The sequence below is a fragment of the Glycine soja genome, chromosome 9, assembly GCF_004193775.1.
Source record: "Glycine soja cultivar W05 chromosome 9, ASM419377v2, whole genome shotgun sequence".
In the NCBI taxonomy this organism is placed as follows: Eukaryota; Viridiplantae; Streptophyta; class Magnoliopsida; order Fabales; family Fabaceae; genus Glycine; species Glycine soja.
In genome coordinates, this window is record NC_041010.1 from 44,160,289 (window position 1) to 44,295,283 (window position 134,995).

Here is a 134,995-nt window from a genome sequence, read left to right on the forward strand (position 1 = left end):
AGAATATAATACATTTATTCAATTTAATAAATATAGTTTATTTCATAAATATTAGTATTTAATTATAACAATAAATAATCCTATTTAATGTTTATATGAATAATACATTAATTAGTATTTAAGTTTGTACATTTTACGTGATAAATATTTATCATATACAACTAAATTTTATAATATATAAATTATAGTTATAATTAAAATTTGCAATAAATAAATATTGTCGAGCATAAAAATTATATTTTAAATTTATGATAAATAATTTATATGATGATATATTTTTATTTTTAATTTTTTTTAATTTTTTAAAAATATTTTAGTTAAAGTTAAAACTAAAGATTTTCTTGGTAAAAAAAATTATTATATATTAAATTTTACATGATATATCTTTCTATAATAGATTTATTAACTTTTAAAATAATTATCTTAAATTGTTTTACACACTCAAATGCTTGTTTATTAAACTCAAAAATACAATCATAAATCAAGAATGAAATAAAAGAATTCCAGAAATGAAAACGACAACGTTTGGATATCAAACGGCGGAGATAGCTTTCTTGAGGAAGAAAATAGCTCCCCGAAAAGAAAGGTGAAAATTAGGGTTTGAGGTATTTATTTAATTGGCAAAAGACGGTGTTTGGGTTTCACAGACAGACACACACTCGGTTCTGCCTTCACAAAAAAATTATCGAGATCCCCTTTTTCTCCTAAGAAAAGCCATGGCTAAGGGTCCCGGTCTCTACTCTGACATCGGCAAGAAAGCCAGGGGTACTCTCTCTCTAATTATGTTGAAATTCTATTAAATTGTGGTTTTTTTGGGGGGTAGAATTTTTCCTTACTGTTAAAAATTGGTGCTTTTTGATGAATCCTAAATGGGTTTTTGTTTGTTTGGTGTAGATCTGCTGTTCAAGGACTACCACAGTGACCAGAAGTTCACCATCACCACCTACTCACCCACTGGAGTTGTGAGTGTTTTTTTTTTTTAATCTTTCAATTTTTGTGGCACAAACACAATGCATGGAATGGGTATTTGTTTTGCTGTTGGGTTTGTTATTGGATGTTCTTTTTAGCTTGTGTGAGTAATAATGTTGGTGAAATCAAAGAGCTGTTTGAAGAAAGCAGGATGGTTTTGTTGGAAGTTTTGTGTCCTCTATCTATATCTTGACTGTGAGAAGTCTGTTTCATGGATTTCTTTTTTAATAAAATTTGGGTGTGTATTGTGACAACAATTGATTTTTTGGCCTTCTGGTTCTTCAACAAATGCAAAGTTTTGATTTTGCTTAATTAGAACACAAAATGGATTTTTTAGCTGGCATTTCTCTGGCAGCATTTTGATTATAGACTGTTTTAAAAGAAGAAGAAAAAAACACATCATTTTATTTTAAAAAAATGGGTTGTGATTATTGTTTTGTTGTGAGTTTCACCTTTTAGTTTTGTTCATAATTTTCATTTTTGTCATTTTCAGTTTCTCTGTATACTGATTGGATTGTGTTTTTCTATGAGCTTTTGTTTTCCCTGTATGTTCCTTTAGTTTCAAGATGGGAATAATCTAGATGTAGCTATTGAAATTATATAATTTAATGTAATATGCTACCAACTAAATGTATATTTATGTTTAAAGTATTTTTAGACTTAGATTTTCCTAATTTACTTCATTTTACATAAATGTGCGGAAGAATATTGTTTGTATTGTCAGGCTCGTGTATTCTTGTCAACAGTGACCAGAGTGACCACTTTTGCATCTAAGTGGAGCAATGCTCAACTGCTCTCAGCTGTTCTTGATAGAGTGTAATGGCTTCAAATATGATATATGAGGGTGATACTTGAAATTTCCTAAATTAACCCAATAAAAGCCCACTTTGCAGTGGATAATTAGATTTTTAAGGGGTTTTGTCAGGTTTTCAATGTAGTGCAGAGTGAGCTAGCCTTCTTTATAGTCTTTTGCTTCTATTAACATTACTCTGTTTTGCAGTCACCTACCTCCCCCATGACCCATCTACTATTTTGGCTTTAGGCAGTAGGCACTCTCTCTTTTTGCACTTGTTTTGCAGCTTCCAGCTGTTGTCTACTTGTCTTTCTGTTCTCCAATCCAAGTCCACATGGACTTCTTGATAATAAAAAACAAAAGAAATTTCCACTCCTTTTTTTTTTGGTAATTTCCCTTTTGTTTTGGTGATTTATGATACTTTCCTAGTTCCATTTCTCTTAAAATCACATCACTGTTTCTTTTTATAAATAATCTTTTGTTTGTTTGTTTAGTTATGTGTGATTGATTTTTATTATTTGTATTTTTACTTTCTTATAATGCTTTGTTTTAGTTAATTGATAAAGGCTGGCTACTTTGGGATCCACTTTGTTAACATTTTAGTGTGGCTGCACTGGCTGGCTGCCCATTTTCACCATAATCTATTTTGTATACTATTTACTTTGTTTTAATATTCAGTGTGAAAATTGTAGCATTATGTTTAACCATAGTAAAAAGAAATCATATAATCTGTGTCATATACCTTGCAATGTGCATGCCTTGATTGAAGTGGATGGATGTTGATGCAAAGTAGTATATCGGTTGCAGAATGCAGATACATGCTATAAACTGATCCTCAGGAACACATCTGATAAAATTGTGATATCCATGATGCCAATTCCGTTTTGACTTGCGTTTAGCAATATGTGATTTGGATTTGTATCTTCTGCTTCAGGCTATAACAGCATCAGGAACCAGGAAAAGTGAACTGTTTGTGGCTGATGTCAACACCCAGTTGAAGAACAAAAACATCACTACTGATATCAAAGTTGATACAGATTCTAATGTAAGTTTGTTTGAACATTTGTTAGTTATCTGCTCTTTTCAATTGAGATCTGTACTCCTTTGTTTCTGATTTATGTGCCATGTACAGAATTATCAATCCAATTTTTGTGATTGACATTTCATATTTGTTCTACTACCCCTGGAAGGTGGACTTTCAGAAGTTCAATTTGCGGTTTTATCAGATTTTTGGATACCGTGTAAAGTTTTTGTCTTCAACACTTCAGAGAACACCTTTTCATTGTCTAATTGTTTTAAAATCACTCATTCTTAACTTTTTTTGATAAATTTAGTCAAGCTGTTTGAGAGGGCGAGCCCTGGTGCAGCGGTAAAGTTGTGCCTTGGTGACTTGTTGGTCATGGGTTCGAATCCGGAAACAGCCTCTTTGCATATGCAAGGGTAAGGCTGCGTACAATATCCCTCCCCCATACCTTCGCATAGCGAAGAGCCTCTAGGCAATGGGGTACGAAGTTTTTTTTTTAGTCAAGCTGTTCTTATATATATATATATATATATATATATATATATATATAAGGCAAAAAGTTCATACTACATGCACCATGTTGATTGAAATTACTACCTATTTTGCCAACATCAAGTAGGTTGTCTAATTTAACTATTTAAAGTAGAAACCTCTAAAAGAAATCATAGACTTAATGAAGTGTACATTGTTGAAAACTATGATAATATGCCCAAAGTTGTCCTGATTAAAAATTGAAAATGGGGCTGTCATGGACATGGTTATGTGCAGGCTGAGGTTGAAGGGTGTTTCCTCATGTCTTCTTTAATGTCTTTTTGTCTACAAATGACTTTTATATTCCTATGACCATTTCACTAATGTTAGTTAATGCTTGTGCATTCCAGCTCTTCACAACTATCACTGTTAATGAACCTGCTCCTGGTCTGAAGGCTATTTTTAGCTTCAAAGTTCCTGACCAAAGGTCTGGAAAGGTAAGATAGTCTACCATTTTGCATAACAAGGTTTGAAAATCTAATGCAAATTTAGGTGTGTCGAGCAAACTGTGTAGTTTGAGAAAGCAATCTCATTAAAACTCTCTAAAAACCTATTTAACTCCTGCATCCTATTCCTTTATGGTAGTAATTTGTATTGTCTGTTTTATGGAACAGGTGGAAGTTCAGTACTTGCATGACTATGCTGGAATAAGCACCAGTGTTGGGTTGACAGCAAACCCAATTGTCAACTTCTCTGGTGTTATAGGAACTAATGTTCTTGCTCTTGGTGCTGATCTTTCTTTTGACACCAAAATTGGGGAGTTAACAAAATCCAATGCTGGACTGAGCTTCACCAAAGATGACTTGATTGCCTCATTGACTCTGTGAGTAACTGTTGCTCCTCTATGAGAGTGTTTGTTGTCTTCATCTCTAAAATTTTAAAAATCTTTTATTGTTTCTCATTTCCCTTTTAGAGATATGTTTGTTTGCATATACTTATACTGTCCAAACTATCCAAGGCTTGTGCTTGTAGCATACTGATGATGGATACTATGAGTTTATATGTTTTGTGATGTAAAGTTCTTTTGTGCAGGAATGACAAAGGTGATGCTTTGAATGCTGCATATTACCATGTAGTTAACCCCTTGACCAACACTGCTGTTGGTGCTGAAGTGACCCATAGATTCTCAACTAATGAGAACACTCTCACTCTTGGTACCCAACATCAATTGGATCCATTGACCACATTGAAGGCACGTGTGAACAACTTTGGCAGGACAAGTGCTCTGATCCAGCATGAGTGGCGTCCCAAATCGTTCTTTACCATATCTGGTGAGGTAGACACCAAGGCCATTGAAAAGAGTGCTAAGGTTGGATTGGGTTTGGTTCTCAAACCCTAAGAATTTTGATCCATCCTGGCAAGAGCATTGAGTAGGTGTTAGGAAGCGTATAGTCTGTGAGACTAAATTATTTCCTTGAAGTTGGTTCTCTTCTTGGGTAAGAAGTGTTCATGGAGTTTTCGTTGCATTTGAGCAATTCAACCTTGTAAAAATAAAATAGGCTTTCTATAAACCACATGTGACTTTTTAAATGCCCAAAGCTTAGCAAGCCTCTTTTGTTGAATGAGGATTGGCACTCTTTATTGAGGTTTTGACATGAGAAATTTTATATCTTCTGATTTGATTTGATGGATATTTTCTGCAATATTCCCTTAAATCTTCTGATGCGACCAATGTTTAATTATTGGGATGTTTTCTGCAATATTCCCTTATGTTTTCTGGTTTGATCTTGATCTCTATGTTTTATTAATTATTTCTGTCAAACCTATCTTCCTCCTTGTAGTCCTTTCTTGCCGTGTCTATTAGGTAATGTTGTCGTGAGATGTCATCAGTTTTAATGTTTGTTTGAAAGTTCAATAAAATTGATTTTGACATAATTAAATTCTAACTACCGAACATAATTGGAATGTGTTGAAATTAATTTCAGTCCTAGATTTTATGTTAAAATGTGTGTACAGAATGAGATTCATTTATTCTTGGTGTAAAATTACCTGGCCATTAGTAGTGAGGAAATCACTAAAGGCAGTTGTGTTAGTAACTTAGTACTTAGAAGTCATAAAGGCGTTTTAGATTGCTCAAGTAGTTCTTCATGGATATAGATATGAAATTTTTTCTGTAGTTGAGTGCGAACTTGGAATAAGTTGTTTCAAAATTTAGATTTTAAGCCCTTAAAAGTTAAAACTACATCTAATGTAATTCCTTCAAGAAGATCAAGCTGGCAAAGCTTTGCATTTGATTTAGCACAGACTATTTTTCAATTTAATCATATTTTTGCAAGGAAAAAATAAACTAATGATTATCAAACATTTACTTTTATGTCAATTAGTTGTCGTGTGTTACATTGAAAAGGAGAGATATCAAGGACGTATGTCTTCAGGAAATGAGTCTGTTGTGCGTGATTGCTTGACCAATGGCTTTCCATCACACTGACCATGACAAGATAAATTCAATTTATTTTTGAAAGGTAATTAAGGTTGACTTAATTTATTAATCTCTAAATAATTTAACAAGGAGTAATATTTTTCCGGCTTCAATGATTTTAAAAGAGCAACATTTTACATAAAGAAAGATAAACACAGAAAAGAGATAATAGGCCAAAATAACAACTTTTCAAGCTCCTCTTCTACAGCATTTGCCATCTCATTTCTCGGCTCAAGCCTTAAAAGGAAGCTTCCAACCCCAATTTTAGCACATTCATATTCACGGGCTCTAATAAGTGAAGATATGTAATATATTATCAGTTTTTTTTATAAGAATGAGACTAAAGATAATAAAACTTATAAATACTAAACAATGTTGTTGGTACAAATGATACCAGATCCATTAAGCAAAATCTCAACTTAAAAATAATTATTATTGATTATTTTTAAAATAATATGTAATTCTAAATAATTTTTTTTTAAAAAAATTCACACAATATTTGAAGTGAATAGAAAAGAAAGATAGTAAAAAAAATATAATTTGGTAATGTGGTGAAAAATAAAGAACTAGAATTAATAAATAAGAGATATTTGCATTGAGAATTTAAGAAATACTAATGATACAATTAAAAAGTGTATCAACTTGTACTAAATAATACAATCAAAATTCATGACAAAAAAAAAATCTTTATGATAAAAATAGACAATTTTTTGTATATGAGATAATAATGATATAGATTAGTATCTTTCATGATACGAGAAAGTAAGAAACATTACCAAAATAAAAAACGAGAAAGTAAGAAAGAACAAACACAGAGCCGCAAGTTCGTAAAAATATCCAGAACTTTTTAAGTCTATCAAATTCCAAACTCTAGCCAACATTTAATTACATTGATAATTATTAACTGAAAAGTACATTGACGATTGAGTATGTAAAAATATCTATGAATAACATGAGTTAACACCACCACCTGTTTTCTTTACAAAAGTACATTCTGAAAGGAAGAAGAAAGCCTGTGAAATGGTAGAAAAAGTATAGCAACTTCACAGTAACAAATTCCACATGTGAAAACTGTGTTCTAGTTTTTCTATTCAAGTTTGGTCAACTTGGTCCCACTAAACTTTAAAATCCCGTAAACTGTCTCATGGTCCCCCCCCCCCCCCCCCCAAACCTTATTTGAGATAAGATAAGGTCAGAAAACTCTAATAATTCCTCAAATTTTCAAAACACAAAACAGTTTCTGTTCATTTGATAGCGTAAGTTGTAAGGGAACGGAATGAATAGAGAAGCAAATCAAAGAGAGAACCATGATTCTTATCCATTAGGTTTTGGTGACTTGATATAGTGATGATATGGAGAACCATGAGGACCTTTTGGACTTGACAAGATCCTCACTGGTTGACCCTTCCTCGATAAAGATGCTAACTGTGCTTGCATACCATTTTTAGGCATGGACATGGTACGATCTACTCGCGCAACCTGGAAGTGATAAGATGAGATAGCCATATCCTTGAGGTTTTGCAAAGGCTTCAGAGCTTGAACAACTTCGCTCATCATAGGTCTGGATTTCGGATCACGGCTAAGGCATTGAGCAGCAAGCTGCGCAGCCTTCTGTGACCCTTTAACAGAGAAGTGACCTTCAAGGCGAGGGTCAATTATTCGTAGTAACATCCTCCGGTCTCCTAGTACAGGTCTTGCCCACTCCACAAGATTGTGTTCCCCGTTTGGTCTATTTTTATCGATAGATCGTCGGCCAGTGAGCATTTCAAGTAGCACTACTCCAAAACTATAGACATCACTTTTTGATGTCAAATGTCCTAATCAGAATTGACAGTTAAGGTCAAAATTAAAACTCCAAATGCAAAACTATGCAAAGATGACATCAATTGAGAAACGATATCTAGTTATCATGGAAATAAAAATCTAGTTAAAAGGAATATTTATATAATGTGATGAAGAAAAAAAAAAAGACTTAATCTAACTACATGCAACTTTTAAAGTTTTAAAGTCCTGTGGTCACCTTTCCCTGTTTTTAAAGATGAGGCATGCATTTGGTTTTGATACATTTATAATTTCAACTCTTTACAAGCAAACAAAATCTTGATTTTGTGCTGGTGAAAAAAGAAGCTTATTTATGACAGGCTGGAGAACTTATAACAAACTGAAATTTAGCTTAAAAATAATATTACTGCAACAAAAGCAGCTGGTAAAATATTTCATTCCATATATAAGAACACCTAGAGGCCAATAATGTACACAATCCGAGATGTCATAAGCAATCTAGAGCCTGAATCATGTTGCAAAGTCTGAAGTTAATGAAACACAAAATTAAAAAGGAAACTCACCAGTCATCACATATTCAGGAGCTGCATAACCATATGTTCCCATGACTCTTGTTGATATGTGTGTCTTTTCCCCTTCAGGACCATCTTTGGCGAGTCCAAAATCAGAGAGTTTGGCATTGTATTCCTAAAAACAATTATGTTTTTATGTTTTTATGTTGGAGGATGGATAAAAAATAATTAAAAACCTTTTTCCTGGTTAACTCACATACCGCATCTAACAGAATATTAGATGTCTTAAAATCACGATAGATTACAGGCCTCTGAGCTTCTTCATGGAGAAAAGTAAGACCTTTTGCAGCACCAAGTGCAATTTTCATTCTAATAGACCAAGGAAGAGGCAACGACCCTTCTGCACAATTCATGGTTGTTACCAGAAAACAATGAACTTCCTTATGCATAAAAAATTCAAAGAGAATAGTGCTAAGCAGAAAGAACAATGCATTATAGGACGAGAATCGTTATCTTATGGTTTATATTTTCTTTAAGCATAAAATCCTATGAATTCACTAAATTTACTGCAAAAACAAGGACTGCAGTTATAAACAAGCAGTAGTGAAGACATGATTAGAAATAAGACAGGTTCAAAGTGTACTTCTGAAGAGGTGGTTCTCCAAACTTCCACGAGGCATACATTCATAAACCAATAATCTTTGGTCATCTTCAATACAGAAACCAACCAATTTGACCAGATTCGGATGGACAAGGTCACCAAGAATGTCTAACTCTGCCTGAGAAGGGAGAAAAAAAAGGGAAATTGTTAAGAAAGAAAAACTGTAAAAGAAAAATTCATAGAAGGAAAAAAGTTGATAAGAAGGATATGTAAGTTTCATACAAGCCACTCTTTGTGACCCTGCAGTCCATCATGGTTGAGGGTCTTGACTGCAACAGTAAGCCCAGTACCAGGTTTCACAGGTGCAGTTCCATTTTCCTCAATCCAACCCTTGAACACACAACCAAACCCTCCCTCGCCAAGAAGACTCTCCGGCCTGAAATTCCTAGTGGCCAATTTAAGCTCATTGAATGTAAATTTTCTCAAACGAGAAGAAACCTTCAACTCCTCACTGAATTTTGGAGTGGAAGGGACACTTTCTGCATTACTGGTTGATGTAGAGGACCCTGGAGGAGCATTTGTTTCCTTCTTGCTTTTCTCAGATGCAGATGTTTTTTCCACTGTTTAAAAAAAATCATAAATTAAATTATTACTTCTTCAGGATTTAAGAATTAAAAAATCACTATTTCATGATATGATCCTGATGTGCAACACTTTATGCAACTTCATTACAGGATCAGAAACATTGTACAGTAACTAAATACTATCGCGCAGAGTGGTGTTAAAATGGTCGTACAATGATGATACCATCCGTGGACAAAATCATTATGTTTTTTGGTATAAAAAAATTAATGATTTTGTTCAAGGCAATTAAAAAAAATAGATAAACTTTCATTATTATATAAGATTCAATAATGAACTCTCAATGCCAATACTAAGTTTCAAATCATGATATCTTTTTCTGTTGGATGAATCAACTAAAATAATTTTCCCTTTATCTTTTCTTGTTTAGCGATTGAACCTATGAATTTTGACCTTTACTGAAATCTCACCCCACCATTACCCTTTGAGAATCTCAAGTTGCTATTAAATTGTCATGACAGTTAAGTAGATAGTGGATACCTTCCTCAGCCTTTTGGACAAGATCAAATGTAAATAGCGTTACTGCTACTGTTTACACAAAGATTATGCAGCTTTCCAACGGTAATGCACCACAGATCATTATTTTGAAACTCAATTATATGCAAATAAACTAGGTATTCCTCTAACTTCCTCTAGGAGTAAAAGTACAATAAAACTTCATATTACTTTAATTAACACGCAATCCTTATTGTTTCTTAAAATTGGAGAGATAAAGGGGTGGTGGATTCAACCAAAGGGTAAAGATGAAATTTTCTCTTTTCACCCAAAATCAATGTCAAATTGAAATAATTTCCTGAAACTTAAGAAGAGAGGCATATCAACAAGGAAAGAAAATTACCACTGTTAGCACTAGTGCCACTTATGGAGTTATCAACCTTTGATCTTGAAGGTATACAGCTACCAATGAAACAGAATTTAACACAGCACCCAATTTCCTTCTCAGCACCATCCTTTTGCAAACTTACCTTTGACTTTCCCACATCCAAACTCCCAGCCTGAATTGCATTATTCCTAAACCCCATCTTTCCATAAAACTCTTACAAAGAACTTTTCATGCTCAAAATTCCCACAAGTTTCAGACTTTAGGATAAAAAAACGAAAGGAAATAAATAAAAAAGGCCACTTCAAGCAACCTCACTTTCAATAATTGAAGACTTTAGAACCCCATCAACATGATCATGATCATAAAATCATAATCAACAGAACTAAAAGAACAACAACATCACTGTTTTGAATCACAACAAAAGGATCAACACGAGTACACAGTTAATTGAGTTTTAAAAAAAAAACACAAAGACAAACAGAAACCCGGTTATGAAAATGAGTCCAAAGGGGCTGTAGGTGGTGGAAGAGAGAGGCAGTGGAAGACTGCATGTGAAAGAGAGAGTTTTTTAACAACGGGCCGGCCGGGCAGGCTTCAGGTGTGAAAGTTGGCAGTCGGGCAGGGCGGGCAGGAGCGAGAAAGTGACAGCCATTTCTTTATGTTTTTTTTGCTTTTTTGAGAGAAGAGCACTTGCTAGTTGCTAGTTTACAACTTACAATATCTACTTTTCCTCTGAATTGTTTGACTTTCATTTTTTGCACTCTGAATTATTTCACACAAGATAATGTTCTTTTGCCTACAAAAATATAGACGAAATATCTCAATCATTAAATGAAAGCCATAATTAAGTGTTACGTTAGTTAGTAAATTAATATGCATAGTTGGTGGCTTATCTTCATACACAACCTTTATAGAAATATATGGTACACATACAACTAATTAATAAGTACTTAATTGTATTTATATATGGTGCAGTCAAAAATTGTATTTATATATGGTGCAGTAAATTAATATGCATAGTTGGTGGCTTATCTTCATACACAACCTTTATAGAAATATATGGTACACATACAACTAATTAATAAGTACTTAATTGTATTTATATATGGTGCAGTCAAAAATTGTATTTATATATGCTACACACAAAACTAATTAATAATTTCTTCATTATATTATTAAATATACGCCGTGTTTTTATTTTTAATATATATATGAATTTTATGTTTATTTCGTAATGATTTTTCTTCGCATCCTTAATATTTGAAAATTTTATTTTAGGTCTGTATTGTCAATTAAACGATCTTGTGTCTGTTAAATATTTGATAACACGATTTATAACCATTCAGTCATCACCAGTATTCGTTTCAAAAGTATAATTATAATTTTATCCGCCGGAATTAATTAAAGTAAAAAATAAAATTGAAGACCCTCTTTTGAGTCATCCCACCAATGCTTCACCTACCTTCTCCTTCAACCTTCACCTTCTAAAACAAATCTTAAATTTAAAAAGTTGTTGCTTCTAATTAATTAATTAACAAAGTTGCATTACTTCCTAATTTCACCATCGAAGTCGCGATGGTGCATTGTGCAAGGTGGCGTTGAGGTGGTGCAAGCGGTGTGATAGCGTCGAGGTTGGGCATAGCCGGGCGCGTGATGGTGCTAGTAGGGGTTATGTCAGTATTGTTCATGGTGGTAACTGGTGCACAATGCTATTGGTACAAGTTTGCATGCGAGAAGAAGTGTTTGTCGCAAAAGGGTTGCGTGCAATCAAATTTGAAGATTGAGGAAGTGCATGACGTTGGAGGAAGGTGGCAAGGTTGGTGCGCAACCAGATCCAGTGGTTAAGGGGTGGCGTAGTTGTGCAACGATGGTGGTGGTCGTTGATAGTGATGGTGGCACGCATAGATTTTGGTTAGAGGTTTAGTTTGATGATGAAAAAGTGAAGGTGGTGGTGTTAGGAAATTGAAAATTCAAAATGAATTGTTTATGGTGATTTTTAGTCTCTATAAAATGTAATTTTAATTTTAAAATGAATATCGACGATTTTAAAATCGTAACAAAACGTATTTTTAAAAAGTTAATTGTCATGTTACTAGTTAAGGGAGAAATCCTATTGGCAGCGATAAAAAATAAAACTTTTCAAATGTCAAAAAGCAAAAATGAAAAAAAATTACCGGAGATTAAATGCAAAATTCAGATATATATTAGAAATAAAAAAAAAACATATTTAAGCCTTAAATATATGGTTTCAATTGATCCCTATCTCAATATTAAATATTCCTTTTTTGTTTGTGTTAATGGTGAAAATTATATCTATTCCTCCAAAGGAAAATGTTTTCAAGATAGTAAAAGAATTTTCAATGATTCTATTAACAAATAAATGTTTAAAATTGAGACATAGAATCCATTTTTGATTATGAGTTCTTTTAAGTCAAATAAACAAGTTTCTAGTTTTCAACTCAATAGAAAATTGTTTAATATTTAATGTAAACTACGGTAATAATTTCAATAAACATATCAATTTTAGTTGTAATAAGGTAATTTATAAAATAATATAATAACTTTTAATGAAAGTGTTTTCGATTCAATAATTAGTTTGTAAGTAATTTCGATAATAATAAGAAATATGAATTGGAAAAATAAATTTTTGAAAACAAATGGAGATTGAAAGAAGTCAAGGGTTTAAAAATAGGCAGTAAAATAAACAGACATAAATTCATACAAAGTGAGAAATTAAATATATACACAATAACCTGATGAATTTTTGCCCATTTCAATGGTAGGTGTGTTGGTGTTTTGAGAAATTAAGTGTTTGTATATCAACTTCCTTATTACAACATAAAGTTCTATATTTATAAAGTACAATTATAACTACCCTTAACCGTTATAAACTCCCGTAAAATCTTTAACATCAATGACTGTGGTCTTCGATCTCTACCATTGATGATTTTATCTTCAATTTTTACGATTGATAACTTTGGTTTTCGTTCACCTTGATAATTTTTATCTTTAATCTTTACCGTTGATATCTTCTAATATCTTAATATTTTTTAAATCTTTATTTCTTTTATAACCATACAATTAACTAAAAGACTATATTTTAACACTTAATTAAAATAATCTATTAAAAGATTATTTCTTAATATTTTATGGAAAATTATTTATCGATAATCGAAAAATGTTGATGTTAACAGTTTGGTAAAAACATACAACTTTTGAATTCTTTAATTATATCTTATAGACAATAATTAACAAAACTGTCAATATAATCGTGTTAGCCAATTTAGGACTTAGGAGCAATTGCACCATCATTCGTTCCATCATTCACAATATGCCACGTTATTCCCATTAGTGTATTTTTTTTTTTATCAGCAACATATGTTTACCCATTTTTCGTGTACTGGGATGTGACAACTCATGACTCGTGAGCAATATAGAAATAGTGCCTAACTTTTGAAACGTTTTATGAGCCAATTCGTGGAGAAGAGACAATGCAATCAATCATTTTCAGAGTGCCTCGCTGGGCCTTTAAATGGTTGGGTTCTGTGAGTGTGTGGCCCAGTGCTGATATCCTTGTACTATATTTTATAGAATAAATATCATCTTGAAAGAGTATAGTATTCCACCATTTTATTATTTTTCTTCTCTCTTTTTTTCTTCTTCTTATCTCCTTGTACTAAAAAAAAATTTAAATAAATTTCTGAAAGTGAAATCTTTTAATTACATTAGTTTAAATTTAAAAAGAAAAATATACGACATAAGTGATAATATTAATATATATTTAGGGAGAAAAATGATAATAAATAATTAAGTTTAAGAATGTAAATAAAATAATTAAAAATTTTCCTAATTTTTAAGACTAATATAACAATAAGGATTAGAATGATGGTTTATTCTTTCTTTTTAATTGTACTCTAGCTAGGTCTTTTTTTTTTCTTTTTCTTCATATAACACGATGAAAAACTGAAAGTGGAAATGGGAAAAAGATGGGACAATAAATAGGAGAGAAGAGATGGAAACATTCCATTGAGGTTAATAACATAACATACGAACAAAACAAGTTGGAAACTTCAGTATCCCATAGTTATACACGAAAGCAAACAGAGAAAAATGTTAAAATAAAAAAGGCATGTGGGAACAAGTATAAACAACGGAATACTGTAGTGGAGAAGAATAGCATACGGAGGAATAAATAATAAATTAAAAAATACAAAACAAAACAGATCTGTAGATTTTGTTTGTAATGTTTTGATCTATATACTTCTACTTCCTGTCACTTAGACTTAGACTTTACCAAGAGTAGTGTTCAGTTTATCTTCGACACATTTATTCCTTACAATACAAGAAGTTTAGGGGTATTTGGTTTGGTTGTTTTTTGTTTTCATTTTCAGTGAAAACAGAAAACGGTGATAAAAATGTGTTTGGTTGGATTTCTGAAAATATTTTCAGTGAAAATGAAAACAGGAAACAACCAGAAAATGAAAAAAATAAATTTTCGTTTTCAGTATTTTCAGTTGAGAACATAAACCTCATTTCGATTAAAATGAAATTGCGGTGACAATGAATGTAATTTTAAACAAATCTAAAAATACAAAAAGACAAGAAGTCAATATATCATAAATTTTCAGTATTTTTATTTCATGAAAACAGAAAACAAGAAGTCAAATCAAACATGTTTTCAAAATTCAAATCTTTTAAAAATGAAAACAGTTTTCAGAAAATGAAAACAAAAAATGAAAACAGAAAATGAAAATGCAAACCAAACACACCCTTAGTGTTTCATTTTGTGTACTATAAAGGATAAATATATAATTACAATAAATAAATATTTTTAATATATAAATTATATTATGATTTAAGGTTGTTTTTAAATTGAAATGGATGAACGGTTAAAAAAAGTTAATTATAAATCTAGAAATAAATGAAGAATACTTTAAAGTAATTGAGGAAAATATTTATTTTTGCTAGTTGTGAAGTAGTGTGTGTAATGTATCTTCCAAGGAGAGAAGGAAGAGAGCTTTGAAAACACATTGAGAGAATGGGAAGAGTAAGGACCTTACATTTTGATACAATAAAAAAAATAGCCTTTTCATAATGAATTACGTAAAAAGGTACGTGTAAAGGTAGAAGAGAAAAAAAATTGTTAGAAGATGTAGGAGTAATTTGATAATAATGTTCTTTAGAGGATTTTTATTATTATGAAATAATCATAAATTTTAAATTTTCAAATACATGAAAACAATTTTTTTTTAGGGAAATAAAAATGTCTTATTATATTATTTATTTTAAAAACACAAGCTTTCAAAATTTTAAATGTGTTTACATGTTTATTCGCTTATCTATCATGGCAGCTACGTTGTCAAAATATCTGAGCAAAAACTGATAAAGATTTAAACTTATAGAAGGAAACAAAAATAAAGAGATATTTATGACTAATCCACATATTAGTCATTTATTGTTATTTTGATATTTGATTTGATATGATGATTATTTTTTAACAGAAGTATATATGATGATTAACAAGTTATATGTTTGGTTAGGTTCAACAAGGCTTTTTGAACTTTCTATAGTAGCAGCTTCATCCAGCTTCTAACCACTTGGCCTCTTGGCTATTCTTTAATACAGACCGGGTTATATGGGTTGGATTTTGTTGTTTTTTGTTTTTGGTGTATTATGAAATAAGAACAAATTACAAGGTACGGCTATCCACATCAAGAGCTTCCAGGATAAAAAGTTTGGGAGTTTGGTGGGTTATTCCAACTGCCAACTGCAATTAACATTTAACATGTTTATAAACACCTCCATCAGCAGCACTTTTAGGTTCTCTAGGAACTAAACTTAAATTAAGGCTCCAACTTGAACAATATAACAAATAAATGTCTCGAACCAGTTCCTTATGGCATTGCCTAGCTGTATGAATAGCCTCAAAGAGAACCTTTATTGCATAGGTAATGCAGAGAAATAATGGATTCGGAAAGAAAATAAACACCTAATGGATACTTCTTTTCTTGTCGAATTCCCTCTCCTTTACAAGTTTGTTCACACAATTAAATTCCCACAAGAAATTCAGATAAAAAGCCCCGAAAAGTACTAAACTACACTTTCTCAAATGCTTCCCACATAAGAAAAAAAATGTTTCAATGGAAAAAAAAAGATTGGTGAACCGTCTAAATGGGACGATTCAGCCAGCTAAATGTTTGTAGGAAAGAATGTGACGGGTGGATATTGTTGAAAGAGCAATTGGATTCTTACTCGATAAGGACATCATATAGAGCATTGCATGATATTTTGATGGGTAGTCAATATACGTGGAGATTTATGCTAAAATATGAGAAATAAAAATACTGCCTTGAAAAGTCTTTTGAAAAAAAGGTTTTAAAAATTAGCAAAATAAGAAGTAGATCTAATGCGATTACCTATCAATCTAAGAAAGTGAATCCAAAATGATTGTTACTAATAACCCACTTTATTATGTTTATTTTGAATGTATGTTTTGGAAGAAAACAAAATTTGCTTTTACAATAACTAAATGAAGTGTTGAAAAACACCAACATTGTTTTGGTACATGTAAACTCAAAATACACCCTTAGGGAAAGTGAAAAAAAAGAAGAAGAATAAAGAATAAAAAGAATGACATCAAGAATTTTTAATGTTGATCTAAAATGGTTATAGCTTCCACCTTAGGTTTTTGTAATAATGAAAGGAATTGATAATTAGCATCGTTGTCTTCCAAAGACTCCAACCTGGGGTTCCTTTCAATTTTCACTCAAACTCGCTACTTCTCCGTCATCTACAACACAATTCCTATAGGTAAAGCTTCCATTCCTTGTTTTTGCAAAGATGCTCACAAATTCAGACAAATATTGACATCTCCGTCACCACTGATTGGGTCAATTTGCTCTAAGTTGTTATCATCAATTTAATTAAATTTGTCCTTTCTACTTTAACTTTTCTTAAGGAAAAGAAAGCTCTGGTGACTTTCACTTCTTTTTTCCCGTTGAAGTCAAACAACAAATGAAATAGCCAATTAGCCATTTTACCGAAAATAATTATTGTAATACCTTGAAATTGTATATTAGAATCCTTTCCTTTGTCAGTTTTTTTATGACACTATTACATTTTTATATATTTATAAAATTATCAAATACTCCTTTTGTCTCATTATAATTATTTTTACATATATCAATTAAAACTTATAAATAAATGAAATAAAATAATATTTTTACAAAATTAAAATTTTCATTATTAATTTATTTTTTTGTTTTTATAATTCATATCATTAATATTATAAGGAATATAAATGAAAAAATAATTAATATTACATTAAAAAATTAAAATAATAATTAATTTGAGATATTTTTTTTTCTTATGAATAATTATTATAGAATGAAGAAACTAGTTTGTAATTATTTATGGAAAATATATTTAATTAAATATTTATAATGACTGATAAAGGAAATATTTTAATTTTTTTTCTTCTCAAATTAAATTTTTTATTTTAATTTCTAAATTAAATTTCAATAATTTGTTTAAAAAATTTCAATAAAAAAATAATTTTTTATTACAATATAAATTATTTATTATATTTTAAAAATAAAATCTATATATTTATGTTATTTATTAATTACAAATTTGAATTATAATATAATACATATATATAAAAATATTTACTTATTATAAATTTCAATTATATATAAGAATAACACTTATTTAAACAAATTCACCTAAAAAAATATAAATTAAAATAAATAATTTATTTTTTAAAAGGAAAAGAATTTAATAATATATAATTAATTATGAGGGTAAAAATCTTCATATCTTGATAATGCAACATAAATGGAATGAAGTACTATCTTCCGAATCTATATCTAGTGAGAAAGGAATACCACGATCACCACCGCAAAGCAATGGGCGTTATACTTTCTGCCTTAACTGGCGGTGCCGCAACGGCGGCGACGTCTTCGCCGGAGAGTTCTGCTTCTAGGGTCCAGTCTTTCCACTCTTCGGCGCGCTGGCAGCTCCACTTCAACGAGCTCAAAGAAACCAATAAGCTCGTAAATCCCTAGATCTCGATTTCCCCCCAATTTTGCTGGATCCGATTCTCAATCTTAACCTTTTCCTTTAAAAATTATAATTAGGTTGTGATAGATTTCTCGGCGTCGTGGTGCGGCCCTTGCAAATTCATAGAGCCAGCGATTCACGCCATGTCCGAAAAGTTCACCGACGTTGACTTCGTCAAGATCGACGTCGACGAATTGCCGGTGATTTTCGCATCCTTATTCTTCTTAATTGACTTCCATTTCTGTTTCCGTGAATGATTCTGAACCTTTTCTTTTTCTGTTTTGGATTTTTTTTTTTTTTGGGGGGGGAATAGGATGTGGCGAAGGAGTTTAATGTGGAGGCGATGCCGACGTTCGTGTTGTGTAAGAAAGGGAAGGAAGTCGACAAGGTTGTGGGCGCAAAGAAGGACGAGCTCGAAAAGAAGATTGAGAAACATCGATCGCAATCTTAGCTCTGTAATCCAATTTATCCAGTTATTTATCTTTCTTTTCAAGAGAAACAAAAATAATTAAAACAGTGTTTAAATTGTTTCATTTGGCTATAGTGTTATGATGATGATGGATGGGGTTGTAAAATTTAAACTTGTTCGGTTGCTTCTTCAGGAAGGTGTCTGTTTCATATTTTAGCAAAAATTGTTGTTATATATAGAAATTGAGAATACTGTCTCACTCTGTGTTTTTGGGTGTGTTGTGTTTTTGTGTGATATGGTGGTAGCTGCAAAGACTGCACATGACTGGTTAATGTTTTTTGGCCATTGCAACACTCATGTGGTGTCCAGGTTGTGGTGTAATTTATGTCAAAAGTTCTCTTCATTGTGTGACCTGAGTAGGCCATCTTTCAAAATGACTAAACTTCCTAAACAAACAGGTCATAACGATTTCTTTTTGGAGGATTATAACTGGAACTTGAGTTTAATTAGAATACATAAATATCATACAAAAATTTCATCTTTGGTTTGATTATGGACTGTCATGAATAATAGAATTATTGGCTTTTACAACAATTTTTTAAAAGTTATGTTTAGGCAATGTTTGGACTGGTGTAAAAGGATGAAACGGAGGAGAAGGGAATATGATGAAAGTTAGTGGAATCTTTTCTATCCCATTCTATTGTATATCTACAGTTTACTTTCCCTCCAATTTGGGAGGAATCAGATGCAACAATAATTTTGTTCCATCTCATCATAGCTTATTTAAATAATAGAATGGAACTTTTTTATTTCGTTTTGTTTTATTTTACTCCTTCTCATCTCCTCGTTCTGCTCCCTTCATTCGTTTATACTTTATAGTCACCACTAACTACTAATCAGAGTTATCACCAAAATGATCTTCTAAACCTGAACCATTTTGAGTCCTTGCCATCACGATGTACATAGTCACGCAAAGCAAAATAGAGGAGTAGGGAAAGTTTACAATAGGCCTATGGTGGCACACATGTGTTCTAATCGAAGGCCACCCTAAAAGTATGTTTGGGTTAATAGAGAAAGATGAAATGAATTAAAATGGAATGGAATAATTCCAAGGACTGGTGGGCAATACTAAATGAGAATTGCAGACATTTCTTACTTTTTGTGTTTGCTGATGTTTCTCTGTTAGCGTCAAGTTTGATTGCTCCCAACCCTCGCCAAGGAATCAAATTTTCATGTTAAAATTTAGTAGCTTCATGGTTTAAGAAAAGAGAGGAACATCTTATCACTTACAAAAGTGGAGGGACATGTTCTCAGATAGATTTCTTCCTTATCAGGAAGTCTGATAGGAAGTATTGCTTGAACTGTAAAGTTATCCCGGGAGAGAGCTTGACTACCCAACATAGAGTTTTGGTTATGGATGTAAGAATTAGAGATAGGGCAAAGAGAAGAAGTCCTCTGGTAGCACCAAGGATCAAATGGTGGCACTTGAAGGGTGAGAAACAAGGAATCTTCCAACAAAAGATATGGGAGGGTTGGTGTGGACAATCACAAGGAAGTGCAAATGATATGTGGAACAAGATGTCCCAAGAGATTATTAAAGTGGCTAAAGAGACGTTGGGTGAATCTAGAGGTTTTGGACCTAGGAGTAAAGAATCGTGGTGGTGGAATGAAAATGTTCAGAGCAAAGTTAGAGTAAAAAAGGAGTGTTTCAAGGAGTGGTCTAGGTGTAGAAATTCTGAAACTTGGGATAAGTATAAGATAGCTAGAAATGAAACCAAAAAGGCGGTGAGTGAGGCAAGAGCCCAAGCTTTTGACGGACTATACCAAGCTCTAGGAACCAGGGACGGAGAAAGATCTATATATAGGCTTGCTAAGGGTAGAGAGAGGAAGACTAGAGATTTGGATCAAGTAAAGTGTGTTAAGGATGAAGAAGGAAAAGTCTTAGTGCATGAAAAAGATATCAAGGAAAGGTGGAAGGCGTATTTCCGCAACTTATTTAATGATGAATATGGATATGACTCTAGCAGTCTAGACACAAGAGAAGAGGACCGGAACTATAAGTACTATCGTCGGATTCAGAAACAGGAAGTAAAGGAAGCGTTGAAAAGAATGAGTAATGGTAAGGCGGTGGGGCCAGACAACATACCTATTGAAGTGTGGAAAACTCTTGGAGATAGAGGTCTTGAGTGGCTCACCGAACTCTTTAACGAAATTATGAGGTCAAAACGCATGCCGGAGGAATGGAGGAGAAGCACGTTAGTGCCAATCTATAAGAACAAGGGGGATATACAAAATTGTGCAAATTATAGGGGAATCAAGCTCATGAGTCATACCATGAAATTATGGGAAAGAGTGATCGAACGGAGATTAAGAAAGGAGACTCAAGTTACTGAGAATCAATTTGGTTTCATGCCGGGAAGGTCGACCATGGAAGCGATTTATTTATTACGGCGGGTGATGGAGCAATATCGCATGGCCCAACAAGACTTGCACTTGATTTTTATTGACTTGGAGAAAGCGTATGATAGAGTGCCTAGAGAGATTTTGTGGAAAGCTCTAGAGAAGAAAGGGGTTAGGGTTGCATATATTCGAGCTATCCAAGATATGTATGATAGGGTATCAACTAGTGTTAGGACACAGGGTGGAGAGTCAGACGATTTTCCCATCACAATTGGTTTACATCAAGGGTCAACCCTTAGCCCCTACCTTTTTACCTTAATTCTGGATGTCCTCACGGAACAAATCCAAGAGATAGCGCCGAGATGCATGCTTTTTGCAGATGACATAGTCCTCCTTGGAGAGTCGAGGGAGGAGTTGAATGAGAGGTTGGAAACTTGGAGACGAGCTCTAGAAACACATGGCTTTCGCCTAAGCAGAAGCAAATCGGAGTATATGGAATGTAAGTTCAACAAAAGAAGAAGGGTTTCTAACTCAGAGGTGAAAATAGGAGACCATATTATCCCTCAAGTCACACGGTTTAAATATCTTGGGTCTGTAATACAGGATGATGGGGAAATTGAAGGGGATGTGAATCATCGCATTCAAGCAGGATGGATGAAATGGAGAAAAGCATCGGGGGTGTTATGTGATGCAAAGGTACCGATCAAGCTAAAGGGAAAGTTTTATCGGACTGCGATAAGACCGGCGATTTTGTACGAAACAGAATGTTGGGCGGTCAAGAGCCAACATGAGAATAAAGTAGGTGTAGCGGAGATGAGGATGTTGCGGTGGATGTGTGGTAAGACTCGACAGGATAAAATTAGAAACGAAGCTATTAGAGAGAGGGTTGGAGTAACGCCTATTGTAGAGAAGATGGTGGAAAATAGACTTAGGTGGTTTGGGCATGTAGAGAGAAGACCGATAGACTCTGTAGTGAGGAGAGTAGACCAGATGGAGAGAAGACAAACAATTCGAGGCAGAGGAAGACCCAAAAAGACTATAAGAGAGGTTATCAAAAAGGATCTCGAAATTAATGGTTTGGATAGAAGTATGGTACTTGATAGAACATTATGGCGGAAGTTGATCCATGTAGCCGACCCCACCTAGTGGGATAAGGCGTTGTTGTTGTTGTTGTTGTAAAATTTAGTAGCTTCATAATATTTGATTTGAACTAATCAAAACTTTTAGAGTTATTTGGTTTGACTTTAAATACGGTTAATATTGATATTCTAAGTGTTGGAACTGCAAGTGTTTGAAATACAGTGTTAAAACTTCTTAAAGTGTTATTTTCATATACATTATTATTTGTTTTACTTTTTTTTATATTTATTTTTGTTGTCATGCTTATAATATTAATGAATCATATTTTGTTTATTTATTTCAGCAAATATGGTTGTAATAAATTTGTTTGCAAACATTAGTTTATAGGAAATAATTGTAATTCAGATTACTATATAAATCTAGTTGAATAATATTTTATTTTAATTTTTATTAGTTTATTTTAGAATATTATGTTGATGATATTAAATAAATCAATTTTGTTACTTCCAGACATTTGATAATATTGTGTTAATTATATTGGATATTTGAATGAATCATGATATAAAATACTAGTTCTAAGGAAAAAATAAAATTTAAATAAATAATTTATTGACCTGAATCGAATCAAATCAAACCGTTCATAAATGAGTTGAGCTTAAAAAAAATATTATAAAAACCGAACCGCATCAAACCAATCAAATTTAATTGGATTGAGTTTTAAACTTAACTCAAACCGACCCACAATACCCCTAATTTAATTGTTGAGTATATGTGCTGCAAGTGATAAATCATAAATGGGAGGAAGAATGCACACCATCGGGCACATAGATGACAAGCTACAATGTGAAGCAAAACCCTTCTAACTAACATATTGAGAGAAAATATTTTACGATTCCATCACATACACCTCGATTTGGTGGGGAAGGAAGAGGCTGAAAAATAGTGGGATTGGATGGAAAGGGTTCCATTCCTTTCCCTTCCATTGTTTAATTTTCAATCCAAACAACAAATTAGAAATGGTTAAATTGGTTTATCCAAATGTATCTTTGTCCTCTTAATATTTACTAGAAGACTATTTATAATCTTATCATATTTGTGAGTTGTTTCTTATTATTGCTGAGTTGGTCCTTTGATGTGATACTATTGTCGTAAAAAGGTCTATTTTAATTGATTGAATGATATGGGTAAGTTATTGTAATTTTTTTTATATTTATTTTTAATTCATACGGATAAAAATAAAACATATTTTTATACTATATGATATTTATTAATTTTATAAAAATCATTATAATAATTTTCTTCTTCTCAAAGCAATGCATCTCGTGAGAGAAAATGCAGTACAATTAAGAAGTAACTTCACTCTCCATTATAGTGGCATAGTTAGTTCTTAGTAATAGTAATGAAACTGGTATCATATACTTAAAGGTTTCAATTGCAAGTTCCTAACTACTGGCGTGATGGTGACACCTCGGGGGTATAAAATTTGTGATTCATGATCATCTCATAAATTCATTGGTTTTGAATGAAAATTAAAGTAAAGAAGAAAAGGTGGATAAGTGGGTGAAAATAAGGAATGAGAATCTTGTCTATCTATCTATAATAAGGCGTAGTAATTAAGCAAGCAAGCGCAGCAGCAGCAGCATATATAGGGCATAACCAGTGACAAAAGAATATATAGCAGCGCAAAACAATGGGCAGTGCATTTTCTGCCCTATTCGGCCGCGGGTCCACCGTCGCCGAAGGGTCGTCGGAGAGTTTACACGTGTTGCCGTTCCACTCGTCGGAGCGCTGGCAGCTACACTTCAACGAGGTCAAAGAGACCTCTAAGCTCGTAAAATTCCTACATCTGAACCCTCCCTACACTTTTTTTTGTTTTATTCCTTTTTGTTTTGAACTGCAACACAAATATAAATCAGGTTGTGATAGATTTCACGGCGTCGTGGTGCGGCCCTTGCAGATTCATAGCTCCGGTATTTAACGAGATGGCCAAGAAGTTTAGCAACGCTGAGTTTGTCAAGATCGATGTCGACGAATTACCTGTGATTTTGACTTCCTTAATCCACTACTCCAATTAATTTTGTTGGTTTTCGTTTTGTTAATATTGTGTTATGGTTAAATCGGAATAGGATGTGGCTAAGGATTTTAAGGTGGAGGCGATGCCGACGTTTGTGTTGTGTAAGAAAGGAAAAGAAGTTGATAGGGTTGTGGGCGCCAGGAAGGACGAGCTCCAGAACAAGATTCAGAAACATTATCAATAAAACGTGGAATCAATCACCACATGCCATGCTAGCTATTCAAACAAGCCTATGTATTCAGCTATGTTATATATGTGTGTCTATCTATCTTTCTTTTCAAGGGAAAAAATATAGAAAAAAAAATAAAGTACAAGGCTTGTGATGATGATGATGAAGTTGTACAATTTAAACTTATTGGGTTTTATGTTTCTTCGCCAAGATGATGTTTGTTTCAGTTATATATAATTTTCCAAAATAATTTCTCACTCTTCTCTGTGTATGCTTTGCGTTTTTATTTAATTATTTCTTGAATGTTTGATATGGTTGTCTCTTCAAGCAAATTATTTCTTGTGGTATAGTAATTAATTGTGACAAAATAAGTTATATTCTTTGTGAACTGGATAGATCATTCTTTAAAAATGACTACACTTCTTTTCTACTATCTCCCTATGTTATCTTTTAAACTAAGGTGAATTTTATGAAGTTGTGAAATAACTTTTTTCTTCATGAAGACCACATTGAGAGAATGCGAAGAGTAAAGACCTTACATTTTGATACAACAATAACAAAAAAAAGCCTTTTCATAATGAATTACCAAAAAAAGGTATGTGTAAAGGTAGAAGAGAAAAAAATTGTTAGAAGATTTGGGAGTAATTTGATAATAATGTTCTTTAGAGGATTTTTTTATTATGAAATAATCATAAATTTTAAATTTTCAAATACATGAAAACAACTTCTTTTTAGGAAAATAAAAATGTCTTGTTATATTATTTATTAAAAAAATACAAGCTTTCAAAAAAATTTAAATATGAACTAGTTGGTAAGAAATATAATTAAATATTGTCTTTGATTCGATGGAAATGGGGGGAAAATTTTCACCTTTGGAAAATGGCTCTGTAAATTATAAAGTGTAGATTAAATTTCAATTGATTAACAATTTAACATATTGCAGACATATTTTACATATCAATAGAACTATAAAAGGTCTTGTATTGTCTATTCTATATCTTAACAAACATATTGTTGACTATAGAATGACAAATTTTCGAGTGATCGATGCTGGTGTTGTCCAAAGAGCTATTAAACAAATTTTTGATATATTGGAAGCTTAGAATGTTGGATATAACATGAAAGTAACATTACCAAACCTTTGCAGTTTACAATGAGAAATGAAAAAGTAACAGATCTTTGAGACTTCAAAATTTTATAAATGAAAATGTAACATATGCTGGTTTAAATACCCACTGTAGTACTTAGTTGCCAATTTGACTTTCCTCGATGCAATGGAGTTATCCAGAACAAGCTGTAATTGAACATAAGTCCATAACTCAAAACACTTTTCCAATAGCTGAATGCATTTCAAGACTCAATTATCTGATATAATTTTTTTTTCATAAGTCACATAACTCCTTTACTTGAATTGATCAAGGGCAAAACTCAAGCTGCAACTTTCAAGAACAAAAGCATTAGCTATACGTTACAATTTTTGTCACTTTCCAATCTCTACTTTCCTCTTGCAATACAACGTTCTCTGTTTGACATTCCGAGAATACACGTACAGATCTGTTTGACATAACCTTCTTTTCGTTGCTCACACATCAGATCTGTTTAACATACTTCCATCATTTGTGATTTCATTTAGAACATGACCACTTACTTTTACTGTCCAATACTTAACAGAATATGAAAATAAGCATTAGTTTTAGATAGTTATAGAATTTTACTTATGATTTAGCGTTCAAACTTCAAACATAAAAATAAGAAGAGAATAATTTTTAGTTAGTTTTTTTTTTTTGTAAAACAAGAAATGAATTTTATTTTATTTTTATAGGGGGAATTAATATTTTTTTTACTATATCTAGAGTCGAAGACATCTAAATGACATGAGATCAATGCCATTTCTCGAAGGATAATTTTATCTATAACTTTCATTAAAACAACCAAAACTGATTCTACTTGTAAAGTTTTACAGAGAATGAAAAAAAAAGAAGTCTAATGCGAATACAACCTAGTTGGGCGTCAAAGTGTCCTGACATTTCCGCTTTTAACATAGAAGCAAAGCGAGTATTACTAACTAAATTAATTATTAAAGTTTTCCATTGCATTAATATTGTTTAACTTTTAAAAGTTATTTTGATTTTCAAAAATTGATTTTTGGAGAGTAAAATAAGCTTAAAAAAATGAACTGTACAAAGAAGAATATAGGTAATAAAAATATGAAAATAAAGAACTAAAACAACTTACAAATATTTTGATTTTTTATTTTAAAATGAAAAATATATTTTTTAAAAATAATTTTTAAAAACTTATCACACAAGTATTTTTTTTTGTTTTTTTTAAATAGAAAACTTAATTCTTGTAAAGTCCACATAAGATTGGAGATAGTAATATAAAAGTTATTTGTATAAGAATAAAAAATATGTATGCACATATACACTCTTTAGACAACTAATTAGTAATTATTTGAATATTTAAAATAAATTATTAAAATAAAAAGTTTAATATATCAAAATTGAAAAGCATATTATTAAATTTTAAAATAATTTAAGTTGTTAAAAAAACTACTAATTGGCGTTTTTTTATTACACTCATTAGCAAACAAGTTAAATGACAACTAAAAATAAGTGTCTAGGTTAACAAATTTCACAACCATTTGTTAGTGTAAGCACATTTATTTTTTAGTTAGAATACATTAACAAGTTTTACCGCCGATATATTTTGAGATAATCTAAATCTACACACAAGTTATCAAGTTAAAATTATAATTATTTTAAAATACACCCAAGGTATAGTCAAAGTTACTCCTATAAGTTGGTGTATGTCAACAAATACATACAAGGTTCACTAAGTTACATCCACTTAATTTTTAAAGAGAGTAATAATTAGCAAGCTATATATAACTATAAAATTTTGACACACCCAATGAGTAACTTGTTAGCTTACACCTACTTATTTTTTAGAAACTTTCATTTATATATATATATATATATATATATATATATATATATATATAATTAATGAAACATCTATCATTTTCTTAGTGAATTCTAACAAGAAAAATTATATATCTTACCAACTAGTTCTCCTTAATTACTTAATTTTTAAATATTAACAATATAAAAATCTTTACAATGCAGATCAAAATTATTATTTTTTAACAATGCCATTGAGTCTAACTAAAAACAACTGGTGATTAGTTGAATTATTTATTGAATGTTTCTGATACAGAAAACAATCTTATCCTCCAATTTGTATGACAAAGATGAAGATGAAGTAGGAACTAAACTTGACTACTTATTTCTTGATATTGTTGATCACTATAACATTGAAGTTTTGCAGTTGTCACGACAAGACTGTTAAGAAGACGAGGATAATTTGAGAAAAAAAAATGAAATCAGAAAACAAGGGCATATTTAAGGAAGAAAAAACATTGATTTTTGACTTTGAAAATTTTAAAACATCAATAATAATTTTAAATATTCTTTAATAATTTTGCATTTAGAATAAAAATAAAAAATTGAAGAAGCAATGGTGGATAATTGGGTTAAAGCATGGAATGAACATGATTATCAAATTCTCAAGTTAATTTGTCAACTCTTACGTTTTATGAGTCTACTTATCCTTTATGAGTTGACTCTTGAGTAAACTACGATTTTAGTAGACTTTGAATAGATTCTTTGAACTCAAAGTAAACTCGGTAAACTTTCGAGTTTATTATCGAGTCAACGAGTAAGCAAATTAAAAAAATTAGATTAAAATGTAAATTATTTTGGATTATTTTTTTATTTGTTTAGTGTTCAAGATATCATCTAGTAGTGATGTATTATTAAACTTGATTATTTAAGTATTGTGAAATTTATGTTTTAATATTTCACTTTATTATATTGTTGAAATGTTTAATTGATACGTTATTTATAAATATTTTGTTATTATTTTTATATGAAGTAAACTATTAGTATGAGTTAAAGTTTTGAAGCTGTCAGTCTTTAAAACTGTCTACTTAAACTCTAAAATGAAGAATGTTCCCAACCTATATATAAATAAGGCAGCAAAGGAATGGGCAGTTATTTTTCTTCCATCAGCGCCACCGTGGTCGAGGCAGAGAATCCTCACGTGAGAGCGTTCCACTCCGCGGAGAGCTGGCAGACCCACTTCAAACAGATCAAAGACTCCCCTAAGCTCCTACGTAAATCCCTACAGTTATACATTTTAACTCAATTTAATTGCATGCGTTTCGTTTCTATCATACATTTATATGTACGTGCATGCTTCTTCTAAAATCTCAACATTTCTTTTTCTTTTGAACTGCAACATAAATATAAATCAGGTTGTGATAGATTTCACGGTGTCGTGGTGTCCCCCTTGCAAATTCATAGCTCCGCTATTTAACGAGATGGCCGCAAAGTTTACCGACGCTGAATTCATCAAGATCGATGTCGACGAATTATCTGTGATTTTCACTTCCATTTTCTCTCTTTTTCTTCATTCACTCCAATTAATTTTGTTACTTTCCGTTAATGATAATTCTCAAAAAAAAAAAAATTATGGTTTTATGGGAATAGGATGTGGCGAAGGAGTTTAACGTGGAAGCGATGCCGACTTTTGTGTTGTGGAAGAAAGGGAAGGAAGTTGACAGGGTTGTGGGCGCCGAGAAGGACGAACTCAAGAACAAGATTGAGAAACATTATCAATTGTGAAAACGTGGAATCAACACATGCCATGCTAGTAATCTTTAATTTTAGCTATTCAAACAAACCTATGTATGTGTGATGGTGATAAATTTGTGAAATTTAAACTCGTTGGGTTGTTTCTTCGCCAAGATGATGTCTGTTTCAATTATATATGTAGTATATTTGAAAGAAACTACTGTCCCACACTTCTCTGTGTGTGTGTTTTGCGTTTATATTTGATTACTCATTTCTAGAATGAATAATATGGTGGTATCTGCAAATGACTGGTTAAGGCTTTGCAATTGCACTATTGCAGCACTAACTAGGTGTCTGGGTCCAGCCTGGCTAATGTATAATTAATTCTGTCAAAATAAATTATCTTCCCTGTGACTTGAACAGCCATCTTTGAAAATGACTACACTTCCTTGCCGGTTGCCACTGATTTGTAGTTTATCTCTTAAACCAATACATTTTTAATTTTTGTAATTTAGTATTTTTTAATTTTTCATTCTTATAACTTGCTTTTTATTTATTTATTTTAGTCTTATAAATTATATTTATTTTATTTTTCATTCATGTTGTCCAAAGTACATATATCACATTGTATTTTTTTTAAAAAAAAGTGTTTTTTAATAAAATAAGTATCTTTTTTGCAATCCGCGTTTTTTAAGAAGTAAATCCTATCTTCTTAAAAAAAAAAAACTATTTTAAAAAACCACTTTTTTTAGATCTAAACAAACGAGCTCATAATCGGTTAGAGATTTCGTCAAACCTTGTTTGATGTTAAGCCGTACTACGAAATCGGGATTGGAGGTAATGATTTTGATTTTAGTTAAAAATAATTTTGAAGTAAAGAATATAAATTTAATAATTTATCATTTTTACGTTTCGATTTTATTTTGCAATGACATAAATTAATATTAATCCAATATTGTATCTTTCTACTCCATTAAAAAACAAGTTTATAACACGAATTTAATGATTCAACCCAAAGTAATTATGACAATAAACGGTATTTTCTCAACCCAGAGTGGACAGACAAATGTATCCAAGTTATGGAAGCCAGAAATATCATTCAACCAATAAAAGATAATACACGATTTAATGATTCAACCCAAAGCAAGAATCATGACAATAAACGGTACCATCGATGCATATAGCATTGCGTCACGCTTTGACAGAGCAGACAACGCAACTTAAATCGCAGTCGCTATTGTAGAGCATTGATTTGCGGCAACTACTTTGATTTGGAGAAAATTTACCAACTACCTCCCAGGTCTTTGCTCCATCATCCCCCGTTTCACACATAATTTTCCTCGTGAAATTCCTTTTCCTTCCCGTAATCCTGTTAGTTTTTTGACAAAGCATAATAACAGAAAGAGCCGGACAATAGTCTGCTTTAACTAGTATAGCTATTTTTGTACAACTTCCAACATATTTTGGCTGGAAGAAGTTTGCTTCAAAAAAATTTCCAAAGGAGCCCAAAGCTCGCGTTGGTTGTATCAGAATTTTCCCATGTACAATAAGAAACATGAAGTTGGAACACTGAAGCAGAGGGAGAAAGTATTTAACAAGTTAACTATTTCCCATTAGAATTGGCATGCTTGTGGAAAGGCCAAAGATTTACTAGACGCTCAAGTACGCTTTTTGAGAAATAGCCAGAGAATCCCGCAGGGGTTGCTGGTGGAGGGAAGTCTTCTGCAGGCATAGCAAATGGACGAATCATCATCTCCATTTTTTCCAATGTGAGATATGATAGTATTTCTTGTAGCCTTTCAGGACCCATAATAGGCAGTGTGTGCTCCTGATGCAACCAAGCGGCCTCGCTATCATTTTTCTGCAAATCATACAACAAACAGAAGTAAGCTAACGAAGAAATTCAATACCTAAAATCAGCATATAATATATTATATCAATAAATGAAATGAGTAATGTAAAATCTGAGGCCCCATATTTGGTAGCTTCAAACCAGTTGCACCACTTGTATCCTGATGCCTAATGGATATTGAATTGAATTTCACTTTCAAAATTCAAATCACTCACCATATATGGTAAATAGAATTCAAACCCCTCTTCTAGATTGCTTATAAGTAAACAGTATAAATTGAATATCATTCACCTCCAAGGGGGATAAATCAGCACCACGGCTAAAGGTCAGCTCTATCCGGAACCTTTTTGGATCTTCTAAGGCCACCTGAAATTTGAAAGCCAAAAGTAAAATCCATAAAACACACATCACATAACTCCAGATAGTTATGCCCCATTAAAATATCATAACTGTTCTGTGAGATAGCTCTCTTTCTCTGTTCTCACAGCCTTAAGCTGCCTTTTAGTTTGCCCAGTCAGTTGCAACTGTCTGGTTAGTTTTCACAACTGCTACTGCCAGGCATAGTTAGCTAGGGTATCTAGGCTTTTGAACAGCCTTGCTAAAGGTGGTCTCACACAATAAACCAGCATGAATTCTTCAGGCTGTTCAATTTGTGGTGGATTCTCTCCTAGTCCTAGTTACTCACTCCTATACCACTCAACACAGTACAGTACACCAGAACTGAACAGCAGAGTTAACCTAAAGAGAATATGGGAACTTGATCACTTCACCCATAAGGTACACCTGTACAAGCCATCCAGCCATCAATCCAAGTCACTAAAAGGCTTAAAATAATCATCAGCAACCAATCACACCTCTGTAAACCCTCACTAAGGCATGTGGCTTGCCCTAGCTTCATAATGGGATAGCCTCCCCTCCTAGACAACCTTTTTTTCCTACCAAAAACAAAAGATTAAAAGGACCAAAATAATATTGATCATTTAAGAACTACATTTTATTCCATCAACACCACATTGAAAATGCCAACTAGTGGTAAAAGATTAGGTTGTTGCAGACATGCAGTAACAAATCATAAACAATGCTTGGGAGAGGACCAAAATAACCTACCTCTGTGTTTTCAAACATCCTCAGCACAATGTAGCTCATATAGTCAAGCTCTTTTGTTCTATAGAGGCGCTCTAGAGCATTATAACAAACTAGGCTCTCTTCATCTAAAAGAGATTCATCCAAATTACAATAACGAAGAACATTCATGAGAGAATGAATATGTGATTCCTGCAATATAAATAATAGGTTAAAACAAAAGTATGGAAATAAAACTAAGATAAATTCTATACAAATGTCAAAAAATTATGAACCTGACTTTGGATGAATCTATTTAGAAATTTTGGATGAAGGCATTTATGCCTACCCATTCAATTTAATTTGACAGTTAAACAAAAGCTCTTTATTTCTTTCCTTTGTTTTATTCTTGTTATGTTACAATACAACATGAACAAAATATCATCAATCCTGCCAAGAAAACTTAAACAATTATACTTAACAAGAGAGTAAATAATGCTAGCAACCGGACGAGAAAAGCCAGTCCAACATGTTTGGCTGTCAAGTTTTGTTACCCCCCGGAACCCCTTCACTATAATATGATTTTTTTTTCACATATACTTTTATTTTATTTTTTTTCCTTTCCATTTTTTTTTCTTGGATCAAGCCAGTTGTAGAACCAGTTTGATGTAAAGTCTGCCAAGAATAAGACGAAATGGATCCCAATCTCCAACAAAGAGTCCCCAGCCAACATGATGATAAGAATTTGGGAAATCACTAGAATGGCACTCATTGAAAAATACTTAGTTTGGGAATAATTAATCACTTAACAGGTTAAAGGTGTTCGTAAGAGTAGTTAATGAGTAACCTATCAGTGATTGAAATAACCAGATTGGAAATATTTTAAATCACAGAAACACTACAGGTAGTGAGGGGTTTAAAAATAAATTTCTGTTCACGGTTATTAAAAAATCTGACCCAGCACTTACTGATGTGAAGTATAGGCGTGTTCGCACATGGCGTTCTGGTGTCTTTACATTTGCATACCTGGAGGTGGACGATAAAAAAGTATTAGAATGCAAGTGATAATGTACACAATAAAACAAAGACATAATATTTACTTTGGATCCAAACGATATTTGGTCTCTTTATCATCATCATCATCTTGATCCATTGATATATCATTCAAAGTATTGGATTTCCTTATTTCATCATTCTTATTGAGAAGTTTTAACTTGGTATCTGTATCTTCCTTTACAGTTTTCACAGAGGATGAATCATGGTCTTGGTTACTCTTTAACTCAGCAACACTAATGGCTTCCTCACGAGTGTTCCTCAGATCAATTAAAATTTTTCCCAATAATCGACGTGCAATCTGAATCAAAATAAAACAAACAATAAAATTTAAAAAATTGTAATCAGGTGGCTATAGATACAACTTACAAGTACATATGCAGAAACAATGCATCTAATCAGAGTACTACTTGTTCATCGAGCAATAGAAACTGCAAGAAAGTTATAATTGGACTTAACCAAGCCTAGCATCCAGTTTCAGACTTATCATTAAAATCAAGTGTCTTACTTCTCTTATATCATGTTTGGTACACCGAATAGTAATTTTATTCCATGCTTTATTAGATGGTATGGGCATTCTCATATTTGTTAGCATAAACAAGCACCTCACCGTATAGAGTCAGAAATCATCGTCATTCCCTCCTACAGAGTTGAGAATGGTTATTCCATTCATCAAATGAGATTTAATTTCTTTATTTTTAACAAAATCTCATTCATTTTATACAATAGCAACGGCCAATTTATACTATTTACTAAATGTATCCTGCCTAACAATCAATTTTGTTTACAGCCTACCCTAACCTTCCCTTCATGTCTTGCAATCCATTTTACGTACTGATGTGAAAATTTAAAACATAACAATTAAGTTAAATAATTTGTAGGTCCCTAAACTATTTGGAGATTTTTAAATATCCTTTAAAATTTTATATTTAGGTCCCTAAACTTATAAATCATTTTTAATTAGCTCTTGGGCCACATTTCCATTAGGGTTGCATTAAGTAAACATACCTAATTTGAAATTTTTAAATAGTTCAAGGACCTGCTGAATAATTATAATAGCAACCTAGTCCCTAAAATATTTGAAAAAACTCAATTAGATTCCTGTACTCAATAAAAAAAACTAATGGAAACGTGGCCATGGACCCAATTGAAAATGGTTTAAAAGTTCGAGGACCTAATTACAAATTTTAAAAGTAAAATGACTTATTTAAAAATCCCTTAGTTCAGGACTTATAGATTAAAAAAAAATTTAACCAAATAATTATAGAAACATGTGAAACATTATAAAAGTATAATAATATTAATATCATATAACACAATTCAAAAAATCTGTATACATTTCAACTTTCTTTTCTGACAAATGAAACTGTTACTTTGACACTATTTTTTGTTACAGTTACAAAAACAATTAAACTTGAACATTATGCATGAGAAATGTTGATCTTATTTTTTCCCCATGATCAATATTATATCATTTAATTAGAACAACTTTGATTCGATCCATATTCCAAGCATCAAACAATGCATTCCCTTCAAAAGTTACTGCAGACCGATCTATTTTATTCTATTCAGATTTCGTGGCATCTAGTAAATTTCATATTTGTTATAGGTCAAATTATCTTACTTGTAATCAAAGAAGAGATTCTTATTCATTACATATGCATTATAAGGAATGTGTTTTAAAATTGTTAGTATGAACTTGCAAGATTCCTTACACCAAGACTTTTTTACCTCTGAGCCAATCTTTAGCTTCTGCTTCGGATTAATTCCATATTCATTTGGAATTACACCATCAGCAAGTGTCTGCAAATAAGAAGGAATAGCAATAAGGAAACCAAAAAAAAACTGAACTACATTGATCAAGGTAATGATACCCAGGAACATTGTATGTGGGTGTTTTATCTTTGCAAGGGAATACTTGACTCTTTTAGTTTTTTAACATCCAAAGCTTCTTTCAAAATGGAAAAGCCAAAAAAGTACTCAAAATTTTATGAAAAAGGTTTGCGGAGTAAAAGGGGCTCAGACTTGGCAGTGAGTTTTTCTTTCAACAAGGATACAAGTACAAGAGAAAACAATAGTTTTATCCCACTAGGTGATATCAGCTACAAGAACACAAGTTCAAAGGGCAAAAAATTAGATGCAACAAATTGAAGTTGAAAACTATAATAAAAAAAAATGAAATTGGAGTATTATAATGTAACAATATCAGCAATGCTACCAGCATGAAATTTATATACAACCCCAAGTAAAATAACAATAGTGAACCATCAAAAAGTTATATTTCAAAAGTATATCAAGTGGATTCAAATCCTGCCTGGTCAGTCTGTCTTATACAGGCTCAAGTAGTTCTACTTGAGCACAAATTTCCCTAACAGAACTCTCATACCTGAGCAACCTTGAAAAGCTCATCCAATCCTTCTAGATTAAGATGAGCATTATGCAAGAGATCATATCTGTAATGTGAAAGTAAATGTTAACATCTCAAACGAAAGGAATAAAAGAAACTACATAATTTAAATGAAACTGCCCATTTTCTCTTCATATTGACTAAGTTGCAGATTATACACACAGAAACATAGAAGAGTTTGAATTGTTTGGCTGAAGCTAGCTCAACATTCAAATTTCCATCAAACAGTTGTAGCTGTAGTGGGTTTCCAAAGCTTAATGACTAGTCAGTAGTCACAACTCAAATATCTACATATATTCTTGAGACACACCACACATATACAACAGGATGGAGGGACAGTTGAAAATAATAGACAAGATAATAGATAGACAGTAGGGTAAAATTAGCGAGGAAGACTAAGATAATAGGGGCAATCAGTCAAGAATTTAATAATTAATTAAAGCTGAGAATTTATAGGTGAAAAAACCAGAAGGTAATAGAAAAAAGAAATTCACACAACTTGGCCCAATAGAACAGTTCAGTGGAAGTCAGGCTATGAGATCTCTTAATCTCTTGCTATAAGTACCTTTTCTGCCAGTTACTCATGCTTTGCTTGGTTGTTTCTTCCTAACAATGTGAAAATAAAAACTTAACTTTGATAATTTAAAAGCTTCATCTTTAAAATTTAAAGCATAAAAACATATTCCTTCATTCTTACTTGCTTTCATCTTTTCAAAACTTTTGCAACATTTAGGCCAAATGAGCTGAAATCTTAGTTCTCTGATATATAAACAATTTCCAAAAGGAGTGAACAGGAAAGATAAAGTAAAAGTATAACACTAATAAATCCATCAGGAAACTCAACAGTCATCATTACATAACATTCCCTTGAAATCTATAAACAAGCTCCTGGAAACTGACAATTGTTACAGTAACTTTTCATGGCAATTTCATTCATAAAAACTTCGTACCCCATTGCCCAGAGGCTCTTCGCTATGCGAAGGTATGGGGGAGGGATGTTGTACGCAGCCTTACCCTTGCATATGCAAAGAGGCTGTTTCCGGATTCGAACCCATGACCAACAAGTCACCAAGGCACAACTTTACCGCTGCACCAAGGCTCGCCCTCACAAGTTCTAATCAATCTCCATGATTGCAGTATTGAAATAAATATTGTAGATCTGGAAAAGTCCTTTTAAGTCATCATAAAAACCCAAGGAAATAAATAACTTACTTGCATGAATCATAGACATCAGGAATTTGGGTGATGTCAAAACGCCTGTGAAAGTAACCCACCGTCAGTGCATCAGCCAATACATTACACAAGCACAACCGCTATACATGAGCAATTTTGGAATTCATGATAGTTTTGTGTATGATATTGTCACTGGAAAAAACTAATTTAAAAAACTAGGGAAAATTAAAAATCATTTAATTAAGTTAAATATTTTTACAACCAAAAGCATTTTTTTACTTGTTCATGAAGCTACAAACTACAATGTAAAAGTAAAGCACACTGTATTACAATGGACAGAAAAGAAAAATAATTTGGATGAGATGATTTAATAATACATATATGAATTCAAAATTAAGTTCATCTACAAATCAAGGAAAGATACAAATAGTGTCCATGTGCAAACTACAGGTGTGCAATAAGTTTTGACTTCACAAATAACTAGTTTTCAAAAGTTCCAATCTGGCAGCCTTTCGTCGTGTACATTTTGTGTAACTAAAACCTTTTCTCATGTGTCAATGGTATTTGAAGTAACATTTCGTTTTTTAATATGTAGAAGGAAATACAATAAAACAAAACAAGATTAAACACAATAAATGTAAATGCTTACTCCTTGCGTTCATTATACAAGTCCCTTTCAAGCTTTTTCCACCGAGCATACATTAATAGAAACCCTTCACTTCCACAAGGTAATCCGGCAGCTATACGATCAACATCGATATTTGTCTTCCCAAGTGCTTTCGCTTGGTCATAAGGAGGAATTACATCATATAAGCTCTTTTCTGCAAGTTTCTCATCTTCATCCGTGGCAAGTAGTCTTACTTGTTCAGTAACCTTCTTAATCAAACTTACCTATTCATGAGATATGCAGCGGAAGTTTGAGATACAAAAATAGTTTTAGTACCATTTCACACAAATAGTTTCATGTTCTATCAGTAATAGAAACCTAGAAGGATTTGGGAAGCAATAACTTCTGACAAAAGCTCAGAAAATAGCAAACATGTTCCCAATAGATGAGGGTGAGATAGTATGAACATAAAATGATCTTTGAAAAGGAATGCAAGCCTACCATACCAATTTAGAAATATAGCAAAATTTTACAATTGCAACTCAATCAACTTTTTCTGACATATCTGTAACCTTAAAAAAGTTTACATATATGACCAAAAAATGAAAGCAGTTTCTCATACATGAAATCACATTTAATGATATTTAGTGACCTACTCATGATTGCTTGGGGGGGCTTCTATTTTTTATTTATTTTAAAAGAGATTAAACAGGGGAAAGGTTCTCCCATTCTCCCATTTGACCATCCCCTAACCCTACAATTGTGGGATGTTCATTCTTAAGTCTTTGCTTTGTTTTAGATTGAACAGCTTTGTCGCATTTTAGAGCACCCTTGGGTCTGAGTTTCCTATCAGCTTGTCTGATTAAAAGATATCTTAATTAGCACTATTGTGAATTTTAAGTTTAACAACAAAAAATCCATCTAAATCACTATTTGATTTTTGCTTCTCATATTGAAGGAGTTCTATGTGAGTATGTTTTAAATGAACAAAACATATGCAATAATCCCACATCTTTAGCCAGAAGAAACAACACCATTCTAATGAATTTCATCTTCCTATTTATGTTTTAATTATTCATATGTATAAGACTTTAGTATTTTACTCCCTAAGTGTTTTTTACTTAGTTTCTGTATCTCTTGTAATCAAAGGTTGGTTAACTGTTTCTCACAGTTAACTAATTCAGGATAGGTTAGTTTTCTGTTAAACAGTTGTAAGTACAACTGTCAACAGCTTTATCATTCTGTTATGCAACTTCCTATATGTATTGCTTCATTCCCCAATCTATGGTTGGGTTGATTCCTCATCAATACAGAAACACTTTCCTCTTTCTCTCTTCTCCCTAAATCTCTTTAATATGACACTCATGACTCATCTACCACACCATCTCAGCATATTTTGACAATGATTATTTTATTTTACAAAAATATGTGCCAATAAGTTCTTGTGGACAATTTTTAATTTACTGGCAACAAATTGTAGAATCTACTATATACAAGTCCAAAATAAAGTCATATACTAGAATCATGCCATGGCAGAAGAGGTTAATGACGATGCATTGCTATATTTACAAAAAACATTACCAACTTGGGAAGCAATTCGGACGCATTCGGTGGCAATCCAGCACCATCAACCATCCAAGAAAATTCAGGTGATTCATTGTTATGGATTGTCTTTGAACTAGAGGTTATGATTTCATTTAGCCGAGCCTGCAGAATATTCAACCAAGACTATAAATAAGTTGAAAAGCATGCCATTGTTCCTATATTACTTCCTGAACATTACTTGGAATGCATGAGTTGTAAAATACACAATCACATGGTATCAATCACCAAGAGTTCAGGAATTCAATTCTTGTTCCCTCATTCTCCACAATACAAAATTAAATTTATCCACAAAATCAAGGGAGCCTATGCATTATCCATGCTTCCATCCCAAAGGCTCTATCATGGGGGGCATCTTAGCAATATATAAAATTATTCATAGGCCTCCTAATAGCTCAAGCTTTGATAGTATTTTAAAGAAAATGAAATGCAAATCGGAAGGGATCATTTCAATTCCCATATATGGTGAGCGGAAAGGGAATGGGCATTTCTACAATCATACGAATAGGAGTTCCATCACAAATGTGCTAGAAGCCCCATTTTATTTAACCAAAATGTTAGGGGAAATAATGGACCAACCTGTCAAGCTAACTTGTTTAGCATTAGATCAAAGTGGCAGAAATGAGAATGTTAAGATTGATGTGTTGCCAAACAAGAAAAAACAAGATACAAAATGATTATATACGAGGAGATTAGTGTAGCACCGATTTAGGAAAAGATAACAAAAATCAATAAAGATGGTTTAGACATGTACAAAGAAGGTCCCAAGAGGCACTAGTAAGAAGCATAGATTGTATGGTTTTTAATCCTGTGAAGTGGAGAGCGAAACCAGAAAGACATTGGAGGAAGTGATCAAGAGGGATTTGATGGTAAATAATATTGCTGAAACTTTGGATTTTAACCAAGCTAGATGGTGTCGTGTAATCCATGTAGCTGACTCACCTAGTGGAAAAAGGTTTTTTTCTTGTATTAGAATGTGTTAAAAAGCGTGTTATAGAGTGTGTTGCAAGCACTCCTTAATCCTAAAAGCTTAAGCTATTAGACAAAGACACATGAATGGTTTCATCTTTAATAAACACAACAAGCTAAAAGGGCCCTTGCATAACAGGGTTTCTAAGAAATTAAACCATTCATCAGCCTTCATCTAACAGCTCAAGCCTTTAGGAAAGCTGGTCTTTGACATTGAACAGAATCCATTTTCAATTTTCATCACTACTGCAATGACTATAATATAGAACAAGGACAACATAAATCACTGTACACACTACAAACCTTGGCTTCTTCCATTTCAATACTGGCATTGTCAAGCCCATCCAACATGGAGGAGTCTTTACTAACAAGTGAAACCTAACATTAAAATTATATTAGTCAAAGATATCCAACACAAAAAACAGATTAAATACTCCCTTTAGAAAGATTTTAAAAACCAACCAGGATTGGTGTTAGCTGCCCTTCAAGGTCAAGAAGACCTTTGGCAAAAGCGGCTGCAGACATCTGTTAACAGAGACCAAATATTAAATTGTTCATAAATGATGCTATTTTTGACAGATTATGCAGGTTAGCAACATAATCTCGACATTAGACATAAATAATTAAATAACAAGGGGAGCAATTGCTTTCAAAACCACTCAGGAAGTCGAGGCTTCCTTTTTATTGCAGGAAGGTTAGTATGACATAGCCCATACCTGCACACGACCCTCATCAGAGCTGTATATCTTAAGATCATGACGGTATGTGCTATGGAGGCGAAGCAGCCCTGTACCTTCTCCTGCGACATTTAAGAATTTAATTTGCATGTCATGCATGGTACAATCCATTGTCATGTCTATATTACAAGAACAATGAAAAATCATATTTGAAACCTATCATGCTGACTAATACTTCAGTTTTTAAGCATAACAGTATGATGTAAACACACATATTCACAAACTGTACAACCAGTATGGATACTGCCTTTTCTTCCTTTATTTTCCCAAATTTGTTCAAATCAGAGAAATCATTTGAAATACATAAAAATGTGTTTCAAATGCAAAGAAACATTTCAAAGTTCAAACAGCTAAAAACTGATGTGGAACTCTGTAAGGACTAAAACATGTTAAAAACCTTTTAAAACATTGAAATTTGTTACATATTGTATTGTTTAAGATGTATTTACGTTGCATGATATATTTTCTGTTACATGTTTTCTTAAGTATAACCCAGCATATCAGAACATCAAATAGACCTTTATTGTTAAAGAGGAATCTCAAATAAAACAACTGATAGCATATCAGTGGAAAGAAAAGGAACTTTGGTATATTCAGAATAGTTTTAAGCAAGCTCTAATATCCCTTTTATAGGGTAAACAACTAAGCCAGAATAGGGAAATAAAGAAACAATATATAAAAAAGTAAATAGCAAGATACAAAGATATTTTTTCATATCCTAAAATTCTAGGATAGTTACAATACAACAATATCTTAATGCCAAAAGTAACACTAGAGTAAAGTGATAGAATTATTTACTCCAGTAGAGTGATGGAACATGTGAACAACATACAGTGGTCTTATGAATATAACTCTGCAATAATATGTTCGTAAATATAAAAATCTTGACAATTAGATCCATATCAGGTTTTTATGTCATTGGAAATAAGTACATTTATTTAAGAAAATATTTACTGGAAAGACTGTAAGAATTCTCTAGCACAATCAGTTAACATGAGGGTTTTACACTTATACATCCCAATACCTGAATTTGAGCTAGCAAGACTGTCCATCCAAACTGTTTGTTCTAACACAACTATTCTTATTAGTAAATGAATATTTTGTTATGCTTAATTTACAACGAAACTAAAACTCCTTATCAACACATTGAAAATGAAGCCAAAAATATACAGCCCATTAGTATCAAACAAATGAAAAGCTTAAGCAAGTATGCACAGACCCATAGGTAGTTTTATATCTCTTAAAGCACATGTTTAGGCAACCACCATTCCTACTTGAAAGAAGAATCTCAAATAATCTAATATATCATATCAAAATATAAAATCTTTGGTACTACTTCTGCAGTCACTGCCGGAAAAAAATCTACCATAACATGCCTCATTGCCTTTTAATTTAAACTTCAGAATACATTGCTGACTGAAAATCTATTTGAGTTACCTGGATACATATTATTGCGGAAATATCTTCCTAATTCTTCAGCCTACAAAGGAAAAAAAAATCAATACAACTAGAAAGACAATCATAAACACAAATCTTACATTTACTATCAACTACAACAGCAATACAATCAAACTCAAACTGAGCAGAAACATTCTTTGATGTGTTTATCAATCTGAACCTGCTTTCTGCCAGCATGTGTAAGAACACCCCCATATTTAAGAACCATCAGAGCTTCAACAGGTCGTTCTTCTGCACCTTCACCATTGCTTTTGGCCACTTTGATCCACTTTAGTGGCTTTAATTGGACCTTCCTATATATGCCAGAGAAATGCCCACCCTGATATTGAATAAAAGAAAACAAAAGTAGTACATGAAACGTCTGAAGTCTTTTTTATTACAATTATGAAAAATATAAAACCAAAGCTGCTGTTATTCAGGCTTTAAAAGTCATGCAGGAGCATTGTCTTCCTCTTTTGCAAGCAATATGGGTGGCACGTCACAACTAATAGACAAATTTCTGTATTAAGTGCAACTCAGTACCTGTTTTCTTTATCTAGATAAATACATAGCAAAAGCACCAAAAGCCTTTCCCACTAGACAGGTCAGCTACATGGATTCAAAACTGCCATTGTGTACTATAAAAAACTACCATGGCTTTCTAATTGTTTCACTTGTTTCTTGGTCTTCCTCAACTTCTATTGGGGTTATCACTTATCATCCATTTGATCAACCCTTCCTAATGGGGCTTTGGTTGGTCTTCTGACATGAACAAATCAAGAACAAACTCTCCCCAAAACTTATATATATAGGGCTGTAAACACATGAATCATTTTATTACCATTATAAATTATAAGTGAATTGGGCTTATTTGAACTCTTAAAACTATCTGCAGGCAGGATTATCCAAGTCTTCTAAGGAGAACTTTAGCCATATTCCTAGCCAACATAGGACGTTTTAAGGCACACATCACACTTAGGACTAGACATCTAAAACATTAAGTTTGCAGAGATGAATAAGCTATGAATTCTATACCATGCCAGAAATAGATAAAACGGAAGTCAATCCCAAAAGCTACCTCGAGGGAATGGTTGGCCAAGACACATTAGTATGCCAGCCATATTCCTAGCTGATACCATACGTCTTAACAATAACATCTCTTATCACTCCCTCATGCAAAAGTGCTTTGGAGTTGAAGCATGGATAATATTTACAAGAATGAGAGCAACAATAATTAAACTTCTAACTGTTCCATCAAGCTCCCAACTCTCCCAAAAGCTTAAGTTGTCAGGTAAAAACTCATGAATAGTTACATATGTAATATACCTTAAGAATATAAGAAAAGAAAATAATGTCTCCTTGTTTATTCTTGAAAAGAGTTAGTGATAATGTTTCCTAGTTTTTTTTTTCTTGAGAAACATTGGTACACTGAAATGTCTCGAGGTGAAGTTTTTTCAAGTAGTAAAGTTGTATCTGACAGTTACTATAGAATTGAAAGTTCAGTCAATATCTCCATAAAGCAACCCAATCAAAGGGATACAAGTCAACAGCTCCACAGTCCACAGAAATATAAATTTCAAATTTAAATTACCATCAGGTTATTAATACACTACAAACTTGCTATTATCATATAATGAACAAAGTTAAGAAAATTAAAAACCTCTTCAAGGACAGCTTTAACTTGACGGAGCTTTTCAGCGTGCTCGACTTCAGCCTCACTATCACTTTCTCGATCTGGTCTACATAATATATACAGCTATAGTTATTTCAAAACCCTTGAAATAATAAAAATATACTGATCAGAAAACCCATAAAATTACTTGCCAACAGAAATGGCAAAGCATACATTCAAAATGTGCAAATAATAATCATGTGAATATAGGAAATTGCAAAAGCCATCTCCTGGTTCAGTCAAAAGAAACATTGAGAAAAAACTGACTGTACCAGACCAGCCACGCATCCAAAATTTGATTAACATTTGGTGTGAAATTGAAATTGAGTTGTGCATGCAATGCTAATGTGTATTACATATTGAAGCTTGTGCAGGGTGAAATACCTGGTACGAGGAACTAGCATGCGTGTGGCATCTAACAGATCTTGAAGTTGAACAGCACTTTTAAGTTTTGTCTGCAAACAAAAGATCATTAAATCAAACAAAAGAGGTAAAAAAAAATCCAGTGGATCAAATAAAAGTTGACAAATATTACATAAGCACTAGAAAATAATATCACCTCAGCTCTAGGTCGGCCTCCATTGTATTTCAACATTAGGTTTAGCAGTTTTTCCTCAGTAACTTTTAGCTTCACCTTCTGTTTGGGAGTTCTATCACCACTGCCAAAACAGAAGAGTAAATAGCAAAGAACAAGATGCTTAACTAATTTAAGTTAAAAAAGGAAAAGAACATACTGACGAATAACAGCAATTACACATCGTAGTTCCTCAGATTGTCCAAAAGTGCCAACAATACCACTACCCTGACGAGTGAGTCCCTCAGAAGGTTGAACTGGTTCATTTACTTTCCATGGTAAAGTTGGTGGAATTGCTGAAGAAAGATGAGGTGCTTTTGCATCGAAGAACATCTTGCGCAGCACACAGGCGGCATCATCATAATACCTTCAGAAGTAGCAAACAAGAAATGATAAAAATTTCACCAAAAAGATATCATGCAAAAAGAGTTGTAAATAAGATTTTCCAATTATAGATACAAGCAGAGTGAATAACTATTGATGTATTTTGAACCATGCAACAATGCCAAAACAATAAATCACAAAATATTACTTGTGTGAGTTTTTAACAAAGCTCCATCCATTCACGTCACAAACATAGGAGCGTCCCTCGCATCTCAAGAGATCAAATCCACAAACCTGCAAGCAACAAGAATGACCTATAGTAGGAGAAGAGGAGCAGACTTAAAAACATTTTCTTTTCTTCACTAAGACAAACCATTTTTAAGACTTCATCCTCAAAAAGTCTGTCACATGATATGAAGTTGAAATTACAAACTAGGAGCCAGATATTTCCAACAAATTTTCAAAACACAGTCACTCATAAGTCATGACCAAGAAGAATACATCATCTTCAAATGACATGCAGTATTGTAGTTGCCACATTCACAAACATACCGCTTGCCTGAATGCAATGCAAACTTCTCTTGCCATTTCTTTCTCAGCAGGAGTCAGGAGGACTGGATACCTAACCTGCCAAATGAAATTGTAGGCATTTTTCAACAAGAAAAATTAAATTATTGTTGCACACCAGCCAGAAACTCCAGCCTGTTTTTGAATAAATATTTGTTTCTTCTCAAATCCACCTACAATCTATAACTAAGACAAAGATTGAATGCTCACACAATATTTTCTGTTGATTAAAACTAAAGAATTACTCTATTACAATGAGCAAACCTGAAAGGAATCCTTTTTAAGTAACAAAAATAGACACTAATTATTAGGAAAATTATGCTCAAGCAATGTTAAATACAAGAAAAAATGTAGCAAGGACTAAATGTAGACTATAAAAACCGAAATTGATATATGGGAGAAGGGACTAAATGTCTGTCAGGCTACTTAGTACTTACTTCCTTCCCATCAGTATTTCTCATCACAACACCATCAACCACAGGAGACTTCCTTGCCTCAGCATGAGCATATTCAGGGCCAACTGTATATACCTACAATCATATGTTGAAATGTTGAAAATAATTTCTGTTGTGAAAAACTATTTAGAAACATCACATAAGTCTGAAAAAATCCCAAATATATATAATTAAAAAAATAAAGAAACAATAAAACAAACACAAAGCAACATAAACTTCACAGCCAAACCTTAACATCTGTCCCTCCAGTTGGCATGAACTCCTCGTAAATATAGGACCCTTCACGCCTCACTCTTCTCACCTCTGGATGGAACTCACTAGACCTGTTGCCAACCTAAGATCAAAAAATACCCAAAGCAGACCAAGTTGCTTAATTATATTTAGTCATAAGATTCGGAAAAAAATTGATAACATCAACGTACTATCCCGGAAGTTCAATGTTGCTTTTGGGACATGGAAAACTGATTTCACAGAAGGAATACAGATGAACTGAAATGAGTTGGAATGTAATGGTTATTCTAATTAAATAGCCTTCTAGCATTGTTTGATATAATGGATCAATGTGGAATGGAACTGAAGTTGATATAATGATGTAAATGCCTCTTTATAATAATGATAACAAGAACAACTTCATATCCACATGAATATATATTATTGACTATTCGGAGCTTTGTTCCAGTTTATTTCCTTTTTGTAACTTGATTACAAAAAATAGTCACTAAAAACAGAGCAAATGCTTTATTTGTGATAAATGAAATGTAAATTGTCATTTTCTCTGGATGTACAATACATAAATTAAAACTCTACTCGTGTTGCTTTTGTAAATATTTTAGCAGTAGCATCCTCTATTGTTCATGAGGCTAAAGCAAATTAAATGCAGCAAGGATAATGACTACATTTTTTTCAAATTATTCAGGTATGATGAGAAAAGGAAAATTAAATCACATTCCGTGGATGGACGATGGAATACATATGGGTATTGGACATTCTTCGCTCTTTTTTTTGTGAAAGAAACTAAGACAGAAAATGATCATGTAACTGCTGTCTTTTTTAATTTATGATGTGCTCTATAAGACAATTTAATGTTAACAGTACTTCAATACACCTGCCTAATTAGGTAGAGTGACATGTCAGCTTAAAGCTTACCTTCCTAAATAATTCCTTCATACCTCCACCAGCCGAACTGGGATAGTATATCATTATACTATGATTATCACCTTCACAAAATAAAATAAGGGTTATACCATATCAAAGAAAATATATTTTCAATTAGTTATATATCAAGTAAACAAAAAAAAAAAAAAGAGGTTGTCATGAGAAATCAAAAGCTTTATTACTTTTTACAAACAGACCAACAGTAATTATGTAATCAAGACAGAATTTTCATATATTCAAATAACAATTTCTAGATATGAGCATCTTTGAGGGTATAACTTCTATCATTAATTTACGGCACAAAAGGAAAAGTATGTTAGATAACTTAACTCTGCAAACCCCACAAATTTCTGAAGTTTCTTAATAGGTGATTATCAGTATAGTATTTGGAGCTATACCATAGACATGCAATGCTATCACTTTTTAAAGATCCATATACCATTCTCATGCTAAAGCAACCCAATGCAATGCCCATGGCATAAATCAGTTGTATTACTAGACAGATTATTAGATCACACATCACATTGCCTTCGACCATGACATGAAAGAAACATGGAATTGCAAAACAGTTTTAGCCGTAGATAAAAGAAATAGGCTCACCATCAATAGGCTTCTCCACAAATGGCTTCCAGAAACGCATACCATGAACCTCAACAAAATCTTCTTCCTCAATGAAGTAATCCAAATGTTGGTATGGTACTTCTCTATTTACAAGGGCATACCTTGGAACATGGATTCCAAACTTTTCAAGATGCTTGAACCCCAAAATTGAACATTATTAAAACCATTATATGTCTTTAAAGAAATAGCAAAAAGCATTTAGCTGTAATAGGCCAAACAGTTACACATGGTTACACACCAACCATAGGCATACATACACATAATATGTCTAAAACTCTAACTGACGGCTAGAAATGTATGACAACTGCGAAATCTGAACTAATTTGATAGTCAATTTTGGATAATAATGATAACAATTTCTTCACTTTACTATTATTTTTAATGAAATAACGAAGAAATTAACATCGTTGCAATTTTTTATTAGCAGAAGTCAAAAGAAGAATTCAAGCGCTTTAGAGGAAAATTGATGAAAAATATGAAAGAAAAAGCCTTGAAAAAGTTGGAAGAAGTGGACAGCTCGCTCAGCGTGCACTCTCGCTTAGCGGGCAATTTCAGGCTTAGAGCGCAGTCTCACTTAGCGCGCAACCCAGGCTTAGCGTGAGAAGGCCCACGAGGAAGCCCAAGGCGCACTTAGCACGAAGTCAGCATGAAAAGTAAGCTACCTCAGGACTATAAAAGGAGTAGGAAGCAGGAACAGACACACCGAGTCTCAGAGCTCTCCAAAATCCAAAGTCTGAGTCTCTTCCTTAAGGGAAACCCTCTTTTTTTTTAGCCACTCTTTCTTGCTATTAGTCATCCAACCCCTTCTTCTATTAGCCATCCAATCCCTTCTTCTATTAGCCCCTGAAGTGTAATTCTTTTGTTGTAGGAGGCTAAACCCCTTTTGTTGTGAACCTGGAGGCCAAACTCTTTAATGTAATTCTTTCTCATTATCTATTTAATGCAATTTTGTTTCTATTTTATTATTTTTCTATGTGTTTTTCTATTATTATGGTCTGATTATCCATATAATGTTTAGAGGGTCATGCATTGAAAAATTGTTATTTTCTAAAGAACCGGGGAAGAATATCTAAATAAATTCATTGCTAGAAATAAATTGACATTTGTTTTGCCTTAACGAATTTTTGCATCTCTTATCTTAATGCAGTTTGTAATTTTTGTCTCTGTAAAAAAATTTGGGGTAAAATGATAAATAAACTAAGTCCTTCATGCGGGAAACCAAAGATAGGGTAATTCAGTAGATGCAGCTGGAAAGAGGGATTTCATTAAATAAAGAAAATCTTTTATATTACATTAAAAGTAGTTTTGGCATACTAGGCTCCAACAATATTACATTCTGACTTTATCTTTTCACATTTAGACTATTGCTTATTTTTTTGTTATCTTTCTTCTTTTCTTTTACCCCCAATTTTTACATTCACAATTCTTTATATTTTTTTTCTTCTATTTTTTCTCATTGCTTAATAATTGGATTTGTATCACTTAAGTACAACCAAAGTCCCTATGGATTCGACACTTGAACTTCTATTTTAATCTTTACTACTTGAGATAAAATTGGTACACTTGTCAATAAGTTAACAATGTACCACCACCCCCGACCCCAAAACCAAAGGAAACACTTAGCCAACTCCAAGGCCAACTAGAATTTCCTGGCTGAGTTTGGCTTTAAACTAAAAATAACACAGGTTTCTGATGAAGAGGAGCTAGTTAGGCTCAGGCCTTAAAAAATGTCAAAAATAGATCCTGTCTATTCCAATTTCATAGAGGCACAAAGCACAAGCCTATTTTACCTTGTTCTGAAATTCAAATCTTGCAAGGATTAGACTCCTATGTTTGGAATGGTGGAAGAGCATGGAATGGAAGGGAATGAAATATTATGGTGTTATGTTCCTTTGTTTGGATTGCTAAAATGATGATGGAAATTAATGGAACTCATTCCATTGTTTACCTTCTTTTTTATTTTCCCCCAATTTGGGAGGAATGAGATGGAATGGGAATTTTATTCAATCATAACATATCCAAACAATGGAAGGGAGGTTTCATTCCATTATGTTCCAATTCATTTTTATCCACATTCCATTTCATTTCCATTCCATCTCTTTTCGTCAATCCAAACATAGCAAGTCATAAAGGGTCTAAGATAGTTTTTTTTTTTTTGGATTCAGCTCTAAGATAGTATATTACAAAGCATTCAAGGCTTCAACAAAATGAAAGCTTCAATATACTTATTTCTAAAATGGAAATCTAAGATAGCTTAATGTAAACAAGGTGAAATGTCATGAAATCTGAAAACAAAGCAATTAGATCATAGCCAAAAGAAAGAAATAGACACCCCCTACCTCGTATACTTTTCTTCGATCATGAAGAAGGTGTTGAGGCTCCAGTTCATTTACTAGAAAGGGTCTGGATCACAGTGCACAGAATTTAGATCAATAAACATTCTCATCCAATAACTAAAAGAAAACTATAATAAATAAAATAACAATGTAACAATTAAAAACAGAACAATGTGGAGAAATTATGCCTATGCATGTACATATTTAAGTGAAGATTCTCATTGTGTAGGGGAAAAAATACAGAGAAATGTTATAAGCAGACATAAACAGAGGACAAGGAAAAGAGAAATATATAGAGAATTTCAATCAACATTGTAGGCCTATCTCCACATACAAAATAGAGAGAAAATCTGCTATGATAAATGAAATTACAAGGACTAACCACTCCACACAAAATCCCTAATCTCAAAACACACATTGCACACTCCGGAAAATTATGCATTGAACTAACAACTGAAGTTACAAGATATATATCAACCACCTGATGCCCTTCTCCACTGCACTCTCCCTGATGGCTTGCTCCTAATAGTTACTCTTTTACTTTCCACCACCCTTGCCACATAGATAAGGTTGTTACAGCCTAAATCTCCATTCTGTACCTTAAATTATGCTCACCGTCTTAAGTCTTTAGTCCCTTACTAGTTACTACCCTCTCTACTCTATTCCTCCTTTCATGCACTTCAGGAATTGCAGGAGGTCTAACATTCACACTTCTCATAACAAACCACACTAGAAAGAGCAATAGAGGAAAATGTAAAGGAACACTGGGCCAAAATAGAAAATGCAGCAAAGAAGTTCAGCACACTGAACATAAGTATTAGGACATAGATTTATGCAAGACCAAAGCATGAACAAGAAGCCAAGAAATGAATCCTATCTCATAAAAAATTTGCAGCCAAGGAGGCACCACATAAAAAAGGGACATTCTCTGCAACCAACCAAATACAGCAGAGAATAGCTTAAACTGTACACTGTTATAATAGCCTCCTTATTCTTGCCAAAAGCATGTCGTGAGAAACTGCTCCAAGATGAACAAACTACAGAGTACAAACCTTTTCATAATCTGCATGGTTTGTTGTACCAAACTCCTTTTACATACCATGTAATCTTCATACCAAATTTGTTAGATTAGTTTCTTTTAGAAGATGAATGTCAAGAAGTTAGCATACAATTATTCTCATATTACATCAGCATTTTCCCATCCTAGGTGTAACTGACCATGGCTTCAATAATATTTCCAGAACATATTACAGTAGCATCATCCAAAATTTTGATAAGAATAGACTACTAGGGTTTTGATTATTTATATAATTTTTATGACATACAGATCAAATATAGTTTGTAAATAAACAAGCTTACTTTCTTAAAGCAGCATATGCTTCAGCCTTTTCCAGGGGATATCCAGAGGAATGAAAAGCAATCAAACAATCGCACACTGGCCAGCTGAAACAACATAATCTATAAATTTAGTATGCCAACAGTGGAACTCTAAAAACCTAAAATGTTGAAGCAAGGAATATTTCAGCCATAACTTACGAGTCTCAAATGAAAATATTATTCATCCAACAAACATATTGGAAAATAATGGGACAAAAACTGTTTGATCCCTTATTTGGATGTATTATGATTATGATAGAAGAACAAAAACATGGTGAGGGAATAAATTGTTCCACTGGTCAATGAAAAGAACTAAAAACAGAAGCTATGTATGAAGCACAGACACCTCTCATGTTCAAAGTGTCGTCGTGTCAGACATCGATACATCCGGACACTTATTAGGTTTTCAATTTAAAAATGAATTTTTGTTGGCTTAGACACTTAAGCGGACACCATTACACAACTCAAACACTTAAAAACACATAGAAGGTTGGTTTAAAAAGATAAATATACCATCAATTTAAATATTTTGTTATATATTATTCATATTTTCTTCTTTTATTAGAGACTCTCTCTTTGTGTGTGAATGTGGTGTCCTCGTAACCTGTATTTTAGATATTAGCCGTGTCTTTCCATATCCTATATTTTAGACATTGGCCGTGTTGTAGTGTCCGGGTTTCATAGGAAGCTATTATAAAACACTAAGCAGGTACTCGATCAAATAGATATAGCTTTTAAAAAGCACAATAAATAGACCAATATACAGTTCCTCAAAATGTAGAGTCCAAAACTGATATCAATTAAGTATACCTCTCAATTGGTTCTTCAAGGATGACCTTGTCACCAAAATGTACGACCTGCATACAATACAACGTACAGTTGAGAAAAATGCAAAAAGCAACACCATGACAATCATCTCTTTGCACAACAAAATTATAAAAACACACAGACACACACATATATATATATATATATATAAAATCAACATACAACAATTTATACTACTTTTTTTTTCTCATTATCTCTCTCCGTCACATCCTTACTTAGCTCATATTTCTCTCTGCCTCTTTTTCTCTCTCATCCTCTCTCTTTGTTGTTCAATTTGCAGTGCAAATAGCATTTCTCAAAAATAAAAAATAAAAGGAAAAAAAAAACATGAAATACATAATAATATAATGAACAAAGTATTACAAAAGAAACAATACGAACAGAACTATCACCAGTAGATTCACGAACAAGCTAATTCAAAATCAATGACGACATAACCATAACGTCGAAATAAAAATAGTGAACATTCACCTACCTCGAATTCACCAAACGCTTGTAACCTCTGAAGAATCTGCTCCATAGGCCCCGAAAAAAGCTGCAATACAAAACAGAGCCACTGAATCAAAACATTAACAAAAACTCGTTGCGAGTCTCTATGTTTTCACGAAGAAAGCAGAACCAGCAAACTAAGAAAAACACAGGATCAAGAGTGAGAGAAACAAACTAAAAACAAAAGATTTAACCTCGTAGCCACATTTCACCTTCTTTTCCATGACGCATACTCCAATAGTTATCTTCTGCGCTGCGAAAACTCCCTCCTCATCATTCTCCTCCGCCATGGCGAACTCAGAAACTCTCAGCGATCCACAACTCTTGGCGAACACGACGAGAACTCACGAGCACGGAACTCCTAAGACGAAGCTCCAAGCGCTGTACGAAATGCGGAGAAGAAAAAATCTAGAGAATGCAGAAATGGAAGCGAGAGAAGAAAACTGACGAAAGTTGATGGCACCGACTTGGATTTGTATTTAAAGTGGAAAGGCAAGCACAGTAGTATTAGCACGCAACTCATGAGTTCACGGAGCTAAGCTGCGAAAAGATAGACCAGAGTAGTTAGCTGCTGAATTGCGCTGTATCAGCCACTCTAATCAAGAAAAATAAATAAAACATTTTTCTACCTTTTGTTTTGCTGAATAGTAATCGTTTTTCTACCTCTTTCAGTAAAACTTTAATAAATAAAATAATTTAAAAGAAAAAATATTTTTATAAATTAAAAAGGTAAAATGAACTTAGTTTTTTGTCTAAATTAAAATTAACTTAACTTATATATTATGTACTTCACTTTTATAGAAGCTTTTCTATCTAATTTTCCCAAAAATTAACTTATAAGAAATTTTTGTCTTCTTATTTATTCTCTTATAAATATTTATCGAAAAAATTATCCAAAGTCTCAAACATTGGTCAAGAATTAAGTGCGTATATAAGTATTGATGCTAAATTTTATTGTGGGATTCTGCAATATATTTTTTATCAAATAATAAAAGAAATTATTAATAATTGATATTGATGAAATATACTGTAAGCATGTGTGAGCTATTTTTGAGACTCGTTTAGTAAAAAAAAAATTATAATTATCGATTGGAGAAAAAAGTTACTTGTTATAAAAAAAAGGTGAAATATTTCAAATTTTAAATAATAATTATGTAATTTGATTTTTATGATTTTTACTATTGATTCACATGTTCAATAGTAAAAATTTAATATAATTTAACAGTATATAATGAGGTCTTGGTCATTAAAATATGGTAAGAATATAGTAATTTTTTTATATACTATACATAAAATAGAATGAAATTTGGTGAATGCATCGTGGGTTGATGAGGAAATTTTTTGAGTGATTCTGGAATATGCAATGAAAAGTGAGGAGGTAAACTTTTTCCTGAGAAGACGAGGGGTGGGAAAAAGAGTTGGCAAGTTGGACTTAGGATATGCATGGTATTTCTGAATTCTCATTTCTCTCATCAGTGCGAAGAATCCAAGTGGAACCTAGCTTTTGGTTTCTGCATGTGTTGCTGCTTTCTGTGTCACTATCTCAACGTGACACCGCCATAATATTTTTAAGAGAGTTCTTGGAGCCCTAAAAGTTTGGTTATTGGAATCATTATTGAACAAGTGGAATCTGAAATGTTGGGCACCTAGTGTAACATGACTCGAGGTCCCCCACATGCAGCAACGATCATTGACCCATGTTTAAGTGTTTCGGCACCTTTGTCTGTTTTCATTTTGTCACTTTAGATTCACTTCAAAGTATTAAAATGCTGCTAAACAAGTATTAATATTCCGATTAACAAGGATCAGACTCATATTTTATAATCAAATGTAAAGATCTTAATGAACCATATAAAAGTATTCATGTAAGCGTTCTAATTCTTTGAACATTAAGGTATATATTCTAATCTTAAACCTTTTTTTTAATAAAAAGAAAGAGTTTTAGAATCCTGCTTGTATTATTTTATTTTATTGAGGTTCTGGTAAACAAATCAACTTGCGTTTTTAGTCAAGTGGGATTTTAGAAATTAAGAATTATGTAAGCGTGCTCGTTTGTTAACTTAACTGCATGTCTGCATGTATTATATAACATTTTATTTTATTCACGTTTTCTTTTGGAGTCACTACGTTAGATAAATTTATTTTTATCTTGATATTTTTTTCTTATTTTTTTTCCTTTTTACTTTATTCTTAACAAAATGAAAGAAAATTATCATTATACTTGTCCTGCTTTGAAATCTGCGGCTCGCGCTTTGACTTGTGGACTTGTGGTGCCTTCGCGACTCGTTGAGATTTTATTCAATTGTTGATTTTTAAAAGCACCTTTTTCCCATTTTGACTGCGTTTATGCGTAGAATAGAAAGTTTATTCTTTTACTCAACATATATTTGCGTTGAACAAAGACAAATAAAGGTTGTTTTTCCATTTTGGTTGTGAGCTTTTATTATTTGATTTCACGCATCCTCTAGCTTTGACAAGTATATAACCTGTAAATTAACTTAGTTTGGAATTATTTTAATTTAATTAATGATCTCATTTAAGTGTATGTTTGGTTGTGAATTTTCATGTACAAGTTGAAGCTTCAAGTACTAATTTTCAGGTATGTTTCAAAATGAACGTGATGTTTCAAGACTCTTGATGTGTTTTCGTATGCAATTGTTTTAAAATTTTAGAGAAAGAGATTTTGTAATTTTGTAGGGCCTGGTTATGGAACATCTTGTGCTAAATTCATGCTCTTTTCTTTTCTCTTAATTATATCTTCTTTTTTTCTTTCAAAAAAATATCAAAGAAACAGATTTATCACTAATAATAATATTGTATACGAAAAATACATATACTTTTATACAAAAGAAGAAGAAAAATCAGCTTCAGCCGGAATGAGATGCAGGGGTGCCTAATAGATTAATTAGTTTTTTTATACTGTGGGTTTGAGTTAATGATCATATAGTTTTTTTAAATTTGAATGAAATCGTTAGGGTTTAAAACGACTACAAATTAGAATTTTGCCGACAGTTTTAAGATAAACCCAGAGTCTTCTTTTATTAGTTCAGTACCTAGTAATTTAACCTACTTTTTATAAGTATTTTTTAGAAGCCCTACTTTATATAAGTAAACAACCTTTTTGAATATTAACATAATTTTCTTAAACGACAAGGGTAGAAAGGTGAAGCAATTTTTTTTCTAAGAAGGATCACTGTTTATATTACCAGTAATGACGACTAATAATTAAAGTAATTAAAAACAGATCGACAGAAGGATGGTCAAAAGAAATAAAAGTGGGATCTTGCTGTGGGGTTCTTCTGAAAGTGTATTGATCTGATCCTATCTTCTCGTTGCAATTGAATATTCTTAACATGCTTGAACCAAACTGCTACTCTATTTGAGTACTATTTTTAATGAGTTTCTTGCACCCCTGAACTGAAGGCCGAAACATGCATTCTTTTGCTGATACTTAATAGACTACAAATATTTTTTTTAGAGATAATCCATGGCAACTTCGCTATAACAATTTTACATCAGATAATTTACTGGTTTGATAGTCCAAAACAGCATTATAATTGCTCAAATCCTTGAATCCACCTACCACAATGTTAATCATTAATCTCGTGAAAAAGTTTAAGCATCTTTTTTGTCTTTATAATTTTATTTTATTTTATTTTAATCCTTGTAAAATATGTTTATTTTATTTTTTGTCTTTATAGTGTAGATAGTATTCTAAATAGCATTTTTTTATTATTCAAAATATTTTTTTATTGTAAAATGTCATCTAAAATATTTTAAGGATGAAAAATAAAATAAATGTATTTTGCAAAGATTAAAAAAAATTACAGGACAAAAAGGAAAAAAATAATAAATTGCAGGAAAAAATATTTAACCCTCGTAAAAAATGTGGCGAATTTATCAAAAGTCAAGCAACTTTTTATTAGCTTGTTTTTAATAAGGAGAGGAAGTAAAATATAAACCACAGTTTGTTAGTTTCTTCCTCGGAAAAAATCACGCTATGCAAAGAAAATAAAATTGTTGATAAATCACCAATTTCAGATTAACCTTTGAAAAAAATGCAATTTAAAATCTTCTTCTCCACCATTTAAGTAGAATTAACTTCATTGCTTTGTTTTAAGAGAAGTGATGAAATGAAAGGTGTACTGATAACTATGTGTGTCGTGTGCAACTGTGCATGGACTTAGCTTCTGGTTTCTATTGTTGATTTCATCCCTTCCTTTTATCCAAACCACAGAAACCTCTGCCTCATCTAAACCACCCATTCATAATCTCAAAGCAAAAATAAAAACCACCCCATGAAAATAAAATAAAACAAAACTCGACTCACTACAGATTCATGAACCCTTGGTAATGGTTGAACCAACTAATGAGGTGGCATATCCTTCTTCTTACCAATTCTGCTTATAAAAATAATTAAAATATCAAAATAAAGAAGGATTTTTGTCGTAATATATTACAATTTTTTTAATATAATTTTTATAATAATAAAAACTAGTTTCCGTAGTGGATTTTAGAAATGATTTCCCTGCAAAATAAAAAAAAAGGAAATGAATGTAAAGGTGAAAGACGACAATAAAGATATTTTAGAAATATAACAAAAAAAAAGTGGGAGCTTCAACAATGTAAATGTTGTTCTTGATAGTCCTTATTGGGGCTTTTCTTTTAATTTTTCGGTGAGATACTTGAGTTTTCTTCTTGCAGTCATTCTTCTTCTACATTCAATATATTTTTTATAATTTTAATATTGTCCTTACATATCTATATAAATTGACAAAAATATTATATATGTAAAAAAATATATTATTAAATCAAAATTAATTATTAAAAAATTTATTAGGTAAATATATATTAAAAATTTTAATACTATATATAACAACATTAATTATTTTTTAACATAATTAACCTATTAATTTAATTAGTTAGAATATCATACTAATAATACTAAAATCACATTTAAAACTAACATGTTTTATTAATTTTAAATATGATATGGATCCACGTCCGTGTGAGCTATACGTAGGTTATTTAATATGAGGGGATTGCTTTCTGCACTGTTATTTTGCTCCCTTCACCCCTAAACTTTTGAAACCCCCAACGTACCCTTCTGTCGATTTCATCTTGCTACTACTGCACTCACAGGTCACAAGCATAACTCCAACGACCACGACCCAAACACCAAAATGCACTCGCGCAACAAATGATACCCTCCGCACCTCGAAACCCTCACCACACCGGTGACGCACAACACGTCGCGTGACCACGCCCAAAGACCCAACAGTGTTCTACAATAGCTATTTTGAAAGCATATTCATGAATAATTATTTGGAATAACTAGAATACTTTTCGTGATTGACTATATGTTTTTGGAATAACTTTATTTATAAAAAAATGTTATTGTGTTTGATTTAGTTTTCAAAAAATAAAACAATAAGATTTCTAATTATTTGAGAAACTACTCTAATATTTTCTTTTAAAAAATAAATTATAACTATCTTTTAAAATTTATATATTAGAATAATTTGTTCATATTCAAATAAATCTGTACAATATGACTAACATGCGTGTAGTTTTATTACACTATTAGATTATTTACTTTTTAAAAAAAATATTTGTTTTTCTTTCCCCTTCCTAAGCGATACAATAAGTTGTATTTGTAACACTATACGCTTAATGATATTTTGATATATTTGCAGCAGTAGAAACTTTATTGGTTCATCTTAATCTTAAACCATACACCTAATCACACCAAATTCTATATATAAAAATTTATTATTAAAATACCACATCGATACATTTATAGATATTATAAAGGATGAATATAACGTGGTTAAGTGTATAATTTAAGGTCAAGATTGATTAATAAATATTTCACTGCTTCAAATACTGCTGATCTACTCATTTACAATGACACATTATCTGATATATTATTTTGAATATATTATTTATTGTAGAGACTACATATTTAAAATAAGACAATTCTAAACAACAAATTTTTCTTTTAATATTTAATTCAATTGCATATTTAAAACTCAAACTCAAAATTAATAGTTAAGTTAAAATAATTTTGTGCATTTGATTTATGTGCTTGGTGATTTAAAATACACTACTTATTAATAATTAAAATTTATTAGAAATTATAAAATTTTGCAAATTTTACTTCTTATTCAATGAGTCACATTCATACTTTTGTATTTTTTAATAAAATTTAATCAATAATAAAAAAATATGATAGAATTAGTGTATTAAAAATTTTATTACTAACATCCCTCTAAAACAAATATAGGCAAGTGAAGATGTCCTCTAAAAGCTTCCTAGCTATAAAAGATTAAAAAAAAATTCTGCTATCAAGAAAAAAAAACAGCAAAAAGCTTTGAACATATTACATATGTCCCGTTACGTTAAAATTATTTTGCATTTCTTTAAAATTAAACAATTTAGGGAATTATTTTTTATGAAATTTAGGGAATTGTTAAATGAAAGAATTTCTTTTAAAATGAATTTGTTTCTAAAGTGAATGAATAAGGATATTAGATTTTGGTAAATTGGGACAATAATTGATTTTAAATCAAATTAATGATACATGCTAGGTGAATAAAATTAACAAGACGGTGAGTTTCAATAAGATAATAGTTGAAATTTTTTTTATGTACATTAAAAAAACATTTACCATTTCTTTTTACAAAAGACGTAACAAGACATTTAATGTTACAACAATTTAATATGCACGAGGAAAAAAACACAAATTTCAATATGAGAATATATTGAATTCCAAAGTTGAAAAACAAAGAAGGAATACTAAGTTTGGAAACTAACATTAATTGTTGTTGGAGTTTCACAAAAGTCCATGCCATTTTCCCCTGCTCTTTTTATATCTTTTTCCTTTTTTCTTTCTGGAGTAAAAATAATGATTTTGAAGTAGTCGTAGATGACTTCGTCTGAGTCGAACCCCTTTTATGAAAAAAGAAGCAATACTTATAAAATAAATTATACAATCAAAAGAGAAAAAAAAGATATATAGAGATGATTTAAATGTCATTAAGCAACAGAAACAAAAGAGATAAGCACAAGCATTATGTAATAAAAATTGCTGTACACTTTTTTTTTTTTTACAGAATATAAATGGTTGTATATATATCATATCTCTTATATATGAAACATGATGCATTTCCACCGATTAATGAACTTGTGATTGACAACATCTTCATGGGTTGTTTACGCTGAAAGCCTGAAATTGATATAACAAATTAAGTTGCATGATTAATAATTTAATGATGGATTAAAAATAATCACAAATGCATAGAGAAATATATATTTTTCTTACTCGTGCATGTGTGTTTAAATTTTGTTGAATTTATGAAGATTACTCATGAAAGGTATTGTGAATTTTGTATAAAACATATGTTTTGCTCCTCAAGAAAATAACATTTGTGAAATTTGATGTTCAAACTCCTTTAACAACCTATTATCATCACTTGCAAAATTGTGTAAACCATCCATGTCAAGATAAGAGAATTATCCCTAATTTATAAGAAAGATTGCTAAACTTAAAAAAGTGGGAATACACATGCAAAACAAGTAAAAAAAAGGCTCACCATTTTAAGAAGGAGTAACCACAACGTGTATGTCAGTATTGTTAGGAGGTAATTGTAAACGAAGGGGATAAAGTTTTGCATTCAATGGGTTGCGACAACACACAAGAATATCATCATGCCCTGTTTCTTCTTTTAACTTTTCCTTCAAATCTTCCACGCTACTTCCTTTGAATGTAAAGAACTTTTCTTCATTTGCACTAGGAACATCTCCATTTTCATCACCTATATTATAAAATATAACCCTTCCATCTTTTTTGGGTGACTCATTCTCCTTTAAATCCTCATTCTGCATAAAACAAAACAATTTGAGATAGATACGACAATTAATCCATGCCCCTTAACTCTCAATTACCATATGCATATATAATAATTATAAGTATACCATTTGTGTTGATAATACATAATAATTTAATTATATAGTTTCAAGCTAAAACCACATTTCACAATTAATTTATGCACTTGCATGCAATTTTTTTAGTATCCTGTTAATTAAATATTTCCATTCTTATTTAATTAAAGCAATCATATTTTTATTATTAAATTAATTATGAAATTATTTGTAAGTTTTTACTAAAATACTTCTTGTTAATTCTTGATATAGAGTATATGAAAATACTTTCAATACAATAACACAGCAAATTGTATCCTCAAGAAATTCTTGAGTATATAAACAAATATATATAACACAATCACAACCTCCTATTTGTAAGGTACAAACCTACAAGTAGCTTGTGTAACACAAAAAAGGAATCTCTCCATGATTGTACTAACGAATTTGTCTCCATATTCGCATATCATTGTTATATTTTATTTGTAAATTTCATCATTGAAATTATATATGGATGAAATGATCAAATTAACTTTTATCTAACCTCAATTGGTACTTTAGAAGACTTGAGATCTATATTAAAGGAGACATCATCTGAATATGTAGGAGAATCCAATTCGGTAGAATCCATTGAAGGATTGGGTGTGGCAATAGGTGTGGTGTTTTCTATTGGGTTGGGAGGGTTTGGTCGAAGCTCTACAAGGTCCACCTCCCATAGAACCCAATTTGATGTTGATGTTCTATGTGGGATGTCATGGGTGATAGAGTTCCTCCAAGGTGGTAAGCCTCCATTGGCACGCAAATATTGGCCATGGCATGTCTTAAGCCTTATTTGTGTACCTTCTCTTATGGGTTCCCACCCCAAAGATGAATTTAATCTTGTGGGAAGGGTTTGCAACACTTTCTTCCCCGTGGCACCAAATAAAAATGGCATATTGGAGGCTGTTAAGTATTTTTCATGGCAACTCTTTAATCTTATTAAGTTGGCATCCTCTACAATCTCCACGGTCCATTTAGCATTTTTGTAGGTTCCATTACGATCTTGGAAAACACTTTCTTTGTCATCATCTGCCAACAAGTATTTGTCACGGTGGCTCCTTAAGCGTACCACTTTGGCCTTTTGGAAGAATTCCATTCCTCTTTGAAACAAATTGAGGATCCCAGAAATGATTTGCGGAAAAGGACGTGAATTAGATACAAAGAGTTAATTAGAATATGAAGTTTGATTTGTGTGTGCGATGTAGCAATTAGGTACAAACAAGTTCAGGCATGAAGCAAATTTAAGATATATGATGGAGAGCAAAATGAGGGAATTGAAATGTTTGTTTTGCACTTTTGCATGTTAAATATGAATGATAGAAGCTTACGCGTAAAATTAGAGTACAAAATAAATGAATGGTTATGAAATAATATTTTTCATTACATGGATATCCCACTAACTCAGCATACCATGCATGAAGCTTTAAAAGTTATCGATTAATATTGAAAGGTTTAAGATTCGAAAATTAAATCTATATTTTTGGGTTATATATATTTTTAATTAATGTCCTATATTTTCTAAAATATTCATTTAACAGTTAAGTATTCATTATTAGTTTTCTCAATGAATAACAACTTTTATATATATATATATATATATATATATATATATATAATATGATATTATATTTATATTATTTGTTTGGAAAAATATATTGTAAAACATACTTTAATAATATAGTACTATATACTCAATATCTCGTATAATATGATAAAATATTCTACCTCCCAATAGCACCTACTATTATTATATTTTATTAAACATTTCAAATAACAATTTGTTCCATTTGTGTAATTAATTAAAGAGGGAAATCTAACAATTAGAAAATCAGTTTCACAAAAACTAATTTCTTTCCTAACTATTATTTTTTGCTTTAATAACATTGAGAAGTTATAATTTCCCAAACTAGTTTTGTGAATGAGCTTTCTAATATTTAGCGAAAGTTTGATATTAAAAGTATTTTTTACGTATTGATTTCTCAACGTTATAAAATAAAAAATATTGCAAATGTGGTATAATTGAAAATATAAAAACATACATTTTTCTTTAAAACAAAAGTCTCTATTGTCTTATGTTGTATTATACTATGATGAAACAGGCAAACACCCAAGCCCTTTTCCAAAGCTAATGATTTATGTGAGATGATTTTCAAAAGAAGTTAACTTACAAAATAATAAATGAGTTTAATGTTTATACATTAATAATATAAAATAATTTTATATTATCATTCAATTATAAATTACTTTAAAATAATTATTTTAAAAATTAATAAATTTATTATAATACGAGTACATAACATTTTTTCTCATAATAAATACTAAATAACAAAACTACCTTATTACAAAGGAAAATTATGATATCCACTTCACATCAAACAATTTGGATTTGCATACATAAATCATTAGCGGCATCTAGCCGTAACCCTCCTTTCAAGTTTGATCAACCAACCAATTAATTGATCACCAACCAAATGGGAGTTGAAAGTTGAAACCACACCAAAATAGCAAAACTGCAAAAGATTCGTGGAGTGTGTACTTCATTGTTGTATTGTATTGTGATATTGTTTCTCAGTAAATGGGAAAAGTAAACCATCATAAAAATGGGTGAATGAATTTGTATCATCTTTATTGTTTGGATAATAGTGATGGGTTATTTTTGTAGTGTGTGGAAATTTGTAAAAGAATGAGATATATTATGTAGAAGAGATCTATGGATATTTTATTTATTTTTATTATAAGTTTTTATGGATAAAATTTTACACCATTTTTACTATGAGTTTTTATAAAAAAAAACTTATAAACACTTTATTTATCATAAGTTATTAAGAAAAATTACAAACATTTTTTTTTCTATAAATTGACGATTTTACTTCATATGTTAAATTATTACTTTTGATTTTTTAATGTAAAATAAATTAAAATTTGTTTATTGTAGAAAGGATCAGAGATCAGAGGAGGTATTAAAAAACTTAATTATATTAAAAAAAATATTGAGAAAATATACTTATTATATGAAGTTAAAAAATTTCCACTTCTACGTGAAAAGGATAGCATGTATGAGTAATTATTCAGTTGATAAATACACGTGGTTTTTTCCCCTTTAGTAGACATGTGCAAGTAAATATCCCTACCCCATCATCACTCTCTTTTCTTCTCCTCCTCCTCCCTCACCAAATTAACCAAAGCAATGAAGAAACTAAAACACTACTATTCACACCACCACCACAACTCCTCCGAACAACAACAAAGAAAGTGTATTTTCCCATTAATAACCATTATCTCTCTTTTCTCTCTCTTCTTCCTCCTCCTCTTTGCTCTCACACTAACCCCTCTCTCCGCCACACGCGTCTTCCCATTCTCTATCTCCACCGCCACTCCTCCTCCCCCTTCCCCCTTCGTCGAGTCCAAGCTTTTTCCTCTCCCGACCCCCCCCCCCTCCCCTCTCCCGCCGCGCCTCGCCTACCTCATCTCCGGCTCCTCCGGCGACGCCGCCGCCCTCCTCCGCACCCTCTCCGCCCTCTACCACCCCCGCAACCGCTACGTCCTCCACCTCGACCGCGACTCCTCCCCGGAAGACCGCCGCCTCCTCACACGCCACGTGGACCGCCACCTCACCTTCCAGAAGTTCCGCAACGTCAGGGTCGTCACCAAGGCCAACCTCGTCACCTACCGTGGCCCCACCATGGTCGCCAACACTCTCCACGCCGCCGCTATTGCTCTGACGGAGAGTGATGACTGGGATTGGTTCATTAATCTCAGCGCCTCCGATTACCCCCTCGTTACCCAAGACGGTTCGTCACTACTCATTACTATCTTTCTATTATATCCACTTTAGACTTTTTCTATTTTTGGTAAGCTAGTTTTTTTTTTTAATTAACGGAACGGTTTAATTTTGATTGGGTAGATCTGCTGCACGCGTTCTCGCATTTGCCACGCGATCTTAACTTCATTGATCATACCAGTGACATTGGCTGGAAAGAGTAAGTCAACTGAATTAACTAATCTCCTTTTTTTTTTCTTAAAAAAAATACTTAACTATTCTGAATGTACCATTTTGGTCTTTCAAGTTTTTGTTGCCTCAATGAGGTCCTTTGAGTTTTCTACCATTTTCAAGAGTAGTCTTTTTTTTTTCTGATTCCGAATCCGTGAGTTAGATACTAATCTCGCTTAGGGTGTGTAAATAGTCTACCAATAGTTTAAGTTTTATAGCCTAAACAACTCCGATTACAATGAGATTCATCAGTTATGATTTTATCTCAATTAGATAAAATGTAGACAAAGAGATCTGATTGTAAATGAGATTGTAAATGAGAGAAAACTTGAGTGACACCATGGGTACAATTGAAACTTAGGAGACAAAATTAGATCAATCCCATATCTAGGGACTATAAATGTGATTAAGCCTGTTTTTAATTCTAATTTGTTTTTTTATTATTATTGGTGACATGATTTGAGTGGGTTTTAATATTTTGATGCTGTGTGTGTAGTCATCAACGGGCGAGGCCTATAATTATTGATCCGGGGTTGTATATGACTAAGAAGCAAGACGTGTTCTGGATTACGCAGAGGAGAAGTAGGCCAACGGCTTTCAAACTTTTCACAGGTACTCATCGATTTCTTATTTATTTTAGTTCTCTTTGGATTGTGTATGGATTGCTATTTAAATTTGATGAGTTATAGGTTCTAGCTCACACGGGAAGCATTGTGATCAATTGAGTTATTGAAGAAGCTTAGGAAAATATTTGTGTTTGTTTTAGTATGTGTAGGGAAGAAAGTTTCAGTTGCTGTTTCTGCAATTGGATGCACTTCCTTTGTCTGATAAGAGATCATAGGATAATGCATGAATTGGTAGGAAAATTTACTTTATCTGGTCTATTGGGGCAAAACTTTTAAACGATGATTGAAAAGTGAGATCTGGTTTGAGTAGAATATGTTTTGATCTGGTTTTGGATCTTGGCAAATATTGATGTTAATATGATTGTCTGATATTGAAGTTGTTCCCGTGCTGTTCTTCCAAAACTACGTCGTTTTAAGAGTTATGTTAATATTTTCACAATTAAATATTGACACAAAGTCTCAAAACGGCATTGTTTTGAAGGGATAGCTTCAAAAGGGACAGCAGATAAGGCAATTTCATTTTGCTGACATCAAAATTTTCATCATAATTAATACCAAAAATAAAAAAAAAAAATCTTAACTAAGAAAATTGATTTTGGTTATGTTTGGTAAAGCTAACTGGAAGTTAAAAAGTTAGTTGGTAATTGAAAGTTGAAAAATTAGCTTATTAAATTAAAAATGTTCAGTAAAATTAGTTGTTGAAATAGAATTTAAAAGGTGTAAAATGACAAAATAATAGTACCGTTATTTATTTTAAAAAGATAACAAAGAAAATGAATAAATATATTGAAGATAAAAGTGAGAAAATATAAAAAGTTAGAAGCTAGAAGTTAACATTTTAAAAAACGCTATTTCAAGTAGGGTTTCAAAAAATGTTAGAAGCTACTAAAAAAACTTGTTTACCGAACAATCAAAATGAATTTTTCAAATAGTAAAAAAGATTAAAAATTAGCTGAAATCCCTTGCTAAAAATAGTCTATATTTTTTAAGTAACAGAAATGGAAAACCATTTATGTGCCTTCACCTAACAGTTTAAAACTTTTGGGACAGTTGATCTTTTGGTATGATATTAGAGCCTCTATGACCACGTGATCTGGAGTTCAATGTTGGTAGGTGGACCAGTGTATTGTCCATCCTTCAACCCCAAAGGGATATTGCAGTAGGAGAGGGGTTTTGTAGAAATATAAAATCATTCAAGTGCCTTCACCTAACAACTTTTGGTTTTAGAACACTTAGAGGATACATAAGATTTTACATCTTAGTTAATTTGGCAATACAATGCTTTCCAGGCAGTGGAATGGGGTATTTTCTTGCCCATTTGAAATTATACCACCTAATCTGGCCATATCAACTATTTTGGTAGAGATCATATCAGTTATATGAAGGAAAGAGGGAAACTAAGTGCGGGATTATTATCCTGCAGAGTTACCTATCTTTTGCACAGCTTAACTTTCTGAACCCAGATCAATATTTTTCTGTTTCACTTCAATGAGGACAACCCACTCAAGGTCCTAGTTTGGATCAGCTCCCAGAGTACCAGGTGCATCCAACTAATCAATTTTGATTGTAAGGTTTAGCAAATGATCCAATGTTGACTATAAGCTTTTGCAACTGATCCAATTTTGGTACTTTAACATTCTTTTTTAGGTATATATTCGATTTTTTCATGAGAACATAATCAAAACATCAAAATATTAGGAGTGTGTGATAAGAAAGTCAACTCAGAGGGCTGAGACCTCTAGGAAGAAGTAGAGAGTTTGTCCATAAAGGACCGAAAAACTAATAATACCAAACACCTAAATACAGAAAAACCAATATAACTCTAACACTGCCAATTAGTATACAAATTCTTTTGGTTGGAAATAATTGCAATGTTTAACTTGACAGTTGACACAATCCTCAGTTGAAATTATATTGTCAGGTTATGTGCCTGAGGACATATTCACATATGATTGCCTAACCTTTTCCTCTCATGTTAGGTTCGGCTTGGATGGTACTATCAAGATCTTTCATTGATTACTGTATATGGGGGTGGGACAACCTACCTCGGACTGTTCTCATGTACTACACAAATTTCATATCTTCCCCTGAAGGGTACTTCCACACTGTCGTTTGTAATGCTCAAGAGTTCAAGAACACAACCGTTAACAGTGATCTTCACTTCATTTCTTGGGACAATCCTCCCAGGCAACACCCCCACTACCTTTCTCTTGATGACATGAAAAGGATGGTTGACAGCAATGCCCCCTTTGCGAGGAAGTTCCACGGAGATGATCCGGTATTGGACAAAATCGACACAGAGCTATTATCTCGAGGTCCTGGGATGGTTGTTCCTGGTGGCTGGTGCATAGGAAGCAGGGAGAATGGGAGTGATCCTTGTTCTGTAGTTGGTAATACTACTGTCCTCAGGCCTGGCCCTGGTTCAGAGAGGCTAGAAACCCTGATCAATTCGTTGTTGTCTGATGAAAATTTTCGACCAAAACAGTGTGTATGACAAGAAGCTACTGCCACTTGCTTTAGTTTTCATCTCTAAATTTAGTTAATACGATCAGTGAGTTCATGTTCCTTTTCAGTTGAAAATGTAAATACTGAGAGTGAAAAGCACAAACATTATTTTTTATTAAATTGACATGAATTGAGGCAAATCCGGTGGCATGATATTGACAGCAGAGCTAAATCACATTCTGCAATTTTGTGACATGAATGAAACAACTGACTATGTAACCACTAAATAATGTTTGGTGCATGTTACCTTACTTTGGTGTGAGGTAGTGTAGATTTGTAGAAAGTGAGAGCTGAAATCGGACGTTAAAAGTAATGTGAGGTGTTATGTCTGTGTGCCCCATTTAATCGGTGCCATTTCTCATTTTCTCTCCTTTTTCTCTTGCTTCAAGCAATGAGCAACCAATATTATTGAAGGTTCTAGGTACTTGCAACTGAGAATGAGTAATAAGCTTATGTTGAGCTTTTACGGGTCACGTTTAATTGTGGAACAAGGTTGACGTTGATGGTATGTAGGGGTGTTCAAATACAAACTGATTCAAAATAAAAATTGAAAATCACTCAAAAAACATTAAAAATCACTCAAAAAAATTAAAAATCAAATCAAATCAATTTTTTTTTTTATGATTTTTTCCCCCCAAATTGATTGGTTTTGTTCGGTTTGTGATTTATGTTTCTGAAATCGATCCAAACCGAATCAAAATGTATCATTTGTACTAACATTTATATTACTTTAGTATTATGCATTTTATGTGTATATTACTTAAGTTTTATAATATTTTGTAGTGTTATGTATATAAAATTTACACAATATATATCATTTTCTTTTTCAAATAACTTTTTTTAAGATATGTTTGATTTAAAAAAGATTAAATTTTGCATATTTTTGTTGTAGAAGGTTTAACATATTAATATGTTTGATAAATTGTTATCAACAATTTTTTAATGTAATTTTATTTAAAATATGAAAAAAAACATATAAATTTTAATGAAATAATATTTTAGTAAAAATTACAAAAATCGAATCAAACCAAATTGTAAAATATTAGTTTGATTTGATTTGAATTTTATTTTAAATGAATATAATACTAAACCAAACCGAACTGCATATGTTTTTTAAGTTTGATTTGAATAATTTTTTGATGAAAAATCGAATCAAACAAAATTGTGAACACCTCTAATAGTATAAAAAGAGAAATTGTATTGGTATAAAAAAAATTTATTGAAAGTTATGCGCCAGAGGAGACAGAAAAAGTGAAAAATAATGTGAAATTAAATGGTTATCATTTTCCTTAATAAAATTTCTTCATTTTGGAAGAGATTTTTTTTTCCAACCCCCACCAAAATTCTTTCTCTTCTCTCGCTTGTTTTCCTTCCTAAACAATAGAACATGAGTAATTATAAATATATATTTGTTTTCTGTTCAATTTCATTTTTATCAAAATTTCTCATTCTTTCTTTCTTTTTTATTTTTATATATATAACTTATTACATCTACTTACCCAAACTTTTTTTAATAGAAAAACATGGTGGCAGCCAATTTTAGCAACCGTTTCTAATTGAAAAATAATCCATAGACACCTAAAGAATAATTGAGACTTAAAGAGAGAAATATAAATATAATAAATAATATGATGTAGAAAAAAAAGATAAATAATAAATATTAATGAGATATTTTATATACAAGAGTATCTATCTATCAATCTATATCATTTACTCTTTTGTACTCAAGCTTCGGTTGCATAAAAAATATGAAGGAAAATGATATTTGAATATTTCATTATTTTTATCATTCATCAATATTTTTAATTCTTTTTTATCTCTTTCATCATATTATATATATCATTTATTATATTTATATTTTTTTCTTACTTTCTCTAGGTGTTGAATTTGGAATTATTATCTCGCAATGTAAATTGCTTTTTCAGCTAGTGCCAAATTATCGAGAATTGGCTTTTCAAGGAGACAAGCTAACTCAGTATAGCTCATGCATTAATAAGGGCTGCTAGTTCTTTTGCTGGTCCCCATCTTTTTTCTCATGCACCTAAGTGTATTGCTGATATTTTGGTACATGAAATAATATTTGGTTGACTTAAAAAAAATATTAATTAATTAGCATATGGGTGTCCATATATTTTTCAATAACGATAGGGTAGTTTTGTTCGACTTGTACGGTTTTGAAGATCAGCCCATGTTAATTTATTTCAAGTATTTCTCAAATTCTGATGTTTTTTTTTATCCAGCATACCATCGTTTTTATTATTTCATTTTTAGAAAAAAATATTTCAGCAAAAAGTAATTGAAATAAATTGTTATAATTTTTAATACAATTTTTTTATGTTTCTGTTGTCTCAAGATTAAAATAGTGCACATCTTTTTAGTCCTTTTTTATTTTTTTTAAATGGAGTAAAAAGTCTATATCCTATTTTTATATAGTACGCAGAATCATATTAGAGAAAGGCAAGGCCATCCCATAGCAAAATATAACTTGGTGTAAAAGACTTTAGTTGGATTTAATTTGTACCTTTGATGAACATCCATAAGTATATAAATAAACCATCCAGCTGCTTCTAGACGTCTTAGCCTTGAATTTAGCTTCTTCAATCCTACATATGAAATTAATCTTATGTAAATAAAAAGTGTATTAGAAAGTGATTGTAGGGCATCGTGTCACACGAGGATGACATTGGTTACATGCAACACTGCATAATCTATATATAGCAATGTCATCCCTCCTGCGACAAGACATCCTCAACCTCTGCTGTATTTTCTTTCTTTCTTTCTTTGCCTTCTTTACAATCCTCATTGCCCAGAAATGAATATATATAGAGATGCCGACATACATATATAGTTCTCTTCCTTTCGTAAATCAAGTCATACTGATTATTGCTGAAACAGTTGCCAACTTGCCATTAATTTTCGTGGGGTACACGGAGAAATGATTCTGAGTTCTGACAGGTCAACTAGTTGAACTTGAATTTTAGTGTTTAATTTTAATTCATACGACTATGCAAAATTAACAAGCAATTAACGTACACACTGCTCTTACTGAATCGGTCAGTTTCTTGACGTTAAAAATGTGACAACAAAAGCTACATCACTTTAAGATACAGTTTCTTGATTTATTGTTACCTACTATATAAAAGAATTTTACTGTATTTGCATTTGAAATTAACATCAAGGTGTTTGTTCAACATAAGTAATTAAAGATAAACCTATTATAATCATAAGAGAATTCGAGTAATATTTAAGCCAAAGTTATTTTTGAGTGTGGGGCTAAATCGCAGTTCGTTTTCTCGTTACTGAGTCAATTGAAAAATTCAAAGACAAGATGCTAACCTTTTGGCGTTATATGAAGGCTAAGTCATCGATTAATGAGAAAAATCGTAGAAAAGTATGCGAATTGTAATTAGGTGAAACGACATTATTAGGTCAGCGAAATTACATATATATGACGTGCGTAGAAAAGCATGGAGACTGTCAACTCTGGAATTGGATCCCCTAGAGTTACAGATTAAATTAATGGTGATGACTATAATTTTAAATTACGGTTGTGCTTGGTCGCGGTTGATCCAAGTTGTGGAAAAATACTGTTGATGCGGTTGTGTTATTGTGAGTTAAACTATCTTGACATTATAATTGCAATTACAAGTGCAGAGTGCAATTTAAAATCATCATTATGACTTTTCAAAAGAAATTTTCATGCTTTAATTTAATATGTAAAACTAAACTTTTTTTTTGAAATTAAGGTATAAAAAAATTGTGCAGTTAAAGATATAACTGCAGTGGATCTCAATAATCCGTCTACTTTATGTTTGTGTTGTTGGCCATTAAAGACATATGTGCCAAAAAAATAAATAATAGAGAAGTCGTTCTAAACGTACAGACAATTTGTGAGTTGTAGAGGAAGAACTGAATAGAAATTAGGATGCGTTTGATTATGGTGAAGAAAAGTGAAAAGAGAGAAAAAAGAAAACAAAGAGACAAAAATAAGATAAAAATGAGATTATTTGATTGAAGAAAAATAAATTAAAATATAAAAATATTTAAATTAAAATTATTTGATAGGTAAGAAAAAAAGATAAAATAATAATAAATATATTATTATTATTATATACCACATTGTACTTAAATCGGAATCAATACACATCTAATTAATTATAATTTATGATAACACAAAGATATTTTATATTATTTAATAATAGATTGCCATTTTTTTATATATAGTTTTAGTCTATATATATGTTTGAGCAACATAAACTTGATTTTAAGTGATTTTAATTTTGCAAAATTAATTTTGGTTATAATTAATTGTAATTTTAATTTTTTTTACTTAAAATGTTGGCATTAAAATGAAATATGATTAATTAGGAGTTAAATATTTTTTAGTTATTTTAAATAGTGTAAGTTTGGCTTTTATTTTTATTTTTAAAAATAGAAAATTTGGGAAGCCCAGGGTGGAGCAATTATTTTTCCTATTAACTAAAATTGTTTATCTAGTATAAAATATGATTTCCAATTTTACTAACTCCAGTGTAATTGTTGACATAGATAAGTTTCTATCTTTGAAAGTCAAAACAATTAAGTAATAGCTTGATGAGATTTCAAGCTCCAATCATGGATACATTACGAAAATTACACAAGTTAATTGATTCCATACAAACAACAAATCCAATTACAGTAAGAGCTATCATGCATTGGCATTGAGGACCAAGTTAGTGATAACAAACTATTCATTATTAGGTTAATTTGTAATTAATCTTCACGAATGTGCTCGAGCATCCAAGGCCAGAATTGTGCTGAGGTTCATAGGCTTCATATACTTTGTAGAACCTGACATAATTTGTTCTACAACAAGTTTGTTTGCCTTTTCAGTTGGATGGAATGGATCCCAAAATGCATGCAATTCTCGGTTGGGGCATAGGTTGGAGACTGGCAAGCATAGCCCCATACCATTGTAGGGTCCTTGTCCACAACAAGCTACTTTTGATGTATTAAATCCTACCCAGTTTGACAACATGAAATGTAAGGATTTAATTGAAGTGATAATTGTCCAAGTTTAATAATAAGCATTTTGTTTAAGAAATATCTCTAGTTAATGTGGATCTATCACAATGAAGGTACACGAGGCCACACATATTTAAGCTAAGTCAAGAGTGTCCACAATTAAGGTGACTAAACAAGTGACAAATTATTCTATAGAGTACCATAAGCATTGGGATTGGTGATGTAGTCATTGTGCATGAGTGCTGTATTTGCAGCAATGAAAACGTCGCTGCCAAGTTTCTTGTTGAGTTCAAGTAGCATTTGCTCTAATTGAGGGTTGTACAATGCTGCAGCACGTTGTAGATCAGCAGAACATTCTCCATTTTTGCCTCGCATAGCCAATTCTGCAGGGGCACAACCCAATGGCCCTGTCCCTGTCACAAGAACTCGCCGAGCTCCCAGATCATATAGCCTCTGCATTTTTATTATTACAAATGAAACAAAGGTAAGAACACAAAAATACTACTATTTGTTTTTTATGTGCTTTTTGTTAGGTTATGTTTAGATAAACTTTTTTGTAAGTATTTACAAGTGATAAAAATAAGAAAGGAAAATAAATTAAATTTTTTCTATATATTAAAATTAATTTATGCACTTTAGTTTTTAAAAACTTATTAATGGTGGACTTCTATAAAAGTTAAATGCATGTATATGTTTATTTTATTAGTTTCCAAAACAAATTACAAGAAAAATTCAATATATTTTATCTTTTTATTTTCTTCTTGTATAAATATTTAAGGAGAAGTTTATTGAAAGAGAACTTAATTAATTTACTTTAATATACCTGCAAGTGCTTGCTATAGCGAGTGATGAGAAACTTGACATAGTCCGGGAGTGAATATTGACGAGACCTTGCAGTAGAATCCACTAGGAAGTAGTTGTTTACAAAGTCATTGCCACCAACGGTGATGAGAATCAACGCTTGATTCACGAGTCTTTTAGTTCGTGGGACACCAATTAGAGCACTCAGTCGTTGTTGGTACTCTTTAAAATATTCTAGTTGTTGATGCATTTTAATTATGTTCATCTGCAAAAGTTGCATTAATAATTAAGCATTGCCAACTACACGCATAAGGAAAAAAGCAGTGCCAACTATATTTATAAGAAAGAAAAAAAAAGCATTGCCAACTACAAATGTTTGCATATCTTATTTTGGAATCGAGAAGTTCAATTTGTACATGACCCTTTTTTGCAAATTAAGAGAGATTAAAGAAAAGAGTGAAAAATATGAAATAAGTTAAGCAATGTAATTGAGAATATGGAGAAAAAAACAAATTGTAAAAAAGTATCCTAAAAGATACTAATAAGAATAAGATAACTCTTTTAAATTTGCCCTTATTTAGAACGCGCGTATTTTCACTTTTCATTTCACTCATTAATATGTTACTGTTCGACCATAAATAAATGTTTAGGCCCATTAAGTATGATCTGGAATCTACCACCTTGTCTTAGATTCAAATTCCTGTGGTTTAGCGCTTCCATGTTTTCCGGGCTTTAATACAATTTATGATCAGTTTGACTTATAAATCACAATGGTAGGAGTATAACTTTAATTAGAATTCTACTAGTGGTCTAGCGGGGAAGAGTTTAGACTTTAGATAAGTACAAACCTCGCTGTTAGTACTATTTTACCAAAGAAAATATTAAATATATATACTAATAACTGATTGTCAAGCTAATTACAAATTTATTAACAAAAATTGATATAATTAGTAGATGATTGAATTTGTTAAAAACTCGATTCTTAGTCATTATATGAAAAGATCTTTATCAGAAAAGATAAAACTATTAATCTCTTAATTATGAGTTAAGACAAAGCTTTTGGTCATACAAAAAAGAGTAAACATGTAATTTCGTTTCCATAAGTGGCAACTTGCTTTAGTTTGTAAAACTACCTGTCTATAATTTAATCCCCACTTTCTCAAATGTCTAACAAATTAGACCTTTCCTGTTAGAGTTAACCAAACTTAGAAACTAAATACTTTATAATAAAGGGACTCACTCACCACTCTCATTCATCTATGCATGCTCATTCTTGAATCTTGATCGACTCTAATATTTTTTTTCTTACTTTAATATAACTTGATTTTTTTGCAAAAGAATTTACCCCTTTGCACAAGCAACAAGCATCTGCATCAAGCATTCGAAGGCTAAAATCTATTGCCCTTCAGCAGATAACAATCGTTGCCAATTCTGGTTTTTTACACGAAGGAAAATGGGGATGAAATATTGTAGTTATTCAAGTGTACCTATTCCACTAAATATATATGTAGGTCTAGTTGGACCTACATAAATTTCGATAAAAAGAAGATAATATATTAAGAAATGCGTTTCATGTTAATGCTCTTTTTACTTATACATGAAACAAAGAAAGCAGCTAGCTGGAATTTCATGTCATTAATGAATTAATAAGTACTTACAAACTGATCTCCTGTATCGTTAAGGATTCCAACGCCAGCGGAAGCAAAATTGGCACCAACTAAGAGATTCTCTCTCGTTAAGTCCGGGCTCAAGTAAGGCATTGTAGACTCAGCACCAAGTTCCTGACCTATAGATACATCAATTTTTAATGTTGATGAGACTAAAATTAATGACCGTATGATAAATAAGTGTTTGGACATACATTACAATTTTATTTTTTTCATATATGGAAACTTAACTGATAAAATCAGGAATGTTGAAGCCGTTAGAGAAGCGTCCAGTTGCTCTATGAGTTGGGTAGTCAATTCCATAAGGAGGGGCATTAGCACGAGCAATGGTTTGCAAATAGTTGTTGTTTCCATTGTCAACAAGCGAATCTCCAAACACAAAGAATGCTCTTGGCCTGGCTTCACTTCTAGGGACAATAAAGCCAAGTAGTACTAAAACTAAACCTAGATTTACCAAATGAACAAAACTTGACGAGGATGCCATTGGAATGAACCTTTGAAGTATTGTCTTGGTTTTGGAAGGGTTTGTTTTAGATATGTGATGAGGAGCTTACTTACCTGGGAGACATATACAAGTCTTGAAGACGTACCTTTCCCACCAATGTTATAAATAGCATGAATAATTGAATATTGCATGAGCTTAGGGCTTTCCGATTTTGGGTGCTCTTTTATTGACGGTTTTAAGTTCTAGCTCTAGAAATTGTGGCAACGTTACGAGCTTAATTTCGATGGGTTGGTCGCATTGAGACGCAAGAACAATGAGTTTCCACTTTCTAGTGGATGCATGCTTTGACTTTGAGTTAGAAGTTAATTTGGGATTAGATAGATATATGGATATGCCTCTCTGTATCGACCAATATAACTATTTGGATATAAAAAAAAATAGATATGATAATTGATATTTCTTAATTTAATCGACCAGTACTAGCTTTGTTTGGTGATGACCTCGTTTCATGAAGGTTTTGAAAAACTTGTCAAACGAGCGTTTAATGCATAGTAATACTAATAACGAATTAATATTTGAGCTAAGTCTACGGTGCAACGTCATTTTGTTACCCCACTCAATAAATTATCCGACCCCTCCTTTTCCCACTTCTGAGGCTATTAAAATACTACCAACGTTGGAAAAATAATAAACAATCTTAAAATCATGTCTCTGTCTCTTTTCCCTCTACTTGGTAAACATAAAAAAAATTATGCTTCGTAAATACAACGTATCCTATATATAAAGATACACTAGTTTAGTAATTTTAAAAGCAAATTGCACTAGATTGGTAAAAAGAAGCCTTTGATAGAATGAGTATACACTTTATCTGACAATTAAAAATTGCTATTGCAATATGGAAAATGCTAAATTTACGGATTAGCTTTGGTAAAAAACACACAAAAGGTTATTTCCTTGAAATATTCTTTTTTTATACTAAGATTTGTTTTAAAAAAAAACTTCTATGTTATAGTAGTGAAATACCACCGGAGCTCTTGGATATTTGCCATCCTTTATCCATCCTAATGAGAATCCATGTTCAATACTCGCTGATCGGAGGAATGGTATAGCTAATCTCTCTCTCTTTATTTCTTTCTTGAGAAAGCGCTCTTTTTCTCTTTGTTGCAAAGTCGTCTTATAGAATGCTAATGGTGAGAACTCGTGGCTTGACACACCATCTTTCAATAATGTCCAAGCATATATATATATATACACACACTAATAGCTAATGTCGAGAGCAATGACTGTAGCTCTCGGGTCTAATAACATTATCCATTTTGTTGATGATACTTTTCCAAAACCACCACTTGAAGATCTCAATTTCTTGTCTTGGGATCGATGCAATAAGTTGGTTTTATCCTGGATCAATCATTCTTTGAATTCATGCATTAATTGTAAAGAGTGTGTGTTGTGGATGGAATTTTCCTCAGAAGTATGGAATAACCAGATGGAATTTGTTAGATTGCTTGCCATGTAATCTGATTCTCTCAAGAAAGTCTTACGGGGAAAGTGACTATGTTAACTATTAGATTTTTTAAAGGGTTTATTAAAGACTTTTCGTTCATTTGAACTTGCTTTGATGGACTTTCTTCCATGTATCAATAAAGACTTTTCATTGTTAATTCAACAAGAGAGACAAATGAGCTCACAATTTTAATAAAATTTAGATGTTGATAATCGTGATTAAGAGATGCTGCCAGGTTGTTCATAAACTTGTGGTGGCTACTCCGGTTGTTCATATAAAGATAATAATCCTAAAATGACAATGCTGTCCTCACTGACAACAATTTCTAAGTGTTCCCATCATGGAATGAAACGTGTTAGTCTAAGCAAACGCAGCAACGGAGAAATGCTTGCATTCAATATTCTTCAAAGTTGACTCTAAGTCAAGCAAATGAGCAATGCTGTGACAAATGCGTAGCACCGTCAATGGGGACAAAGCGTTGTGGAATTTTATGTTTATGGCTATTGTAGTTAAGATGGGGTGTGGCAATAAAAGAGTGACCAACTAGCAAGTTAGTCACACAACATAAGAAAAGTTCAGTTTCTCATAAGTGTGCTTTGTCCTGAAGACATCATTAGAGGAAATTTTGCTTTTTCCAAACTCTAGTCAAGCTCCCAAGTGTGCTTCTTTGGTGGTTAATTGAAGACGGTTCAAGCTTCCAACAACTCTCTAAACCCAACCAATCCTTGAAGAACAATGAGAGGAATTGAAGAGATTTGAGTGTGGTTGTGTGTGTGAGTGTGTGGTTGAGTAGAGAGAAGAAAAGAGAGATGAAAGTTTGACCCAAGCCCAAAAACTATAAAATTTGGCTTCACTCAATTTTTGTCACTTGTCCTATTAGTAGGTGATTAGGATTAATTTTAGAAGCTAATTAATTTAATCTAAACTTTTGTAATTATTTACATCTAACTAAGAGGAGTTATCTCTAAGTAATGAAAGGTTTATTTGGTTGGCCACGTACTTAGGAGTACTGAAATTTAAAACAAAAGGATTAACTTAGTGTTTGTTGTTTGGTAATTAAATAGCATTTTATAATTTTTTTAATTGATAAAATAATTATTTTGATTCATTCTTCAACTAAAATTTTATCTCACATAAATATTTTATAATTTTTTTAACTGACTTTGTGTCTCTTTTTTTTATATATAGATGTATAAGATTTCATATTTGACACTCAACTAATTTTCTCTCACTCAATTATTTTATTTTGGGATAACATTATAATCCATATAAAGATATTTAGTAATAATTTTTTAACAGAAAGTTAACGAAATTTGAAAGAAAAACTAAAAAAAGGAAAACAAGTATCATACACTCTAATATATATGCCATGAGAGGGAAGTAAACATAATAGCATAAAAGGGAGATCGCATTGTACTAATGACAACCTTTATTTGCGTAAAAAAATGACATTTTTATGAGAGAAGAGTGTATATAATTAAAAATATATTTTAATTATTATTTAACCTAATTTAAAATAAAATATTCCATCTAATCATATTTATAAGATGTATTTACCTAATTTATCAAGATTAAAGAAAATAATTAATTTAGATAAATATGTTTTAAATTTATATTCTTTTTCCAAAATTAGCACTATCATTAATGCTCCTTTTCTTTCTCTTCTAATTATTTTGCATTATAACTTCTGATTGGAGTATTTTAGTTTAAAAATAATTAATGCAAGAAATATAATAAAATGATATTATAAAAGGATAAAACATAATTTTTTATTTGGATCTTATAAATAGTATAAGAGGAAGTAACATTATGTAAGTAAATAGGATTAAACATAAGTAATAAGTTAGTGTTTAAATAATGTTATTAATGTAGTATTTAAATATATATATATATATATATATAAATTAATATTTTCTATATTGTATCAATTGCTATATTTATTAAATATAATTTTTTTATAATATTATCAAATATACATTTATTAAATTTAAATATAATATAGTTATTAAATTTATAATAAACTTAAATACTAACTTTCGTTATAGCTGCGTGAACACAATCGAACAAGCAAATAAACTAAGCCAATGAAAAATTTAATAATAGAATTAATTTATCACATTTGTTTATAATTAGGAATTAAATTTGTATTTTTTGTCATTATTATTATTTATATAAAAAAAATTGATAAAACTTATATATATATTTTTTAAATAATTAAAAGGTATAAGCAAAAATATAGTGCATTTCAATCTAAAAGAGTGATACAATGATAATGATATAAGATTTTAATATGTTCAAAAGCGTGTAAATAATTTATTTAACAAAAGAATATGTGTTCGATTTTTAGTATTTAATACAAAAAAATTGGAACAACGACCACCATGGGTGAAGCTGAATGAGATAAGTCTCTTATCTAATAAATTGGAGTAGTATTTAAAATGGTCTTGATAATGAACACAATTTGTATCGGACATATTTAAATAATAATCAATTTTAAAACATTTTGACAATCGTGTTTAAGAGATGCAGTCTTGTTCATAAACTTGCGGTGGCTCCTCCTGACTCCGGTTGTTCTTCCATTAAATATGATCTCAAAATGACAATGCTGTCCTCACATACTTTATCAGAGACAACAATTTCTAAGTGGAATTACAATCACATATACAGAAGGGATTCAATTTGTAACACTAAACGTCTCTGTTTTCAAGAATTTAGAATGGCTGGAAGTCTCACACTGTGGACTAGAAGGGACTACTTCAATTCTCTTCATGGGACCTTGCCCATTTCAATCAGAATGGTTGACATGACTAACAACATCATCAGTGGTGAAATACCACCAGAGTTAGGATACTTGTCATCCTTAAAATTGACCAACAATCATTCACCATTACCACTTCCCGGGATTGATGTGGACTTTTCCTATAATAATTTGAAGGGTCCCATCCCAGATGGTTTCCCTGCGTCTTCGCTAATAGGCAACAAGGATGTATGTAGCGACAATTGGTATATTCAAACCGGACTCAAATTCCAGCCTTGTCCAGCCCACGACCACATAGTATTGGGCAATCTGTTGGTCATAGTACTTCCTGTACTTATTTCTCTAATCATGGCCTTCTTACTGTGCCTGAGGCATATTTTCCTTGAAACTAAGAACAAAGATACAAAGGCAACTGCAACGACCAAGAATGGGGACTTGTTCAGTATATGGAACTATGATGGAAGCATAGCCTATGAAGACATCATTAGAGCAATCGAAGACTTTGACATGAAATATTGTATTGGAACAGGAGCATATGGAAGTGTTTACAAGGCACAATTACCAAGTGGCAAGGTTGTTGCTGTGAAGAAACTCCATGGCTTTGAAGCAGAGGTGCCTGCTTTTGACGAGAGTTTCAGAAATGAGGTCAAAGTATTATCAGAAATAAAGCACCGACATATTGTGAAGCTCCATGGATTCTGCTTGCATAAAAGAATCATATATGTTCTTGGTCTATGAGTACATGGAGAAAGGAAGCCTGTTTTCTGTCTTGTTTGATGATGTGGAAGCGATGGAATTGGATTGGAAAAAGAGGGTTAACATTGTGAAAGGCACTGCACATGCTCTCTCATATCTTCATCATGACTGCACCCTTCCAATAGTTCTCAGAGACATATCAGCCAGCAATATCTTGATTAACTCAGAGTGGCAGCCTAGTGTTGGTGACTTTGGCACAGCTCGATTCCTCAGCCTTGATTCATCCAATCGAACTATAGTTGCTGGAACCATTGGATACATAGCCCCAGGTAAATTGTTCATATCTTTCTTTTTAGTTTTACTTTTTTTGGTTCCTTTCCCTTTTTACCTATGTTCTCTGGTTCATGATTTGATGCAGATCGTGCCTAATCAATACATATAACAGGCAGATGGACTAGTTTTTTTAATACCGAGTTTATATAAATTGTAGATTTTAATATTATTATTTTTCAACTATTTTCCTTTTGATCTTTGAATCTGTTCTTGTTAATGTTATAAATGCAGAGCTTGCATATACTATGGTTGTGAGTGAAAAGTGTGATGTGTATAGCTTTGGAGTGGTGGCACTTGAAACTTTGATGGGATCGCATCCTAAGGAATTACTGTCTTCACTTCAATCAGCTTCTACTGATAATGGCATCACCTTATGTGAAATATTGGACCAACGCCTCCCACAGCCAACAATGTCAGTTTTACTAGACATAGTTCGTGTTACCATAGTGGCATTTGCGTGCTTAAATCCCAATCCTAGCTCTCGCCCAACAATGAAATGCGTCTCTCAATGTTTTCTTAGCCAGCTCAAACCATTAAACATTCCTTTGCGTGAAATTTCATTGCAGCAGCTCATGAGTCAAGAACTCAAACATTATTTAAATTTGTGAACTCATGAAAGAAAGTGAAACTTCTAGTTGAAATTAGACCTGTCAGCAACCAATAAAAGCTCTAAAGATTTTCAGTATTTTCCCCTATGTGAGTTTTGGTCATGTTACTTGTTAGTAAAGAAGTTTCAAAATTTGATTCATGTATTTTGTTACAATTCCTTTGCAGGTGTTAAAAAATACAATATGAAAAATCGTGTTACCATCCTAGAGTAAGCAAAATGGTGGTAGGTGGAACTTTTCATTTATTTTCTTATCGTTGGAATAATAGAATTAAAGTGAAACGCACAATTTAAAATGTTTAGAAACTTTCTGCAGAACGTTTTTAAACTAGTATACTCAAAGCACCCCGCAGCAAAATACAGATCAAGATATAATACTTGTTTAATTTGTAATTCAATGAAAATCAGGAATAGTGAGAATGGGAAGATTTGACATAGAGGAAAGAAATAGTCCATGTTTCTATAAGGATGTAATTAACCTGAACACTGTTATGTCAACTCATTGTCATTAACTATCATTTCCTCTTGCCTGCTCCTTATTTTCTTTTCTTTTTTTTTAAAAAAAAATTCCTTATTTCCTTATTCCACTTGTACTTCAAGTACACGTCTACTAGCTAGTTCGAAATAAGTGATTAAAAGTCTGGTATTTTTTGAGTTATAAGTGAAGGTAATGTCATCAGTGAGGTGGGAATGGTTTAATTAAGGATGGATTTAGACAGGTTTCACTTTATTTTTAATTGACTTGAAATTTTAACAAAACCATTTATTAGGACTTGTATTTAATCTGATTAAAGCAAGAGACTGAATAACATATGATATAGGATCGGATAAATTTTATATATATGGACAGACGTGTTGTCAAGTTTGGGTGTGGAAGATGCAGATTCATGTCTTCGCATATCTGTGTGTAACCTGATAACTGATACTTTTCGTTAGTTTGTTATTTTTTCAGATATAGACATTTAACTTAGTAACTGGTACAGAAGTGAGTAATAGAGGCTGAGGCAAAGGCAATTGTGGGAGGTCATCAACTTCTAGAGGAAGAAATTACCTCGTTTAAGGAAAAACACTAAAGTGTATACTTACGTAACATCATAGATCACATGGTTGACACTTGTTATGAAAAGCATGGTACAATTTGTACTATCCTTCACACTGAAAAATCAAGTGCTTGGATTTTAGGCATGGTAGCAACTGATCATGTTGTCATTCCCTATCTTATTTTTAATATTATAAAAGAATCAAAATACACAGAGGTTACCAGATGCTTCTCAAGTCTCAACTCACAGTACTGTAGGAACTATCAACTAAGTTTTTCTCAGAACACCTTTACCTTAACTAATGTGCTATACACAACGGCATTTACATTCAATTTAATTTCTCTCTCAAAGATGATTGAGTCTCTAATTTGCCAACTAACCTTTATTGATGATGTTTGTCATATACAGAACAAGTCCTAATTGAAGTTGATTTGTACAACTATAAGAGCAATATAAGAACATAGAGTGATATAATTACTCTAATCTTTAATGAGAAAAGGGAATATTTCATGTGCCCATCACATGATAAAATGTGGAATTAATTCATATGAAAAGAAATAATAGTAATATATTTTTTCTTATAATTAAATCACCAACTTATAAATCTTACTAAATAAATTGTGGATTCAAAAAATTATTTTAAAGACTTACATATTAAATTTAGTAATAAAACGAGGTTAAAAGTGAGTTAGAGAATAATTAGTTTGGTATTTTCTCGTGAATGTTTGACTATCTGGGTGTAAAGTAATTATACCCAGGTGTGTTTGGATTACGATTACAAAGCTTCAAAACATCCGTATGCACATTCCAAGGCACTAAACAGAGAAAGAACTCTAGTGTTGTATTGAAAAAAATGAAGTTACGGGTGAATCTTGCAGACGACCCATGTTTCAGAGAAACTGTCTATCTAAGATTGTCTCTCTATCTATCTGTAGGTCTTGTACCTCCGTAGTTACTTCCTACACCTAATCCAAAATATAAAATTACATTACAAATTAGTTTTTCCGTCTAAATTTTTAGATTCTTAAAAGATTAATCCAAAATATAATTTTACATTCTAAATTAAGCATTATGGAAGTTAAAAAAAAATGCAGGTAGCAATTATGGAGAAACAGGAAGTAATTGTATGAGCGGTCCAGGCCGAAACCATACTTGCATGTAACACATCAGTCATTGTATGGATAATGGGTTTGTGCATGACTTTTTATTTTTGTCTGGCAAGAGACATCTAAAACTAACATTAAAGACAATATTAAAATAAGTTTAGCATGGATTTCAATGCACACTTTACTATTATTTGGAGAATTAACTCTCAATTTCATCCCTCAACTCAACTTTTAATTTGTCTTTTAAATTGTCCTAAAATAGGAAAAAATTCTACAAGTAATTTCTATAGTATTAAAAATCATATTAAGTAATCTTTTAAATATGGAAAACTTTTTCAAATTAGTGATTGAAGATTAGTAAAATATAGTAGTTTAAAAACTAAATTGATAGATATTCAAGAATTTATATATATAATTTTATTACTTTAGGTATTTATAAGAGAGAGTAATTCTTGGAGGACCAAATGGTTTATTTGTTATTTTGTTTGCACCTTGAAGTTTTATACAAGAATTGCTTGGAAAATTATATGGGTTTAGCAGCCCGAGTAACATGCGTTCAACCACTAAGAATGTTTATATATATATATATATATATATAGCCATTAAGAATGTTAAGATAATTGATTGCGGTACATAGTGAATAAATTTCTAACTCTACAATAAATCATAACGGCTATATATGATTGTTTCTTCAAGGCGGTATTCTACCATGCACCAGGTATGATGCTGTTTCAAAATACCTGAAATTGAATATGGAATGATAAGAACGTGTGAATGAGAATGATAGATCTAATTGACCCCTTAAAGAACAACACAATAATATTGCTGAATAGATGTTTCAACCACAAATTGAACTACAGGAGATGATTGCTATCAATTCAGCTGAAAAGATACATGCAGTGGACAAAATAATAATGCAGCAGAATAGATATCTTAGCCAGAAAGTGTAACAATCTCAATCAAGAGTATTTCCATTTCCCACTCAAAGCACGAATCCATTTTCCTTCACATCTTCCACACTGTGCCCATTATTTTTGTTCTCCTGCTGAGTAGGTTCCCCCTTGACCTTTTCTTCATTCAACCCTGCTTCTTCCTCTTCTTCTTCTGCCACCTTTTTCTCAAGAGATTGAATCAAATTCAGCAAGCAAGACTCTACATCCTCATTCAAACACTTTGGCATGAGATTCTCAGCAATATCAGCAGGAGTCACATTGGTCACTTCCAACAAATTCGCAATTCTAGCGAACAAATAGTGCGAATCAACATCCAAGTAGTTCTTGGCAAGCACCTTGAATGCCTCAAAGCGGCAATAGGACAATTCAATGTGTTTGTCCATCCTACCTGTCCTAATAAGAGCAGGATCAAGCTTGTCCACAAAGTTTGTTGTGAAAATAATAATCCTCTCTCCCCCACATGCTGACCAAATGCCATCAATGAAATTCAACAACCCTGATAGAGTTACCTTGCTATTCTTGTTACCCTCCTCTTCATCTTTCTTACTAGGATCTTTTGGTTCCTCTTCCTCACCCCTTTCCCTCCTCATGTTCCTCTGGCCGGTGAGATCGAGCGAGCAATCAATGTCTTCAACAACTATAATAGCCTTACTAGAAGTCTCAATCAACAACTTCCTCAACTCAGTGTTGTCCTTCACTGCAGTCAGCTCAAGATCATAGACATCATAGTTCATGAAATTAGCCATTGCAGCTATCATAGTAGACTTACCAGTCCCGGGAGGACCGAAGAGCAAGTAGCCGCGCTTCCAAGCCTTTCCAATCTTGGCATAGTAATCCTTCCCATTCCTGAACTTGACAAGGTCATTGATGATCTCTTCCTTCTTCCAATGCTCCATTGCAAGAGTCTCGAAAGTCGCAGGGTGCTCGAACACTATGTGGCTCCACTTTGATTGTTTGTAGCCATACCAACCACTGCTAGGATTGTTGGTGTACAACTTCCTCTGCCTGTTTCTCAAGGCAATTTCTTTCCCCTCTTCCAACACATGTTTGATGTAAGAAACGGTGATGAGATCCCTATGCTTTTTGTTGAAAGTGAGCTTGAAATATCTCTTTCCATCAGGGGGAGAATAGTAAGAGAAGGAATATGCATGAGGGTTAGAGGCAGTTTTGCTAGCAGCCCACCAGAGCTTCACACCTTGGAATTCATCGGTGACCTCTTCGTCGTCGTCCATGCTAAGCACCAAAGGCTTCTGGCTATCTTTCACCACTTCAGCTTTGAGTCTTTTGGCTAGTTGCGAAGAATTCTCACTGAGATAGGTTTGAATGGCAGTGTAAGCTTCGCTACGCTTGAGTCTCTCTCCTGAGAACTCAGGGAAGGTGATTTCGACATAAGGGTACAAGAGGTTCACCACTTTCTGACAGTGGATTTGAAGAGTGTCGCGAAGCGCGGCAGGGAAAAAACGCTCAACCATGGCATACACAAACATGATTGTGGCCATCAATGAACCCATTTGGGTCCATAGTTCCCCCATCCCACACAAACACTACTGACACTAGTGTTGTGTGTGTGTGTCTGTGGTGTTATTTTACTTGGCTAGGGATGCATAATATAAGGAGCAGAGAAAAGGGTGTTTTCTTTTTGGGGCGGTGTCCCTCGAAGCTGTAATGTCACATACATGAGAATCTGAGTTGAAGTGGAAGAAGAGGTCGCTGTCAGTGCTAAACGAATCCATTTGACAATGAGTGATGTTTGCCAAGTCCAAGCCACTTTTTCTCTGCTGGATTGGAAAATTTGGCCCCCCAATGTTTGTCATGTACGATGGAAGCTTGAGCATGTTTGGATGAGGATGGAAACACAAGAATAATGGATCACTACTCCTCTAAGTAATAAAGCAAACCCCACATTCGCAACTTGCCATGCACTCATCATCTAGCTCTAGCTAGCTACTTAACCCAACCATACATTTTCTGATCATGATATCAATCAAAATCGATCCATTCAATCCACACCTTTCTTTTTCTTTTCTTCTGTCGTTTATATATACAAGTCTTGAGAATTTAAGTTGAAGTTAAATCATTTTTTTTCTTCCATAAATGCATACTCTCTCTCTTTATGCTACTTGTTCATAAACATTTGTTTTATTTAGCAATTATTCACTTTTAATTTGTTGCTTTAATTGTTGACGTATTAAGCCAATTAAGTTTTTTGATTTTTAAAATTAAGCAAAACTATTTCCATTGTCAATTGTTTAAAAAAAAATCTCTAATTAGTATTTACCGCCTATTAATAAACTTTTATTTTAGCTATATATCAAATATATATTCAAGTAGTACTTGTTATTTAATTATCAGTATTGCCACCTTTTTTGTTCCAATGTTACGCACAATTTAAATGTTTTGGTTTTGGATGACAAAAAGTTGTGGAGATGAAGAAAAGGATGCTTCGAGTACTATTTATGATCAAGTGGTGAACTTCAAAAAACATTATATAAACAAAGCCAATAAGACTGGTAATGTTTTATGAAACTATAAGGGTGAAAATAAATTAAAATGTTACAATAATAAATAGCTAGGTTATGACGTGTTTGAGATGGGATTGATAACTTAACCAAATGCTGGTTGATATTGACTGAAGTAAGTTTTGTCGTTGCTGTTCAAAATTGCTCGACAATGGTAGAACTCTCGGGCAAGGGCTAAGATGTCGCGAGGAACAAGTGGGTACTTTTAAAAGGAAATCCAATGCTCAAGTCCGTAATTACTTGACTAGAATAACAGTATATAATAAATACTTAATATAAAATTGTTTTATTTAAAGTAAGTTAAGATGAATTAAATTGCTCGATAAGAGACTCGACAAGAGACTCAGAGCGCCTCTAAATTAGGCTTGGCTGTGTTGTGTGGAATAAAAAAAATTAAATTAAAATTTTGTTAAAATATAAAATTTACACTAATTTTTTTAACATTTTTCTTCAATTCCCTTCTAATTCCCTGCATCAAATCAGGAGTTAGCCATCGATTAGACAAGTTTGCTTTTATATAATGATATGATAAAGTAAATATTTTTCTTTAAACATACCATTTATTTTATACCCAAAAGTCAATTAAGATTGGAATGTTAAATCACAGTTTTGAATTTTGATATAGCTTACTATTTAAATGAAAATGAAATATTAATATTGTTTTTATGTCAGTAATATTTATCAAATATCCTATTAAAATTTTAAACTATTTATTTAATCATTTAAATATTAATATACTATTATTATAAAAACAAATAAATTAATATCATCATCACTGATTGTTAAAGTAAAATGTAATGTTAATTAAATAAATATAGAAAAATATTAAATGAGAAAACATAGCAAGTAATATAGTGAAATAGAAAAATACATTATTTATTTAAATTATAAAAATATAAATATTGATATTTTTTTGGTAGGATTAATGTTGATGGTTTAAGAAACCTAAAATATAATTAGAAACAAAATCTATCTCACAAAAGAATTTAATGTCCTGTTTAAATGAGAATAAAAAAATGATAAATGATAAATTAAAAACATATTTTTATTTGATTGAAAAGAAAAAATGAATTAATTTTTTTTAATTTAAATTTCAAAATTCCTTCTTTCTTCTTACTCTCAATCAAAGAGTCAAGTATATAATATGAATTTAAAATGATTATATTCATAAATTTACTCTGTTCATCTCCTTTTTTCCTATTTTTATTTTTATCCCTTTTTTTATCATATTTCTCATTTTCTTATATAGAAATATTCTCAAAACCGAATCAGATCAATCCGCTAGACTGAAAAAATCAGCGAACTGGTATAGTGTCCTATCCAAGTAGATTACAAAATTGACCTTGATAAAAACCAGATAAAAATCATTAAATCATTAATGGTGAACCCTATTTTATAAACATTATTATATAGTAATGCAATTCATAGTATAAGAGTAAGACTACATTCGAAATGCGGCATCGTAGCGCACCGTTCCACAACACAAGCGGTGAAATTAATCAGAACCCTTTTGAAAAGACGTAGAAGCAAATGCAAAGCATATTATTCACTTTTGCAATTAATTTACTAACTTAGCAACAAAATAAATGTGGTTGTCTTCGTTTACTATGTTCAAATCACATTGTCGGCAACGTATCACACGGGTAAACTATTAGCATGTTAGCAATTTATTTTGACAACCCATGGGGTCACAGTAGACTGTCATAAAAAGGCTTCCGGACTTGTGTGTTTTGTTTGGCTACCTTTAGATAAAGCAATTTTACTTTCTACGACTTGATATAGAAATTAGAATAGTTTGATTGGACATATCACTAACAAATGTTATATGTTAGCAGATAAATATGACATTTTTTATAGATTAAATATCTTATTTTTTAATAAAAATAAATTATCAACATAAATACTACTATATACTTATATTGGTATATACCTGCATAATGTATTATATATATATATATATATATATATATATATATATATATATATATTCTATTAATGCAGTATTATTAAATATTAATTAATACAATACATCACATAATTAGTTTAAATTGTTTATACGAACAATTTAAATTTAGTTAAATAAAATCTTTAGTAACAAAAACGTCTAATGTCTCCATCCATTATTACCCTAAATATATGACATTTTAAGTGAATATATTTCATATAAATATTTATCAAAAGCTTTAGACAAAGTTAAATTAAGCTTAACCCAAAAATTTTATAGTTGACTAAGTCTTCGAATATCAAAAGGAATATAAGGAGCAATCAAATGTAATTAAAGAATTTTCTGACTAGCCCCTAGGGAACTATTTAAAATACAGAATATGATCATCTAATTTTTTAACTTCCAAACAATATCAATTAGATCAACACTACAAGAAAATACCAACATAGGTATGTCTCTAGAGCATGTATATGGTTAAAGCTCATATTTAATTTCTATCTCAAAATAATTTAACCAAAAAATTAACCCAAACCTCCAAAACTTGGAGAAACAGATGAGTCAGCTAGCATCATAGGTATGTCTCTAGAGCATGTATATGGTTAAAGCTCTTATTTCTATCTCAAAATAATTTAAGCAAAAAATTAACCCAAACCTCCAAAACTTGGAGAAACAGATGAGTCAGCTAGCATCCTTTATGAGTAGGTTAGAATACCAAGGGAACACCCTATCTTAACCAGTTGTGAACCTAAGGTAGAATGTTAATGTCATCACCTGAGAAATGAAAGGCGCGCCTAAAGGATTTGGAAGAATATGATGAATCAGGATATGAAATGAGTTAAGTTATTTGTGAGTTATTCAAGTTTCACTCATTAAATACTCAATTAAATTTGTTTATTTGATTAAATAAACATTTAAATTTGACATAAATTTGTTTAAATGAAGTTCGACATTAACAACTCATAAATAACTCATATTGTAAAACCTTAAAAAGTCATATTTAATCATATTTAAGTTTGAATCTAGGATCTCATTAATATTATCTCAAACTTCTACTACTAGACTGATCCTAGTGGTTTTATTTTAAAAAAATCACCTTTGTATGTCAAAAGAAATTCAATGCATTTAATCGAGAGGTAAGTTTTTCTTCACTTGTTTAAGTGAGAGTTAGAAGCATTGGGAGTTTTACTCGACTATAAATAGAAGCCCTCTTTCATAATTTTGGGTAACCCATCTAAGAGAGAAAAGTAAGAGAATTCATTGAGTATTTCTCCTATTATACAGAATGAAATATATTATAAGAGAGTGTAATTGTCCTCTCTTTATATTTAGAGAAATATTAAAAAATTTCCCCTTAATGAAAATATTTCTCTAGTTTGATTTTTCTCTTATCATTTGAGAATTTTTTTCACACTAAAATATTGTGTCAATTCCAACATTTTAAAGTATAATTTTAGTTGAGATATTATTTTATTACTCTGTTAGTGTTAGACGGTTATCCAACAATAGATATGTAATTATCTATTAGTTTCAATAATGATAGCTAAATAACGACCTTTTTATGCAGAGATACTAGTATAAACGTACCTAACTTAAATAAATCGAGTTCGTGTGTTTATCGACTAAAAGTAGGTCCTCTCTTTATTGGTAATTAGCTAATCCTAAGTATTTGTCTGAGACTGTTTATCAAGAAGGGAATTAGAGTCAATGATCTTAAATTGATTATCATAAATGTAAGTACGGATTGATTGTTATCAAACACATATATGAAAGTAATGCATCTGATTTGCACATGCATTTGGATGGGCAAAGATATTGTTGCACTTCAGGAATAAACCAATTACAATATCGAAACATGGGAAGGTTTCAAGAGAAAATGACTTTGCAAATTAAGCTTTTCTCCAAATATTTATAGCTGATTGCGATGAAAGGAACACCGTACCGGTTCGGATTCGGATTAGATGTGGGCACAAATATTCAAGAAATTGGCGCAATTCTTCAAGAGTAGGTAATGGTGGTCCAGTGATCAATTTTGCATTTTTTTAAACCATATATAGTGTCTTTACAATCTAATGTTACATAAATCAAGTGTTTTTCTGTAAAAAAATAAATAAATAAAGGTGCTTTAATAGTTATACATAAATCAAGTTAACAAAGCAATAAATGAATTTGTTGTATCAATCAATATAATTGTGAGATTCATCAATTATGAATTATGAATTTAAGATTGGTCAATGGCAACGGGGGCTACCAACAAAATTACAATGAAATTAAACACGGGGATGAATCACCCATATAGTGTCAGCTATTAGCAGTTGATCTAGTTGAGCAGGCGGTTGCTCATAGAATTCCAAATTAATAAGCTTCCATTTGACACGCCATGTTTGCTAATTCACATGCACATCTATCTGCTTCTCTATTTAAGTATGGTGCAAATCCAGATGTTTAATTAAGAAAGAGTAACTTCATTTATTAATGTGCACAATATATTGTAAATTTAATTTTTGATTCTTATATATAGAAAAAAAAATCTAAATGTTCCAGTCCTCTATTCACGAATGCCATTATATGTTGTAGTAAACTGGCACCTGTAACACTGCCTATTCTCCCATCATTATTATATTGTTACTTTCTGATATTGTCTAATATAATTTATTTATTTTTAAGTTTGACAACTCCAAATTTAAATTGCCTCTAATAGTCATATCCAACCTTTCCATCAAACATATCCACCTGTTATAACCAATTATAAAAATATTTCTTTTACATAAATTATATTTGTACAACAAAACATACAAAGAGAAAAAATGAATTTAAATTTGAAATATAATAAATAATAAGATGAAAAAGAAAGATAAATACAAAATATAATATTATATAAATTGTTATACATGTATCACTTGTTGTCTTGTGTATAAGTATAATTTCTCAAATTATTTCGAATTGAAAGCGCGTCTTAGTAAATTGTACATTTTATCATTCATCAATTTGCTACTTTAAAAAGCTGAAGAAAATTATATTTTAATTTTAAAAAAACATTTTATTCGTACAATAATATTTATAATATTTTTTCTAACATCAATCTTCTTTATTAATATCTTATCATCATATTTTATACTTCTCTTTTTTTCCTATCTTTTTCCTTCCTGATTGTAATATTATAGATTATAAGAACTTATTATATTTAAATAATTTTATTATTATTATTATTATTATTATTATTTTACGAAGATACCAAACATAGCTATATAATACAGTGAACAAGTTGCATACGCATCAATATTATAATATACCATACACATTGAAATCCAGATACAATACAATATTCCACAAACCATAAACATTAAACTCCTAATATATGCTAGCACAAAGATAGCTTATACATATATATATACAATCCATACAAATTAAAATGGAATCCTAATTAATATGCAAACCTTGCACGTCGACTTAATACATAATATATATACAAATCATAAATTAGCACTTAAATCATATGTTATGTTCCTAATAGAATATACACGGCAGCAGAAGCATATTGCATTTCAATCTTTATTTTTTTAATCCTTTTCCAAATCAATGGACGAAACCATTCTCCTTCACGTCTTTCCCAGCTTTCTCATCACTCTTTTTTGCTTCTTCCTGTGCAAACTGTTCCTTCTCTTCCTTCAGCCTAGCTTCTTCTTCATCACGCTTCTTTTGTGCTTCTTCTTGATCCTTCTTCATGGCCTTCTCAAGAGATTCAATCAACTTCTTCAAGCATGTCTCCACATCATCACTCTTCGACTTAGGCATCATATCCTCAGCAACATCAGCAGGTGTCATATTGCTCTCTTCCAACAACCCCTCAACAGCATGAAACAAACCATGGTGATCAACATCCAAATAAATCTTTGCCAAAACCTTTAAAGCCTCAAAGCAACAATAAGGCAATTCGATTTTCTTGTCCATCCTTCCACTCCCAACGAGAGCAGGATCAAGCTTGTCCACATAGTTTGTCGTGAAAACAATGATCCTCTCTCCAGCAGAACCCGACCAAATCCCATCAATGCAATTCAACAAACCCGACAAAGTCACCTTACTCTCCTTATTATTCTCTTCTTCTTCGGTCTTCTTAATAGGATCTTTGGCATCCTCACTCTTTTCCTTCTCCTTTTTCATCACCCTCTTCCCAGTAAGATCAAGAGAACAATCAATATCTTCAATCACAATAATAGACTTACTTGTTGTCTCAATCAACAAAGTTCTCAACTGCGTGTTATCCTTCACAGCCGTCAACTCAAGATCATACACATCATAGTACATGAAATTAGCCATAGCAGCTATCATCGTAGATTTCCCGGTCCCCGGAGGACCGTATAGTAAATAACCACGCTTCCAAGCTTTTCCAATCTTGTCATAATACTCTTTCCCATTCTTGAAGTTGACAAGATCATATATAATCTGTTGTTTCATTTCTTTCTCCATGGCTAGGGTTTCGAACCTCGCAGGGTAAAACGAGATCGACTGTGATTTGGTGATGGTTTTGTTTGAAACCCACCAGACCTTGGCGCCTTGGAAAGTTTTTGTTATCTCTTCGTTGTCATCCATGGTGAGGGTGATGGTTTTTCTACCTAATCAAATAGTCATAGAAGGGTAAAATTCTTTTTTTTTTTTCACTCAAAGCAAATAATGTTAAAAAAATATCTATTTTTATTTATTTTCCTTCTCTTTTACTTCTTTTTTTCCTTCTCTATCTAAGCATAACATAAATTCAATTTGTTGAGATTACAAGCATGATTAAGAGTGAGTTTGATGATTTAAAAATTCGTTCATGGTAATATGAATTTAAAAAATTAATATTCTCATATTTTTTATAAGCTTTAAAAAATATTTTTGAATATCATTCATGCGCAGAAAACTATTAGTCGATTATTTTATATGTATATATATATATAGAATCTAAAGTGAAGTGGATGGTGATTGTCGTTGTGATTTAATGCACGCAACTTTAGTGTAGTAACGAAACAGTTATCTAATACATATGCAAGACTAGGAAACATAAAATTTTGCTGTGAGTATTTTTACTGATAAAGTGAAGCTAATATGTGGTCCATTTTCTGCTAAACAATCGAATCCTAGTGGAACAAAGATTAAAAATAATTATTAGTTATGCACGTTATGGTAAGAGTGAGGCATGGTTGAATTTTGATAATTGACTAGCGACTAGACCTTAAGGAAAGCTCTCTAGCTTATGTGCTATAGAACTGAGTAATGGTCCTAACGGAGTGTTCAAAATCCGCATTAAATTCCTGGTTTATTAAAGATAACACAAAGAAAGTATTGAAGTTAGTTGTAAAAAAAGGTACTAAACTATAATTAAAACTAGTAGTAGTTCAAACCCAGAGGGAATCACCAGAGAACATTGTATTTAGCCTTGACAAGTCTGTAGCCATGGCCGGGATTGCGACAGCAGAAGAGTCATTTTGTGTGCATAATTAAGAGTTATATAGCAGCTAGTATGTAGAGGTATTATTGATCATATGAGGAGAATTCAACTAATGAAACTCATAAAGAACTTTTGGTATTGCAAGTCTTGGAAACACTCTGGGGAGGTTTTATATTCAGGAATTGTGGTGTTATCACTTGTTTTCTTCATAATGGTAGGTCTTAAAACAGATAGAACTATAGGCCACATATGGTGTCATTTAGGATGAGTATGGCATGGTTAGATATTAGTAAGTGTAAGCAAAAGCCACAGGGACTTGGTGCATCTTTCTGTAATCAACGTATATATGGTACTGAATCAAGGCACTAGATACCATTTTTCTGCATAATTCTAAGTTTATAAGGCTTAGTGGTGACTGGTAGGTAAGGTTGGTACTATGTTAGTGAGGGAATGATAAGGTTGCACTATAGAACATGTGACTAATACTTAATTTTAAATTAAGTCTTATTCTTTTCTCACTTCTTAGCTTGGTGACACTAAACTATGAGATAAATAACCTTTTCTGCATAATTGGGGACTGCATATATAGGCAAAATGGAACATGTATACTAGAATAGGTTCTAGATATTCAAAGCTTGTTAATTAGGACTGCACTGCTGAACTTCTTGAGAATAGGTGTTGAAAATGAAGAGTTAGCTTCCTGTTTACTCTATACTGACTAAAACGAAACCTTTAAAATTATTTGAAGGGAGTTCTTGCAGTAGACTGGTTGATAGCGATACAAGAGATGATCGAGAATGTAATGAATTAAGAAAATTAAGAAACACTACTAACTGTAACATGTCCTTAATCTCTTTTAACACTTTAAAGTCTCAATCTTCGAACTATAAATTAAAATAGGCAAAATAAACAACATTTATCAAGTCTCCCTATGGCCGTGGCATTTCAACAAAGTCCTAGCCAATAATTTTAATTTTTCTAAAGGCCAAAACACAACACATTCATTAAATCATTATACTCCCACAAGCCATGCGTAACACAATTAAAATTGAGAATAAATATCAAACCATTAGTTTCCAACATCCAAGAGAGATAGAATCAACAACAATTCCAAACCATCAATAACACAAATGGCGGTGACATCTAACATCAAATTAAATCAATCCAAATTTTCAAATTTTTCAAGTTCATTCCACGCATTATCATCCAATCATTAATTCTATCAGAAACCACAATAGGATAGTAATCTCGAAATTAGAATCATAATAAATAGTCATAAAACAGTCCACATCATGAATATCATGAGCATGCAGATTACAACATCAATCATATACCAAACTTGAAAAAAACAACAACATATACAATGGAATTTAGGGGCCAAATTCCATCCATTGAATCATTTTAGTGATTTTAACAAAATTAAATCACACTCCATTGTCTTTCAATAAATAATTTTTCTAAAATATTATACGCCTAAAAATATAATGTAGGTAATTTTTCATAATTTTTCAAAACTTAAATACACGGATTAAGTTTACACTATCAACTTGGTTAATTTTTTCATAATTATGGGTTATAAAATTGATTTGATAATCGAAGAGAAAAGATGGAAAAAAGAGATCGTGAGTTTAAATCTTTCTCATTAATAAATATTTGATAGATTTTAAATTATTTATTATAAATATAAATATATTTTATATTTAATAATACTTATTTCTTATATATTTAAGTATACTATAATTTATACATTAAAATATATTAAATTTGAACTAAAATTAAGTGTATAACAAATTACAGCGTCTAGTTAAAATGATTAAATAATATGTATGGTTTATTTAAAATCTCATAATATTTAAATTTAATTTCTACAAATTAAAAAAACACGTGGCATGTGTTTATACCTATAGTCTGTTCAATTTGGGATCCTATACCTAATTTTTCACGTCAAAGTTGAAGTTGGTAGCTCTAGCTTCTATGTGCATTTTTTTTATATAAAAATCAAGCTTCAAGCCAAAATTTTACTTTCAAAATATATTTTTATGAAAGTAATTTTTTATCTGAAAATATTAATTAGGAGTATGGTTAGTTTTTGTTAATGGAAAATTTAAATTTATGATTTTTTTTTCTCTTCTCTTCTCTATTTATCATTGTATTAATTTTATATCTCCTTTTTAAAAAAATAATTAAATATAATTTCAAATTAATTTTACTCTCAAATAAGTACTTTTATATCTTTTCATCGAAAATCCAAATATACCCTATATCAAAAGCTCTTTGAACGTGGATTTTTTGATCGAGTGAGGGCCTGGTTCCACACATGCAGCTAATCTGTGTTCGTATTCTATAACAAGATATACGAATACGATGAATTGATGTGGTACGAAAAAATTCATAACCTCACACCGTCTGCCACAGCTTTATTTTTGAATAATCCAACTAATGAAAACAAAAGTTGATTCATATGATAAGATTTATATCTGAATATGCATTTAATACCTGTTATTGACATGAAAATCTATGAATATCTGTATAGCTTTTTAAATCTTGGATAATCTATACTCATTTTGTGGTGCTGGGAAAGGAAAAAACGAGGAGAAGAGGTTTGAGGGAAGTGATAGACACGCGCAAGGAAGGAGCGTGCGATGGAGAGTTGCGAGAGTATCCAATGATTATTAGGAGATTGCGTGTCTGGTTACGAAGACACAAAGCGACACGCACGGGGGCAATCATGGGACCAGGTGGCGCAACATGACATGCCCCTGCACGTGAACTCCGATGTGTTCCCCACGTGCCTGGTTCTTCTCATACTCTAATCTCAATTTTCAAGTTTTACCCACCAAATCTTTCATGGATCTTTTGAAAGTGTCAATTCTCGTGCTTCTGGGCACGCCCTTTCTTTTTCATTCTATAGAGATTATCTTCAATTTCTGGCCATCCTTTTCCTTACTTTCAAGTTTCAACACTATTTTTCTTTTTCTTCTAATTTCACAAAGCTAGTGTGTTTAGATAAAAATAAAACTGATATGAATTACACACCCCTATACTCTTCTTTTATCCAAACATACTAAAAACAAAAACATATGTATAGGTTCCATTATACCTTTCTGGGAAAGAGGAAATAAAATGTGGAGAGAAATTAAAATTTTAAATTTAAATTAATTGAAAATAAAAATGTTCTTTTCAGTTAAAAATGTTTACGTAGTCTTATATTATAATATGTTTTATATTTTAAAATAACAATCAATCATATTATTTTCTTATACAAAATATTAATAAATGATACATAAATATTTTAGTATTATTTATAAAAACATTTTATCGTAATTATTTCATTTTTTATAAACGTTTAACTTTTTTTAACATTTTAGACTTACCTCCACCAACATAAAGTGCTCTTCAAATAATTTTAAAACAAAAAGTATTTATAACAAATTAAATATTTAATCCATTGACAATTATCGAATATTAAAAACTTAAACTTTCTCCGAAATAATTAAAAATAAAAAAATTACTTATTATAAATCGTTTAAACTTGTAATCTATTCCCACTCATCGAATCATTTCGACGCATGCATAAACGAATTCCGATTATTTCTTTTATTAGTTAGTTATAAAAAAATTATCCTTTCTTTTCTTAAGATCACCATATCTTTGTGTTGAAAAAGTAAAAGAAAATCCAAATCATACATTAATATGCCTTTTCAGGTTAAAATTTTATATATGTGTAATGTATGAAATGATTAAAAGATAATTTATTTGTAAACCTATTAAAATATACTTTTTATTTGTTAATTGAAAATAAAGTGATATTATATAAAAAATTTAAAACATATATATGATTTGTATACATTTATAAATATGTAATTTTATAATCAGTATTCATCTATATTTAAAAAATGAGATGTTACAAATGTAATTTTGTGGTAAATTGGTTTTCAATTATGTAGAATTTTGTATATTTTAACCTGCTTAATGAAAATATAAGACCTATTAGAGTATCTCATTGGGAGTTATTTACAGGGTACCCCATAATTAGAATTGATGTGATAGCTCTTATTAAAAATTGTTATGTATATAAGAAAACAGTTAATTCTTAATTGTTGTGTATATAAGAAACATTTCTTAATTAATAGTTATCAAGAATTGTGTGACAATTTTAAAACTTGTTTTTGTGACTATTTTAAAACCAAAAATTTTGTTCTTAAAATTTGCACCATTAAAGAAAAAATAATACTTGTTGGAGTGCTACTGTTGAGAATGCTCTTAAATTAATGAAATATCGCAATTATTAAAAAAAATGGAATAAGTATTTTTTTTCATAAAGAGATGAATCACCACCGGTAGAAAAATAATTTAAAAAACTATTTAATTGATATTTTCAAACGCATCACTAGTAGTAAGAAAAACATATGATCAATGAAATATCAACGAAAAATTCCAATGATATCGATCTGTTCATATCTCAGCAGTAGCTACTTATATCTGCTATATAAGATGCTGATAGAAAGAAAATAAAAAACTCTTCATAAAAAATCTCAAATACTAGCAGTTGTATTTGTTGTACAAAGATTGTCTGCAATTCACCCAATCATGGTATATGCTCATTTCAAAACCAATGCATTCCACATAAATAATGAATAATGCGTAAGAACACGAGAACAGGGAGGGATAAAGTACTGGGGGTGTAAGAGTGATACCATTTGCTATAAAAAAAAAATTATTGATGAAAAAATATAAATGAAAACTTCAATTTAGTTATTTAATCAATAAAATTTAAACAATTAATTTTCTACTTTTAACTTCTACCCTTATATTTATTGCTTACTTTAAACAAGTTTTCATAATCATTGAATTATTTTTTTATTCTGTATAAAATCATATCACATTTTCACAACTCGGATTTATTTATGTATACATAGTATAATAGCATTTGCAAGTATACATAGAAATTAATTATTATATTTTTCTGACTATAGAATTATGTTTTTTTTTCTTCAAACAATTAATTTGATTAGAGTAATCTTTTGCATGTACATTATTAATCAATCAAATCGTTATCACCGACCTTATTTATGAAATATAATTCCTATTGACCTTAATCAAACACAATTAAAACGGTGCTTTCCTTTATTAGCCATAGGTATAATTTGCCCCCTGTTCTCCGTTAATGATGAAACTTTTAACTTGATTGAGCGTTGGTTTTGAAATTTTGACTTAGTATATATAGCACGTTAAAGCTTCAAACTATCGAAAACCTGGAAGTTACTATGGGATATAATTATAATTTACAAACAGCATTGAATTGTGAACAATGTCAATTGACCACTACTGTTAACCGGGTGGACATGTTTTTATTTTCAACAACATTGAAAAAGGAGTTAGAGGAATCATTATTTTTTTTTATGGTATAGCTATTGATATGATTTGTGAAACATTAATGGTTTGAATTTTACATACAGAAGGTGGGGGAAAATGAAAGAAAAATCTAGTCATTAATTATCTTTTCGGGTATTTTCATATGATCAATTGTGAAACATTTATTAGTTTCAGTTCCTATAGGAATCAAAATACACTGCTATAATTCTAAAAGAATTATATTAAATCTAGATGGTTAATGATCTTACGTTTTATAATATCATATTATATACAGTAACTTTAATATATTTTATGTAATTAATCAATTATCTTCAATCATTCAATTAAATTATTGAATTTAATTTAATTGATTCTATGATTTATTTAAGAGCACTTATATACTGTATGATTTGTTTAATGTTTTAATTTAATTGTTTATAAAATTATTAATAAATTGTTTTTCTTTTTTACACTTTCCCCAATTTTATATATATATATATATATATATATATATATATATATATATATATATATATATATATATAACGTTAATTTTGAATTATTTTATTGTACTCAATTAATTGAATTTTTAACTTAGGTAAATTTATTAAATTATTTGAATTATTATTTTTTTGATTTATTATGTTTCTTAACTGTTATTTATATATAAAAGGTGCAGTGAATTAAATCCGTTAAAAATACTAAAAAAATACGAGGTGGAGAATAAATGTAATATTATAAACGAGAATTTTGAACAAAATTTTCTTTAAGAGAATTTAAAAAAAAAAACCATTTATTGTTAGTAATGATTAAAGTTGAAATATTTAATTTCTTAAATTAACTAAAATTTTGTGTGTGTATATATATTAAAAATTATATATATATATGTAAATAAATTTTTTATGTAAACTCAAATATTATTAAATTATAATTATTTTAGAAAAAATTATAATTTTAATATAAAACAAAGCTCATAGAACCATTGAATTCATCTTATTTTTAATTCTCTAGAAACATAAATAGAAGTTTTGATAGTTATTATAAAGCTAACAATTTTATGATAATGGTGATTTATAATTTAAAATTAGATAATAATTTAAAAAATTATACTTTTAAATTTTAATATATTGTTTATTTTTTATTTGATTATTAAAAAAATGTAAGATGCGAATTTTATTAAATAGTTTGGTAGCATATCAAATAAAAATTGTAAAATATAATAATTTAACTCAGAATTAATTAACCTACAAATAAAATCAGCTAAAAGGTGATTAATACACATTTAACCTTACATTTTTTTCTCAAAAATATATTATTTTAAATTTCTAAAAGAGAAATCTTTTGAGAGGCACAGTTTGTACATTTTAAACTTAACATCATCGATCAATGTGCCCAATTGAATATTCACCAAAAGAAAATTGTGCCTAATTGAACAATTATATATTGTGAGAACATAGTTTGTAATTTTAGGATCCGTTTGATAGAATAAAAATAAATGGAATGATTTTTTTAAAATTAAAATAAGACACACCTTTGTTATTTTTTCCTCTCTTTCTTTTTAAATAAACGGACACTTAATTTTTTTAGTGTAGATTTAGTTTGATCTATAAATAGCATTTTTAACAATATTATGATTGAGTTGTGTGTTGTTATGATTCTGAATCACAAATTATAATTTTAAGCAAAATTAAAATAAAATTATAACTACGGTAGTAATACAGTACATATCAGTAGTATTTTCTCTTTGTTCATTAGCATTGAAACTTCAGAGAAGAGAAAATTATTCTTGTGGCCATGAAAAATCAGCGACGGCGAATGAAACTCACGCGCCGCCGCTACTTGTGGGGGTTCAACTCTTCCTACCTGCAACTGTTATGCCTCGTGATTTGGGGCTGCATGCCATTGAAAATCCATGCTTAACGGGACCCACACTCCTTTACAAAATCCGCTATGCGATCCATCTTTCTATCACTGTGTCCTCAGTGCCTTCGATTAAAATTTAAATTATTTTCGAATGTGATGCAGGAACAAATTAATATAAAAAATATAAATGTTCAAAAATACTGTAAATTAATTTTTTAAATTAAAATATTTTAAAAATAATTTAATAATAAATTATATTTTTGAAAATTAACTTATTATTAAGTTATAAAACTTATTAATTTTTCAGTACATTTTTTGAACGATTAATTTATTTTATTTTTTATGCATTAAAATTTAAATTTTTTATCTTCTAAAAATTAGTTTGTGATTATATTACACTGACTAAATTAATTATTTATCCTTACCATTTCCAATTTTTTTAATATCATTCATATCACAAAATACTAATAATAAATAAATTATTTCAACACTTATTTATTATTAAAAAGGCAGTTTAATTTTAAAAAATAATATATTTATTATCATAGCTCAAACGTGCATTCACTCCACAGCACTCATCATCTCCATGATGAGGCGATGATGATGCTTCCAAGCACATCACGTGAAGCAAGCAAATGCACCTCCTCAAAACCCTTCCTCTTTCTGGTCAACATTCTTACCGAAAAAGCAGCTGTTTTTCATCAACAGAACTAGTTAAAGCTAATTAAACTCTTGCTTAACCACACTAATCCTAATCCCCAACACTAACCAGTAACTAACCACCCCACATTGGTTAAAAACGAACCATGGTTAAAATATAACCTGGCTTAGACTTGAAGAATCCAAAAAGCATAATATTAAAATGCCTAGTATAGCCATTTAAGTCATGATTGAGCCAATTTGTCACTCTGACCCAGGTCATAATTAACTCTGCACCATCCATTAACTATTTTTTGCTGTGTCTATATATATTTATAGTTCCATCCATCAGTTTCCCCTGCACTGAAAAAAAGTGAAAAGGCTGTTACACACACTGCCACCAAAGAGGCCTTTTTCCTCCATTTTGACGTGCCCCAAATCAGAGTTTTTTCTTTCCACACACACACACTGGTGGTTGAGTGGTTCTTCTCAAAATGGGTGAGAAAGATGATGATTTTGGGTTGAGTTTGAGTTTGAGTTTGGGGAGAGTGAACCAACAACAACAACAACCTCCTCCTTTGAATCACATGCACCAGCCTCAACAACTACAAACTGTTCCCATGAATCACAATAAGACTCTCTTTGGTGATTTGTCTCAGTTACCAGGTACGAGATTTTTATTGTTCCTTAATTTATTTTTCTAATATTTTTGTTTGTAGATGATTCCCCCAAATCTTTTTGTTGGTATTTTCTCACCAAATTTTTGTTGGGATATTTTGTCATCAAAAGTTATCACCAACAGTTTTCCTTTGTTTATTATCTCTTCGCTCACTCTATTTTTTTTCAAAAAAAAAAAAAAAAAAACTTTTGGAAACTCGAACCTTTGTTGGTTATCTAATATCTAACTCATGCAATCAATAACCCAACTCAGATCCAAGTTCTACCCTTTGCACAAGGTTTTAGAAAACGCTCACCGACTATTTTTTTGGTTGCAATGTCAATTTTTTTTTTATTTGCTATCTACTATAATGCTGTGATTGCATCACTCACTTTTTCCCACATTTATCTGCAATTCCTTAGTATAAGATGGATGATGATCATATTGTAATGGCAACTGCAATTTAAAACCTTACCTTCACATTTCTTTCTCTGTTTTTTTTTTCCTATAAAACATTTTTAATCAATTATACGACCCAATTAAAAATTACAAAAACTTATCATTTTTAATTCATTATTCTCAAAGATAATATATATATATATATATATATATATATATATATATCCAAGTGTTTGTACAGAAACACCCTTGGCTATGCTCTTTAATTACAAAAACTGCCATTCCCTGAATAAACCATTGTGGAACTCACCTGCAACTGCATGTAGCAGACCGGAGCTCCGAAATGATACGAGGAATCGACGTCAATTCGGCGGCGGAGTGCGACGGCGTTTCCTCGCCGAACAGCGCTGTCTCGAGCGTGAGCGGCGGCGACGGCAAGCAGAGCGAGAGGGACGACGATAATAATGCTGCCGCCGTGGCCGGTGAGAGGACCTCGTGCTCGCGAGGGAGCGACGATGACGACGGTGGTGGCAGCGATGCCTCGAGGAAGAAGCTGAGGCTGACGAAAGAACAGTCCATGGTGTTGGAAGAAACGTTCAAGGAGCATAGCACGCTGAATCCGGTAAGTTAGTGGCATTTCTGTAATTCCTTGCATGTGTAAGGGTATTTTTGGTATTATAACTATTATTTTTATTATCATAAAAGAGACCCTTTCTCTCTTTATCTAAAAATAAAATAAGAGAGATAAAGAAAAAGGATTTAATAGAAAATGAGTGAAGAGTTATTTTGAAACTAGGCTTTTTTATGGATTGCTATTAAGAGGTTTTTTATATGCTATTATTTGTTAGAAAACATCTAAGTTTTACGTTGGTTGTCTCATTTTTTGGAGTCCAACTTATATACATACCTGTTGAACAATTTCATTTAATGATAATATGATAAAATCTAACATTATTAAACATAATAGTGATATAGTTTGTGATATTAATCAAAGAGTAAAAAATAGTCTTAAAAATTGGAGACAAAAAGTGATTATCACACTATCATAATTTTTATAAATATAAATTGTGAATTATAATTATTATTTTGTTTTCAATTTTAGAAACGGAAGCAAGCGTTGGCAGAGGAGTTGAATCTGAAGCCCAGACAAGTAGAGGTGTGGTTTCAGAACAGAAGAGCAAGGTGAGGTTTAAAATAATTAATATTTGAATTAAATTATTTGTTGACTTTATATTCCCTTTTTTTTATTTCTTTTCAGTTGTAACGTTCGTCGTCTTACCTAAGTTGGCACGTGTTTTCTGATATGTTGAAGCCTAACTGAGGTGCATTAAACATAAAATATGAAAATTAATGTGGTCACAAAGGTGCTATTTTCGATTTTCGATAAATTATTTTAAAATTGTCGTATTAGTGAATGGTTTGAAAATTTATTTTCACAAATTTCAAGCGTTAAATTTTGAATGAGGGGTTGAAATCAACTACTATCTCCTTTCAGTTTTTGTTGTTAGTTTTTTTTTTTTGCAAGTATTATTTTTTTATTGAAGGGACAAAGTATGAATTCTTGACTGAGATGTACATGTGGTATGGTTTTGTTGTTCCTGGTCAATGTTAATTATTAGTATTCGAACTGTTAAATGCAATCAAAGCAACTTTAGCATAACGTCAAAATAAATAATGGGTTTCACTACCCCCTCCTTCGACAGTGATCAATGACACAATTATGTTTACAATAAATCTAAAGTTAGCAATAATCATGTGACAAAATTAATAATAAAAATAATGGGGATGTCAAATATCAAAACATGGATAGTGGATAGTACGAATGGCCATACAAATATAGTATAGTAGCGAGGAATTTGGAAATAGAAGTTTGATATTTGGATGTTGCATTTATTCAATTTTTTTATGAGATGTGGCAAATGGTACATTGGTTGTTGATGGCGTGTTTCTGTTGTTACTTTGGGCTATTCACGTTGTTGTAAGTTTGGTGTATATTATTCTTTACATGGAAGGGAATAATATGAACTCTAATCTAATGATTTTAGTTCAATAAACGCAGGACCAAGTTGAAGCAAACTGAAGTGGATTGTGAATACTTAAAGAGATGCTATGAGAATTTAACTGAAGAGAATAGAAGGTTGCACAAGGAGGTCCAAGAGCTTAGGGCATTGAAATTATCCCCACAAATGTACATGCATATGAACCCTCCCACCACTCTTACAATATGCCCTTCTTGTGAGCGTACTCACTCCTTTGCATCCTCCTCCACTGCCACCGTCCACTCGGCGGTGGCGGCCACATCGAGCAATCGCAAACTGTTCGGCACAAACATCCGGCTGCCTGTGTCCTTCAACACTCGGCCATTTGAAGGCCCAATTCCCCGGCCATAATTGGTTGAGGCCTGAGGACAATGTGATATTTATAATGATGTCTAGACATTTTTAATTACTAGACATGTATGCATGGAAAAAAATCAAATTGCAACGGAACACCAATTTGTGGTTTTTGTTAGGAATCAAGGAACTTGGTTAAGTCTTCAGTGAAGGGTTGTTCTATTTTGTGTATGCTATAAGTTATAGCTAGTCAACTTCAGGATTTGTGTAGGGTAGATATGTTACCGGCGAGGTATGGTTTGAGTGGGGTAAGATTTTCATATGCCGAATAGTACTAGCTAGCATTTATTAGTTTAGACTTATAAAAAGAAGAGAAAGAGAATCCGAATCTGTGATGTTCTCATCAAATTGGAGATTAACGTGGAGGAGTGATTGTGATTTCTCAATTGGAGTTTTTTGTCTACCTTTGCGTAGATGTCCTAGAACTACAGATGTAAATAAATAAATAAATAAATAAACAATTTTTCCTTCAGATTCCATGAAGGAGTAGCTATATATTTTGCCTAATTAGAAAATCATTTAATTTGCCTTTCTAATTGAGGAATTTTCATGAAGGAGTTATGAATCTCTCAATTACTAATTGTTTTGTCTATTTTTGCCAGTGTACTAACTGGGATTTAGTGTTATTTTGTTCATCTTTCACTCATTCTCAAGATATTCTAGAAGTAGTTTTTAATAGTTGTTCCATTCAAAATTGAACAACTAAATTTTTTAGTAATTTATAGAGAATTTAAACTCACTTTCCTAAGAAAGATACAAGTTCGTTCAAAATCTTTGAACATGTATACCAACGCACGTTGGCTACAAAATTAGTTTAGTTGCTGAGAGAATGCAAAGAAGGATGTGGCTATGCACTAATATAAACGGTTATATCACATGATTTCGAAAGTTTAAAGTTTTAAAGGAGGCACAAAAAAGCACCCAAAAAAATTGTGCCAAGACCGCATATTTTGGATCATTGGTTACATCAGGAGTTCGGTTTGCTTTTTACACATTTGATGCATTGCTAGCTAATAGTGTTGGTCAAGAGTTTACTGTAGTTGTCTTGATGAGCTAAAAAAGGATCTAAGATGTTGGAAGTTGCCACATGCCACATGAAAAATGTATGTAAAATAAGTTATATCATATGATAAAAAAAATAAAGGAATGCAGTAATATTCTTTCTAACTCACTCTACTATTATTATTTTTATCTTAAATGATGGATTTTTAATATGTGAAATGTACTTTATATCTTTTGGTTATTGAAGAAAAGGAAAAGAAGGGGTACTTAAGAAAACACTCCTCTGATTTTTCTCTCATATATGGTCAGTTTTAAAAAATTACATGAGACTCAGTTGTAAACCACTTTCTTTTTGTCACCGGCAATCACCGAGGGAAGCATTACATATTTTCCACTTTTCGTTCCCTCCTTTATCAAATCTTCTGCATTCCGCTCCAACAAACCATTCGTTAAAGATAAATTTGTGAATCTTTGTTCATGAAGAAAAAGATGATAGGATATGGTGGATTTGTAAGTTATGTAGTTACTTTTTCTGCTATATGAAAAAGTGAATCATTTAAATTACAATATAAATTTTAAATCTAAAATATAGTTTTAGATTTATAATGAATTTATGTTATAAAAGATATTTGTTTATTATAATTTTAACTATATAAAAATTTTCATCCTATATAATACATAAATTAAAATACTAGTATAGTTAAAATATAAAATAAAATCGACACTTTATCTTTTAAAGTGAACATTACACTTCTAAGAACCCAAGAGTTTCAATACAACCCAAGTGCGGTATGCACTGATGACATCAAAATTTCATGGTTAGACCCTGTCGGTCCAATGTCTAACGACTTAACAGCTCAAATTGATAAACAAATCAGCATAAATCCAAAAGAAAATTAGGCAAAACAAAAATAGAGAAATATCTTTAAAACAGAAATTAAAAAAAATACGAAATATAAGTGCACACACATCACTTATTCATACACGAGGATAACAGTATTCATAAATTGAGACTCAATAAAAGGACATGAAGAAAAGCACAAGATTAGTCTTAATCCTAACAAGTAACAAATAAACCACTAAACTCTCTTCTTCATTGACTTGAATATAAAAGCCCTTACAAATACAGTTATTAAATATGTTGCAATACTTAGAGGCCTGAGCGGCACAATAAAACCATCCTAGAATCAATCAAGGTCATGCAAAAGTTGTATTCCTTAAAATGATGTCGAATAATATATAAGCACTTCAACATATTAAGGTAGTTTGACATTTTTAATGTTAAAAACAACTTAAAATGTAAGTTTAAAAAAATATCTTAACAAGCACAGTTAACAATGCGTTAATGCGCAGCAAGTTCCTTTCGGATTTAAGTCCTAATTAAGTATGGTTGACAATTTAGTAACTTCAATCTCTAACAAAAAAAGTTACAATTTGCCAACATATATCTGAATTCTAGCTCTTAATGCATCAAACTAAGATAAACAAAAGCAATCAATCTTGACAGTGCCAAGATAACCCATGATTGACAATTTATTCACGTCAACCCCCACTGTTGAAGCATTTACTGCACAGTTTTGGGATGATGACAAACAAAACTAGTCCATTTACATAATTCTGTGATCCGTGAGTTCCAAGGCATAATGTTGTGGCAGTGTTTCCCTTTTCTGAGAGTTCTTGGATGTGTCCATTATCATTTTGTTTGTGCACAGTGGCTATCTGTCATGTCTGTTTGGTAAGGCGTTACTCTCCTGATCTTGCATGTGTATTCCCATCAACTGATTACCTCAAAATCAGTGTTGCTAGATGCAACAACAGTCCTTGACCTAGTTATATTAAATTGAGACTATGTCTGCTGTGGAATTGATGAATGATGACTTTGAATGTGGTGTTGTCGTTTTTGAGAATAGTTAGCCCCCTATGTGTTGTTATCAAAATTGATGTATATTCCTGCTTTTCCTCTTTCTTTGCTCACATAGTTAATAAATTGTTAGCATGCCTATTTATGAGAGTAGATGAATTGAATATTAAAAGAACATGCCAATAGCTTGCTTGTAGGTAACGAAACTGGATTCCTATTTTGAACTGAACTAGTACTGCATCAAATATAGTAATAACCTGATAGTGCTGATCTTTAACTATTTTTTTATATATATTTCTCATGCTTTACTTTGATATATTAATACATAAATTAGAAAACATTTTGTAGGGTTAAGATCTCTGCAGTTTAAAATTTAACTGGAGAAGATCTTGACAGTGTGTGAAATTATCTTGTTTCCACCTACAGGATAACTCTAATCAATTATCATACCAGACTGTGTCTTTGCTTAGCAAGTTCTTCGGTTACATGTACCAAAAACTTAAGTCCACACAAATTGCATTTGGAAGCTTTTATCGGATAACCGTTAGCCTTATTCCTCTTCTGGGTGTCTCCTCAAATTGGATCAGCAAAGTTTCTGGGCTACAATCTAGGCCCGTTAGAGGAATAAATCGTGTATTTTATATGTTGGAAGATTATGTATCCTTCCCAGAATAACAACCAATTCACTAGTCATTTTAGTACATTAATAAAATCATTTGCATGTACTATTGGTGAACATAGTCATCAAGCTTGAAGTTGTTAAGTGCGATAATTCCTAATTTCCTATAGCATAAAAGCATCCGATTCCAGTGAGCTCCCACTTTCAGCATGAGCAGCTCACAGGATAATGATCTCCATGCTCACTTCAAATATTGCCTCATCAGCATCCCACACCAAATAGATGTCCATTTATCACCTAATTACTGGTTTTCCAAAAGCTCTTGAACATCATGTCAATGTTACACAATTTAACAGAAGTGCCCAAAAAAATAGAGTCAAATTTCGAAAGACAATAGGTCTACACATTCAACTAACAAAGATGAGTCTATTTAGTAATGATAAGACTCATATATCAAAGATGTAAATTCGAATCCTACTTTTCGATGTGAAAACTCCATTGATAGATAATTCATAAATATCAAATATTTTTTGAGTCCTGACCTGTCCTACTAATCCTGATAAATTCTAAAATTCATCTCTTCTAGACTTTTATTTAATCGAACATAAAAAGAGGTCTACACATTCAAGAATAATATATTTGGGCTGGGCCTGTGCCCTGTGATGACCCAAATCTCAAAAAGAGTTCCAAAAAAGGGTGAAACTCAAACCAAAAAGACAAAGGGTAGATATGTCATTAAAAGCAAACGATCATGATTGACAGTGAAACCTTTTGAATTCTGCCCCACTACGTTGGACAATTACAATCACCTTAATCTTTTCTTTTTATTTATCTTGCTTGTGTTGTCCCCAGATGAATTTTTCCTTGTCCTCAAAGTGCTTCCTTTCTTCATTCCCCATCTCACACACAACACAACACAACAAACACATTCACACCACAGAGCAAAGGGAGAGAGACTGGGAGGGACTCACCTCACCTCACCTCACTCACTCATCAATGGCAGATTCAAGCCCTTACACCAAACCCCATTTCCCACTTTCCGACCACAGCTCCCGGATCCAACCAAAACCCACCAACCAAGGTAAGTCTTGCTCAGGTTTCATCCTTAAAGTTCTATTCTTGGCACTGTTTGTCGCTGTTCTTCCACTTTTTCCCTCCCAAGCCCCTGACTTTGTGAGCCAAACCATACTCAACAAGTTCTGGGAGCTTCTCCACCTTCTCTTCATTGGCATTGCTGTCACCTATGGTTTGTTTAGTAGAAGAAATTCAGAACTTGACACCACACACACAGAATTAGAAACTACTCACTCTAGTGCCAATGATTCCACTGCTGCTGCTCCTAGTTATGTGTCCAAAGTGTTTCCTGCTTCTTCCAATATTTTTTATGATAATGGGTGTGATAACGAAAATGGAAATTCTTGTGAGGTTGATGAGAAGATGGTGCATTGTTGGAATAATCAGTACTTTGATGGGGGGCCAGGGGGTGTGTGCTCCAATGGGGGTGGTACTGTTGGTGTTTTTGATGAACAGTACAAAACCCATTTGCCAATTTCTGAAGATAGTTTTGGTTATTCTGTTAGATGTGATGGGAATGGAATTGGAACCGGTGTGGTTCAAGCTTGGAATTCTGAGTACTATCATAGTGAGCCAGTGGTGGTTGTGGCTCAACCAAACTGCAACACCGGTGAATGTGGGGAGGTTGTTGATTATAAACCTCTAGGGCTACCGATTCGCAGTTTGAGATCGGTTGCTAGAGAGGTAGATAGTTCTAGATATGCCAATGAAAGTGATTCCAGTTCAGTTTCAAGGGGTTCTTCTAGCGGATTGGGTAAGAGCGGAGATAGGGAATTTGGGGATCTGGGTCCTTCCAATTTGGAGAAAAAATTTAATGATGCTGCTGCTGCTGGTGGATCAGCTTCTGCGATTCCCTGGTGCTCAACGAATAGATGGACGGAAAGGGAGAAGACATTTGGCAATGTTACCAGTCCTTCGCATTTTAGGCCACTTTCAGCTGATGAAACTAAATTTGAAGCACTCAGTTCAGGGTCCATGCAGTCAACAACATCTTTCTCTTCCCATACCAATATGTATTCTTCCTTGGATTCGATTTTGTTGGATAATATGAACTTTCAAGAGGAAGAGATGAGGCTAAAGGAAGCTTCCTATGTTTCTGCCTCAGAAAAGATGAATTTTCAAGAGGAAGATGTAGGGCAAAGGAAGACTTCCTTTGTGCCTGTTTCAGAAATTATGAATTTCCAAGAGGAAGATATGGGACAATGGAAGACTTCCTATGCGCCTGCTTCTGAAAATACAAATTTTCGAGAGAGAGATTCGAGGAAGAAGATTTTCCAGGGGTCTTCATCAAGAAATAGAAAGATGGCAACTAAAGGAAAATATGGTGCTGCTTCTTTTCCTTCACATTTCAGGCCAATGTCAGTTGATGAAACTCAATTTGACTCACTCGGTTCAAATTCAAATGCTTTTGAGGCTGTGAGATCCTTCTCTTCCAACGCAAGAATGTATTCTTCCTTGGATTCAATTTCATCAGATATGGACTTCCAAGAGGAAGATATGGGACAAAAGAAGACTTCCCATATGCATACTTCAGAAAATATGAATTTTCAGGAGGACATGGGACACAAGAAGACTTCCTATGTGCATGATTCAGAAAATGTGAATTTCCAAGAGGAGGATATGGAACAAAAGAAGACTTCCTATGTGCCTGCTTCAGAAAACAGGAATTTCCAAGAGGTGGATTTGGGAAAGAGTTCCCAGGTGTCTTCTTCTGGAAATGGAATGATTGAATCTAAAGGAAAATATGCGGGTGATTCCCGTCCTTCGTATTTCAGGCCAATGTCAGTTGATGAAACTCAACTTGAATCACTCAGCTCACGGTCTTTCCAGTCTATGGGATCTTTCTCATCTCAGTCAAGTTTATGTTCTTCCCTGGATTCTGCTTTGTCAGAGAATATGAACTCGCCAAAGGAAGAACATGGATCTTCTTCAAGTTCACCATCACCTTTGGCTAGGAGGAATGGTGAAGCTTCATTGCAAGCATTTCAAGCTCGTGGATATACTAATGGTTCCTTACCACCGGATGACATAAAGAGCAGTTTGAATGGTGAATTGAGGGGTTTAAATGAGATTGAAGGTGAGGATCCCCCTGGCAAAATAGAGTCGCGGATACATGTTTTGCAGTCGGACTCAGAAAAGCCTGCAAGAGTAGCAAAAGCTCCATCACAAGGAAAATCGGTCAGAACAAGAAGAGCCAGTGGCCTGACTTCAGGGACAATGAGAATAGGAGAAACATCTAGCAAGCAAACTGATGAAAAGGGTGAAAAGAACAGTAATAATGTTGAGTCAGTAATGAGAAAAGATAGAATGAAAAGTAGAGAACCGGACCTTCCATTGAAAGGAGTCAGCAAGAAAACTCTGGATTCTTATTGTCCTAAGCCTGAGATTAAATTTTCCAATCATCATAGGAGAGATAAACTAGAGTCATCCAAAAATTTATCCAAGCAAGATTCGGATATCGAGCTTGAGAATACTCAGGTGAGCTCATATGAAAATGGGGTACCTGAATGTGTCAATGATTCAGATCTGGATTCTGAGGTGGATAAGAAAGCTAGTGAATTTATAGCCAAGTTCAAAGCTCAAATCAGGCTTCAGAAAATAGGATCTATTGAAAGATCAAAAGAGCAAAAGATCACTCAAAACAAGATTAGGTGATTTGTAAACTATTGTGCTCCAATTGTTTCTAACCCAATGAACACAGAGTTCATCAGAGAGAGATCTTGTGATATTATGTTTCATTGAGTTTCCTTCATTTTAGGAGATTTGATTTTCTTCTTATGTTTTTGCATAACTGATGAAGTTCAAATTCTGTCATTTTGTGGCAGCAGGTCTTCCACTTATTTATTTTCACATACAACAAAATATTTATGGATATCACTTTTGGTGCCACTGTTTCTTTCTCAAGTTAAAATACACCATATGAATTTTTTTGTTAGTTTCTATTGTGCCTGAAGTTGTTACTTTTCAGCAGTCTCTTCATCTAACTGGTTTCAATCATGTATTTGTTCCTTGCCATGCCTAACCGCTTATGTTTTTTAGGAGAGTTGATCTTTGACATGATATCATAGTTTCTATGATCGAGTGGTATAGTGAGCTTATGCATACTTTATACTTCAAGTGTGCAAAGATAGAGTTGGTCTTACATGAGGGCCTCAGTTAGAGCTTTAGTCAATTTTATGCATTCACTTAACATTTTAAACTCTAGGAGAGATATCTGGATATATTTTTGTCTCTTTGCTTGAAGACCAATAAAAAATCATGTCGTAATTTAGAATTTTACATAGCATTGAGATAAATTTGGATTTTCACTATAGAAAGAAGATGCTGTTAGATTTAAGAGTTCACCTCTTGACTCCATTAGTATTTGCAAGCAGTTTTGTTTTGTGTTAGTTTGTTTTAATTTGATGTATTAAACAAATAAGCATGTGACTTGAATAAGGTTTATCTGTCATCATGGAATAAAGAGCAAGGTGAGGCAAAGGTGGTAGATGGAAGACCTTCTTTTCCTTTTATACCAAAGAGGTGCATAGAAGATTAGCATATTGTGTGTTGCTTAGGTGGAAAAGCCAAGATTCGCCACTAGTTTATTTATAAAAGGGAAAAATGCATGTTAGTCACCTAATGTGTAGGTCATGTGCGAATTAGTCCTTAAAGTTTTAAAAAGTGTAAATTAGTTTTCTAAAGTTTTGTAAACAACTTAAAACGGATCCTTTATAACATAAATCAAGTTCTGACATCTTAGAACTAAAATGTCTTTACATTTGAGGTATCATTTTGTTGATATATTAATTATCAAATAAAAAATATATTTATTGATGTTGGAACTTGTTTAATTTTTAAGCACGGGTAGTTTTTCTTTTCAAGCTTTAAATTGTTAAACTTTTAATAATAAATTATTTTAAATATAAAACAATCTTAATGTGAATACATTTTTTGATAAAATGTTAGTGCTGAAAATTAAAATTACTAGTTGACAATTTATAAACCTAAATTCTTTTGAAATAACTAAAGAAATTATTCATTTTTATAAACCTAAAAATATAAAGAAAAAAAATCTCTTTCAAAAATTAAAATGTTTTATTGATATAGAATGTCTACGTTAACAAAATTCTTTATTCTAGAAGGAACTAAATTCTTTTAAGTATGTTAATTAAGATTTAATTTCTAATTGTGTATAAAAATTATATTTAAAAAAGTTAACTTAACTTGATGGTTTTACACCTTAAAAGAAAGGCACCTTCAACTATCTGCTGAAAATAGCTTTAGTACACACACAAATATAACATTTAACTAAATTATGACAAATTCTTTTTCTGATGGAACTTCTTTTTGAAAAAGTACAAAATAAGCCTTAACATATTCAAAAGTATCAACTTGGCATTCAGATACATGATGATTTCTCTTAAGTTTAATTAATTCTTAATTAATTATTTGATCCCTACAATTTGCATTTTTGTTCCCATACCTAGAAACTTTAAGTTTTATTGCTTGTCCTTATATAAACATTTTTTTATATTTAGTTCTTATATCTCTATATTGTGATAGTTTCACACCAAACTAAAATATAAAGATGTTAGTATTTAAACTAAAGTGTATTGTTATTATTATTATTATTATTAGATGTGAGAGTGTATTGAGAAAAAAAAATCAAGTTTCACATTGGTTAAAAATAAAACCAACATAAAATATATATGATCAACCCTCATTCTTTAACCTAATTTTTAGAATTGAATTAAGCTTGAATTTACATTTTAAATGATATCAAAATCCATTCTAACGATATTTATTGAATCTATTGAACCACCTACAGAGGGCGAGCCCTGGTGCAGCGGTAAAGTTATGCCTTGGTGACTTGTTGGTCATGGGTTTGAATCCGGAAACAGCCTCTTTGCATATGTAAGGGTAATACTGCGTACAACATCCCTCCCCCATACATTCGCATAGCGAAGAGCCTCTGAGCGATGGGGTACGAAGTTTTTTTATTGAACCACCTACAAATGTCTAGTCTTATAAACTTCACGCTCGAGATAATGTCAAGATAAAATATATAAATAAGATAAGAAATAATCATCACCTTAGAAGTTGATTTTATAGGATTGAAAATAAAAATAATAACTAAATTCCTCAAATGTGATAATTAAAATTGATTTTTAATTGTATAGAAAAAAAAAATATTAAAAAGGGCAAAGTCTTGTTTGATGATTTCATCCTTTAAAAGAAACTGATCTTCAACTGTCAGCTAGAAATAGCCTTGGTACACACACAAACAAATATAATAAAATAAATTATTACATATCAATTTCTTTAATGGGGCAGCCTCTCTTTGACAAATTGTAGGCCTCAACATATGCAAAAGATGGATCAACTTAAAACTCGCACAAACTACATGATGATTTTTCTTTTTCTATGAAGTAGGAAACAAGAGATACATCATACACATGCTAACCTGACCATATCATATACAATCTAGTAGCGAGTATAGCCAGATAGTTATTCATACAAGATGGACATTCCTAACAGAAGGAATAACAGCTAATTTGCTGGATACATTTTAACCATCCCACAATGAACACATTGTATATTATTGAACAAATGACTCATAGAGCTTCTTCCTCGGGTGCCCTGTGATAGACATTCTCTTCTGCACTGGGGTTAGCATGATATTGGCCATATACTGCATAAACACCAACCATGACAACACAAAGAATCACAAATCTCACCCATGCTTCATGATGTAACTGTCAACAGAAGTTCATCGTTACTTGCCAGTTTTGATGTATAAATAATCAACTGTAAACTTTTCAAAGAAGTATATTTTTGGCCAAATTTTAAAAAGTGAGAGATCATGGGCATACCTGGGCAAATAAGAACATGTTAAAAAAGATGCAAATATTTGGCAGAAGGGGAACCCCTGGGCAAGAAAACCCTGGTGCATCTGCATAACCCTGTAAAGCAAATGACACAGCAGAATGGAATTAGAGAAAGAAATTAACATCAAAATGCAGCAAGCCATTCAATTTCACAAATTTTAATGCGATCTGCGGTGAAGTCCGGGGAGCAGAGTTGTTGATCTTGAGATTGCCTCTCCATTTCGTGTACTTGACACATACAACCATCAATATGTTCTTCATTTTGTAGTATGATCCAGGAAAAGAACAAACAAATTCAGATTACTCTCTCCACTAATGACGAGATTCAATTAAAACTCTCTCGGTGACTTTGATTAGTATCTATACCTTTCCCAATAACCAAATTGGAATTTTTTACATGTTCATGATACAACAACCTTCAACCCATAGTATATATTATTATTATTAACATACTTTGTAACCAAAGCATTTTAAAATAGCCAAAGCAACATGCAACTAGGCTCTGTTTAGATAAACTTCTTAATAAATAGTTATATGAGAAGAAAATAAAAAAAGTAAAATGAATTAAGTTTCTATCATAAATAAAGAATAGCTAACTCTTACGTAATTTATAGAAGCTTTCTCATTTAGTTTTTCCAAAATTGATTTTAAATTTATATAGAAAAAACTTAATTAATTTTACTTATTTTCTTCTCCTATAAGTATTTATTGAAAAATTTATCCAAACAGAGCTTTGATAAAATATAAAATAATCCTCACCTGGCGGAAAACAAGAGCAGCAGAAGCACCAGCTGCAATAACTAAAGCCAGAATCAGAAAAATAAATGAAGCATCATAACGATACAAGAGCCCACTAGCAAATCCACAAAGGGCGACAGCAATGAGGCAAATTACGCCTTCCCGCTCAGCAGAAGATGACACTTGACTATTTGTCTTGTCCTTCCAGCGAAGAACGACGACACACGCTGAGACAACTGAATAGCCAGTCTGAAATAAGTGAATTTATCATATGAGGGGAATTAACTAAGAATATTCATACACTAATCAATCATAAGGTATACTTTTGTAAAGGCACATCATGTGGTATTATTCCCTAAATGGAAAATATGATGCACATTATCTGAACACACAGTAAAATACATAGTAAGATTAGATTATGTATCAGACACCCACTGAGCAAGAAATCTCCCACCTTTCCTGAGTCGCACACATATTTCATGCCAATCAAGAACAAACACTTACTATGTTAATACAAAATAAGATAGATATGTTCATTTTGTTGGCAAGTCCACTACCAAGAGATTAAAAGTCAACTCTTACCAGTGTACCAACGGAAAGAATGTGAGAGAGCACATGCACATTAAATAGCCCAGCCAAAACACTGGCAACCAAGCCAACCCAGATCTGAGAATGAATAGGGGTGTGGCGTTTGGGGTGGACTTTAGCAAATATTAAGGGTAGTAAGCCATCCCTGCCAAGCCCAAGGTATAGCCGAGACTGCTCATCAGAAACAACCCATCATGTACATTAGCACATGTCACAAGGCACATCAATCATGTCATAATTAAGAAGGGATTTACCTGAACGTAGAGACCAACAAGGAGTGTTGTTGTAAGTCCAGCAACAGCACCAACACTAATCAGGATAGAAACAAATTTTAATCCCTTAGACGTAAAAGCTTCAGCCAAAGGAGCATCTTCTCCTAGAAGATTGTATGGAACCATTCCAGTAATCACCAGGCATACTCCAATGTACAATGCAATACATATTAAGAGGCTTCCTATTATGCCTATTGGCAAATCCCGCTGAATTTCAGAAACAAAAAAGAAGAAGAAAAATATGGTGAACTAATTCATGAGAATAGAAAGGAGAAAAACTTAGAATTGAACGCGTGTATCCCATGTAGATGAATATATTATTGTCAGATAGTTTCTATTACTCAGCTAAACAGATGTACAAGTTAAAAATAACCCTAAGTTAATTAATAATTGTGGTCATGTATGGATAAATTTCTCCATAAACACTTATAAGAGAAGAAAATAGGAAAGTAAAATGAAATTTTCCATAAGTTAAAAATTTTAAATCAACTTAGCCATTTCAATTTTTATAGAAATTTTTTCATCTAACTTCTCCAAAATCTGAAAGTGCATAAGTTAATTTTAACTAATGTAAAAAGTTTAATTTATTTACTTTCTTACTTTCTTCTTCTATAAATGCTTATGAAGATGTTTATCCGAACAAGCCAACATACTAACTACAACTAAATCTAAGTAGTCACTATTTACTACCAACATAATTAATGGCAAAGCACCCACAACAGACTACGGCATCAAACAACAGATACATAAATCCAAATAGTCTCTATTTTACTTCCAATATAATCATCATAGTCAACAGATACATCCAATAAGATATATGGCATCTGGCAAATTCATAAACGATAGGAGCAATCTTAACGTGACATACCTGAGGCCTCTTGGATTCTTCGGCAGAATTTGCAACTGCATCAAATCCAACATATGCAAAGAAGACTACGGTAGCTCCTGTAAATATGGCTTTTAAACCATTTGGAGCAAAGGGAGACCAGTTGGAAACGTCAACCTCAAACGCTCCAGCAAAAATGACGATGATAACTATGATTACCTGCAACAAACAGTAAAATAACTTGTGTTCTATCTCAGTCTCTCAGATAAAGTGTAAACCCTACCATTAACGCAATGTTAAGTACTATATTGAGGTAACTTGTAGGATGGAAAGGAACCTTGGTCACTGTCATAAGAGAATTCACAACAGACGATTCTTGAACACCCCGACAGAGAATAAAAGTTAGAAGAACTAGCAAAATTGGAGCCAAGACATTGATGGATAGCACATCTCCAATGTCTTCACCGTGCCCAATCCATTTTGGAATGTTATCTTTGAAAACAGGGAAGAGTTCTAGAATATTTATTAGATAACTGGCTAGGCTTCTCGCTATACTAGCTGCCCCAATGTGATAGTCAAGCATCAATTGTCCAAAAACAAGAAAAGCTGTAAGTTCATTAAAAGCTGTGTACGCATACAGATATGCTCCTCCAACAACAGCAGGAAATCGGGTAGCTAGTTCAGCATAACAGAGTGCATTTATAACACATGATGCTCCCGCAAGTATAAAACTTATTGTTACTCCTGCATCATAGAAACAAACCATGAATAAGCCACTAAGTTTGGAAAAACGGTAACTGCAAAATAACCATTACATATCAGGCATTACAGCAGATAGTATTTGAGTTTAATTTTCATGCATTTGTAAAGACTTCTATACTATAGATATGACTTTTAAAATAATTATTATGAAGTCAACAATCTTATAATATGGGTCAATCTATGATTGGATGATGATGTAAAAATTCTTTAAAGTTAAACTAATTAAATTTTTGAAACAGTGATATCTCCATTCCATTTTAGTGCGAGATTTGTGTCTTTTCTTTATTTGATATTAATTTTATGTGGTGTGACCTATCCAAAAATTTGGTGCTTCCTACATGAAGTTCAACCCTCTCCAGTCTCCACCTCCCTTACCCAAGTACTAGCACCTCCAACAAACCCAGAAAATAAAAGAACTAAACTTAAATACAATGCCATAAGTTCTTTTGGTGTTGTTCTATAATCAGTAGGAGTAATTACGTATTGGAGTTTCAGTAATCTATGTTGACCTTTGATACAAACATTTATCACACAAATTATTGTGGTGAAACTCTAATTTCAATTAGAGAACAACATGAAGAGCACCAAGAAACTACATTTAAGTTTAGTAAAAACAAAAAAATAGTAATTTATTAGACTAAAGTAACTTAAGACTATTAAGTTACTTAAGCTGCTAACTTCGTTAAGGCTCTCATTTAATACTGATTTATCCCCTCCAAGAAACTTTAATTAAATAAATAAATAAATAAAACAGAGATTTACCAGGTCCGGCGTCGCGGGCGACGGTGCCGGTGACGACGAAGATGCCGGCGCCGATGGAGGCGCCAATTCCGAGGAGTACGAGGTCGAGAACGCCGAGGCGGCGGGAGAGGCCGAGGTCGGAGCTGTCGCGGGCGGCCTTTTCCGCCGGCGACACGAGGCGCTTCGATCGGAGCGCCGACGACCAGAAACGCGAACAACGGGAGGAAGATGAAGAAGGAGAACCAATTCTCATGGCGAAGAACGAAGAATTAGCGCGAAAATGAAAAATTGGAAGAAGCAAAATGACTATAGATTCATAGAGATTTTGGATTGGGTTTTGGTGCACTCACTGAAGAAAATTTGTTAAAAAGGAAGTTCATTCAATTTCGAGAAAAAATTATTACCATACCAAAATAAATAATTGACCAATGTGGTTTTTTTATTTAATAATTAATTAGGCTTTTTTGGTACTATATGTTGTACAAAATTTATCATGGGATTTTCACCAAAAAAAAAAATTATCATTGGTTACAGACATCAACAAAACGACTGGACCAATTTGAATCTAGCCCTATTTGAGTCCAATTACAACAATACCTGTTATTTTATTATATACTTCTATTTTTGTTTTTACGTAAGTATGATTTTAATTCTTATAAATATAATTTTGTATTTAATTTTAGTTTCTATAAATTCTAAAATTTTAGAAAAAATTATTATCACTCCAAGAAACATTTGATACAAGAATTTTTTTTAATTGTTCAGTATGAAGTTGAGAATATTTATTTTTTATGTTTGGTTTATTTTTTAGAAAATAGAATTCCAAAAACTAATTTCAAAATTGTTCTCAAGGAGAAAGGTGAGAATCTAACATTTTTCATTTTAAAAAATAGTTTTATTACAGTAAAAAAATTACATTACTCTTGTTATTCATGTTAAAAGATAAAAAGTTTTTATTGAAAGTATTAAAATATATTTTAATCATTTATGTTTTCGATTATATTTAATTAGACATTTTTCTTCTGAAAAAATCAGTTTAATTTTTTATATTTTTAAAAAAGTTAAAATTATCCTTTCAAAGCAATGATATTTTCGGTTTTGAATATTTTTTAATTTATTAGAAACATGAAACATATTTATTAAATTGCGTTAGAAATACTTTAAAAGTTGTGCCACTAACAATCCTTTATGATTAATAATCTTATCTAACAGTTTTATGGATATAACAATTATTTGTAAGTTATATTATAATTTAACAGTAAATAGAATTATAATGACTAGGGGAACTCTCTAAGTTTTATAAACAAATAACAAATAAACAGAAGTTAAATATAAAAGTAGTGGGAAATTATAGAAGATTAGCAGAAAAAATTGAAAGTTTAAAAAGTAATTAATGATAAAATTGTTGAATGAAATGTGGAGACCAAATGGAATATTTCTTTTATTATCAGTAAAGGTTAAAATTTAAAAATAACATTAAATAATTAAAAAAAAAAGTTTTTTCACTAAACAAAGGAAAAAGGCACGGAGTATGAGCAGAAAAAAGAATATGGAAAAGAAGATTGAGAATTTGAGGCAATTATTATAGATGTAGATGTAGGTATAGCTACCAATGTGTTTCACGTTGAGCTATATCCTTGTGATTTGTGACTGAGGTACAATATCCTGACATGACGGACCTAAATTATGATCAGGATGTGTATTTATATCTTTCATTTCTTAAAATTCATCAATAAAAATTTTTAAAAATTAAAAATTATAAATAAAATCTTAAATTTTTATATTTTATTTCATTTATATTTATATAATTAAATTTATTGGTTTTATTTTTTATAATTTATTTTCACTGAGTTAGGGTGTTAGTTCCGTCCCTTCCTACCATCCAGCTATGCAAACATTTTTTTTTTAATCAGTCAAAGACAAACCACAAACAACGAAAGAGACACCCAGAGGACAGAACCAGCTAATGAATATCAACTGGCCAAAGAGTTGAATAGTCTCAAGGGACATGAGATCCAACACTTTATTTGTTCAAAATAGTGATGCATATGCCATAACATTATTAATAGTTTCTCAATACAATTTTATTACATAAAAATACAATAAATTTAATTTAAAATAAATTCATTATTATATTTTTGGGTTTGAATAATTTTATGGAAAAAAAATACTTTTTTCTAAAATATCTCCCATGAAAGCTTTTAATTTTAAATAATTTTATAACAACAAAAATAATTTAAGAGCATTCATAATATCTTTTGATTAAAATTTTATTAATTGGGAGAAAGTTCTTTAAAAAAATCTGAAAATTTGTAAAATTCAATCATGCACTTAAAAATAATTTGCAAATCATTCTCACTCTCATGTTTGGTTGGAAAGGTGAGAAAAAACATACTGAAAAATCGACATTACTACAAAATATATATTACATCACAAAATTAATGAATTTGCCATTACATTTCAGCACAATACTGATATCCTTACTTGTTCAACTTTTCCTTCCAAATGCAAACCTGCATCTCCCAAGTACAATTTTTATTTTATATCTGGGTTTGGATGAACAAAAATCTATATTGGATTCGAGCTATTTATCTTAATTTTGACCAAATTAAATTATTGATTGTAAGTGTCAATTCGATTTGATACTTTATCATATTACAAATTTATGAATTTAATGGAACGTTATAATATAAAAGTATAAGTTAATTCAATTAGATACATTTTGATATCTTAAACGGGAACAAATATTACTCTATATTAATTCATCTCCACAAATATTTCTCATAATTAATTTCCCTCCAATATTCAATACTTACTTTTATTTTAATTTAGTTTTTAATCCCTCAAATCATTCTGAAATCTAAAACTCTTTCTTGTTTTTTTTTGGGTTTAATTTCAATTAAATTATGATAATTGAAATAAAATAAAAAGAATAAAAAAGACAATAAATATAAGAATAAATACAACAAAAAAACTACAAATAAATGTAAGAAAAATACATAAAAAAATATGTTACATTATACATTTTAGAATTATATTTTTTTTAATAATATTATAAGTCTGAATTATCCATCAATTTTATTAATAATTAATTTTTATTGAAAAACTTAGCTAATCATTTTAGTAAGATTATCAATTTTATTTTTTTTATATTTACCCGACTTAAACTTTGAGATTTTACTCAAGAGACTGAATCTAATTTTAGTTTCACCTAGACCAACGACCTAATTTGTTAAAATTTATTTTTGAAATAATCACTTATCTTAATAAAAATAAGTAATTTTTTTAATTTGTTACTCTAAATTATTTCTACTTAGAAAAGTAATTTTATGTTTACTTTAAAGAAGCAAATCATATATGCTTATTAAAAAAATAAATGTTTATTTTAAATTTAAACAAACTGACTGAATATTAGTATTTTATAATTATTTTTTATGGTGAAAACTTATTTTTCATATTTTTTTTAAACAAAAAATACATTCTAATGTAAAATAATTCTACCCATTTTTAAAATGGAAAAATAATACACGAATACCACATACTAGCTAACACCAAAAGAGAGAAAAAATAGAAAATGGAATAAAAATAATAATAAGTAGTATTAACAAAGTGTTTATGATATTAAAATGTAAATGCGTGATTACTCTTTTAAAAGCAACAGTAAGCTGAAACAAAACTACCTCATTGCGAAACCCGCCAATAGCCGTTACGTTCAAAATCCTCACTCAGTGTATATAACACCCAACCCTTTCTCCTTTCTTCTCCGCCACTCCAAAAAAGAAGCCAAGAAACAGTTCAAGAAATGGGTGAAGCAAACTCTCCACATCACCGCAAACACCCAATCACCGCAAACTCACCACCACCATCACACTCACCAATGTGCGATCATCATCACATTCTTCAACAAAACCAACAAGTGGTGGAGCCCACAGACCTGTTCTCCATGATGCACATCAACAACCGTCAGCCACCCTGCTCCGCCGCCACCAACCCCATGAAGCGCCGATCGCCCCCGTCTTCCTCCTCCTCCGGCGAGCCCTGCGCCAAGAAGCTCTTCTGCGACCAAGAGGATCCCACTCACTACGGCTTCTCCGCCGTTCCCATTCCCCTCAACATCAACTCCCTCGTCAACAAGGGTGGTTCTTTCCCCGTCCTCCGCCGCTGCGTCTCCGACCCCTACACCTCTCCGGCGCCGGCACCGGAGCCGGAGCAATCCATGCCGCCGGAGAGAGGCTCTGGGCTGCCTCCCCTGCCGCCGAGATTCCGACGGAGCGTGTCGGATCTCTCTGTTCCTTCGCCAGATAAGGCTTTGTCCTGTTTGAGCTCCGAAGAAACTGCCACGCCTGATTCCGTGGTATGGAGAGTTGAGAAATTGAAAGGTGAAATTAAAGTTTTGATCTTTTGGGGTTTGGAATAATGGGTTTTGTTTGTTTTTTTTTTGGGTGTGTAATTGCAGAGGCTGAGAAGGATGAAGGAGCGTTTGAAAGAGATGAGACAGTGGTGGGATGAAGTTATGAAAGATGAGGAAGAAGATAGAGGTGGAAGAGAAGAAGAGTGTGCAGTTGTTGCTCAAGATGACAAGGCCCTAGCTCAGGTATGCGTGTGCGTGTATAAGGCTTAGTCTTCTTGATCTTGGACTATGATTGATTTGTGTTATCTTTAATGTATTTTTGGTTCTTCAACTGTGCTAAGAAGATTTATAATAAATAATGTTACATTATTATCCAATTACATACGAAAAATTGTAATGAATTGGGAATGGGGGGAAGAGAAAGATTGGAAGAAAAAAGAAAAAGTCATAGATATGATAGAAAGAAAAATTATATGAAAAAGAGATGGAAGAGAAAATGAGTTTATGTTTTATGTTCAGTCCATGTGTTTTTGCAGGATGATTTGGTAGGTGGAGATTCTGAAGAATCTGTTAGTGTTGATTGGATTGAACGGTGCGTAAGCCTTGGTTTTAGGTGCCCCTGTGGGAAAGGCTATGAGGTTCTCCTTTCTCAAAATAACTGTTACTACAAGTTGGTGTAGAAGAATAACTAGTGTGTTTGACTCCTTTTAGTTTGGGATCACTTCTGTTTTTATTCTCTTTTAGCTTTGCCAAGTGTTTTCCTATTCTCATGCGTGGCATTTGGTTGTAACTAGAACCGATGTTATATCACTTGCTTTCAATAATGTAAATAAAATGTTGTGTACTATCTCCAAGAAATGGAGGGAAGTTATTTTGTTCCATCTACTAGTCTGTAACTCAGTTCAAAATATCATAAAAAAATATATGACTTGTGAAGAGTGCTAATTCCTCTGTGCACCAATGTGTTTTTCCAGTGGCTAACTGCAAATTATCAATTGAGACTAACAGCAAACAACTAAGACATAAACTAGTTCTGCAAACTACAGATCTGATACTATATCCATACTCTTTTCTTCTGAATTTTCATCCATAATGTTGGCATGTTTCTTGTTCTTGTGGGAAAACTGATGCTTGATTGCTTTTGGAGTTTGTGTCTACTACATTGCCATGTCCTTTTTTTTTTTTTGCTCACTTTCTCATCAATCATCATTCACTAAAGGGTATGGAAGCATTAAAATCTCAGGTGAAATTTCAAATTCTTATATGAAGGAAAAACTTCTTCATAATGCTGGTGTCCTTCCCACCAGCATTATGAAGAAGTTTTTGCTGGCTATTTTGCTGGCTAGCAAAATATGAAGGAAACAAGCCTATTTTGCTGGCTAGCAAAATAGGCTTGTTTCCACGTATATTCCCTGTGCAACCTGTTTCATGTTGGTGTCCTTCATCTTCATACCACTGGTCCAAACGCAGTAGTTTGGAGTATATGAAAGTCACAAAATGATGGATTTTTAAGTGGTTCAAAGTGTAGTAAGCTCAAAGTCTAGTTTGCAGAGTGAAAATATATTAAAAATCTATATGTTCAAATTAAGTCTATGTTTCAACACTTAAAACAACAAATACTGCGTGTGTTTTTTTTTTTCGCTGAGGGGATTGATTGATAGACGATAATAAAGGAATAAATTAAATTGTTGCATAAATATTACGAAACTAAAATATGAAATGCTTTTTTTCATTTACATGCTTTCATTAATTTCAACTTTGTGTAGTTATGAAAGAAAATTTTGAAATACTTGTTGTATGTACTTTTATCAAGAACCTATAGAGAAAAACCTGCCCCATTTGGAAATAAGTGTGTCAAATCAAAATTATATAATTATAGTAATATTCTTTTTTTTAAAGTAGAACAATTTGGTGAAGATACTTTACTAAACTATAAACTATTTTGAATAAAATTAGGTGAAAGTATCATTATACCCTTTGATAACTTACAAATTGATAAAAATGTCTCATACTCCATAGTTGCTATTTTCAACCAACTCAAGGAAAACAACCATGATTATTTTCATACTCCATAGTTGGCCTTTAAATTCAATTTGTTCTAAACTTCTAATGCTATATTGCATGATAATATGTATGTGAGATGAAAATTTATGATTGGATATCGAGATACCATTGATTATGTATGTGGATCTTGATATCTATCTTCTATTTACTGCACATATTCTTCTGAGTAAGTATGTGTGGGAAGTACTAATTTATTGAGGAAGCTCTTCCACAATTTATAGAAAAAAAATTGAGAAATGGTGAAACTCTAGGTTAAGTAACCAAAGTGTTGAGCTGAGAACCATGCATTGATGCAAATGTTGAGGTGTTTGTCATTTATGTGTTGATGACATGACGAGATTAATAATCATGCACTAATGGCAGTATTTGTGATGAGGTTTACGAAGTTAAAATGGATGAAGTCATGGACCACTAGAAAGGTATAAAGGGTATGATATCTAGTTATGAGAATCCTAATGGATAGACTAGCAACTTATAATCAAGATAATAACAAAAAACTGACTTGATAACCTTGACACCTACTCAACATCATCAAGATTAATTGAATGTATATCCCCCAAAAATACTTGATGTGATGTATGTAAAAATTCTTAAGGGGTTTCCTAGACTATCAATGATAGGAAACAACAGGATCTTGAAACCTATGATTCTCACAAACAATCAATAAATAATGATGTGTATCTTTCTCCATAGGAAGACTTGTACCTTTCTCCATAGGAACTTCTCTCTGGTGCACTTTGATCTCCTTGGAAAATGAGAGAAATAAGATTTCACTTTCTTTGGCCTTTCTTTTCTGCCTCTCTCCGTTAGTGATGATTATGAGTGAGAGAGAACACTTTTCTGGTCAGGAAGGGGACCTTATTTCACGTTAGTGGGTATTAACTCCCTTTTATAACCACTACTCCCATCAAGTAGCAATTAGCTCTAGAAACTTCTCCTATTAAGCCCAATTACAATTTAGCCCTTAATCATTAATTATTTGCTTATTAGTCCCTACATAAGTCACATGCCTCTCACATGAGACATTAATTCTTACATTCTCCCACTTGGCTCATGTGACATTAATAAACATTATGGACTAAATAAATAAATAGATTAACTAACATAATGCGCATTAAAATTGACTAAATTGTTCTATACATTGGGTACATCATAATTTCATGATTAAGAATAGGAACCAATTCGAGTCATGGCGGTTGTACATCATCTAATCGACATAGTCCCTTCCATGTACTACAAATTAGTCTTCTCCTTAATATGACCATTAGTTAGGAGTACATAATTGGTCCAACATAATGTCTTCATTCAAGACAAAACCTGTTAACATTACTCTAACACAAACATGCATGCAAACATAGAGAACAGGTAATCAGAAACATATCATAATTGAGCTCAGAGTCTCAGCAAAATTACATAAGGTAAATTACACTTAATGATCATCAATAACAATAATGCCCATACTTTCAACATGTTCTATAATGTCTTGGGCAATAATCCCTTATTCAAAGGGTCAACTATCATAAGGTTTGTGCTAATATGTTATATTGACACTCTTTGTTTCTGAACTTCTTCTTTCACGACAAAGTACCTCAATTTCATATGCTTAGCACCCTTAGAGTACTTGTCATTCTTACAAAAAAATATTGTTGCGGAGTTATCACAATACATTTTCAGCGGCCTAGCAATACTGTCGACAATTCCAAGCCCTGAAATAAAGTTCCGCAGCCAATTAGCCTGAATTGTAGCCTCAAAACATACTACAAATTCAGCTCTCAGATGCAACAACAATTGATACATACAAAATTACTTTCATTTGTTTTCATTCCATATCATTTCTAGGACATTGTGCGAGACTAACTCTGTCTCATTTCTAAATTAGAATAGGTGATGTTAAACACCTTTCCATCTTGAATCTCTCTAGCACTTTATCGATATATATACTTTCTGAGATAAGCCTAACAATCCTTGTGATCTATTATGGAATATTTCTATCCCTATCACATAGCTTACCTCACCCATATCTTTCACTTCAAAGTTTCTAGAGAGAAATTTCTTAGTCTCATGAAGAAGACCAAGATCGTTAACTTCAAGCAAGACATCATCAATATACAGAATTAGAAAATAACCTTACTCCCACTAACCTTCAGATACATACACTGATAAACAGTATTTGCCTTAAATCTAAAGGAAACAATGGCATCATTAAACCTCAAATACCATTGGCGAGAAGCTTACTTTAAGACTGTATATTGATTTCTTTAGTATGCACACCATGTGTTCATTTTCTTCAACTGAGAACCCCATTGGTTGGTCCATACAAACATTCTTCTCTAAATCTCCATTAAGAAAGGCAGTTTTCACATCCATCTGATGTAGCTCTAAGTCATAATGGGCTACTAATGCCATGATAATACTGAAAGAATCCTTTTGTGAGACCAGTAAAATGTCTCTTTATAATCAATGTCATCTTTATGAGTAAATTCCTTAGCAAAAAGTCTAGCCTTGTAACGTTCAAGGTTGTCATGAGAGTCACGTTTAGTCTTGAAGACCCACTTACAACCAACTCTCTTACAACCCTTTGGTAATTCTACAAGGTCCCAAACACCATTATGTTCCATGGAATCTATCTCTTCTTTCATGGCATTTAACTACTTCTCATAACTATCACAACTTACAACTTGTGAAAACAAAACTGGATCATTATCATTAATGCTTAAGTTTGTTTCTGTTTCATGTAGGTATACCACATAATCATTCGAAATAGTTGGTCTCCTTTCTCTTAGAGACCTCCTTAATGCTACTTCTTGTGGTTCTTCCATAATAGGTTCATTGTGCATCATGGGTTCATTATTGTGTTGCTCCTTTTCATTAATTTTGTAGCAATAATTGAAGGAGCAATCACCTTACTGTTAGAGGCATAAGCTAAAAGGACTTACACTCTAACTTCTTTAATTTCCATTTCTCGTGGAACTGTACTCCCACTGATTTCATCATTTCCAATGAACCTTGCATTTCCAGTTTTGACAATTCTCATACTATGATTAGAACAATAAAACATATACCCTTTTAACTTTTCTAGATAACCAATGAAATATCCACTGATTGTTCTTGCATCCAATTTTCTTTCTTGTGGATTATAAATCCTTATTTCTGCCTGGCAACCCCAAACATGCAGGTGTCTTATATTAGGTATCCTATTTGTCTACAGCTCAAAAGGTGTCTTTGGATCTACCTTACTAGAAACCCTGTTCAACAACTACATGGCAATTTTCAAGGTATACATCCACAAGGATACGGATAAAGTCTAATTGATTAACATACTCCTAACCATATCCATTAAAGTTCTATTCCGCCTTTCTGATACACCATTTTGTTGTGGTGTACCGGGAATTGTGTATTGCACACAAATGCACGTTTCTGAACAAGCTTAGCAAATGGACCTGGGTGTTGCCCAGTTTCATCATATCTTCCGTAATACTCATCACCTCTGTCATATCTAATAATTTTCACATTTATGTCTAATTGCCCTTTTACTTCATTGTAGTAAATTTCTAAGGCATCCATTGCCTAAGAAATCTCGGGCAGTAAGTAGACATAACTGTAACGTGAATAATCATCAATAATGATGATAAAGTATCATTCCTTTCCTAAAGAACTTACATCAAAAGGTCCACAAATATCAGTATGCACAATTTCAAGAAGCTGAGTGCTTCTTGTAGCTCCTTTCTTTGTATGTTTTGTTTGTTTTCCTTTAATACAACCCACACAAATATTTAGATCCGTAAAATCTAGATAAGGAAGAATTTCATTTTTTATTAATTTTTCCATCCTTTCTCTAGAAATGTGACCTAAACGTTTATGCCACAAGAAAGCAGATCGTTCATTCACTAAACTATGTTTAGTGCCAACATTATGATGCAGAGTTAAAACAGTTTCAGCATACAAACTGTTTATTTCCAATTTATATAAACCATCACAAGAATACCAGTACCAATGAGATGATTATGCTTAAATAAATTGAAACATTCATTACCAAATTAAAAGAGTATCCAGTAACATCAAGTTTAGATAATGAAACTAAATTACTAGATAAACTAGGTACATAAAGAGTTTCTAGTAAATCTAAATGATGTCCAGTGTCGAGTTTTACGCAATAAGTCTCGACTGCTTACACTGGAGTTTCACTCTATTCCCCATGAAAATGAACTTCTCATTTGGGCTTATGGTTTGGATTGTAAGGAATCTCTGCATAATGTTAGAAACATGAGTCATACATCTAGAATTAATCCATCATGTATCATGAGAAACTACAGTTAAGTTTGATTCAAAACATACATGAGCATTAAGCTCACCATTCTTTTCGAACCAAGCCTTACACTTTAGGCAATTCTTTTGGAAATGTCTTAATTTCACAAAATTGACAATTATTGCCCTTTGATACCCTTCTTCTGGATTTGCAAAGAGTCGTCATTGTTCTTTAATGACCCTTTGCCTTTATCATGCTTCTTCATAAATTTCTTTTCAAGCTCCTTGATTTCCTTGGTGGCTTACATAATGAATTGAGTAACTTCCTTGATTCTTAAGCCTCATTTCTTCCTGAACTAACATATTGTGCAATTCATGCACATTCCATTTATCTTTCATGGTATTATAGTTCATTTAGAACAGGCCAAACTCAGACGGTAATGAGTTTAGAATAAACTGAACAAGAAAGTTCTCATTCACAGCCATTATATTCCTAAGGTCTTAAGTCTTGCTGCAATGTTTGTCATCTCAATGACATGTTCATACATAGTACGTGAACCATCAAACTTCATGGTGGTCAATGTACTCATTAATGTCCCAACAACAGACTTATCAGCTGTTTGAGAATACTCCCCCACTAATCCCATAAACTTTTTAGTACTTTCGATTTTAGGAAGAGTTGTCTTAATACTGTCTGCAACAGTCATTCTCATCAACATTAGGCTGAGTCTGTTAGGTCTTTTCCAAGTTTTATAATGAACTTTCTCTTCATTGCTACTAACATCAATAATAGTAACAAACTTCTCTTCTAACATAGCAAGATCATGACCCAAAACACCGAGGTGAAATTGGACTTGCTCATTTCTGTCAGAGAAGCTAAGCCCATTAAAATTGACTCAGATAATACATAAGAATCCAATGAATTCAAAACATGTATTACATAATAAAATTCACATAAGTGTTTTGAGACATAAAATACATGTCATACATATGATTCATTCAGATAACAGTCAATGTATATTGATGTTCTCCTTTGAGTGATACATCAACACACAACATACAAACATAATGATGCTAATAAAATTTTAACATTATTTGGCAATTAAATATGCACCAATTAGTAGTATCTATTTTCTTTGGGCATATAAATAAAACTAATGATACACACAAATCGCCTATAATTATATTCACTAATTATAAGAACAACTAATCAACCTTTGGGCGATCCATAAATGCCTTATAATAATGAATTTCAATTACCCATAAACCAATAACCATATAATTTAGCATCCATTATTCTATGAGTAATCAAAATAATCATTAATTTTGGAATTAAATAACCTTACAAATTTGGCCACTTTGGTGACTAACAAATTCAACATACATTTAATTCCAACCAAGTATAATTGAAATAATCATTAATTTGGAATTAAATAACCTTACAAATTTGGCCACTTTGGTGACTAACAAATTCAACATACATTTAATTCCAACCAAATATGTATGACATGCACATACTTATTGCTATTAACAATTCATAGTCATTATATTAATTTCATTCCAGGCCATAAAATAATATTTGCATTTATTTGTGTTTTTGCATTCAAACACGTTCAAGCAAATATGTAGCATATACATATATGTACTACTACCAATAATTGCAAAACATTCACATTAATTTAATGACAAAACATAAACTTTCAATCCTTTAATCATGTTCAACAATAATTTTTCGGGGAAAAAAAAAGATCAAGTGGGATTGGAAATAGCAAACATAAGGTTGCAAATAGCAATTTCCAAAATTTCATACCTTTTCAAAATTGAAATTGAATCTTTACGTTTAGGCACGCTTCCTTTCTTTCACCATTAGAAGTAAAAACTTTCTCCAAATTTAATATATACATGTCGTGCAACTTTCTCTCCCATAATCATAAGTTTTCAAATAATCTTTCTCCAAAAATTGGTATTCAACAATAATAAAATATTGCCAATAAAATAATACATGCAGCGGAAAATAAAATTCCTAAATTTCATAATTATGATTTATGCATAATTGAGAGAAATTAAATTATCCCTAAATTTCATAATTAGGGTTCATACATAATTGAAAGAAATTAAATTATCCTTAAATTTCATAATTAGGGTTCATGTATAATTGAGAAAAATTAAATCATTCTTGGAGAATCATAAATTTCATAACACATGCTCTGATACCACATGTAAAAATTCTTAAGGGGTTTCCTAGACTATCAATGATAGGAAACAACAGGATCTTGAAACCTATGGTTCTCACAAACAATCAATAAATAATGATGTGTATCTTTCTCCATAGGAAGACTTGTACCTTTCTCCATAGGAACTTCTCTCCGGTGCACTTTGATCTCCTTGGAAAATGAGAGAAATAAGATTTCACTTTCTTTGGCCTTTCTTTTCTGCCTCTCTCCGTTAGTGATGATTATGAGTGAGAGAGAACACTTTTCTGGTCAGGAAGGGGACCTTATTTCACGTTAGTGGGTATTAACTCCCTTTTATAACCACTACTCCCATCAAGTAGCAATTAGCTCTAGAAACTTCTCCTATTAAGCCCAATTACAATTTAGCCCTTAATCGTTAATTATTTACTTATTAGTCCCTACATAAGTCACATGCCTCTCACATGAGACATTAATTCTTACAATGTAATTCTTGATAAACGAATATTGATGTTTTGATGATGACCGTGAGGTATGAATCCATATGTGTAACATGATTACTTAGGTCAAAACCTTAAGTATCCCTACATTTAGCATATATGTTGATTATGTTTGTGTCAATTGTGTGCTTACGTCTATCTTGCAAAATCATTTGTGATTGCGACTAAAGAATTAAATCAGCCCATTCCTTGTATCTTTCAAGTGATAGATCATTATGGATAGCAACTAACAACTATGGATAAATTAATTTTAGTAATAAGGACACTTACCCTAAAATTTAGTAATTTTGACTCTTAATCACGTGACAAATTCTTTAAAGAGGATACTTTTTAGAGAACTCTCACTTTTAGATTCCCGTTTTATGATGTTGATAGTAAAAGAATGGAATGATTATGATTTTATTCATCTAATTATGAATATATTATATATAGAGAGAGTGTGAGTACAAATGAATTATCTATTAAATTATCCATGACTTCAATTTAAATTGTAATAACTTGCAACTAATTGTTTCATTATATTGATAGTCTAACACATGGTGGTGGCAATGATAACGTTAATGTTGTTCATCATAAATTTGTGGTCTGAAAATGTAAGATATTTGGAAAGAAGGTTCACACATCGATCAAAGCCAACAAATGCAAACTTAATCATCAAACATAAGTCATAACACAAGGCTTAACACCTCCTAAGAAAAATAAACACGCTTAACCACCATAAGATAGAAGCAAAAAGACTTAATCACCTAAAAAAGTAGAAGCAAGAAAAATGTTCAACCACTTAAAAGATAGAAAGCCAAAAACAACTTAACCACTGATAAGGCAAAAGGAAAAAAAAAACTACTTAACCACTTGAAAAAGGTGGAAGCGAAATGACTTAACCACCTAAAAAGACAGAAATAAAAAGACTTAACCATCATGAATGATTTTGGATGGAAAATATGAAGTGATCCTCGTTATATAACCACTAAGAAGTTCTGACTCTAAGGAGATGAGTCATTTAGTAATTAGCAAAAACTAAATTTAATAGGTAGATTAAAAGCAATGGTATGTGACCATGAAGAAACAAAAAAGAAAAAGAAATATCAACTTGGCTATGACTCTATGATACCATATTGAAATAATGGAATGATTAGGATTTTGTTCATCTAACTGTGAATGTAAAAGATATATATATATATATATATATATATATATATATATATATATATATATATATATTTGTTTGTCTTAATTAAGTTTTTAACCCCTCAACTTTTTTAAATTCTAATTTTTAGTCTCTCAAAATTTATTTGACAACTTTTAATCCATCATTAATTTGTTCTCACCATTTTTAGCCCTAAAAAAATTAACTTATTTTTAGTCCATCATTTATTTTTATTGCTCAAAATCAGTTCAAGATATATAAAAATGATGGACTAAAAATGGACAAAAAAGATTTGAAGGACTAAAAATGCTGATGAAAAATTAGTGAAGGATTAAAACTTTTAAAAATTTGAAGGACTAAAAATTGAGATCTAAAAAAAGTAAAGGGACTAGAAATTTAAATAACCCAATTTGTTTCTTAAAAATTCACAAAACTATTTTTTTTATCCAAAAGCAGTTTAAACAAACACACCTAAAAATAAAAAACTGCCTATTTTATTTTTTAAAAATATTTTTAACAAATAAATTTAAATATCTCACTAATCTACCATTTTTTGTTACTTTACTTGGTCTCATACTCTAAGAGAGGGTAATTAGGTAGTTAATTGTTTAGCCATTTTTGTTCCTTCTGGCTGATGTAACTGCTACAATTTTTCTTGTACTTGGCCCCTTTCATTCAATTTTAGGTTCTGAATACATTTTTGTGGGCCACTTAAAATGAATAATA

The 134,995-nt window shown here is 31.8% G+C and overlaps 14 protein-coding genes, 1 long non-coding RNA gene and 1 pseudogene across 19 annotated transcripts; 9 read left to right on the forward strand and 7 right to left on the reverse strand.

The window, feature by feature from the left end:
• Positions 1-589: 589 nt before the first annotated feature.
• Positions 590-5,019, forward strand: LOC114425103 (outer plastidial membrane protein porin-like). Its single transcript, XM_028391865.1, has 6 exons — positions 590-765; positions 895-962; positions 2,697-2,807; positions 3,668-3,754; positions 3,932-4,140; positions 4,350-5,019. The coding sequence occupies exons 1-6, from the start codon at positions 717-719 to the stop codon at positions 4,654-4,656; spliced, it is 831 nt and encodes a 276-aa protein (XP_028247666.1). The 5' UTR covers positions 590-716; the 3' UTR covers positions 4,657-5,019.
• Positions 5,020-6,570: 1,551 nt separating this feature from the next.
• LOC114425104 (probable serine/threonine-protein kinase PIX7) lies at positions 6,571-10,729 on the reverse strand. 2 transcript variants are annotated; one of them, XM_028391867.1, is made up of 6 exons: positions 10,112-10,729; positions 8,914-9,251; positions 8,674-8,809; positions 8,291-8,427; positions 8,082-8,205; positions 6,571-7,553 (listed from the first exon to the last, which is right to left on the reverse strand). In XM_028391867.1, exons 1-6 carry the CDS (start codon positions 10,293-10,295, stop codon positions 7,051-7,053), a joined length of 1,422 nt encoding a protein of 473 aa, XP_028247668.1. In that variant the 5' UTR covers positions 10,296-10,729; the 3' UTR covers positions 6,571-7,050. The 2 variants fall into 2 exon arrangements, with proteins under 2 accessions (XP_028247668.1, XP_028247667.1); XM_028391866.1 differs by having other exon boundaries at positions 8,291-8,430; positions 10,112-10,727.
• Positions 10,730-17,920: 7,191 nt separating this feature from the next.
• LOC114425894 (thioredoxin H2-like) lies at positions 17,921-18,830 on the forward strand. Its single transcript, XM_028392874.1, has 3 exons — positions 17,921-18,150; positions 18,235-18,357; positions 18,471-18,830. The coding sequence occupies exons 1-3, from the start codon at positions 17,938-17,940 to the stop codon at positions 18,606-18,608; spliced, it is 474 nt and encodes a 157-aa protein (XP_028248675.1). The 5' UTR covers positions 17,921-17,937; the 3' UTR covers positions 18,609-18,830.
• A 4,857-nt stretch (positions 18,831-23,687) lies between these two features.
• On the forward strand, positions 23,688-24,549 carry LOC114367037 (thioredoxin H2-like). The gene is made up of 3 exons (XM_028324121.1): positions 23,688-23,877; positions 23,963-24,085; positions 24,173-24,549. The coding sequence occupies exons 1-3, from the start codon at positions 23,737-23,739 to the stop codon at positions 24,302-24,304; spliced, it is 396 nt and encodes a 131-aa protein (XP_028179922.1). The 5' UTR covers positions 23,688-23,736; the 3' UTR covers positions 24,305-24,549.
• Positions 24,550-28,333: 3,784 nt separating this feature from the next.
• LOC114425735 lies at positions 28,334-29,099 on the forward strand. The gene is made up of 3 exons (XR_003669272.1): positions 28,334-28,466; positions 28,608-28,730; positions 28,843-29,099. It is a non-coding gene; the product is annotated as an uncharacterized LOC114425735 (long non-coding RNA).
• Positions 29,100-29,899: 800 nt separating this feature from the next.
• On the reverse strand, positions 29,900-52,801 carry LOC114425106 (inositol hexakisphosphate and diphosphoinositol-pentakisphosphate kinase VIP1-like). 3 transcript variants are annotated; one of them, XM_028391868.1, is made up of 31 exons: positions 52,691-52,799; positions 52,418-52,604; positions 52,210-52,269; positions 51,717-51,763; positions 50,889-50,972; positions 49,533-49,596; positions 47,173-47,326; positions 46,564-46,634; positions 45,647-45,751; positions 45,400-45,492; positions 44,948-45,022; positions 44,604-44,689; positions 44,232-44,438; positions 44,057-44,156; positions 43,882-43,952; positions 43,486-43,564; positions 42,007-42,165; positions 41,826-41,868; positions 40,368-40,450; positions 40,114-40,176; positions 39,955-40,029; positions 38,662-38,787; positions 37,123-37,364; positions 36,513-36,557; positions 35,280-35,346; positions 34,625-34,696; positions 32,941-33,194; positions 32,809-32,866; positions 31,886-32,053; positions 31,070-31,144; positions 29,900-30,787 (listed from the first exon to the last, which is right to left on the reverse strand). In XM_028391868.1, exons 2-31 carry the CDS (start codon positions 52,511-52,513, stop codon positions 30,530-30,532), a joined length of 3,180 nt encoding a protein of 1,059 aa, XP_028247669.1. In that variant the 5' UTR covers positions 52,514-52,604; positions 52,691-52,799; the 3' UTR covers positions 29,900-30,529. The 3 variants fall into 3 exon arrangements, with proteins under 3 accessions (XP_028247669.1, XP_028247670.1, XP_028247671.1); XM_028391869.1 differs by having other exon boundaries at positions 52,436-52,801; XM_028391870.1 differs by lacking the exons at positions 52,210-52,269; positions 52,418-52,604; positions 52,691-52,799 and having other exon boundaries at positions 47,173-47,294; positions 51,717-51,758.
• Positions 52,802-59,822: 7,021 nt separating this feature from the next.
• On the reverse strand, positions 59,823-61,286 carry LOC114367025. The gene is made up of 2 exons (XM_028324096.1): positions 60,736-61,286; positions 59,823-60,098 (listed from the first exon to the last, which is right to left on the reverse strand). The coding sequence occupies exons 1-2, from the start codon at positions 61,279-61,281 to the stop codon at positions 59,823-59,825; spliced, it is 822 nt and encodes a 273-aa protein (XP_028179897.1). The 5' UTR covers positions 61,282-61,286.
• A 2,002-nt stretch (positions 61,287-63,288) lies between these two features.
• On the forward strand, positions 63,289-67,499 carry LOC114425550 (beta-glucuronosyltransferase GlcAT14A-like). The gene is made up of 4 exons (XM_028392495.1): positions 63,289-63,976; positions 64,090-64,165; positions 64,673-64,788; positions 66,782-67,499. Exons 1-4 carry the CDS (start codon positions 63,373-63,375, stop codon positions 67,294-67,296), a joined length of 1,311 nt encoding a protein of 436 aa, XP_028248296.1. The 5' UTR covers positions 63,289-63,372; the 3' UTR covers positions 67,297-67,499.
• Positions 67,500-71,860: 4,361 nt separating this feature from the next.
• On the reverse strand, positions 71,861-75,582 carry LOC114367532 (GDSL esterase/lipase At5g33370-like). The gene is made up of 5 exons (XM_028324729.1): positions 75,011-75,582; positions 74,771-74,898; positions 73,135-73,377; positions 72,512-72,764; positions 71,861-72,305 (listed from the first exon to the last, which is right to left on the reverse strand). Exons 1-5 carry the CDS (start codon positions 75,261-75,263, stop codon positions 72,067-72,069), a joined length of 1,116 nt encoding a protein of 371 aa, XP_028180530.1. The 5' UTR covers positions 75,264-75,582; the 3' UTR covers positions 71,861-72,066.
• A 3,862-nt stretch (positions 75,583-79,444) lies between these two features.
• On the forward strand, positions 79,445-81,123 carry LOC114368529 (annotated as a pseudogene).
• A 2,916-nt stretch (positions 81,124-84,039) lies between these two features.
• Positions 84,040-86,271, reverse strand: LOC114367349 (AAA-ATPase ASD, mitochondrial-like). Its single transcript, XM_028324513.1, has one exon. The coding sequence runs from the start codon at positions 85,751-85,753 to the stop codon at positions 84,251-84,253; it is 1,503 nt and encodes a 500-aa protein (XP_028180314.1). The 5' UTR covers positions 85,754-86,271; the 3' UTR covers positions 84,040-84,250.
• A 5,987-nt stretch (positions 86,272-92,258) lies between these two features.
• Positions 92,259-94,117, reverse strand: LOC114368530 (AAA-ATPase At3g28580-like). The gene is made up of 2 exons (XM_028325758.1): positions 94,078-94,117; positions 92,259-93,295 (listed from the first exon to the last, which is right to left on the reverse strand). The coding sequence occupies exons 1-2, from the start codon at positions 94,115-94,117 to the stop codon at positions 92,259-92,261; spliced, it is 1,077 nt and encodes a 358-aa protein (XP_028181559.1).
• An 8,153-nt stretch (positions 94,118-102,270) lies between these two features.
• On the forward strand, positions 102,271-105,894 carry LOC114366826 (homeobox-leucine zipper protein HAT3-like). 2 transcript variants are annotated; one of them, XM_028323829.1, is made up of 4 exons: positions 102,271-102,633; positions 103,351-103,646; positions 104,127-104,206; positions 105,084-105,894. In XM_028323829.1, the coding sequence occupies exons 1-4, from the start codon at positions 102,462-102,464 to the stop codon at positions 105,412-105,414; spliced, it is 879 nt and encodes a 292-aa protein (XP_028179630.1). In that variant the 5' UTR covers positions 102,271-102,461; the 3' UTR covers positions 105,415-105,894. The 2 variants fall into 2 exon arrangements, with proteins under 2 accessions (XP_028179630.1, XP_028179631.1); XM_028323830.1 differs by having other exon boundaries at positions 102,278-102,633; positions 103,354-103,646.
• Positions 105,895-109,724: 3,830 nt separating this feature from the next.
• Positions 109,725-112,877, forward strand: LOC114425851. The gene has a single exon (XM_028392812.1). It carries the CDS (start codon positions 109,752-109,754, stop codon positions 112,626-112,628), a length of 2,877 nt encoding a protein of 958 aa, XP_028248613.1. The 5' UTR covers positions 109,725-109,751; the 3' UTR covers positions 112,629-112,877.
• Positions 112,878-115,208: 2,331 nt separating this feature from the next.
• Positions 115,209-120,157, reverse strand: LOC114425110 (cationic amino acid transporter 9, chloroplastic-like). Its single transcript, XM_028391876.1, has 8 exons — positions 119,792-120,157; positions 118,605-119,011; positions 118,310-118,486; positions 117,424-117,648; positions 117,164-117,340; positions 116,603-116,830; positions 115,829-115,918; positions 115,209-115,711 (listed from the first exon to the last, which is right to left on the reverse strand). The coding sequence occupies exons 1-8, from the start codon at positions 120,021-120,023 to the stop codon at positions 115,571-115,573; spliced, it is 1,677 nt and encodes a 558-aa protein (XP_028247677.1). The 5' UTR covers positions 120,024-120,157; the 3' UTR covers positions 115,209-115,570.
• Positions 120,158-123,549: 3,392 nt separating this feature from the next.
• LOC114425848 lies at positions 123,550-125,066 on the forward strand. The gene is made up of 3 exons (XM_028392810.1): positions 123,550-124,124; positions 124,227-124,364; positions 124,658-125,066. The coding sequence occupies exons 1-3, from the start codon at positions 123,573-123,575 to the stop codon at positions 124,799-124,801; spliced, it is 834 nt and encodes a 277-aa protein (XP_028248611.1). The 5' UTR covers positions 123,550-123,572; the 3' UTR covers positions 124,802-125,066.
• Positions 125,067-134,995: the final 9,929 nt, after the last annotated feature.

Excerpts from the sequence above, each read along its gene's own strand:
- LOC114367025 (XM_028324096.1), bottom strand. The coding sequence starts at position 61,281 with ATGGAATTCTTCCAAAAGGCCAAAGTGGTACGCTTAAGGAGCCACCGT. Across the intron at positions 60,099-60,735 it reads CTCCTACATATTCAGATGAT|GATTTAAAGGAGAATGAGTC; the intron begins GTCTCCTTTAAT and ends ATGCAGAATGAG.
- LOC114367349 (XM_028324513.1), bottom strand. The coding sequence starts at position 85,753 with ATGGGGGAACTATGGACCCAAATGGGTTCATTGATGGCCACAATCATG.
- LOC114425110 (XM_028391876.1), bottom strand. The coding sequence starts at position 120,023 with ATGAGAATTGGTTCTCCTTCTTCATCTTCCTCCCGTTGTTCGCGTTTC. Across the intron at positions 117,341-117,423 it reads TTGTTGGTCTCTACGTTCAG|TCTCGGCTATACCTTGGGCT; the intron begins GTAAATCCCTTC and ends TCTGATGAGCAG. Across the intron at positions 115,712-115,828 it reads ACATGTTCTTATTTGCCCAG|TTACATCATGAAGCATGGGT; the intron begins GTATGCCCATGA and ends TTCTGTTGACAG.
- LOC114425550 (XM_028392495.1), top strand. The coding sequence starts at position 63,373 with ATGAAGAAACTAAAACACTACTATTCACACCACCACCACAACTCCTCC. Across the intron at positions 64,166-64,672 it reads AGTGACATTGGCTGGAAAGA|TCATCAACGGGCGAGGCCTA; the intron begins GTAAGTCAACTG and ends CTGTGTGTGTAG. Across the intron at positions 64,789-66,781 it reads GGCTTTCAAACTTTTCACAG|GTTCGGCTTGGATGGTACTA; the intron begins GTACTCATCGAT and ends CTCTCATGTTAG.
- LOC114425894 (XM_028392874.1), top strand. The coding sequence starts at position 17,938 with ATGAAGTACTATCTTCCGAATCTATATCTAGTGAGAAAGGAATACCAC. Across the intron at positions 18,151-18,234 it reads TCAAAGAAACCAATAAGCTC|GTTGTGATAGATTTCTCGGC; the intron begins GTAAATCCCTAG and ends AATTATAATTAG. Across the intron at positions 18,358-18,470 it reads TCGACGTCGACGAATTGCCG|GATGTGGCGAAGGAGTTTAA; the intron begins GTGATTTTCGCA and ends GGGGGGGAATAG.
- LOC114425104 (XM_028391866.1), bottom strand. The coding sequence starts at position 10,295 with ATGGGGTTTAGGAATAATGCAATTCAGGCTGGGAGTTTGGATGTGGGA. Across the intron at positions 9,252-10,111 it reads TGGCACTAGTGCTAACAGTG|TGGAAAAAACATCTGCATCT; the intron begins GTAATTTTCTTT and ends TTTTTTAAACAG. Across the intron at positions 8,810-8,913 it reads AGGGTCACAAAGAGTGGCTT|GCAGAGTTAGACATTCTTGG; the intron begins GTATGAAACTTA and ends CTCCCTTCTCAG.
- LOC114367037 (XM_028324121.1), top strand. The coding sequence starts at position 23,737 with ATGGGCAGTGCATTTTCTGCCCTATTCGGCCGCGGGTCCACCGTCGCC. Across the intron at positions 23,878-23,962 it reads TCAAAGAGACCTCTAAGCTC|GTTGTGATAGATTTCACGGC; the intron begins GTAAAATTCCTA and ends AATATAAATCAG. Across the intron at positions 24,086-24,172 it reads TCGATGTCGACGAATTACCT|GATGTGGCTAAGGATTTTAA; the intron begins GTGATTTTGACT and ends AAATCGGAATAG.
- LOC114367532 (XM_028324729.1), bottom strand. The coding sequence starts at position 75,263 with ATGGCATCCTCGTCAAGTTTTGTTCATTTGGTAAATCTAGGTTTAGTT. Across the intron at positions 73,378-74,770 it reads ACGATACAGGAGATCAGTTT|ATGAACATAATTAAAATGCA; the intron begins GTAAGTACTTAT and ends CAACTTTTGCAG. Across the intron at positions 72,306-72,511 it reads CACCAATCCCAATGCTTATG|GATTTAATACATCAAAAGTA; the intron begins GTACTCTATAGA and ends CAAACTGGGTAG.
- LOC114425851 (XM_028392812.1), top strand. The coding sequence starts at position 109,752 with ATGAATTTTTCCTTGTCCTCAAAGTGCTTCCTTTCTTCATTCCCCATC.
- LOC114366826 (XM_028323829.1), top strand. The coding sequence starts at position 102,462 with ATGGGTGAGAAAGATGATGATTTTGGGTTGAGTTTGAGTTTGAGTTTG. Across the intron at positions 102,634-103,350 it reads TGATTTGTCTCAGTTACCAG|CAGACCGGAGCTCCGAAATG; the intron begins GTACGAGATTTT and ends AACTGCATGTAG. Across the intron at positions 104,207-105,083 it reads TTTCAGAACAGAAGAGCAAG|GACCAAGTTGAAGCAAACTG; the intron begins GTGAGGTTTAAA and ends CAATAAACGCAG.
- LOC114425848 (XM_028392810.1), top strand. The coding sequence starts at position 123,573 with ATGGGTGAAGCAAACTCTCCACATCACCGCAAACACCCAATCACCGCA. Across the intron at positions 124,125-124,226 it reads CTGCCACGCCTGATTCCGTG|AGGCTGAGAAGGATGAAGGA; the intron begins GTATGGAGAGTT and ends GTGTAATTGCAG. Across the intron at positions 124,365-124,657 it reads ATGACAAGGCCCTAGCTCAG|GATGATTTGGTAGGTGGAGA; the intron begins GTATGCGTGTGC and ends GTGTTTTTGCAG.
- LOC114425103 (XM_028391865.1), top strand. The coding sequence starts at position 717 with ATGGCTAAGGGTCCCGGTCTCTACTCTGACATCGGCAAGAAAGCCAGG. Across the intron at positions 766-894 it reads CATCGGCAAGAAAGCCAGGG|ATCTGCTGTTCAAGGACTAC; the intron begins GTACTCTCTCTC and ends TGTTTGGTGTAG. Across the intron at positions 3,755-3,931 it reads CTGACCAAAGGTCTGGAAAG|GTGGAAGTTCAGTACTTGCA; the intron begins GTAAGATAGTCT and ends TTTATGGAACAG.
- LOC114425106 (XM_028391868.1), bottom strand. The coding sequence starts at position 52,513 with ATGGCGGAGGAGAATGATGAGGAGGGAGTTTTCGCAGCGCAGAAGATA. Across the intron at positions 51,764-52,209 it reads AAGCGTTTGGTGAATTCGAG|GTCGTACATTTTGGTGACAA; the intron begins GTAGGTGAATGT and ends TATTGTATGCAG. Across the intron at positions 43,565-43,881 it reads ATGCTAGTTCCTCGTACCAG|ACCAGATCGAGAAAGTGATA; the intron begins GTATTTCACCCT and ends TATATTATGTAG.
- LOC114368530 (XM_028325758.1), bottom strand. The coding sequence starts at position 94,117 with ATGGCTACAGACTTGTCAAGGCTAAATACAATGTTCTCTG. Across the intron at positions 93,296-94,077 it reads GCTAAATACAATGTTCTCTG|GTAGAAAAACCATCACCCTC; the intron begins GTGATTCCCTCT and ends CTATTTGATTAG.